We start from the raw sequence: 141,720 nt of genomic DNA, 5'->3' as shown, positions 1-141,720 counted from the left end.
GGCTTATGAACAGCCCCTAACCTAGAGTCCTAGAAATAGACATAGAGAAAATTCTTCAAATTTCTGAAAGGTATCCCAGAAGAAACTTGCGAATCAATTCGTCAAGGTATTCCTGTAGGAATCTCAAATAAAACTCAAGAGGATATTCCTTGCGGAACCATATCTTTTCGTGTATTCCGCGAGATAGATCGGGTAAGGTTACTGTGATGTGCGTCACTCTTGTGTTCTACGAAAATAGACAGATACATGATACATGGATTGCAGTTTCTGTAAGTTACCATATGCTTCCCAGAGAATGTGCTAGAAGATGTCGAAAAACAATAAGGCTTTATAGTAAACTGCATAATTGTTGCGTAGCAATACATATATTTTTGCCTTTCTCGTACAAGTGAGCAAAAGTGCTATATATGATCATCACATGCGACACATCAAATCGTGACCGTTTTGATAACCCTATACACTGTTAGCAAGAAAACAGGTTCAGATTATACTAGAAACTACCGGTAGTGTTCTGGAATCGGTTCCGAGTGTCCCGTTGAAAAGTAAACTAAACCCCTGTATGCAAATCACGGCTCTTAAGGCGAAACTGGAAGCATTTTCTCATTTTTTCGGTTTTTGATTTTTTATTAAATAACAAAGCAATATTTTCATATTCGGTTTTCGTGCACATGTAGAGTATGGGTCAAGGTATCTTCTGAATTTTTTTGAGGTGGAAAATGTTTTCCATCTTTGCAGAAACCATTTTTTTGTGAAATTTTGTTCAAAAATGGTTTCTGCAAAAACCGAAAAACTTTTTCCACTACAAAAAAATTCAGAAGATACCTTGATCCATACTCTACATGTGCACGAAAACCGATGTTGAAAATATTGCTTCGTTATTTAATAAAAAATCAAAAACCAAAAAGTGAGGAAATGCTTCCAGTTTCGCCTTAAGATAACCTGATAACGGCTAGCAATAAAAAGTTTTAGGTCATATTTGGGAAAACCGATAGTGTCATGGAATTGATTCCGGGTGTCCCGCTGGAAGTGACCAAATGTAACAGTGAATCAAACCTATGCAATATTGCATATGCAAATGGCGACTTTTTCGTCTAGCTAATGAACGGATAGCATGAAAATAGGCGCAAACCACATTTAAAACTACCTATAGTGTTCCGCTATCGGGCCCGTGTGTCCCGCTGAAAGTGGGCCAATATAAAGGAAACCAAACCCATGCATGTGGCACACCAAAGCGTGATTTTGATGAGCTGATGAATGGTTAACATAAATATAGGCTCAAAATACATTAGAGACTACCGATGGTGCTACAGAAGCAGCGTTGGGTGCTTCTCCGGAATTACGAAAGGCTGATGTTTTCAGGTCTGCCCATTTGTTGCACATATGTAAGTATCATCGATAAGTTTTTCAATTGGATGATAACTTTGATAGAGTTCTTGCTTTTCTAAATAAAGTATTCAGGAACATTTCGACTTGCGTCGACGAAAACATCATGAGTACACGAGTCCGACGAAAAAGGCACAATGACCACTAGATGGATTAATATAAAAACCCATATAAAACTTTCAGTTCATGTTGAACTGTTGCAAAAATATTATGAAAGTAAATCGCGGACCGTGTAGACAAATATGCTACGGAAACGGCTAAACATTCTCCAGAAAATCGAACGATATTTTGATCACTTTTATTGTCTTCTTCAGAAAACTAAACAGTTCTTGAAACAAGTGACGAGAAATTAGAAATTAACTACGAGAACCACTAATTCACCACGTAAACGTCCAAACCAATATGAGTACTTGACCAGGATATCAATGTATGTTTGTTTTAACTTGATGTGCAAAATAGTTTACCAAACCCCGACAGTTCTATGCGGAAAATTTTACGAAAACGATAAAAGCGATTAACCCCTGAAGAAGACCAAAAAAGTGGTCAAAACGTTGGGTAAAATCAAATAGTAGCCGTATCTGTAGCATAACTATCCCATTCAGTCGAACTCTTCCAATTCATTCACAATCGTGTAGACAAAAACGGATCAAACCTGTACGATAACTCATCTATGTATAAAAACATCTGTTTCTAAAATAGCATCGAATAGTTCTGAGTTGTCGAGTTTCTTTGCGTATTCTTTCGATGATTTGAGTTGGTTTGACGAGATGTTTTTAACGGTTGGATTCGGGAATTTAACCCATGACCCTCTACTAACAAAACGGAAAGTATGATCCTAGCGACCATGAGGTCCCGGCATTCACTAGTATATTTAAAAAAACTACCAAGAAAAAAAACATAGAGATTTGAAAGAATGATACTTTACTCGCATGTAAATTCATAAAAAAAAGGCTTTCAGTCAGATCTGTACGGGGAATATAAATAACATTTACAGTGCAATCCCATTCTTAGCAGCTAATTCCCAATAGACGAATTTCGCGCCAACCCTTCTATGGGGCTAGCAGCACCCTCTCAGAATCGAACGAAACTTTGTGGGCATAAACAATAGGTCTTTCTAAGCAACTTTGCATATTTTGTTTTTCGAATTTTTTCAAGAGTAACATTTATTTACGCTATTTAGCGCTCAGTCAGCTTGTTCTCCGGATCGTACTTGGCCTTCAGCATAGTCCACTCCGTCGTGCGGTTCTCGATCAACCAAGCGATCACCTTGGCCGCCAAGGGGTGTTTATAGAGGAGAGGAAAGGAAGGTTTCAGGTTCGTTTTTGGGTGTTTCCGAAGATCTCATGTGCGTTACAAAGGGTCCGAGTGGGTTTTAAGGGGGTTTCGGAGTGATTTCAGGAAGTCTCAGAGCATTTAAGGCTGGTTTCAGAGGCTTTACTGAGGTGTTTCTAGGGGTTTTGGTTTAGGAGGATTTCTTTTAGTCATTTCAGGATGTTTCAGACCAGCGTTACGTAGGAGTTTTCGGAGTGTTCGGAGCTTCTCAGGTGCGTTACATGGAGTCCGAGGGGGTTTAAGGGGGATTTTGGGGGATTTTGGGGGCATTTCAAGATGTTTCAGAGCATTTTCGGCGGGTTTGCAGAGGCGTTACTTAAGCGTTACGAGGAGTTTTCGTGGGATTCGGAGCCTCTCAGGTGCGTTCCATGGGGTCCGAGGGGGTTAAGGGGGATTTTGAAGGCTTTTCATAGCATTTTCTGCGGGATTAAGAGGCGTACGAAAGCGTTACGGAGGAGTTTTCCGGGGGTTTGGGCCTCTCAGGTGCGTTACATGGGGTTTAAGGGGGATGTTGAAGGCATTTCAGGACGTTTCAGAGCATTTTTACGGGATTAAGAGGCGTTACGAAAACGTTACGGAGGAGTTTTCGTGGGTTTCGGAGCCTCTCAGGTGCGTTACATGGGGTCTAAGGGGGATTTTCGAGGCATTTCAGGACCTTGCAGAGCCTCTTCGGTGGGAATCAGAGGCGTTACGGAAGCGTTATGGAGGCTTTTTCGGAGGTTCAGTGCGTTACATGGGGTTACATGGGGTTCGAGGGCGTTTAAGGGGGATTTTAGAGGCATTTCAAGACGTTTCAGAGCATTTTCGGGGGATTAAGAGGCGTTACGGAAGCGTTACGGTGGATTTCTCAGGGGTTTCGAAGCCTCTTCAGATGCGTTACATGGGGTCCCCGGGGGGGTTTAAGGGGGATTTTTGAGACATTTCAGGAAGTTTCATAGCAGACTCTGAAATACCTTAAAACGCCCCTCAAACTTCTTGCAACGCCCTTTAAAGGCTCCTGAGATCCCTTGAATTGCCTCTTAAGCCCCTTGGAACGGTGAAAGTTTCTTTAATAAAGTCAAATCAATCAATCAACCCTTGGAACGCCCCTGAAACTCACCTAATACTTTAGAAATATCCCAGAATTCCCCGTAATCCCATGAAAATACCAAAAAATCTTGACAAAACACCTTTAAAGGGCTCCTCAAATTCCCCGAAATAATCCCTTAAAATGCCCCTGAAGCCCCTTGGAACCCCCTTTTTGGGCTATCCGGGAACTTCCTGGAAACCCCCTTAGCCTCACCTCAACTGCTCAGGAGCAAGACCTGTTCTTGCGAACTAGATTCTCTAATTAAAGCCCAAACTTAAATTATGCATAAATTTCCCTCTTTTTATGCCTTTTTTAATTTATGAACATTTTCAATTTATGCAGTCCCAGCCATGTGCATAAAACAGAGGTTCCAGTGTACCTGGCGATGATCTGTGATGAAGTGTAGTTCAAAGATTCATATTTATACGCAATTGACTAAAGAGTTATAAATGCAAAACCCAACCAGGGATTTGTTATGTAGCAAAAAAAGCTAAAAAATCATCAGATATAAATGATTTTCAATCGAATCTGCTAGACAGCTTGTCTGCAGTCCAATCTAGTTTGCAATCAAATAATTATCAATGAACATGCATACAATTATCCCTGTTGCACAACTTGCATTTTTGATAATATATAAAGTGGGAAACGTAATGCAGTGCACCATAGTCAATCTTCGAACACCAAGTAGAAGACATCCAGATCTATTCGTATCAAGACGTACAACCCATCATCAAATTCAAAATGAAACTCTTCATCGTACTCGCTTTGATTGCCGTAACTGCAGCTCAGGAAACATACAACAACCGATACGATAACATTGATGTGGAAGAAATCCTCAAATCGGATCGTCTCTTCAAGAACTATTTCAATTGTCTGATGGACGCCGGTCCATGCACGCCGGAAGGAACCGATCTGAAGAAGTACCTACCGGACGCCCTGGAAACCGGTTGCACCAAGTGTACCGAGAAGCAGCGTGATACCGGAAACAAAGTGATCGCCTGGTTGATCGAGAACCGTCCGATGGAGTGGACTATGCTGAAGGCCAAGTACGATCCGGAGAACAAGCTGACCGAGCGCTATCGGGAACTGGCTGCCAAAGCGGGAATTGCCCTATAAAGGTCTGGGAACGGTAAACTCGTCGATCTAATTATGGACGGCAACTGTTAGATGTTGAAATACGTTTTAAAAACGAATAAAGTTTTGAAATTTAACTTTTTTTATTATTCTTGAATTCACAACAGTCTGAGTTCATTGGTATTGAAACACTCAATGTTGCTTTCTGAATGTTAAAATCATTATCATGATCATGCAAAAATTACGTTTGAGATGAGATAGAGAATGGAGATCATAAGTGATATTGCGGGACATAGTTTGCCAACATTGAATCATATCTGGTAGTTTCACTATACACCCGATTTTTTATTTTGCACGGGTCTGGTTTTTGCTATAACTTAGTCAATGTTCAACCGATTCTCATCAAATTTTGAAAGCATGTAGGCACGATTAGTACTATCAGTGTACAAAATTTCATGAAAATCGGTTAAAACTTTACTGAGTTATAGCAAAAACCAGACCCGTGCAAAAAAAAAAGAATTGGGTGTACTCAGTATTACACATATTCTATACATAAATAAGTTATTGTAAAATTGTTCATGTAGGAGGTGTGCTGTTCAAAATAAGAAGTTGTATTTATCATTAGTCGTATTTACAAAATCAACTCTCTTTATACGAGACGATAATTGTGAAACCACATTAAACTGTGCTTTTGTAATACCGAGTATCATAACATGTTTCTTGTTTTGTATGTACTTCAAGAGTTGATTCGTATTTATAAACCATGAGTGGGGTGTATCAGGTATCAGTAGGTCGGCTCCAGAGCCACCAAGTGGGGTGTATGGTATCAATAATAACTGTTAGAAAATCAATCAATTTTCAATCAACAATTTATTTAATACAACCTAATACTATCACTCAACAAAGCCCTCAGTTTACAGCTTGATTCCCTCCTTCTCGGCTTCGGACAGGTACTGGGCGACATACTTGTTCTCCGGGTCGAAGCGGGCGCGCAGAACCTTCCATTCTTCTGGGCGGTTCTCAGTCACGTGCTTGATGGCTCGGGTTCCAGCTTCACGCTGCTTGGGGCTGCACTTGGCACAGTTTGTCTCCAGAGCTTCTGGCAGGACACGCTTCAGTTCGTTACCCTCGGGAGTGCACGGTCCAGCATCGGTCAGACAGTTGTAGTAGTTCTTGAACAGACGATCCGACTGTAGAATCTCATCCAGGTTGATGTTGTCAAACTTTGAGGTGTACATGGTTTCATCCTGGGCAGCAGCCACAGCAATCAAAGCCAAAGCGACGACGAAGAACTTCATGTTGGAACGATATTGGAGCCTGAAATTTGAAACCCAGTCAAAAGCTATTCCTTTTCCAAATTTGCAAATTGCGTCGATTGACCCACCTTACTAGGTTGCGGGACAGAATTGAACTATGCACTCCACTGGCATCAAGTCGATATATATAGTTATGCAACACCCCTGCCGAGCCATCAAGCCATGCGACGTGCGAATTTGGGCCCCTTGTCCCCTTGGACGCAGCAGCCAGTGACCGACCTGGGCCTCCGTAATGGTGGGTTGTACTTTACTCTCATATACAACACACGCTGCATTATTCTCCAGCCGCATCAATAGATCGATAGATGGTTGCAGCTAGCTGCCTATGTACCGCAAGCAAGGCGTCAAGCTAACACACATAAGTACTAATTTGGCAAACTGATCGAGAGCCGGCCGGCGTAGCGGCGGCGGCGGCGCAACGGAACCTGGGCCTGAGTACACCGGCGCGCGGTGCACAGTGGAACGAAACGAAGTGAAGAGGGTCACAAGTTTTGAGAGGGTTGTGATAAGTGCGAGAAAGTGTCGAAGCGTGCCCAATGCCCACGAAAAAATATTTCACACATTTCGTCACTATTTCGATGTGAATAAGCATATAATTTCTTTGTGCCTGCCACACGATCCCGGGTATGCGGATAGCTTTTTGGATTTCAATTTCTGATGATATTGATACAACTATACCTCGATTAAGGACATTTCAATTTTCAAAATGTCTATAAAATCGAATTTTGTATAAAATTTCAGGCAAACTTTTTTATTTTTTTTTATTTAAATTGTATACCAAAATGTACTAAATAATATAAATACTGCGTGAAAACTTAGTTTTCGATAAAGGGCTCGGAACTTTTGGCATATATTAGTAATTCTCGCTAAATAATGAATACGGTCAAAATTTTTTGTCTTCATAAATATGTATGGTTGATTCTGAAGCCAAAATTTTGAGGAATGGACATACAGCGTTACTTGCATAAATGTTGGAAATTAAGAGATTCGTGACAAGCACTTGATAGAGCGTGGTTATGCTGTATTTGCTGAACGATCTTTCTGTACGTGTAGGTTTGTACTGCTAGCGATTTCAGAATTTTTAACTTTATTACGCTGGTCTTCGAAGATTACAGATTCTTTCAGAAAATCTTCCATGTGTTCCAGCACAAGTGTCATAAAGAATTCTTTTACGAAATCTGGCATGAATTGCTTTACCAATTCCTTTATGAATTTTCGAACCATTTCTGAGATTGTTTGAGAAAAGGCGTAGGGATTAGGGTCTGATCACGTTAAGATACGTACAGTATCTAGTTATGATCAAAAATTCATGTCAATCGGATTGAAATTGACTGAGTTATAGCAACAAGTGCCCAAGTGGTCTCAGAAATTCCAAAGGATTTTTTTTTTCAGAAATTTCTCAAGGCATTCGTTTGGAGAATCTAGTGGAGATTTCTTTATAAAAATCTTATGCGGTTTTATTGGCAATTATCGGTGAAAAATAACGGAAACAGCTTATTTTGCGTGACGCGTTTCGACCTACTATTCTTCGGTCATCATCAGACGCCTAAAACATTATACATTTATTTAAAACAATGATTCAAGTACAAATACAATACAATTCACAAATCACAAAACACTTACATTCAGCTGGAATCAAAAATTTCTACAGATAAATATTCTTCTAAAAAATTTAATTTTTTTTTCAGAAATTTGTTCGAGTATACAGCCGGAAATTCCCTCAGGGATTCTTTCAACAAATCTTCCATGGATTCATTCAAAAATAGTCTTCAGGAATGTGTTTAGAAATTTATTTTATTCAATAAATTCAGAAGCATCTTTCATGATTTACTTCTGAAATTCCTCCATTTTTTTCCAAAAAAGATATCCATGTATTTGAACATGAATTCCACCAGGGATTTTTTCAAAAAAAAAAATTTCAGAGATTCCTTAAGAAGTTTAGATATTTATCTAGAAATTTCTCCAGAGATTCCTTCAATCATACTTTCAGCCATACCTTCAGAAACTATTCCGGAGTTTTTCAGAAAATGTTTCAAATGTTCCTTCAAAAATACAGGGGTAACTTGGGAAATTATTCCAATGATTTCACCAGAAATTCGCACAGCAAATTTGAATTTCTCTAGAAATTTCACTGAGGATTCCTCCACAAGTTTCACAAAGAGTTGTATTAGAAAGTTGATTTCTTTGGGAAATCCTTCAGAGTTAACCCTTTTTCCGAGATTTTTCTAGATTTCGAAAAATCCGTTAGAAATTCCTCCAAGCATATTGTCTCAAACGGTCTTCCAAGGATTAATTCCAAAACTTTCTTCAGGGTTTGCTTTAGAAATTGCTGCAGGGATTTTTTTTTTTCAAATCTGAATTTCTGGCAGAAAATCTTCCTGGCATTTATTTAGCAATGCCTCCAGGGACTCTTTAAAAAAAATGTGGCATCCATACGGGAATTTTCTGAAGGGACTACTATAGAAATTTCCCTAGGAGTTCTTTCACAGTTTTTCGAGGAATTCTTTCAAAAAATCTCCCATGGCTTTTATTATAAATTCGATTAACAAATTCTTCAGGTATATCTCCAGATTTTTCTGCAGAGGCAGAGCTTTTTTACAAATTTCTCCAAGGATTACTTCTGAAAAAATCCACAGATTTTTTATAATTCTTTCATAGACCCTTGCAAAAATCCATCCTAGAATTCATTTAAATAAATCTTTCACGAGTTCCTGGAAAATTTCTCAGAGAGACTTGAAGAAATTCTTTCAGGGACTCCTTTGGAAACTCCTCGTAGTACTTTAAAACATCATCCAGGAAATCTTAAAGAAATTCTTCCACAAAATCTTCTAGGGCTTCCTTTAGACTTCAGAATATCCTCCAGAAATTTCTTCAAGAACTCCGTAAGAAAGTATTGCTCGGGTGGTTTCCAAAAATATAACACGGGATCTTCCCAAAAATACTACATTTTTTTCGAAAAATCATGCATAAATTACTCTTGAAATTCATCCACGAATTTCTTCAGTTCTTTTTTTCTTTTTTCCAGATTTTTTTCAAAGCATTCATCCTGAAAACCTTCCATGAACTTTCTCAAAATGATGCATGGATTTTTTTTAGAAAATGATTCACACATTAAAAATCAAAAATTCAGAACCCTTCCAAAATTTTCTCAGAAGTTTTCTAGATAGTTTTCTCCATGGATTGCTTTAAAAATTCTACAAGAGATTATAAAGGGAATTCCCAAGATTTTTTCACATTCATTTAGATATTACTTTAAAGACATTTCTCTTCCAGAAATTGCTCCAAGGATTTCTTAAGAAAGTCTAGGAATACCTTCAGAAATTTTTCCAAACATTCTTTCAAAGATTCTTATAAAGATTCTTACGGAAAGGCTGGAAGACATTTTTCCAGAGATTCCTGCAGAAATTCACACAGAGATTTCATCAGAAATTCCGCCGGATATTCTCTCTGTATTTTCTCAAAAAATCCTCCAGGATTTCCTACAAGGGTACCTCTTAGAATTGCTCTATGGATTACTCCAGAAATTCGTTAATAAAATTGTTTAAAATTTCATTAGGGGATTTATCCAGGATTTTTTTTTTTTTCAAAAATATCTCTGGAGGTTTTCTTTGGTATTCCAGCAGGGGCTTCCAGGTATTCCTCCTGGAATTTCATCAGAAAATCAATGTATGGATTCTTAAAACATTTCCGTTTTTTTTCTTTCATAAATTCTTTCTGGAATTCATTTAGAATTCTATCCATATATTTTTTCATTCCTTCTGAAACTTCTTCAGCGAAACATTCCTAAATATTTTTAGAGACTTCTCTAATATTCCTAGAATTGTCCAATGTGTCTCATCATGTGAACCAACATGCTTTACAAATCTGGAAAGTCCACTGTGATTCTTTTACACAAAGTTGTTTACGATATCGAGAAGGCATTCGCTCAAAAGCAATCCTATTTGGGTGTTTTCTTAGATATCGAGGGTGCCTTTGACAACGTGCCTTTCGGTGCCATATTGGAAGCCGCAGGGGGTCATGGTATATCTCCAATGATTTCCAATTGGGTTCACCAAATGCTCAAAAACAACATAAATACACTAGAACTCCAATGGCGCTGTATAGTCACTTTTCCCATTCAATTATGTCCATAACTTTATTTGCAAAAATTTACTATTTTTATGTGTCCATCTTGTAGAGGACCTTTTGTTTTGGTAAACAACATTTATTTGACACTTCTAGTACCGCTACTGACGCTGTGAGGGCGTGGCAGTCACACGAACATTCGCGACATTGACTTCTGTGGCTAGTTATTCTTATTCAAAAACCGACATCTCTTCGTGACATTGCGTCAAGCAGCGATTAGTAAATTGAGTGTTTGTGGATGCCCCCAAGGGGGAGTCTTATCACCACTTTTGTGGAATCTCATAGCAGATACGCTATTGAGGCAACTCAATAAAAGCGGTTCCCGGGTAGAGGAAAAGAGCTAAATACTAGCATATTTTGATATGGAGAACAAAAAGTGATATTGGTTTGATTGATATAAGAGATAAAAAATCTAAAAATAATATCACAAATTTACTCCTGGAACATCATCGTCATATCATATTTCGATTTTGTAAGATTTAACCAATAGCAGCGAGCTATTCGTTTGATCTTGAAATATCAAATTTTGATATTGTTCAGATGTTCCAGGCACATTTTTTAGATATTATTTGCAGATTTTTTATCTCTTATATCAATCAAACCAATATCACGTTTTGATCGTCAGTATTTCACCTCTACCCGGGTTTTCCTACTTATGGTTTTGCCGACGACTACCTCACATTGTTAGTCGGGATGTGCATTAGCACCCTTTTCGACCTGATGAAAAACGCTCTTCAGGTAGTTGAGGGTTGGTGTCGACAATATGGCCTTTCAGTAAATCCGAGTAAAACATCTATTGTTCTTTTCACAGAAAAGCGAACCCGTAATGGTGTTCGACCTTTGCGTTTCTTTGATTCTGTAATCAATATGACTGAACAGGTAAAGTACGTTGGAGTCATTCTTGATTCCAAGCTTTCCTGGACACCTCATATTGAGTGCAGACATAAGAAAGCTTGTATGGCCTTCGGGCAATGCCGACGAACCTTTGGTACAATTTGGGGTCTAAAACCCAAGTATAACAAATGGATTTACACAACTGTTGTTCGGCCAATATTGGCTTATGGATGTCTTGTGTGGTGGCAAAAGGGCGAAGTGAGAACGGTCCAATCAAAAGCCATCACCAAAGGACGTGCTTAATGGCGATGTCTGGAGCGTTCTCTTCAACTCCTACGGCAGCGCTCGAAGATCTCTTTGGCGTTGCCCCACTACACATTCATCTTAAACATGAAGCACTTTCTTGCACTTACCGTCTATGGGTACTCGGTTTACTAGAGGAAACTGCTGTGAACCGCAGTTCAACACACACCTCGTTGTTTTCACTTTTGGTGAATTGGGACAAAATTGTTCTTGCTCCAAGTGATCTTACAATTGCTTGTAATTTTCCATATAGGACATTTTCCACGAAATTCCCTTCCCGGGAAGAGTGGACATCTGGTTATCCGGAAAGAAGTATTTCAGACGGCATCGTATGTTACACTGATGGCTCCCTTCTCGAAGGTCGAGCAGGTGCTGGTGTTTATTCTCGTGAGCTAAGGCTGCATCAGTCTTACTCACTTGGTAGACACTGCACCGTTTTTCAGGCCGAAATATTTGCTCTTATGTGTGGAGTGCAATTAGCAGTTCAGCAGCACGTCATGGGCAAAATAATATACTTCTGTTCAGATAGCCAGGCTGATATTAAAGCACTTGCTTCGGCCAAAACTAGGTTAAAGTTAGTTACCGCTGGTCGAACTAAAATCGAGGAGCTGAATTCAGCTAACGCAGTTCACCTTGTATTGGTACCTGGCCATTCTTGCATCGCTGGAAATGAAAAGGCTGATGAGTACCTCGCACTGGAGCATCACATGACTTCATTGACCCTGAGCCAGCTATTCCGGTATCCAAGTGTTGGTTGGGCTAAGCTTCAGATTGACACCTGGGCTGCCACTCAGCACAAACAATACTGGAATAGTTTGGAGTCATGTCGTCACGTCAAACAAAATTGAATTGTACTGAGCCATCTCTAGGGGTGGCGAAGTATTTAACAAATCTGTCAAAGCAGAAATGCAGCATGCTGGTAAACTGCCGACTCAGCTATCGTATGGCGAATGATCAGCAAGCTGATTCATTTGTATGTGATTGCTGTGAATCCGATTATGGAACCTCGTATCATTTGATATGTATCTGTACAGTTTTTGCACAACTCCAATATTCCTAGAATTATTGCAGAAATTTCGGCAGGGATATCTTCAAAAGTTGTTCCATGGATTCTTTCAGAAGCTGTTCCAGCAGTTCCTTCAGGAATTGTTCAAGCGGTTTCAAGCGGTTTATTCAGAGGGAATTCATCCATGGAAATGTACCAATGAAGGGGCACTGAAGTCGGGGAACCTTGACTAACAAGCTCTGATTTCACCATAACAGCTTTGGAAATAATTTATCACACATAAGTATAAGAAATCTACCAAAAATATCAAGAATATATTACAATTCTTGGTGAGGAAGTCATGAGAAATCATAAAAGAAGTTTGTTAGAAATCTTTGAGGAAAGGTCTGGAAATTTGAGCACGAACGGTTGCGTCTACACTTTGCGCATTGCAATTGAATTTTGTATGGAAAAACAGATTTTTTTGCATTTTTGTCATAAGTTGAAAAAGTTTGTCTGAAACTTTTTATACGATACTGTAAAATCATAGTCTAGGATGTTCTGAAAAACTTTGTTGAAGACCGCAAAGCGATCCGATGCTTGTGAAAATAGTTATAACCAACGAACCGCATGCATGTGTTTATGTTTTAACATGTAAAGGAATAACAATAGCAACAACATCATGCTGTTTCGCCAAGCAATACTAACGCTATAACTTTTCTCACAAGCATCAGATCACTTCGCGGTCTTTGACAAAGTTTTTCAGTACACCCTAGGCTATGTTTTCACTTTATCGGTTACATGGTTTTAGAAAAAATCGAGCTTGTTATGAGAGAAATACAAACAAGTGTGTTTTCCCATTTAAAACCCCATACAAACTTCAAACGCGATGCGCAAAACGTAGACATAACGGATCGTGCCCAAATTTTGCTCACTTGGGGTCCCGGAATGGGTCCCGGAATGGGATCAAAAAAGCTTTGATCTGATGGGATACCATTGAATTTTTCATTTTTCCATATAAACGATGACCCACTCTAATGATCATCTATAAAGCGAGAGATATTTATAAAAAAAAATCCAGAAAGGGAAGTGTGATATTAAGGTAAACATAAAACACCGAATGTATGTCATGAGGTATGCTTTGACGTTATTATGGGTGCTCCACAAAACAATTTATTGCTATGAAGTGCTCCGCGTATGAAAAGGCTGAAACCCCCTGCAGTTTAAGTCATCATAATACAAATTGCAAGTTTTGAACCGCTTGAATATTTAAAAAAATACACATATTGAATATAAAAAAAATGTACATAAAATCGAGGTGTCTACTAAATCGAGGTATACCTGTAGTAGGATATTGAAACTTTGCTAAATCTGAGAGTGGAGAGGTCACAGTTTTTCACCGATTTTTGAAATCATGAGCTCATCTAATACGGAAAGCTATTTTATATCGAGATAATATTCGATTGAATACACCTCACAGTTGAAGTGTCAAAAGATGCAAAAAAAATAGTTGAAATTAAAAAGAACTTAATGCTGTTCCTATTTTTTTCTTTAATAATTCCTTGGGTTTCTAATCAATTAATTACATACATGTTCTGTCGAATGAAATCCCCTACTACACAAATTTTCTCGTCATCTGCGAACTACGGAACTCCAACTGGTCACGAAGCGCACGAAGTCCTATTCGCAGCTATAAATCATTATTTCATATCCCGGGTCATAGGATCCGTTCACAGACCACGTAGAATCTTAAGAAGAGATAGGCGTTAGGCCAAAGGCTACACCCCGTACAAATTTTCAAATATTTTATATGGACAAAAATTTTCGAAGGGGCGGTGAATTTGAAATAACTAAAATTTGGTCTAAGTGGTATATGAATGGCTCCATATCTTTATCTCATAACACTAGTTTTCCAAGACACACTGGATTAAATTCTGAGTCACTTAATATCACTTAATAAACAAGGAAGCTGAAAAAAATAGATTTGCTTGAAAAGTTTGAACTTGTTTAAGATTTTTCCTTGTTTTAGCCATAGTGCACTGTTCCAAGCAAATTTTCCAATTGTACAATAACATTCTTCAAAGTATTTGACCGTTCTTCTATGATATGTCTACCACTGTACAATGCTGCATTAGAAAAACCGAAAACGTTCCACGGTGGGTGCTCTCGTGCTCGTCGCTTAAAAATTAATCAGGGTTAGATGGCTTGCAAATATGGGTCAATTTGCAAATCCAATAATAAATGAACAATATGAACAACTAATTAGTCAATTGAAATAAATGTTAGGAACAAAAAAAGCCCAATTAGAACTAGCTAGAAGATCACATTAAGACATCAATACTCACCCCGCTAGCTTCCTATTTGCAGGCTCATTTTTCGCATCCATGCAATTATCTTCGTTTCGCATCTTCCAATCGGTCGCGCGCACTCGCGACTCTCCCAGCTTTTGAGCACCGACTCTTTTTGTATGTGCCCCTTTTTGCGTATTCTTCAGTCTGTGGCGTTCGTAAATGATTTTTCGCGCATGCAAACCGTCCAGTTCAATGTCAACTCTTTCGGCTGGCCGCGGCTGGACATAGACCGGCTGTCTACGGGGGGTTACATAGGATCGTGAGCTTGAAGGCACGGCAACAAATGCACAATCTCAAGGAAGAAAGTCATCTGCACACGGACCGCAGTAGATGATTATAAATAGCTGAGTCAGCACCGGAGAAGACCATAGTTCAATTTCGGCTCCCAAACCAAGTGCACACTTCAAAGTCTTCGAACTCTTCAGAGCGTTCACCCAGTTCACCCAATCTTGCGGATCATCATGAAGATCTTCGTTGTTGCTCTGGCCCTGATTGCCGCGGTTGCTGCCCAGGATGAAGCCATGTACACCTCAAAGTTCGACAACATCAACCTGGATGAGATTCTGATGTCGGACCGTCTGTTCAAGAATTACTACAACTGTCTGACCGATGCCGGACCGTGCACTCCCGAGGGCAACGAGCTGAAGCGAGTTCTGCCGGAAGCTTTGGAGACTAATTGTGCCAAGTGCAGCCCGAAACAGCGTGAAGCTGGAACTCGTGCCATCAAGTACGTGACTGAGAACCGTGCCGAGGAATGGAAGGTTCTGCGCGCCCGCTTCGATCCGGAGGACAAATACGTCGCCCAGTATCTGTCCGAAGCCGAGAAGGAGGGAATCAAACTGTAAAGTGGAGGTGCAAAGCTGAAAAGCTATTAAAACGCAGTGTTCTTGATTCATTGTTTTGTTATCCAGAGTGAATGTTAGCGCCATAATAGAATAAACAATTACCAAATTCAATTTACTGTCTTTTTTACTTCGTATGCTAGTGGTTTGCGTCCATGTTTATTTTGTGAACTGTTTTAGAAGTGAAATTTCTCTTTGAGAACTCCCATTATGAGCTGCTCATTTTACCATCCAAAAATCTTTGTAAATTACAATTTGATTAACTTATCCGACTGATAATCCCAAATGCATTTAACCACTGCTTCGTATTCGGTCAATTATAATAAAGTGAAATGCTCATATTCAGATTGTTTTCGATCATCCTAAACTTATAATAAGTAATTATTCCCAGGGAAGGATGAATCACATACATTATCCAGACGGAACCAATTTCACATCAAAATGATCAAGTCATTGTGACGATCTTGACTTGCAAAAAGTGACGATGAGAATCCGAAAGAAGAATCGCTTCCTAGAACCCGATAACTGGAAGAGCGGAAACCCAACTGCGGGATTCCATGACTAATGATTCTTGCACAGGATGATGGATGTCTTTAGTAAAAACTAAACTTCGTTCAGATCTGCAAATTTGGTCGAAGTCTGTTGAAATGCAAGATGAGCACAGTTGGATCTTTAATGTAAACAAGTCATTCCACATGAAGAAGCTGAGGATGAAAGTGAAATCGTGTTAACAACCATCACGGATTTGTGATCAAATTGTGGATGAAATGTTCAAGTGTTTAAATGGAGAAACAGAAAAAAAAACTCTCGACAAACTAAACAATAATTTCTCTCCAACATGCATGTACACAACAGATATCTTCATCCAGTTCCATCCGAAGGAGATTTAAATTGTGAAAAGAAACAAATCATGTGCATTAGAAAAATCGTCCAGTGGGTTCGTAGCTTGGAAGAAAAAAGTGCCCGTCTATCGGATTGCGAGTCGTGGGTTTGATTCCCACGGGGGCACGTTAATTTCTTTACGCATTTTAAATCTTAATTTGTGCACCACGTATTTCTGTTGTGTATATGGATGGCAGAGCAATTAATTTACAAAAGAGCATTAATCCTTCATTTACACTCACAAACCTAACCTTAAAATTGTTCGCCCATTATCAGGTCTTTTGACAAATTTAACATGAGCAAGAAAAGGTCAGCAATATGGTATATAAAGATCAAGGTAATTTTTGTCTCTTTTGCAGTGTGTGATGTGTCAAATGACCTGAGAATTGTCAAATATTTTAAGGGTAGGTTTATTGGTGTAATGAAGAATATCTGACAGTCTTAGTAACCGATTTTGGAGGAATCCCTAGTGCAGTTTCCAGAAAATCTTATACTGATGTTTTCCGTAAAATTGTCTGCTCTGTTTATGCAGGGCATTTAGAAACAACCCAGCCAGCAATTTGGTTGCAATATCGAAATTGCAACTGAAACAGTCACACATATATAGCACCAAAGAATTCGTATTCAATGTACGAAACAGGCATATACATACTAGAGTGGAGGCCATGTCCAAACATATAAATATCCGATGACTGCGATTCCATCCAACATAATTAACGATTTCTCGAAAAAATTCTACGATTTCGTCGATTTTCTCCGTCTAAATATACGATTATGCATGATCTTATTACGATTGAGTGTACCGATATACAATTCAAGATTTTCAAATTAAAAAAAAAAATGGTGCTCAAGTGGGATTCGAACTTAGATCCTTTGATTGAGAACTGCGCGTTATCTCTATTGGCTATATTGCCAAGTTGGAAATAGAAAGTTCTAAGTGAATGGCATGAAACGAATAAAAATTAGCATGATACGGTGCGAAACTTGTGGTGGGAACGTTGTTGTTGTGCATTGAGTGGCACCAAAAGTGGTGCCGTGCAAGAGGCCCGGAATTGACATCGTTGTTGGAATCTATACATCACTTATTGTAAGTCATCTGCTGTATATAAATAGTAACATATGAAACCCTATATATTTTATTGAAATTCTTGCTACCATGGTTGGAATGTGTCAACAACAACAAAAATACAAATTTGTGATGAATACCATTTTTTCTTTTTTTTCATCATACAAATATGTAAACAAAACTATTTACGATTTCCGAGATTAAGATTCTACTATTAAAAGTGCAGTAACAATCATATGCGACTGTAAAAATGAATATACGATTTTTACGATTTCGTTGACTTTGTATACGACGCAAGCGTGACGCAAACGATCCAGTTACAGCATTGTTATGGTTGTATACGATTTCACCGATTTTGATCATACCTTTAGGTTACTTACCTTACCGGTCAGGCTAAGGCCGGGGTGGTCTCTGCTGTACATAGTAGCCGCCTCCATTCCACTCGGTCCATGGCTGTTTGCCTCCAGTTTCGCACTCTGCGTAGGGTCCGCAGATCGTCCTCCACTTGGTCGACCCACCTAGCTCGCTGCGCTCCACGTCTTCTTGTACCGGTCGGATGACTCTCGAGAACCATTTTAGTCGGGTTGCTATCCGACATCCTGATGACGTGACCCGCCCACCGTAGCCTCCCAATTTTCGCGGTATGGACGATGGTTGGTTCTCTCAGCAGCTGATGCAGCTCGTGGTTCATTCGCCTTCTCCGAGTCCCGTCTTCCATCTGCACTCCGCCATAGATGGTACGCAACACCTTCCGTTCGAAAACTCCAAGGGCGCGTTGGTCCTCTGCACGTAGGGTCCATGTTTCGTGCCCATAGAGGACGACCGGTCTAATCAACGTTTTGTAGATGGTTAACTTCGTGTTACGGCGAACTTTATTCGATCGTAGAGTTCTGCGGAGTCCAAAGTAGGCACGATTTCCTGCCACAATGCGCCTCTGAATTTCTCTGCTGGTGTCGTTGTCGTCGGTCACCAGTGAGCCCAAGTACACGAATTCTTCAACCGCCTCGATTTCATCACCGTCGATATGAATTCGGGGTGGCGGGCGCGGTGATTCCTCCCTGGAGCCCTTTGCCATCATGTACTTTGTCTTCGACACATTAATGACTAATCCGATTCGCCTGGCTTCACTCTTTAGTCGGATGTACGTTTCCGCCATTGTCTCAAATTTACGAGCAATAATATCAATATATATACCGGGGCCCGTGGCGTAGTTGGTCACACGTTCGCTTCATATGCGGATGGTCATGGGTTTGATTCCCAACCCCGGCACTTGCAATTTTTCGTCAGTTGCTTTTCTCCCGAGAGCAACTGACACTGACCCTCTTCTGAGCCCCATGGCTCAAACGGACCCGGATACCTGGACATCGGCGAACTGCTACTCATACTGAACCCCCAATCGGACTGGAAAGGAACAACGGCATCCATCATCATCCTTGTGCTCATCATTCTACTAGGTATAAAGTAGAAAAGTGAAAGCAGCAGAAAAAGGCAACCAGTTCGATAAAGTAGAATAGAATCGAGGCGCTGTACAAAAATGTAAGTGCAGCTGTCGATTGAAATTGCTCACGTAGTGCCCCAGTGGACAATAGAGCTGTAAATTAGGTTAAGTGACTGAGAATAATAATATCAATATCACGGCGAAACCAAGCAGCTGAACGGACTTCGTGAAAATCGTCCCACTCGTGTTTATCCCCGCTCTTCTTATTACACCCTCCAAAGCAATGTTGAACAGCAAGCACGAAAGACCATCACCTTGCCGTAACCCTCTGCGAGATTCGAAGGGACTCGAGAGTGTCCCTGATACTCGAACTACGCACATCACTTGATCCATCGTCGCCTTGATCAACCGTATCAGTTTATCCGGGAATCCGTATTCGTGCATAATCTGCCATAGCTGTTCTCGATCGATTGTATCATACGCCGATTTGAAATCGATGAACAAGTGATGTGTGGGAACGTTGTATTCGCGGCATTTCTGCAACACCTGGCGGATGGCGAACATCTGGTCCGTTGTAGCGCGTTCACCCATAAATCCAGCCTGATATTGCCCCACGAACTCTCTTGCAATCGGTGATAGTCGGCGGCATAAAATTTGAGAGAGTATCTTGTAGGCGATCAGTAGTGTGATCGCGCGGTAGTTCCCGCAATCCAACTTGTCGCCCTTTTTGTAGATGGGACACACGATACCTTCCATCCATTCCTCCGGTAATACTTCCTCCTCCCAAATCTTGGTAATGACCCAGTGCAGTGCTCTCACCAGTGCTTCTCCACCGTATTTTAGAAGCTCGCTTGGTAGTTGATCTGCTTCAGCGGCTTTGTTGTTTTTCAATTCATACCTTTAGGTAGCAAGCTCGATTTAGCAGATTCATATGCGATGTGAAGCGACGATTTCCACGATTCAAAGAAATCATATATACGATGCTAGCGAACTTGCAGCTTGACACTAAGAATGTATGTTTTTTCACGATTCTATCCGATTCTGTGCGATCCTACCGATAGTATCTCGCACCACACAATGATTTACGATATGTGGTTGGCTGGGAACTCTTTGGAGATCATTCCCCATTTTCTCAATCGTGACCAATTTTATTTCACTGATGGATCTTTATATCAAGATGGTGTTGGTTTTGGGGTTTAGCTTATTTCTTCAAATTACGTGATCCTTGCTCAATTTTTATTGCTAAATGAATTGCATTATATTTTGCGTGTATTTTGATAATATCACATGTTTTTAGAACTCAAAAAAATAATATTTGATTTGAACTCTCAAGGATTTTTGATAAAATTTGTTTGGATGCCTTCACACTGCAATATTTTTTTTCTGTGGCCAAATTAGGTGCTTCTCGAGGAATCATTTTTGATCGTAATATTTCGCCATCTAAATATTATACTAAATTAAATAAATATTGTTATCCACTTATCCAGGCAAAATTTTTGGCATTCTAGTGAAAAAGGACGTCGGTGCCACTCCATTTGTCCTACGGTTAAACACTTTCCTTGGTATATTGATTTGTTCAAGGTTAATTTTACCAAGAAATAAATTTTCCAATAATTTTCAAAAATTGTACTATCCCATTCCGAAATCTGTTCGAGATATTCTTGGAAATAAACACTTTCCGGTTTTCAAATTATTGTATGATTTTTCACTAGAAATTTCTTATATTATATGGTTCTGCCTTTGTATTTTCTTTCCTTTTATTTTCAGTATTTTAAATTCGCTGTCGATGACGATGCCTTTTTGCTGGATTGAATTTGAAGATTCCGGCTTAGTAATGGATAAGTTCCACAAGAGTCTTTAGTTTTAAGTTATTTATTGTAACGTTTTGGAAAGATGAAGAAATTTTGTGCCTCTTTGAGAAAGATTAAAAAAATGGAAATCATTCAAAGAGATTTTCCCTCTTCCAAAATTTTTAGTTAAAAAATAAATAAATAAATAATAAATTCCTGAGTTTTCAGCGAAATAGGTGCTGAATGGATATGCAGTGAAATCAAATTAATTCCCGGAATAACTCCTGGTTGTAAGTGTCCGTTAGCTACGGGGTTTACCAAGTAAATTTAAACCGCTTTCAAAGGCGCAACCATCAATGTTTGGTCATTGGAATTTTGAGGTTCACTTCATTTTTAGTTGTAGGGTACATGTACCCTTCTTCAGCATGTACCCTGTGTTCATCCTTGTATTTTCGGAGTATTTTCTACGAGTTTTGTATGCGTTTATAGGTACGTTTCGGGGGTTTCCGAAGGTCCCACGTGCGTTACATGGAGTTCGAGTGGGTCTTAAGGGGGTTTCTGAGGCATTTCAGGAAGTCTCAGATTATTTTAAGCAGGTTTTTTCATACGGGGATGCCAGATGATTTTTTTGAAAAATCTGTATCACTATTTTCGAACATCTGTATCCCATACAAAGTTTTGGTGGAACATCTGTATCGGATGCAAAAATAAAATAGCCCATCTAGCTCGAAGATCTGTATTTCATATAAAACGAAATCTGTACGGATGACCAAAAATCTGTATTATACAGATAAATTTGTACATATGGCATCCCTGGTTTCACAGGCGTTCGGAACTTCGGAGGAGTTTTTCGGGGTTTCGGAGCCTCTCAAGAGTGTGTTACATTGGCTCCGAGGGTATTTATAGGGGATTCTAGAAGCATAGTTTCGGAGCATTTTCGGCGATATTAAGAGGCGTTACAGAAGCGTTACGGAGAAGTTTTCGGGGATTTAGGAGCCTCTAGACGGGATTCGGAGCCTCTCTGGTGCGTTACAGGGAGTCTGAGGGGATTTAACGGGGATTTTGGAGACATTTCACGAGATTTCAGAGCATTTTCGGGGAGATTCAGAGGCGTTATGGAAGCGTTACGGAGGAGTTTTCGGGGGTTTCGGAGCCACAGTTTGGTTACACGGGGTTCGAGGGGATTTAAGGGGGATTTTAGAGGCATTTCAGGAAGTTTCAGAGCATTTTCGGTCGGATTCAGAGGCGTCACAAAAGCGTTACAGAGGAAGTATTAGGGATTTCAGAGCCTCTCAGGAGCCTTGCATGGGGACCGAGGGGGTTTAAGGGGAATTTTGGAGGTATTTCAGGAAGTTTCAGAGCATTTTCGACGGGATTCAGGGACGCTACAGGAGCGTTACGCAGGAGTTTTCGGGGGTTTCGTAGCCACTCAGGTGCGCTACATGTGGTCCAAGGGGTTTAATGGGGATTTTAGAGGAATCTCAGACAGTTTAAGAAGATTTTTAGAGCTCCATCACAATATCTTTTGAAACGGCCCTAAAAAAAAGCCCTAATACACGGGTTCCCAACCGGTGGTCCGCGGCTCCCTGGGGGATCGTGAAGCCAATCCAGCCAATGTGCATAAAAAAAAGTTCCAGTGTACTAACGAACTAATATCAAAGTCTTAAACATAGTTTAGTTTGTTACGGCTTGTGATATACAGCATATTACAATCAGATTTGTACAAACATCTTGAATTTATTGGTAATACTCAAATCATCCCAGAAACACTTTGTCAATCAAACGCAATCCAAAAATTCAGTTCCAAGTAAGAGCCATATCGTCAATTTACAGCTTGATTCCATCCTTATCGGCATCAGTCACGTACTTCTGAACGTACTTGTTATCCGGATCGTACTTGGCCTTCAGAGCGACCCACTCCTCCGGCTTGTTCTCGGTCAGGAATTTGATGATCTTGGTGCTGGACGTCTTCTGATTCTCACTACACTTGGAGCAGTTGTTCTCCAGGGCATCGGGCAGGACACGCTTCAGTTCGTTGCCTTCCGGGGTGCAAGCTCCCGTATCCAACAGGCAGTTGTAGTAGTTCTTGAAGAGACGATCCGACTTCAGGATCTCATCGGTGTCGATGCTGTCGTACTTGGTGGTGTACTTGTCCTCCTGGGGCCGGGCGGCAGCCACGGCAAACAGGGCCAGAGCAACGATGAAAAGTTTCATTTTTGAATGTTTGTTTGGAGCTGTAAAGAAAGGAAAGTATTGATAAGAATTAAATTTGATCCTTCCAGGACTCTGACAGCGTCCTTCAACAACGACTCACCTTATTCCTTGAAGAAGTGCTGATTTGAACTATGCTCCTATCAAAACATTCAGTGGCTATATATAGTGCCGTGCCCGTCGGCAGGTTTGCTCTGCACCGCATCCCGCGGGAAGCGTTTTTTTTTTCTATCGCCTCGCCAGTTGTTCTTCCTTTTGCGGCTCGCTCGTGTACGATATCAATTATTTACCACAGTACAAGCGAGCGAAGCGAGACGAACAACGTCTATGTCGTCATCAATTGCTGCAGTACCACCGCGCGCGTGTGGAGTAAATCTGCTGAGGATTATTATTAGTGATGAAAAAAGCGCGCCAAAAATTGACGGAAATTGATGTAATGACGTTTGGTGTGAATGACCGGATCAGTGGCAATTTCAGGAAGTCAGTGTAAGTCACTAATTACCATTTTCATTCAGTTTATGACGCATTTTGAGCCTCTATGCAAATGTTATTAACCCTCTAATGGATACCTGGGGTCCATTGGACCCCAGAGCCACTTTGAAGTGGTCGCAAAAAAGTTTGGATTGACACATCGGTCCCGTTTTCACAGTACCTTCAAACTACACCACGATGAGTTATTTGTGCAAAAATAACAAATATTTCCGGGCGATAACAAATATTACCGGGCGATTTTGGTCCCCTGGGGTCCATTGGACCCCACGACACGAATGATTATATCTTGTGATCGTCACTTCCTAGAATAATGCTGTCTTCGACAAAATTGTTCAATAGACCAAGGGCAATCTTGTGACGAACAAATTGAATTGGAATTAGCCCAGTAGGTGGTGCTATTGTTTATTCAAATTATGGATTGAAAGTTAAGTTTAGCTTGAATATCTTGAGATTCGGAATGTATAGAAAGTTTGTGTCTTCGGCAAAAGTGTTCAATACATCAAGGATTATTTGGTAATGAAAAATATTTTAAAGTTTTTCTGCAAAATGGCGCTAATTAGTTCGTATATGCCCAGCATCCTAGATTACCGAGTGGCAAGCGTCCTCAAATAAGTACGCTTCTTTTGAAGTGAATATCTTGAGAATAACACAATATAATTACATTCTGTTCACAATACCAATACTTCCAATTTGGTGGATAATTTACTTCAGAATTGAATCCGGGTGATACCTCCAGGAATTCCTCCCAAAATTTCTGAAGGAACTCCTAGAAATTAATACAGGGATTCTATCAGTAATTCTTCCCGAGGTTCCTCTACGATTTCATCTGGGAAATCCACTTAAAAGCCCTCCGGAAATGACTCCCAAAACTACATCAGGAATTCCACCAGGGATTCAACTAGGAATTCGTAAAAGGATTCTTCCACAAATGCTTTCCGAGATTCCTCCACGAATTCCTCCCAGAATTTCTTCAGGAATTTGTCTCCGAATTGCTCCCGGGTTTTCTCCAGAATTTCCTCCCGGGTTTCCTGCATGAGTTTTTGTAGGAAATGCACTTCAAATTCCTCCTGGGATTTCTTCAGGAATTCCTCCGGGGGTTGCTTCAGGAATTCCTCCTGGGATTTCTCCAGGAATTCTTACCGGTATTTCTCAACGAATTTCTCCCGGGATTCCTCCAAGAATTCTTCCTGTCATTCCTCCAGGAATTCCTCTCGGGATTCTTTCAGGAATTTCTCCCGGGGTTTCTCCAGAAATTTCTCCCGGGATTCCTCTAGGAGTTGCTCTCGAGATTCCCCTAGGAATTTCTTCCAGGATTCCTCCAGGAACTCCTCACGGGATTCCTCCAGGAATTTCTCTCCAGGAGTTCCTCCCGGTTACGGGAAGGAAACGTTGAAATTTACATTCCTCCTCTCCTCTTCCTGGCGTAACGTCCTCACTGGGACAAAGCCTGCTTCTCAGCTTAGTGTTCTATGAGCACTTCCACAGTTATTAACTGAGAGCTTCCTCTGCCAATGACCATTTTGCATGTGTATATCGTGTGGCAGGCACGAAGATACTCTATGCCCAAGGAAGTCAAGGAAATTTCCTTTACGAAAAGATCCTGGACCGACCGGGAATCGAACCCGTCACCCTCCATTTTATTCGATTTTTCATGAAAATATATTTTGTATCACAGAGAACAGACATCCAAGCCTATAGAAAATTGTCTCGAAAGCTGTGCAAGGATTCAATTTTTTTAGCGTTGACAACACTAGCGTCACCTATGCGGCAAGTTGCTACAATTAGTGGTGAGTACGCATATCTACATAAGTTTTATATTCACCACCGACAACAGTGTGGGAACATTGGGATAGCAGCGCCACCACGATGTTGCCACTTGTGTTGCCATTTCAAATGAACGTTTAATTCCTTACACAGTTTTGAAACTGAGCTTGGATGTCTGATCTCTGTGCTGTGGAAAATTGTGTAGATTATGATCAAAGTATAATTGTATACCGTAAAATGGGGTGTTAAGGGACGGACAAATTTTTCGTCCCCATTAATTCATGGGTTCTACATCTTAAAACTTTCAGGAAAAGCTGTCCGATCATTGTCTTGCTGCCTGCTACGCGTATAGATTACAAAATTTGACAATTTTTTGGAGAAATTGAAGATATTTACCAAAATGTGCGAATTTTTGAAAATTATGAAAATGGGGTGTTAAGAAATTTAAGGGAATGAATGTAAAAGTTCTTATATTTTAAAGAAAGATACAAACTGATTGATTGTAAACAGTGACTGTAATATTTCTTGAACATCACCGAAAAAGATTATCATAGTCCTGAAGGTGCAGGGACAGTTTCATTGTCATCTACCTTTGTGAATGAGTTTTTTTTTTGTTAAAGCCTCGAAATCTGGAAAAATACCGTCAATTGTACCTGAGTGGCTTCAATTTTCAACAAACACATTATTCATAGCTACTATTTAGAGTAACCAAATTGAATAGTTCAGGCTGACCAACAGGTTGTAAACTAAGGATTACAGATTTACAGTTTTTTGTTCACTTAAAAACTCATTTATATTGAAATGTTATAAATGCAAGCATAATTAGATGGCTCAGGGTGTAAACTGTGTATTCAATGCTCATAGTTCTAGTGTAGAACATCGCTGATAGGTCGTATTTTAGATTCTGAGATATTTTAGCGGCCATGATTCATCTTAATAAATACTTTCTTTTGCAAGAGATGGTGGCAGTCTAGTTTACATAATATATGGAACAAGTAAGCATATTCCACATTTTCAAAAAGCTGTCACGTTTAAGCGCCAATCATTAATAAAATTTAAATAAGAAAACAGACGAAAAATCTATTTTGAACAAAACACCTAAAGAACATAAACTTCTGTAAAGAGGGGACCACTGCGGCATTGAGTAAACCAATTTTTTAATTATATGTAGGGTCTGGGATCATTTGGGTTGGAGCACCTATTTTGGGCACTTGCTGCTATAACTCAGTTAATTTTGAACCGATTCATTTGATTTTTTATACACGATCACATAACCACAGTATCTAGACATGTTCGAAAATTTAAGTCAATCGGTTTGAAATTGACTGAGTTATAGCAGCAAGTGCCCCTGCTCAAATGGTTCCAGACCCTATCAATCTAACACTTGTTTCTTAAGATCTATATTGCATTAGTTGAATTTATCATCCATAACAACTGTTGGGATGTCTATGACCCAAAATGAAATCCGTAATACGTCATTCAGAATAGTAACTGTTATACAATAAATCAATCGCCTCAAAACTTCATGATACAAATAATAAAGTTATATGAGAAATTTAACCCTCTAATACCCAATACCGCCTTTAGACGGGGTATAGTTTGAGCATTTTTGTAATTTTTGTTTCGTGGGAAATCAAAATTTTTATATTTTTGGATGATATTTAGGATTGTTTTGTATATCTCAAAATAAGTTTTCGTGTATTTTGAAGCATACTTACATTTTTTAAAAATCATTGAAAAATTGATGTTTTAGTCACCTTTCAGAAGTCATTGTTTATTTTGCATTGAATCGCTACAATTAACATATTTTAAATTTTTCCCAAATCATTCTATCCTAGTTTAATAGTTTAAGGGAATCGAATACACTCTAAAATTATTTTCCTCAAAATTACACGGAAAATAAAATTTTCCATGAAAAAAATTTAAAATAAAAATATTTCAACGATAATCATAAAATCTCAAAATATTTTCATCTCAAAAAATCCGTACCCCAAATAGGCTTCCAGGAAAAATATAAAAGTATGGGAATGTTCAAAAATAAAAATTAGAAAAATCAAAAACTGAAATTCACGAAATCGAGAATTAAAAAGAATCATCTTCCAAAACATGTTCAAATCGATTTTAGATGTCGAAAAATGATATTTAGATCAAAATCAAAAATTTGGGTATTAGAGGGTTAATCCCCTAACACCCCACCAGCTCATGAAACTAAACTTTTTTCACAAAAAATGTTTGTGTTTGAAAACCACCTTAGTTAGATCAAATATTTTACCCTAGTTTCGTCTGAAATGAGTTGTAGAACACCTTACGATTACTCACATATTTTTCCTAATAATATTTCTGACCTCACGAATGAATGTTTCAATGGTAGTGAAATTCAGAGAAAGCAATGCCGTTTTATTTTTAATGTCTAGTGTCCAGTTAAAAACGTATTTTCATGAGTGGTAATCCTTATAGTATGCCTTTATTTCCAACGCACATTTGAAGCGAATTTGGAATAAGTAAATCAATTTTTATACGGTTTGGCGATTTTTCAAAGTAGTGTGTAAAGATGAATCCCTTAACACCCCATGAGTTCTTAACACCCCATTTTACGGTATATCCCATAATCTGTAATATAGACACTATAGATTCCATATGCTTTCCAAGGTGCAGACAACTGTAAGGGGCCGTCCATAGATGAAGTGGAATTTAGGGTGGTGGGGAGAGTCTCTGATTATGCTACGAGCCATGTATTAGGTATGGGAAAATAGGGGGAGAAGGGGGTGTCAAAAATCGTCAAAAAAATGCAACGCCATTTATGGATGGCCCCTAACCATTCGATCTGTCAATCCGTTTAGCCAAACGAGATTTACGGAAAGATAACGACTGTGGGTTGTGTGACGTCATTTTCTATTAGTACACACTAAATTCACTATAAAACACTCTAAAATTGCGTAATTCATATATTTCTCCCCAAGTCTGTAGATTCTATAGTGTCTATATTCGGTAGGTCCATGTCCGGCCAAATAACAGTTGTAGACACCATCTCTATAAATAATAAGCATCCCGCACCAGCGTCTCCCAATAGGAGAGTTCGTATCAAATGGCTCATCAACTGAACATTTTTGACCTACCCAACAACTAAGACACCATTTTTCTAAGATATCAGGATCCTGAGATATTATGAGATAAAAAAATTGCATGCTATCTGCCTAGTGGTGGAATATCGAATCAAACGGTCCATAATCTATAAGTTCTTGACCAACCAAACAACTTTGCCGAAGACATCAACTATATAAGTAATCAGGATCCTGAGATATATGAGGTTTAAATTTTAATAGTGTTACGTCTGTTTGTCTCTGATTCCTCTTGGGTTTATTCAAATATTACGAAACGCAAAATTTGACAACTTAAGGGCTCCTCCCTTCTCCGTGCAACAACTTTTGTATGGAAAAGTTTGAATGAAACGTAACACAGCGCTAGACCACCTCCCACTCCTTTGCGTTACGTAATATTTGAATGACCCCTTTTGACCCGCTGGACATATATGTCTACTCGTCTACAGCAGTGCGATTTACCCTATTGTTTCGGTACGTCTTGTCCTTGTCCGCTTGTTTAGGTACGTTATATCCTGTAGATCGGGGGCATTTTTCAATGCTCACTAGCACCACCTAGCGGAAACTTCCCGAACTAAATTGTTCATCACTAGATAGGCCTTGACTTTCCTAACATCTTTGCTGAAAACATCACCCTTTCAAAAAGTAAGGATCACGAGATACGCGAGAATATATGTTGGGGTCCAATGGACCCCAGGGTCCCAAAACGGACCTTCATTTAAGGTATCCTCTTGAGGGTTAAGATTGCTTTTGCAGGCAACGCCGTCTATCTTGCTGTAAGTTCTCCAAATCGATGAGATTGTATCTAAATCATGCAGTTTCTTCCAAATGATTATCTGTATCAAGTATACTTCAGGGACATCTCAGTAGAAGAAACTGTTGATAGAACTTTTAATGAGAATTTAGAGAATTTCTTTCGACCCGTAAACCCATTCCAAATTCGGGAAAAAAATATTTACCACCTCGTAGTTTCCAGACTAGTTACACTCACACAAGGAACCAATAAGCTGCTTGGGACGAATAGATATCTTCAGTGTGTGAGTACTGATGATCTTCTATTTTTATGTGACAGTGGCACCTGCTACGTGAGGTTGCAGGTGAATGCTGGTAGGGATGGGAGGGAAATTAGGATTGCAATCGCTTGAGTCCTCTGCGCCTGCACAGGCTCATGTGGAAGTGTTGCTGAGAAATGTTTATTTTTGGCATAGGGGTTTACGCATTGGTGCTTGGATGACACCCGGAAAGTGATAGATTGTGTAAAAATCGCTGTGAAGCGGCACAATTCGCATCATTACATAACTTATAGGCGTTCGTTATATGATAGATTTACACTGTTCTGTGAAAGTTGGGAGGAAGGGAAACGACTTTTTTTCTTTTCATTTCTTTTCTTTTCCTTTCTTTTCCTTTCTTTTCTTTCTTTTTCTTCTTTCCTTTTCTTTTCTTTCCTTCTCTTTCATTTTCTTTTCGTTTTTCTCTTCTCTTTCCTTTTCTTTCTTTTCTTCCCTTTTCTTTTCCTTTTATTTTATTTTCTTTTCTTTGCTTTTCTTTTCTTCTTCTTTTCTTTTCATTTCTTTTCTTTTCATTTCTTTTATTTTCTTTTCTTTTCTAGTTTTAGCGATGGCTATGAACATACGTTTATACATGAGATGTATATGTAGAGAAAAGAGTATACCTGGGAGGATTTTCGGCGTGGCAGTCGCAATTGCAATCAAACGATCAGATATTCTCCTTCATCCGACGTTTCGATGTGTATTACATCTTCTTCAGGGAATTCTATGTTTGAGACAAGATAATTATACTATATATACTTAACATTAAACAATGGAAAAAGAGGCTTACAAGGGTGTTAATCGCTTTCGTTTTGAAAGGCTTTGTGGAAGCATAATCCGTCCGAAAAACTATTTAAAAAACGTTGGAATCGACTCTGAAATACACATAGAATCAGTAACATTCTTCAGCATATTTTTGAATTAATTAAGTACTCTTGAACACTAGTTATGTTTTTGCCGAATTCGGTTCGCACTTCTAACAACACTACTAACGGCCAATTTGTTTAAGCTAAGTGGTGAATATGTGTGGAACCTAAGTGGGGACAACATGGTTGGATTCGTTTTGGTAGCTATTGGGTATTTCTGTTATTGTTGCTGTGTTCGTTACTTCAGATCGCTTTGTGTGGAGTGTATGGAAAATGCCTGCATACATTGAACTAAGACATTCGATGTCTGATCTCTTGTTGATGGTGTTTGGAGTGTTTAGAATATGACAAACCTCGAGAATAGGAAGAGCTGTTTGCCTTCTGTGTTGATCTAAGATCTGTGTTTTTTCTAAATTGAACCGATGTTGTTCGTCAATGCTATGTTGCAGAAGGAAGAGCGGGGTCACCCCAAGCCACATCACCAACAGCTTCAAATGCATCTTCCCCCTACTGGAACAGAACAGTCCATTCGTTCCGAGACTACAGAAGTGTATCAAAAAGTTCCAGAGATCTCTGTTGAACATCGAGATCCGTCAAACGTACCATAGCATCCAGCAGTTCCGAAATATACGGAGAAACCTCAAGGAGTCCATTTCGGCCGCCGTTCCACCATCTATCGCGGAGAATTTCTTCTCGTATCAAGACAATTTCTTTGATACCAACGTCGCCTCTACAACCACCGTCACGAAACGCAAATTCGAAAGACTTCTCACGACCACGGCTCAACATTGCAATCCTAAAAACATCGCAGTGAATAGAAAAGCTGTTCACAACGCCACTTCTAAGTCTCTGCCTCCTGAGGCGGAAATCATTCTGAGCTTTGGTCCAAAGTTCGCACTGCCATATCGGTCGCTGAATGAAATCCCCTTCAACCACGTAATAGCGGACTTGGAGAATGTGTTGGAATCCGTCACTGACAAGCACGACAAAGAGCGGACTCGTTGCACGTCTGTGAATGTCATTCAAAACTTCATTCACAGGTTCAAAGATAACGAACCGAATATGCAATACCGTCATCTAACACACGCCTACAAGGTCACAGAACGATTCATCAAAACAAACTCCGATATCGTTATCGTAGAGTCAGACAAGGGAAAGCAAACCGTGGTGATGTATGAGAAGGAGTACGATACGAAAATGCGAGAAATGCTAGCCGATGAGAACACATACCTAGTCACCAATCGGAACCCAACGACAGGATATCAACAAAAGAACAACAACTTCGTATCCAGACTTCGAAATCTGGAGCTGATTGACGCAAAAACAGCTTTCCAGCTTAAGACCAATACAGCCCAATGTCCGAGAATATACGGGTTACCAAAAGTACACAAGCCGAACATGCCACTTCGTCCGGTGGTATCCAACATTGGTGCACCCACGTATATGCTATCCAAATACGTCGGTCGGATTTTGCAATCGTCGATCAACAGCAACTATAACATCCGTGATTCGTTCTCTTTCTGCACCTTTATCAATTCCGTTTGTTTACCAGAAAACCACATTCTGGTATCGTTCGATGTCATCTCACTTTTCACGTGCATCCCGCGTGACATGATACCCGGAATCATCATAGAGAGATGGGAGGAAATCAAAAAGCATACGCAAATCAACCTGGACCTGTTCCTCGAGATCGTTAATTTCTGTCTCGAGTGTAGTTATTTCTCATACAGAGGAAATTACTACAAACAGATCTTCGGCACAGCAATGGGCAGTCCGCTGTCCCCCATTATTGCAGACCTGGTGATGGAATCCCTCCTGGATAATGTGGTGAGCCGTCTAAACTTTCCCATACCTCTCATAAAGAAGTATGTGGACGATCTGGTCCTAGCACTACCACCAGACAAGGTAGTAGAGGTGATGAACGTTTTCAACAGTTTTAATGAAAATATACAGTTCACATACGAAATGGAAGAGAATGGCAGACTCCCCTTCCTGGACATGGTCTTAGTCCGTCAGCAGGATCAAACAATTCGTACTGAATGGTACAGTAAACCTATGTCATCCGGTCGTCTGTTGGACTTTCTGTCGGCTCACCCACTACATCTCAAAATGAACACGGTCAACAACTTTATGCGAAGAGTACGTGAATTCACCACAAATCTATCCAACGAGGCGGCGGATAATACGATAGACGTCATCCTGAAGTTAAATCACTATCCAGCACCCCTGCGACACCGTTTGCTGAATAGAGGAATTGCTCGAAGAACGAATACTCCTCCCTCAGATGAGACTCAAGTCGTCTATAAATCTATGCTGTTTGTAAACGACCTAACACAACGTTTGAGTAAGTCACTCAAAGCTGCACTACCAAATGTTGTTCTTGCGGCACGATACGAGAAAACCACCAAACGACTATACACCAACACGAAGGACGTCATACCCCCAGAGATGCGGAACAACGTCATCTACCGTATCCCTTGCAATGATTGTGCAGCCAGCTATGTAGGGTTAACGACAACCCAACTGAAGAAACGCATCAGCGGACATCGTTCAACCATAAACCAGCTTGAAGAACTAGTGATTAGCAACAGCGACAGTCCAACGACGAAATTTGAAATAGAACGGTTGAGGGAAAAAACGGCACTTCTGCAACATAGCATTGACGAACAACATCGGTTCAATTTAGAAAAAACACAGATCTTAGATCAACACAGAAGGCAAACAGCTCTTCCTATTCTCGAGGTTTGTCATATTCTAAACACTCCAAACACCATCAACAAGAGATCAGACATCGAATGTCTTAGTTCAATGTATGCAGGCATTTTCCATACACTCCACACAAAGCGATCTGAAGTAACGAACACAGCAACAATAACAGAAATACCCAATAGCTACCAAAACGAATCCAACCATGTTGTCCCCACTTAGGTTCCACACATATTCACCACTTAGCTTAAACAAATTGGCCGTTAGTAGTGTTGTTAGAAGTGCGAACCGAATTCGGCAAAAACATAACTAGTGTTCAAGAGTACTTAATTAATTCAAAAATATGCTGAAGAATGTTACTGATTCTATGTGTATTTCAGAGTCGATTCCAACGTTTTTTAAATAGTTTTTCGGACGGATTATGCTTCCACAAAGCCTTTCAAAACGAAAGCGATTAACACCCTTGTAAGCCTCTTTTTCCATTGTTTAATGTTAAGTATATATAGTATAATTATCTTGTCTCAAACATAGAATTCCCTGAAGAAGATGTAATACACATCGAAACGTCGGATGAAGGAGAATATCTGATCGTTTGATTGCAATTGCGACTGCCACGCCGAAAATCCTCCCAGGTGTCCAGATACCTCAGTCGAAAGCTGCCTCCAGAAAAGAGTATAGAGATGAAGATAGAAAGCAACAACCGATAAATTATAATGAGCCGTGCAGATTTAAAATCTACAGGGGATGGCCAAAAAGTTTGGGATAGGCAACTTTTTTTTCTCTCACAAAAAAGTTCAACATGATATAACTTTTCATAGAGTACATCAAAAAATCTCATATTTTGACTGTTTGTCAACCTATTATATATGCATTATTGGTACAAATTTGGGCTCGATTGATTAATCTTTCGCAAAGTTAGAACCGTTCGGGTAAAACACTGTGTTTTAGACAACTCATTTTTGAGCTGTCATATCTCGGAAACCAATGAACCGAATTGAATTAAATTTTGAACGTACACTAACAATGTACAAATGCTTCACAAACTATTAATACATAGATACTTTTTTAACGTTGAAAAAAGTTATCATGGATTGACACTTTTTGGATTTTTCTCGAAAAAATGTAATTTTTTTAAGCCAATGTCAATAAATTTTAGTGTTGATGTCCAAAGATTTTCCACTTCGGTTCTCAAGTTATCTTTAATCAGATATATTGGAGCCAATTTAGTTTAAAGGAAGAACACATTTAGTAATTTTTGTGTGGTATTGTAAATTTGACTTATTTTCCTCTATATGGCTAAAAAATTTCAACCCGGTATAACTTAATTCGCCGTGAGAAAATGTTACATTTTATAACGTTGTATGAAGTATCGATATATTGTTGATAAACGTTAAAAAATTGTTTCAATTCGGTTCACTGGTTTTCGAGATATGACAGCTCAAAAATAAGTTGTCTAAAAAATAGTGTTTTACCCGAACGGTTCTAACTTCGCGAAAAATTATTCAATTGAGCCCAAATTTATACCAATGATGCACATAGAGCAGGTTGATAGACAGTCAAAATTTGAGATTTTTTTAATGCACTCTATGAAAAGTTACCGCATGTTGATTTTTTTTTTGTGGGAGGAAAAAGTTGCTTATCCCAAACATTTTGGCCACCCCCTGTATATGCAGAACCTATGATAAAACAGAATTGAATTGAAAGTTCCATTCAGATAAATCATGTAGGTGTGATAAGGTAGTAGTTGTACCTGGTACTTGGAGTCAAGTATTAAACATGTAGCTGCTTCGTAAGATTTTTTTTTTTATTTATTTTCAAAGAAATTCCGGAATTCGGTAATTTACCAATTGGGTTCTTTAGGGACATCCGGATTATTTCAAAATCAGATTCTCCGCCCTACAATTAGTCAAAATCCAAAATTTCATAATTTTCGGAGTCCGAGAACAATTTTTAAAATGCATTTATAGTTTGTATGGGGATTTTTTTTTTGTTCGGGCCGAACTGTCACTTTATCGATTGAACTGTCATTCTATCCACAAAAATTAAAACTGTTTTGTTAATTTAACCATCAAAACAAAGGTATTGAAATCCAATAAAATCACGTTATACTCAGAAAAATGAGCTCTTTCGATTAGGCTATAGAAAATAGCAATATTTTATTCACTAAACAACTCAATTGTTGAACGGTTAGTACTGGCATTTTTGTTTTCGTTTGTTTTTCCGTGCATAATTCCACTTTAGTTGAAAAATCCCCAGTGAACGTCTAGATCAGCTCATTCCTTATGCTTCCCATTTAATTTGTATTCCCTTAAATTTCATTTTCTAAGAGAAAATAGAACATTTGTATGGGAAGTCTGTAACCCAAATGTTGAACGCTTCCATAAGCTAGCACATCCTAATGTTGGACGATTCTCACCAATTGTTGAACGGTTCAAGCTTTGTTCGTAATTGATGACGTATAACCCGTCATAAACCTGTTTTTATTCTCGCCACCAAACCCAACATAGACCCAACAGTTAACCGATGTGGGCCCAACAGTGGTCCAACATTTGATAAAATTTGACCCAACTTTGACTCGACATCCGATAATTTTTCACTCTGGCGGATTTTTTCCCGTGTTTTTCGTGTCTACGACCTCTGTCATCGTGATTCATTTTAGATGCTGATGCAATTGGTAAACCGCCATGAATATTAACCCTTGGATATTGGGTTTCTCATTAATGTTTGGACTACTGTGATAATTTAAGAATCCACTGAATCATCATTTCCAAGCGAAATTTCACACTAATCAAACTTATTTTGTTTACCTGTCGTGCATCCGACACCCCTGCCATGAACTCAACCGAACTTGTGTAAACCAGCCGCTGCGAAGTCGTGTGCGAAATTCGACTGTGATGATACCTAGGATGATACTGAATTTCGGCCGAGTCTAAATGGGTGCAAATGTCGCAATACAACGAACACCAATCTTTGGCGACAACGATTCGGACGACAAGCATACAGTTGCTGACAAGGCAGTCAGCAACCCATCATTAGGACGCACCGTTGACAACACCGAAACCTCAGTAACGTGTATCAATGCCCCTAGAACGGCGGCTGTCATCAATACTTCGATCGGCGCAATCCATGCCAACAACATGCGATGGCCTTTCCGCTGATGCCAGCAATATTCTCATCGGGTACCACTTGGAGGACGCAGGTGCGTACTCAGCCTACTTAGTCAACGCCAGTCAGTTAGTTGAAGACTTTGAGTTTGATAAGTTCGACTAGTTAGGTAACTAATCTATCTAAGTTCTTAGTGAAGTTTAGTAAAAAGTGTTGGCCTTCAGCCCTAGGAAAAACGGATATAGTGAACAAAAGTTTAAACAGTTAATAATAATTGAGACAAAGTGTTAAAAGTGAAAAAAAATGATTTCTTTTTAAAAGCAGAAATGTGCATACCCTTGCATTTTAAAATATTGATAGTTTCAACGCCAACTAATGCATCAATGGCAAAACAAAAAAGAATAACCTATGATTAAAAGAAGGAAATATTTAAAACTGAGACTCTTAGAGTTTTTCATACAGTTTCTGATAGGTCTTAAGCTATTAAATATATATCCTGAATTAGTTTAGTACATAATTTTCGGTATCATGAAAAAGTTGTTATTTGATTATTAACATTATTTGATAACTATCGAACGACTTATTGGTGGTACTGTTTGGGAAATGTTTAAATGAATTTCTAACGTAATTTCTGAAGAATTCCACTTAGTGAGACATTCCTTGGAATGTCTAGAAAGTCTAAACAAACCTGCGAACATCTGTTCAAAAGTAATGTACCTAGCAATTTGTAGTCAAATAAGAAAATGTCTGTTAAAAATTTTAAAGATAAATTCCCAATTGAACGAAACTGGAAGATAACATTCGTGAAAATTTCTTGTGAATCAAAGGAGACATTTTATAAAACCATTCTCAATGAAATCCGCGATGTTTACCAAGAAGTTTCCATCGGAAATTTTTGTAAGACTTCTAAGAAATACTCATTCAAATAAAAATAAATATGAGCAGGACATCTGAAGGCAACTTCTACAATTGAAGAAAAATAGAAGGAGGTGAATATGAAACACTTTTTTGAATATGAAAATCTTTTTTGTTAAGAGAAAGAGAGAGAGGAAAATAAGTAAATAAGTATAGCTTCGTCTTCTGTAGCAGTTCATGCAGCAATTGTGAATAAATAAATAATTGATCAAGTGTTTCCCATACCTGGTTGTAACGCTTTTTCATCTTGTTCTGGTTCATCCCATTTGCATTATGAATCAGAATAGGAAGTATCTCAGTATCAAATTACAACACAGTAATGCATAAAAATCTAAAGCTTGAATTGGTAATCGATCCAATAATACCTCCATATATGGTTTCTGAAATTCCATGTGTAGTTCTGTTTGAATTGAGCTCATTCTTTTTTCCTTGATAAAATAGACTTTCAAGTTTCACTTCCGGTTGCTTAAGAGGCTGAAATATGCTCACGATCATTCTCAGGCAAAAAAATGTTCTAGGTGAATTTTAAGCAGATGCCTCAATGGCTCACACTGCACTGTAGCTGGAAACTTGCAACAAGTTCTGTAGTAATTGTTGAATATTTTTTGCTTGACTCTTTATTTCGCTACAACAAGAAAATTCACAGGTACATCACTTTTCAAGGATTTTCATTCCCGAAAATTACAGTCTTACAATTTGATTCCCTCCTTCTCAGCGTCGGCCAGGTATTGCGACACATACTTATTCTCCGGATCGAACCGAGCTCGCAGAACCTTCCATTCCTCCGGACGGCTCTCGGTCATGTACTTGATGGCACGAGTTCCAGCATCACGTTGCTTCTGGCTACACTTGGCACAGTTCGTCTCCAAGGCATCCGGCAGCACTCGCTTCAGCTCGTTACCTTCGGGAGTGCACGGCCCGGCATCGGTCAAACAGTTGTAGTAGTTCTTGAAGAGACGATCCGATTGGAGGATTTCATCCAGGTTGATGTTGTCGAACTTGGTGGTGTACATGCTTTCATCCTGGGCAGCAACCACGGCTATCAAAGCCATAGCGACGACGAAAAATTTCATGATGTTTCGATGGGCGATCTGTAAGACACTTTTTGATGAGAATTGTTCGGGGACCTGGCAAACCAAGAAACTCACAAGTTGTCCACCTTATTTCAACGACAAAACTGAACTATGCTCAGTCACAGCTCATAGACAGCTTTTTATAATCATCTACCTCTAATGTGACCGTATGACTTTCTTCCTTGAAATCTAGATTTCCGCAATGCCTTCCAATAGCGCAGAAGCGCGTGTGAACCAGTACGGTTCACTTCATCTAAAGCGCCATCAGTCAATTGATCTCAACGATAGCGTCGACCTTGAAACTATTGGCTCAACAAGTGCGAAAAATATTATTTCTGCCCGCTACCGGCATACCTACGTACAAAATACGCAAAAAGGAAGCCAAAATCGCATCGGAACAAACGCGTACAGTGGGAAGATGCGAATCGCGGATAATTGCATGGGTGCGCGCAAGATTAACTCACAGACTCATTACATAGGAAGCAAAACAAAAGCGGCGATGCGTAAATATTCCAATGAAGCAAATTCGATTGCGTAACTAATCATGATTTGTTTTGGATTCCATTTGTTGCAATAATTTCGTAATCGTTTATCAGGTTCTACTTTCTGGCTGTGGTTGCACCACCAGTGACGTCACGGATCTCCCCCAGTCGTTGCAAATCATTGATCATTCTCTTTGAATATCGGAGATCCTCAAGTTCGTTACGCTTTTTTTCGCGATCGACGATTCATCACACTTTTCGGCATTCGTTCTGCTGTACCAATCGATGACGACATCGTTGTGGTTTCTTCTCCATCCGATCGTTTGTAACTTGCGATACATTATTGTTTCAATGAATTCTACGGACGAGCAGCAACGACTTGCGATAAAAAAAAATCTCCTGAGGGATGAAGAACGGCAACACCCAACCGGTATATATAGCTGCTGTCGGGTAAGTTAGAAGTATAGTTCATATCAGCGTTGCTTCAAGAAACAAGGTGAGATATTCGAACGCTTCAGGCTTCCTGAAAGGATACTTAAGTCGGCTATATCAATGTTTTTCATCATTGCAGCTTCAAAAACCTCCAAAAAATGAAATTCTTCATCGTTCTTCTGGCACTGTTCGCCATGGCTGCCGCCCGGCCCCAGGAGGACAAGTACACCACCAAGTACGACAGCATCGACACCGATGAGATCCTGAAATCGGATCGTCTCTTCAAGAACTACTACAACTGTCTGTTGGATACGGGAGCTTGCACTCCGGAAGGCAACGAGCTGAAGCGTGTCCTGCCCGATGCCCTGGAGAACAACTGCTCCAAGTGTAGTGAGAATCAGAAGACGTCCAGCACCAAGATCATCAAATTCCTGACCGAAAACAAACCGGAGGAGTGGGTCGCTCTGAAGGCCAAGTACGATCCGGATAACAAGTACGTCCAGAAGTACGTGACTGATGCCGATAAGGATGGAATCAAACTGTAAGCTGACGAACTGGCCTTCATTTGGAAATGACGATTGGAAAGACTGTGATTGAACACCTGCATTTACCTGAAAACTTGTATCAATAAACTCCAAATTTTTGTACAAATCAACATATTTTTACTATTTTATCAGTGGTATGGTACGCACAGAAGAGAATTAAGTCTTCAAGGAGATGCTCGGATATTCCATCAGCAGTTCTTAAGAAATAAATCCATAACGTTTGCCGGAAGGGAAATATCTCCAGGAGATTCATGGGAATCCCGCAAGAAGTTAGTCGGAAATTTCGCCAGAAAATAATCGGGAATGCCTCCAGAAATTTCCCGGGAATGTCTTCAGGAATCCCTCGGCAATATCTCCAGGAGTAATTTGGGAATTTATTTAGAATTTCTTGCGAATTCCTCAGTAGTTCGTTCAGAAGTTACTCGGGAATTCCTCCCAGAATACCCCATCCAGAAGTTCATTGGGCATTTCGCAGGAGTTCCTCGAGAATTTATGTGGGAATTGATCGAGAATTCCTCCTTTTTTTAATTCCTCGAAAAGTTCCTCGAAAATTCCTTCAGCAATTCCTCAGGAGTTCTTCTGCGAGTTAATCGGGAAATTCTCCTGGAGTTCCTTTACATTTTTTCCAGGAGTTCTTCGGGAATTCCGCCAGGATTACCTTGTTAATTTCTCTTGGAGTTTCGCGACATTTAATGCAAGAGTTTTCTGGAAATTTCTGCAGGAGTTCTTCGGGAAGTCCTCCAGGAGTTCTTCCGGAAATCCTCTAGGAGTTTTTCCAGAAGTTTCTCAACAATTCCTCTAGGAGTTCCTCAGGAAATCCTACACGTGTTCCTCGGGAATTACTCGGGGAGTTCATTGGGAATTCCTCCAACAGTAACTGGAACATTCCCCAAGGGGTTCCCCGGAAATAGCTTCAGAAGTTTCTCAGGAATGCCCCCGAGAGTTCCTCGGAAAATTCTCCAGAGCTTTCTCGAAACTATTCCTAGGAGTTTCCAGTAGTTCACGCGGGAGTTCATCTATATGCTCCCAGGGAGTATCTCCAGAAGTTCCACAGAAATCCCAGTAAGAATTCCTCGGGAAATTCTCCAAGAGTTCCTTGGATATTAAGTTAGTAAGCCCATGAGAATTCCTCAATAAGTTCCTTGGAAATATCACCAAAAGTTAACCGTAAATACCTCCTGCAATTTTAACGAAATTCCTATAGCAGTTCCTCGTTAATTTCTCCAAAAGTTCCTTGGGAATTCCTTCAGCACTTCCTCGGAATTTCCACCAGAAGCTTCATTCATACGTTCCCCGGAGATATCTCTGGACAGGAGTTCCTCGGCAATGATTCCAGAAGCTCCACAGAAATTTTTCCAGAAATTCCTCGTGAATTCCTCAAAGAGTTCTACGGATATTCCTCCAGTATCGCGGATTCCTTCAGGAGTTCCTCGGAATCGCTGAATTCCTAGACTCTACGGGCATTAACCCAGGAGTGGTTTGGAAATTCCTCCTGGAGTTCCACGAAAATACCTCCACGAGATCGTCTAAAATTGCTCCAGAACTTCCTCAGGAATTCATTCGGGAGTTCCTCGAGAACTTCTGCAAAAAAACTCCCTGGGAATCATCCAGAAGTTACTTGGGAATTCCTACAGAGCTATCTCGGGAATTCCTTCAGGAGCCCTTTGGAAATTTTTCCGGAGCTGAATGAGTTTCTCGGAAAAGTATCTAGGAGTTCCTCGGGAATTCTTCCAGGAGTTCCTTGGGAATGCGCCCAGGAGTTTTAAGGAATTCTTCCTGGAGTACCAGGGGAATACCTCCAGGAGTTCCTCGTAAATTCCTGCAGATTTCCTCAGAAATTGCTTCATGAGATCCTCGGCAATTTTCCGAGGAGATCTCCGGCAGTTTTTCCAGGAGTTCTCCAGAAATTTCTGCAGAAGTTCCTGGGTCTACAAGAGAATTCCTCCAGGATTTCTTAGGGAATTCTTCCATAAATTCTTAGGGAATTCCTCCAGAAATTCCAAGGAAATTCCTCCAGGAATTCTAAGGAAATTCCATGGGAATTCTTCAATGTGATCCTTTGAAATTTCTCTAGGAGTTCCTCGGGAACTACACACAGAAGTTTGTAGTTCCTTGGGAATTCTCCCAGAGTTTTTTTTTTTTGGGGGGAATTTCTCCAGGAGTTCCACGGGAATACCTCCAGGAATACCAGGGAATTCATGTTCAGGAGTACCTCAGGAATTAGAAATTTCTTCAGGAGTTCCTCAAGAATATCCCAAGAAGTTCTTTCTTCCATGAATTCCTCGGAAGCTCCTCCAGGAGTTCCATAAAAATACTTTCGAGAATTCTTCGGAAGTTCCTCCAGAAATTCCTTGGGAATTCCTCCAGGAGTTCCATGGGAATTCCTCCAGGAGCTCCGCGGGAATTCCTCCAGGAGTTCTTCCTGGAATTCCTAGGTAATTTCTGCTGGAGTTTCTAGGGAATTGCTCCATAAGTTGCCCTGGAATTCACCAGAAATTTCTCCAGTACTATCTAGCAATTTCCTTAAGAAGATTCTAGGCAATACTCCCAGGAAATTTCCGGCTATTTTTCCAGCATTTCCCCGAGAATTTCTGCAGAAGTTCTCAGGGAATTGCATAAGGAATACCTCGGGAATAATTCCAGGAGTTCCTCGGGGATATCTCCAATCATTGCTCTTAAGAATTCTCCAGGAACTACACCTGCAGGGAAGGTGCTGCATGGGAAACCTATAAAAAAAATCTGCAGGATTTCCACCAGAGAAATCTGGAGGAATCCTAGTAGCAGTCCTAAATAAATTTCAAAAGAAGTTCATAAAAAATGTCAAGCGGATTGCCAGCAGGAATACTGAAAGGAATTCCTGGAATAATTCTAATGGAATTATTGAAAGAATTCGTGGAAAAAAATCTCTGGATCAATTCCAGCAGGAATTGCTGAAGGAAATCCATCAAGAATACCTGCAGGAATCCCTGCAAGATTTTTTAAGGTATTCCCAGAGAAATTTCTAGAGATATCCTTGGAAAAATCTTTCGAAGGAGCAACAGTTGGAATTTCTAGAGGGATTCTTTGAAAATTCCGCATAAAAAATTGTGGAGGAATCCCTCCAAGCATTCTAGCAAAAATTACAAGAGGAATTTCTGAAGGAATCCTTTGAAATTCTTGAAGAAACTCTTGGAGAAACTCGTACTTTAGGAAAATGTTAGACGATTTCAGAAATACTCCTATAAATGTGAAAACTTCAAGAAGATTTCATGTCTCTTAAAAAAATCATGTAAAGATATCATACAAAGTAAAATTAGCTTGACAAACGGCATGTGCCAAGGAAACTTTCAACTCAATTTTGGGAAAAAAAATGACGTTCATTAGAAAGATATAATGAGATTTTTTCCAATAAACACTTGGCTATTATCTGGTGGTACCGGGCGAGAAATTTTCCCAGCAATATATGCGGAGAATGTTTAGTTTAGGCCTTTCTGCTTTTTTTTGCTATATTCTTAAAAGTAGAAGAAGATTTGAAGAATTTAGGAATATATTCCAAATTTGGGAAGTGCAGATCCTTTTTAAAGTTGATTGTTCGAGACATTTGTAAATTAAATGATATACATAGCCCTGCAAAAATCTTGGCTTAAATAATTGAAGTATTTTATGTTAGGAGATTTGTTTAGTGATTTACAGAAGAGTTTCTTTCTCAACTATCACGCACATTATGACAGGATTTCACCACAATTTTCAACAACAAGTTTATTAAGATCAATGCCTGATATTTAACTACAAGATTCTACAAGTATTGCTTCGGGCGACACGAATGCACCCTTCTGGTGTGAATTCTCATAAATGCATTAACAAACAAATATCCCGACTGGAAATGTATATCAAGTTTATATCTTATTGTGTTATGATGTTATAATATTTTTTCATAACTTATTATGTTTTAAACTAGATGTTATAAACTGGATGATGTTTAGATAACTAAAATTGTAACAAAAAGTACACTGATCAAGATTATAACCTATTTTGTTATAATTATAACAAATGTGATTATAACAAAATGTGATATGAATTTTAGCCTCAGGATTATTTGTACCTATCAAAGTTTGATATAATTTGTAACAAAATTTTTCAAGCGCCGAAGACTCAAAACCAAACTATAACAGAGTAATAAAACAATATTTATAACATAATGTGGTATAATTGAGTTATAATATTTTGAAAACACCAAAGATGTTGAACATGATTATATCCTAATGAGTTATAAATATCATGGATTGTTAGGATTATGTTATGTTATTATGTGGAAGTGAACCAGCCTGTGACTGAAAGCATCATTACACGAATTTGTCTGATCTGAGCTGTTTCGTCGAAAAAGCATGTTCCTCCATTATCTGCCGTAATTCTATTCGTTTCACCAAATCGTACGTGCGCTATTTTTTTTCTGCACACTATGTCAGTTTCGTCAATTTCCGCATATCTTTCTGTTTCGCCTAAAACTACTTATTCATTTTCTTCCTGGACGGAAAAAGTCCTACATAACTGAGCGCTGGCTTTCATAAGACATTAGGTTTTGACAAGACATTTGTTAACCCGTTATGGCCCAAGTTAGAATTTAAATTACAAAGAATCTCTGTTACTTTGTTCTATGGCAGATGTTCATGAAAGTCTAAACCAAGATGCGGCAGCATCTCTATTGGCATGAAATAATATCAGAATGGTACTTTGATTCATAAGGTGTGAGCTCCTGAAAAGGTTACATGAAACAAATCTAATCATAAGCGGATCGACTTCCTTTTAATCACTGATTACTTGTAGGATACATATGCAATATGTATTGCAAATGACGAATTTCGCCCCAAATCGTATTCGGAGTTGGCAGCACCCTCTCAGATTACAATGAAACTTTCTGGGTATGTACACCAAGACTAGATAAGCCACTTTGCATACTTAGTTTCTTCAAAATTCATCTGGACTGACTTTTGAAAAGGGCTAAACTTTTTTTATGGATTTTTTAAAAATGTTTTTAATCAAAAAATGACTACTCCTACAAAAAAGTGTTGTATGGGTGATTATCACAAAATAAGTCAAATTTTAAGAAAAAAATACTGAAAAAAATCCAAAATGAGCCCTACACTGAAAAAAATCATTTCTAAAAATTCAAAGTTGATTTAAAAAAAACACCATTTTTGATTTTGATGAAATTTTGTCTCAAGACAGGTAATTATGTTCCCTACCAACCGTCCATACATCACAAGATAGGCACTTTTAAGGAAAAAAAGTTTTTCTAACAAAAACTTTTTCATGTCCAAATTATTATTTTTTCAGTGTCTTTTTTTAAAAACAAACTAAACCAGTGAAGGTTATCTAGTAATCTCAAAATGCAATGAAACTTATTGTGTCATATGCGACAATGCAATGCACCCATATTCACGCAGCAGCACTCTAGAAGTACGAAACAATATACAATTAGAACACGCATTTCATACGTGCTGCTGTAATTTCTACCCAAACGTTTCTACCCCATGTTCTTACCTAATATTAGGTAAGGCTATTTATTAGATTCTAACTACCTAATCGAAAAAAAAAAACAAATCAAGAGTTGTACCTAAAGCAAATATGAACAAAACAAGAAAATGAATCGGTATCATTCAACGTGTTACTTCTCTTTGGTTATTAAAGGCAGTTCTGAAAAGTAATGGATCAATCGTATAAATCAAAATTCAACAAATTCAAGTGCAGTGCAAAAATAAACAACCCAAAGTGCAACCGTCATAATCTACGGGGCATGTCATTAAGATTGATAGATAAGATTCATTCCATGGGATATACACATGAAATCGACGAATCGATGAGTATTTGTGAGTCATGTCGTTGATTGATAAGTCACAACAGAAGCCCGAATACGAAAAAACGCCGATCGGATGGAAACGACGAAACTATGCAACCATCATTTAGTGGGCAGCAACATCATGATGTTCCAGAACCAGAACCGTCAACGAGTGGTCAACAAATCGAACATGAGCTGGGTAAGTAAGCCTTCAACGTGTTAGCTTCTTTTATATAACTCATTTTGCAGCTCGTTGCAAAACTACATTTTTCAGTATTCTTCGTATTTATCCAACCCGGCAAGCCTCGTTGGATAAACGTACTACTTGTGCGAAAAAAAAATCATTTTTGCAACTCGTTGCATAAATAACTTTCCACTGCATTCATTATTATATTGTTAACCTTAACTTTTATCTTACAGATATGGTACCATCTATTCCATCATTGGAGTCAATTCCATCAACAGATCAACTACAGGGTCCCCATAATATTGAGAAGTTTAATACCATTGCTGAAACATTGAGTTTATCGCCAATCTCATCTAGAAACATGAGAAGTATGGAATATCGCATAAACAAATCATTGCAGATTACGAAAGCAGTTCGAAAAAATATCTTCGGAATAGATTCAACGGATGTTGGCAAAGTGGAGGCGTATGACGAGATAATTATGCAGTTAAAGGATAAGTTCAATCACCCTACAACTGACAGAAGCGAACAGATTAAAATACTATCTGTACTTCCTAAGTCTTGGTCGGTAAATAAAATCACAAGAGAGTTTAACGCACCAATGTATATGGCGAGGCAGGTGAAGGATCTTGTTTATGAACAGGGTATTCTTTGTACCACCGAAAAAAGAAGGGGGCATGGTATTGATGACGATACAAAACAAATAGTAAGAGAATTTTTTGATGATAATGATAGGGTATATGTACCATTCCTTGGCCTAATTTGCAAGCCGCATTGACAATTTTGACCATAACTCATGAATTAATAGCACTAGAAATAATATGTTGACCTTATTACACACTCTAGGTAATGCATGTTTCCCCAATTGAAAATAAACTAACGTAAATATTCAAGAATTTACTTTATAAGGTTGAAAAGACTCGATGCGATGGTATGCAACGTTGGTCTATGGTACAAAAATTGGCCTATTAGTGGATACAACGTTGGCCTATTGCGTTCCATGCATTAGAACCACTTATTATCTCATTTTTTTAATATTTCTGCTGAAGTATTATCTCTGTTTGTTTACCAATCTTACTGGTACATTACATTTTTGGAGCCAAATTTTCAAAAAACTGTAAATAAATTACTTAAGCTTAAGTTCTTTCTTAATTTATTAACGAAAACAACGCAACCCTATTATTGTGTTATATTTTTACAGTCACCGTACACAATATCTTTCTTCCTGTTCGTTCTTTCTGGTTCTTACGCAAGCAATGTTGTTGACGTCACTTTATCGGTGTTGTTGACGTCACTTTACTGATGGGCCAAGATTTGGGTACATAGTGAAAAAAATGTCCTCAATATTCGGCCCACATTCAACTTGTAAAATATTTATTATTCGTTGAAAACAAATATATAAATTCAAAATAGCGTCTTTGACCGTCGCATCAAATGTTCAGTTATTGAAAAGTCAGTTCGAAATGTTCCAGAATCATGCCATTTATGATCATGTGTATAGACTACCCACTAAGCCGAAGAATCATGGCGTCTACAAAAGCTAAACAAAGTGACATTTTCATTCATTTGTAATGCTCAAAAGTGCTAAAATTGAAACGAAATGTTACAGTTGTTTGCCGCATAGCTTTTCCGATATCCAGTTATGCGTGTTTGTTTGAGTTGTTGGTTAACGTTGAGATAGGCCGAACAAGGGGGCTATGCCAACGAAGCATCCCGATACCCTATCAGCAGGCCAATGCCAGGAACAAATGATTTTGTTTCTGAGGTTCGAAATGGAAAAAAACAACAAGTTCAAAAACGACTTTTGATGATGTCGCTCAAAGAGGCTTATATGATTTTTGTAGATATGTACAAAACTGTGAATATTGGTTTCACAGTATTTACACAGTTGCGACCAAAGCATTGTATTTTACTTGATTCTACTGGTATACATAATGTATGCATATGTACTATTCATGAAAATGTAAATTTAATGTTCAACAGTATAAGAATTGTGTCACAAGATGAAATAATACCAAAAATGCTTTGCGATATTTCCACCAGAACAGATAATTGCTTTTTCCGTGCTTGTGAAAAGTGTGCTTGTAATGAACACATTGAAGAGGAACTTACATTGATATTAGAATCAAATGACAAAGAAGAGATTATATTTCAGCAGTGGTTGAATACTGATCGCTGTAATTAAGAAACGATTATTAAACCTGTTGATGAATTTGTTCCGTATCTTGTTGATAAAATTGACAAATTTATAACACACGACTTTATTCATAAACAACAATCATCATTTCTCAGAAATAAAAAAGATACATTAAAGGATGATGAAATTCTTGCGATTTGTGATTTCTCTGAAAACTATTCATTCATAATTCAAAACGCTGCTCAAGGATATCATTGGAACAACTCGCAAGCAACAATACACCCATTTGAAATTTACTATATGAAAGATGATAAACTTGTAAATGTTAGCTTCATTATCATATCGGAAGTAATGGCTCACGATACAGTTGCGGTCCAGTTGTTCATCTCAAAAATGATAGATTTTATGAAACAATTAACGAACTTTTCTAAAAATTATTTTATGTCTGATGGGGCAGCATCACAATACAAAAATGAGAAGAACTTTGCTAGTCTATGTAGATTCCAGTCAAAGCATGCATTAAGAGCAGAATGGCATTTTTTTGCAACGTCCCACGGTAAAGGTCCATGTGATGCTATTGGTGGCACTCTCAAGCAAATGGCAAAGAGAGCAAGTCTTGCTCGAGATTATGGAAATACCATAACAACTCCACGAGAGTTATATAACTGGGCAGTTGTACAGACAGATAAAAATATAACTAAATTAAATTTCTGTTACGTATCCACTGAACAGTACATTAAAATGTCAGAAGATCTCGAAGAAATATATAATAACGCCAAAACAATACCAGGCACTCAGAAATTCCATAGTTTTTTGCCTATTCCTGGCGACAAAGTAAAGGCAAACAGGTATTCTAATTCAGAAGATGAACCAAAAATATTTAGTATGATCGGAAAAAAATAGAAAAGAACATGTTTGAAATTGGCTCTAAGACACATATATATATATATATATATATTTGAAAAATTCATAATTATAAATAATTGTATATTTAAAAGTGCACTTCAATACATATTGCGATCAAACATTACATTTCCTAAGAAAATACATTTGTAATATTTTGAAGTTTTTTATGTATAGGAAAACCCTTCCAAATGATTGAATAAATAACACAAAATCTCCTAGAAAATTGAGTTTCATTGGATTCTGGGATTGTTATGGCCTTCACTGGTTTTATTGTTGATAACAAAATACACTGAAAAAAAAAATCATTCGAACAAGAAAAAGTTTTTGTTAGAAAAACTTTTGTTCCTTAAGGATCGCAGCAAGCCGTGCGTGCGAACGGTTGTATTTTTGGATCATCTGTCGCGTTTTTTCTCTGATCCGCGTGAAACGGCTGGTAGCGCTAGTGCTACGCCATCCGGTGAGCTTTTCGTGTCATATGTGTTTGGATGCTGCTGCTAGAAGTTCCGCAAACGGGAGTGACGAAAGTAAACGTCAATTCCATGTTTTAGAAGGACTCTGAAGATTGGTGCAAAAAGTGATTCATTGGTGAATTGAATTAGTGTGTCTTTCGGGTGCTATATTTTGAGTGCTTCACGGGTTGGCTAAGTCATGGAAAGTGCATATTTTTTAGCGATTCTTCAGCAACCATCATCGAAAGTTTTTTTTTTTTACACTATGCGGAAGACTCCTAGTGATGTGGCTAGCAAAAACCATGGCGAATACGGATTGTACGCGCGATGAAAGGGCGGAAATGCAAGGGCGCTGTGCAAATTTCCATGGAAGTGCCGTCTTGGCTCGGAGGATTTTGGTGAGATTGTTTCGGTTCTTTATTTGTTGATTTGATTTGTTCTTTTTCACACTTAAACGGAAAGTACGTTCTTGAAAAGTAAAAATTTAGTTCCGTTTGCGGATTTTGGTCGGCATGCGATATTAATTCGGCAGCTTTTCGGTTCATTACTTCCATGGTATCGAGCGTCAACCGTCAACGGATTGGATGAGGTTACGGTGCTGCGATTTGTGCCGAACACAGAGATTAAGCTGAATGGGTTTATCCGGTGAATTTGTTTGTTGCTGTTCCCTTTCCGTATTTGAGGTTTTCTTTTCTTTTTATACAAGATTTTTACCAGAGGTAATAGTTTGCATTTGTTTATAAGTATATATCTTATGAATATTATTTCATCGAATTTTGTATAGTTCGTCACCATGAGTGTCGACTTAAAGCATAACTGGAAATATTTGGTTATCTAGTTGAGCCTAGGTTGAAACTAGATGGGTCAGTAGGTATCAGTAGGTCGGTTCCAGAAGCACGTTCTCCTTCATTTGGGAAACTAGATAGAATACTACTAGGAACTAGATGGAACATATGTCAAACGTCATAATATAAGCGAACCAAAATCGTGTTCTTGTTGCAATTGTGGTTCGTTGTGATTATCGCCAGATCCAACCTAAGTTGAGGATGATATTTAAATGAATAAATCATGCTACGACTTTTTAAAATTAATCTTTTAAATTTTTCTGCCATTTGTATTTGTAGCAATTTACCTATTTTTTGTGTTTATCATATGGGCTTATTTTTCTATAATATGGGAAAGAGATCAATATATTTACATATGGGGGGATCATTATATTTTTCTCGTTTCAGAGAGCGAGCATTGGCGCTTAAGCCTAGGCTTTGAAGCTAGGACACATGGAGAAATGCCTGTGCCCCATCCCAGGAGAAGAGACGTCAACTATAACGGAGTGTGTATTAACCTTCTTAGCACCACCACTCCCAACGATATGTTTAAACACAATCCCCCTAAAACGAAACGGTTGGTACGGTTGTCCCCGTTTCTTCCTTCATTCAATTCAAAAAGGTTTGTCAATCATGTTATTCATAAGTGGATAACCTGATTGCCTTAAATTTTTGAATTATCTTCCAACCCATTAGTCTGCACAGTGGGCCTGGCCGTTTTAATATTTGTGTCACATTTCTGATATGCTGCAAATATTAATGCTGACAAGAAAATATCAAAAGAAATTTTGGTATTTCCAGGATGCTTTTCAATACTGGCTGTGCAAGCACTAGAATAGAATAGAATAGAAAAACTTTTGTTCCTTAAAGTGCCTATCTTGTGATGTATGGACGGTTGGTAGGGAACATAATTACCTGTCTTGAGACAAAATTTCATCAAAATCAAAAATGGTGTTTTTTTTTTAAATCAACTTTGAATTTTTAGAAATGATTTTTTTCAGTGTAGGGCTCATTTTGGATTTTTTTCAGTATTTTTTTCTTAAAATTTGACTTATTTTGTGATAATCACCCATACAACACTTTTTTGTAGGAGTAGTCATTTTTTGATTAAAAACATTTTTTAAAAATCCATAAAAAAAGTTTAGCCCTTTTCAAAAGTCAGTCGAGAAAAAAATTAGAAAAATGAGTATGCAAAGTGGCTTATCTGGGCAAGGTCTACACACCAAGAAAGTTTCGTTGTAATCTGAGAGGGTGCTGCCAACATTTGTTCGAGTTGGCGCGAAATCCGTCAAATGTGTTAAATTATTATTTTTATTTATTGCAGGCGCTTTATTTGAGTGAGGTTTAATTACTTTTGGGATGCGTTCTGAGGATTTTTTCTTTCTTTCATAAAACTATAAATAGGATAGTCAAAGTTCATTCGATGGGGATCAATGAAAGGAAATGGATTTGATTCTCAAGAAAAAATGCCTTAGTATTTGTTGTATCGTTATTTATATCATTTCATTTCCGTCATTCATTTTGTTTACAGCTTGATTCCATCCTTATCGGCATCAGCCACATATTTCTCGACGTACTTGTTATCCGGATCGTACTTGGCCTTCAGAGCGACCCATTCCTCGGGCTTATTTTCGGTTAGGAACTTGATGATCTTGGTGCTGGACATTTTCTGATTCTCACTACACTTGGAGCAGTTGTTCTCCAAGGCATCGGGCAGGACACGCTTCAGTTCGTTTCCTTCCGGGGTGCAAGCTCCTGTATCCAACAGACAGTTGTAGTAGTTCTTGAACAGACGGTCCGACTTCAGGATCTCATCGATGTCGATGCTGTCATACTTGGTGGTGTACTTGTCCTCCTGGGGCCGGGCGGCTGCCACGGCGAAAAGGGCGAAAGCAACGACGAAGATTTTCATTATGAAGTGTTGTTTGAAGCTGTAAGGATAAGAATTGATTTGTAGATAGTTCGATCCTTGCTGGATTCACAGAAGCCTCCCTCACCTTGTTTCTTGAAGCTGAGCCGATTTGAACTATGCTCCTATCAAACCAAACAGCAACTATATATAGTGCCAAACGGTCGTTATCTTTTGTTTTCCAGCCCACAGGATATTTTTTTTTCTAACTCGCTCGTTTCTCATCCGTTTGAAGCTCATTCGTGTAAAATATCAATTAGGTAGGTATCCACCGCATCTACTGCATGCGATCAATCCGAAGCGAGCTCGTTCATGTCGTCATCTACTGCTGCATCATCGGGTATGGAGCAAGCCGCAAAGGAATATGTATTGAATTTGGTAAGTAGCGTACCAAAAAATTGCACTGAAATCATCAAACGCGGAAAATGACGTTTAGTGTAAATGACCTGATCAACGCTGATTTCAGCAGATCAAAATGAAATCAATCAGAATTACCCATAAAGTTAACAAAATGGAATGAGTGAAGAAGGGATGAAAACAGTACTTCACAATATTACTAATTTAAAGCAATCAAGTATGAATCATCATTGGGTTTTTATTCTGAAACACCATACGTCATGATCAGCAATTAAATAATACAGAACCATTTTTTCGGAACGGTTTTTCCACAATCAACAATCCTCCACAATTTGTTCCATACACTTGATGCTGCAGCAATACATGACGACATATCGCGCTTCGATCGCTTCGATCACTTATGTCGTGGTCAATAATTGATATCTTACACGAGTGAGCTTTAAAAGGAAGAACAACTCGAGACTGCAATAGAAAAAAAAACATCCTGCAGGATGGAGAACCGAACAAATCAGCCATTGGGCACTATATATAAGCGCTGTATGTCTTGATAGCACTATAGTTCAAATCGACTCAGCTTCAAGCAACAAGGTAAGGCGTTTTCATAGGACGCATTCGAATCCTAAAAGGTTTCAACTAACCCTTGATCTCTGTTATTCTTACAGCTCCAAACAAATTTTCAAAAATGAAATTCTTCGTTGTTGCTCTGGCATTGTTCGCCGTGGCCGCCGCCCGACCCCAAGATGACAAATACACCACCAAGTACGACAGCATTGACATCGATGAGATCCTGAAGTCGGATCGTCTGTTCAAGAACTACTACAACTGTCTGTTGGATACGGGAGCTTGCACTCCGGAAGGCAACGAACTGAAACGTGTCCTGCCCGATGCTCTGGAGAACAACTGCTCGAAGTGTAGCGAGAAGCAGCAAATGTCCAGCACCAAGATCATCAAGTTCTTGACCGAGAACAAGCCCGAGGAGTGGGTCGCCCTGAAGGCCAAGTACGACCCGGACAACAAGTACGTCGAGAAGTATGTGGCTGATGCCGACAAGGATGGAATCAAGCTGTAAAATAAATGAATGACTGAAATGAAATGCTACATATTGTTTATCGAACAATCGTTTTTTTTTTTGCGTTCAAAATTGCGTCCTTTACCGTTGATAAGTTCGAGTTCAGTTTACAGATATGAGAAAATGAATGGTTTATTTTTCATGAAAGTTGGCATTGTCTAAAATAACCACAATTCCTTCTCAGCATACAAAAAGCTACCAGGAGTTTTGCTGAACAAAATTGTGCCATGGAAGGCCTTAACCACAAAATATAGATGACCTCAGAAATGCTCTAGAAATCTATTTCATATACCAAGCATTATATTATGAAACAAACGGGCATATTTTTGTATTTGTGAACTCCTATTGAGAGAAAATTACCAATTCAAACCATATTTCTGAATATCAGAATGGTTTGGATTATCCAGGAAGCCTCTCAGATGTATATGCATTAATTGATCATCCATGACTACTAAAACGTGTTATCTAAGAAAGAAATGTGGAAGAGAAATGTACCCGATGCAAGAGGGAATATCACAATGATTTGGATGGACCAAGGCATCGCCAGTGATAAAGCTATTGAACAGCATCCGGGATTATGTCACTATAGCAGTGGACTCTCTCCTGTAGGCATAATTAACGTGGCTACCGAAGGTAAGTTCATCGTCGATCATCACCCATCAGAGGTGTTTGACAAAGCACATCGAAGTACAATCGCCTGCATAAATCATCGCTTACTGCCCCGACTTTCTATTGTTAACAACCGCCACCTCAGTATTAAGGTGAGCCAATTCCAGTTTTCTGGATCTCATCAACTCCTCCACAACTAAGATCGAGTGGGCAGTAGTCAATTTCATTTCTTCGATCGATTCACCGTAGACCTCCAATATCGTAAGCGAAGCCGACGATCGTAACGCCCACCGGGAATTTAAACTTAACCTCAACACCTCGTCATACATGACATTCTAAAGCACCGGGCCCAGGATGGAACCTTGCGGAACTCTTAAAGTTATGTGAAAGCTATTCCGACACACCTCTGTGTCATAAGCTAGGACTATATTTTTGAGGCTTCCAAGAATCTTGTACAAGTACCAGGGTATCTAAGACGCAGGAGCGCAGTGGCAATAGCCGTCCAACTGGTACAGTTGAACACGCCCAGCATCATTACTGCACAACAGCGAATCCTTCTTCTCTTACGCTGGAGAGCTTTTTCAGTGGTCTTTATAACCGAAAACAGCGTCAATGATCAACCTCTCTTCCTCCCTTTCCGGAAGCCGTAATAGGTACCAGGCACTGCCGCTTCCAATCCTCCGGGTAGATTTATTCGTTCAGGCATTTTTGTAAGGAAGATTTAATCATCCTGGAAGCCTTAGTAATAACTACTTTTAAGACCAGGTTCGGAACACCGTCCAGACTTGGGGTGGCACCTACACTAAGGGATTTTGCTATCCCCATAAGTTCCGCATCGGTGACCCTCCCCTCATTGCCAGCCCCAGCAAACCTACGAAAGAGAGCCAAGAACTCAGATCATGACGCGAAAAGATCGCATGTCTGGAAACATTATCTACACCTCTTGTCTTGGCCATCACGATTCTGTAGGCATCACCAGCCCCCCCTCACTTTGGCAGTCTGACAGAGACCCTAAAAGTAGGCCTTTTTGCTTGCCCTTATCTCGGTCTTCAGCGCGACTGTGGAAGCGGCGAATATCTCATTTCACTCCTCATCAGTACGTGCTCGCTGTATGTACCACCCGTAGGGCTGGTGCGGCGCAGGTTCGCCACCACTGGAGTCCACCAGTACGCCAGTGGTTTCAATTCCTAGGGTAGACTTGACTAGGAATGATCACATCGCATGCATTAAGACCACCGCTACCAGCTCATCACTGCTAAGACCGAGTAAGTTTCGCTCACGGCGGAACGCCACTCTAAATAGCTCGTCGTTGAAGTATGATGTCTTCTTCCACCTATGAGGGCTTGGCCTTCTGTTGTTGTAGTCGATACAGAGTAGCGAACAGCGAGGTGGTCGCTATGAGTATAGGCATCATACTCCCTCCACTTCGAACTCTCTGTTAGGCCAGGACTACCAGAGGTAACGTCGATGATCAACATCGCTCCGTTCCGGCTAAAGGTACTTTTGGTACCGACATTGGATAGGTCGATATCTAGCATGACTAGAGCCTCTAGCAGGATCTTACCTCGCTAATTCCTGAGACGGTTCCCCATTCTACGGCCCAGGCATTGAGGTCACCCGTTATTACCACCGGCGTCAGGGCGTCAGCTCGGCCGTCATATAGTCCAGCATCTGCCTGAACTGTACGATCGACCAGAGAGGCGCATAGCATCTACAAACCCAGTTTACTTTCGCGACTACGAAGACCTCGTAAGATGTAGACACCAAACTCCAGGACGAGGTATTAATCCGTTGCCAATATCGCCGCCATTTAGGACCCATCCGCGACTCACTTACCGTTACCGGTTGGTAGGGTAAGTGTACCAGTTATGGCTATAGTACCAAATATTCGCCATAGTTGATTTTCACCCTTTAACGATGTAAATCAACAAGAAAAAAATTCAAAACAATAGATCACGTTTACAAAAGATAGTTGTACTCATTTCAACTTCACAATTTGCTCAAATTATGGTAGAAATAAATAATTTTCATTAAAATTTCGGCTTCTTTGCACCCTTTTTCGCTATAGTGTACCAGTTATGGCTAATTCCATAAGAAATGCATGCAAACAGTACGAAAAGGAACCGAAGTTAAAAAATGTAGCCATAACTGGTACAGGGTTCCTATCATTGCATTGGCACACGCTGAAATAAATACGAAAACTAGTTTTGGCTTTGTTTCTATATTTTTCCTGTAAAGTATAGAAACTAAGCTATCTTTTAACATATTGATGACATTCGTTGATCTTCTCGTTATTTTTGTACAAATAGTTTTCCTTAGGTAGTGCCATATTTGGTACAGGCACCCTGTTTGGTATGGGTCCACTATCGGCATGGGTTTTGCCAATCGGGTCCATATCGTCTACAAAGTTTACTCCTGGCAGGACTTTCTCAGTTCCACGACTTGTGTTATGGTTCAAAATACCACCTGAAGCATTGATTTATAAGTATACCCCTATTTCGTGAGTGTTACCGAGAATTTCGTGATTTGTGTTGCGTGAAATGTTAAAATGTTAAATGGCAGGTAATACTCGTATTTAGTGTAGATTTCAACCAGCTTATAGCTCCCGATAGGCTAGATAGAACAACGTCAGGCTCCACCACCCTAAACAGCAATCATCAATACTACACACTGTACTACCACTCAGGCTTGACAGAAACTCCCTCGCGAGAAAATGATGAAGCGATTTTGGCGATTTTCTGAGGAGTGAAAATAAAACTCAGAAATCACAACGCAAATCCTCAACAGCACCGAGCGCGAGCTTGCCGCGCAGCGAGGAGTTCGTCCAACACTCATAATTTCTTGTTGTGTTTCTCACGTCCACTCACACTCAAAAAGCTCTCGCGAGTTCCACTCCCATACAAAGAAAGACTCTCGAGGCGAAAATCGCACTCAAAAACCCGAAATAATCATCGACTCTTTTTTCGTTCCCCTCTTCCTCGCTCTGTTTTTATTGCCTCTCTATTTGGGGTTCGTTCGCTCCCTCGCGACGAGGCAAAAGCAAAACACCGCTCTAGAGCATGTGGCAAAATTCTTTTGATTTCGAGGAGGATTATCAAGCCTGCTACCACTCATTGAGCGACCATGAGGGGTGGCGTAACGGGGCCGTTGAGAAATGGGATGGCTGGAGAGGGCAATGACCGAGGAACGAGGTCATGAACCTCAAGGCAGTCAACGACTCGGTATGCTATCACTTGCCCAGAGTTCGTCGATTAAGACAGTTAACACAGAAGAATTCGAAGTAAAAGTTTGGAAAGTTCTATGCAGAGTTATTGGAGAAAGTTGAAAAGTGGAAGAAGTGTCAGAGAAGTGGACTACAGGTAATACCAGTAACCGTAACATTTAAAACCTGTGAGTAATGCCCTCTCTGTGCTACAGAACCCCGCCGTTTTGACTTGAAAGTGCCCGACCGATTTCCCTACGTCGTCTCCGTGACCATCTGGGCGAATTCCGGCACAGAACTTGCCGAAGGCCGATCCGTCACCATATCGGCAGGACCGAGACGCGTAGGAGGTTCAGGAACCCCTGTAGTGCCACTCCAAACCACCCAAACCCGAAGGACGTTGCCGTTGCTCATAGCGGTGTAAAGTACCGTGCGCCGCCATCGCATACGCCAGCTGTACGAAGGCCTGCGTGCCGCCACGCTCACAGTATCCAGGATGCTGTGGAGGACAGGTGAGGTGGAGTGTTGCTGACAAAGGGGCCCCCAACGTGAAAGGTCAGATTAGTTGTAAGAAAGTGGGAGATAGAGGGAGAGAACAGTAGTGCCAGGATCCTGGAAATATAGAAGGTAAAACCCGAATAAAGTGTAATTGTCCGTGAAGTGCTGTTGTGGTTACCTATTTCTAAGTGCGAGAGTTCCCTGCCCGCGAGTTCCGTAACGTGAGCGTGCCGACCCTAAGGCTATTGAGTCGGGGAGTCTCAGTACTGCTCCCGACTGACTTCCCGATAATTACACACTGTTGCTGCAGTTCCGTGACGATCTCTTCCGCGTCAGTGATCTTATCTAGGTTCTTCACCTCCAGAGTCGCTTCGGCTGTAAGAACCCTCACCTCGACCCCTTCGCCAAGGACCTCTTCCGCCAGACTTTTGTAGGCCCCAAGCAGCACACATGCCACAAAGAAGTATCGACAGCGCATGCTTTTGGTTGTACAGGAGATACATTCATGTTATTCTAACCCAAGTGCGACACTTTTTTGTACAATTTGTGCTGTTTGGGGCAGCGCCCTTGCACGTTTTGTCGCGCTTGATCTTGAGGATCATTTTGCCTTTACGAATACGTCGAATACTGCGTAAGTATACTCTAAAATCCACGAGCTTGACATCGCTCCTCATCGCTTCTCATCGTCTTCAAGACTTCTAAATACATACACTCTTCCATCTGACGAGCTCGTCATCTTACTTGCGTTGCGCCCTTGCGCTTAGTACATGCCCTCCTACCTTTCTTAGCCAGGTGTCCTTGCGCTCTTGTACCTCTGACTTTTTCTTCCTCTTTTTCTTTCCACCTACGTTAAGGGACGTCCTCCCGGTTTGAAAAAAGTTAGTCAATTGACCGTGTTTAAATGTTTATTCTCTCTGTGAAATACAGTTGAACACATCAACGGTAAAGGGAAGAAGAGGATACAATTTAAAAAAAATCAATCAATAAGAGTATTTCATTTCAGTCATTCATTTATTTTACAGCTTGATTCCATCCTTATCGGCATCAGCCACATACTTCTCGACGTACTTGTTATCCGGATCGTACTTGGACTTCAGGGCAACCCACTCCTCAGGCTTGTTCTCGGTCAGGAACTTGATGATCTTGGTGCTGGACATCTGCTGCTTCTCGCTACACTTCGAGCAGTTGTTCTCCAGGGCATCGGGCAGGACACGCTTCAGTTCGTTTCCTTCCGGGGTGCAAGCTCCCGTATCCAACAGGCAATTGTAATAGTTCTTGAAAAGGCGGTCCGACTTCAGGATCTCATCGATGTCGATACTGTCGTACTTGGTGGTGTACTTGTCCTCCTGGGGACGGGCGGCGGCCACGGCGAACAGTGCCAGAATAACGACGAAGAATTTCATGTTTGGAAAATTGGTTGGAGCTGTACCGATAAGAGTTAGGATAAAAAGATTGTTGAATCCATTCAGAATTATATTTCATCCTAAGAAAACGCCTTACCTTGTTGCTGGAAGCTGTGTCGATTTGAAATATAGTGCTATCAAAATATTCAGCGATTATATATAGTGTCCGGTAGCTGATTTGTTCAGTTCTCCATCCTACAGGATGTTTTTTCTATTGCACTCTCGAATTATTCTTTGAAGCTTGCTCGTGTAAGATATCAATTATTGGCCACGGCACAAGTGTTCGAAGCGATTGAAGCGCGATGTGTCGTCATCTATCGCTGCAGCATCGCGTATGAAGCAAATTGTGAAGAATTATTGATCGTGGAAAAACCGTGCCGAAAATTGGTTCTGCATTATTTAATTGCTAAACATGGCGAATGGTGTCTCAGAACGAAAACCCAACGGTGATTCATACTTGATTACTTTAAATTAGAAGAATTGTGAAGTATTGTTTTCATCCCTTCTTAATTCGTTCCCTTTTATTTACCCTATGGATATTACTTATTAATTTCATTGTGATCTGCTGAAATTGGCGTTGATCAGGTCGTTTACACCAAACGTCATTTTCCGCGACTGACGATTGCAGTGCAATTTTTGGTACGCTACTTAGCAAATTCAATATTCCTTTGCGGTTTGCTCCATACCCGATGATGCAGCAATAGATGACGACATGAACGAGCTCGCTTCGGATTGATCGCATGCACTGTAGTAGATAATTGATATTTTACACGAATGAGCTTCAAACAGAAGAGATAGGATCGTTAGAAAAAATATCCTGCAGGCTGGAAAACATAAGATAACGACCGTTCGGAACTATATATAGTCGCTGTTCGTTTTGATAGAAGCATAGTTCAAATCTGCGCAGCTTCGAGATACAAGGTGAGGGATTCAGGAGTCCAGTAAGGATCGAACTATCTACTAATCAACTATTATCAATACTTAGGTCCAAACAAACCAACAAAAATGAAATTCTTCGTCGTTGTTCTGGCTCTGTTTGCCGTGGCCGCCGCCCGGCCTCAGGAGGACAAGTACACCACCAAGTACGACAGTATCGACATCGATGAGATCCTGAAGTCGGACCGTCTGTTCAAGAACTACTACAACTGTTTGTTGGATACGGGAGCTTGCACCCCGGAAGGCAACGAACTGAAGCGTGTCCTGCCCGATGCCCTGGAAAACAACTGCTCCAAGTGTAGTGAGAATCAGAAAACTTCCAGCACCAAGATCATCAAGTTCTTGACCGAGAACAAGCCAGAAGAGTGGGTCGCTCTGAAGGCCAAGTACGATCCGGATAACAAGTACGTCGAGAAGTATGTGGCTGATGCTGATAAGGATGGAATCAAGCTGTAAATGAATGATTGACTGAAATGAAATATTACATATTAATTACCGAATATCATTTGTTTTTGTTCCCGAAACTGCATCCATTTTCTCCCTGCTTTACCATTGATGTATTCAACTTCAGCTCACAGAAAAAAAAAACAATGATAAAATACCATCGAAATTTAGCCAAAAAATTTGCCTTGGAAATTTTAAATTTATTCAAGCGTAAATCTGTAGGCATTAATCACAAAATATTATAGGTGACCACCTCAGATAACATTGATGTTCTGGAAATTTGTCCCACATGCCTTGCATTACATTATGAACCAACCTAAACCCTTGCATCCTTGCCACTCCCTATGGATAAATGTACGACTCGTACTAAAAAATTCATCATTTTGCAACTTGTTGCATAAATAACTATTTTGGAAAGGAATCATATATTCTGGGAAATTTTCAAGATGTGCTTATTCTTCGTTCCCGAGTAATGACTATTTTTGTGAACGTTGTCCAGATGTTGGAGGATTTTCGACCGTCTTGATTATTAATTTGCATAAAAATGATTATTACTCAGGAACAAAAAACAAACACAAATTGTCTCAGAATATAGCTTTTACATAATATCTGGAGCAACATTTGAAAAGGGCCCAAGAGGTCTTGTGTCTTTTTTCTCAAACGCTTCGTAGGGCATAACAGCAGCCCGCCCACGCAAATGAACACCGTTATCCGAAAGATCGATGTTTGCTCTATCTGATAACGGTCTTAGTTTTTGTGAATAAGCTGAGGGGGATCAGGAGCGACGTGTGAAGTCATTGTTTACCAATGCTTGTATGCCCTTTTCAAATGTTGCTCCATCGTTTTGAAAATTTTTCCGAAGTTCGTAAATAGTTTTCCGACATTTCCAACCGGTTTTCCTCAACAGTGAAAAATTTTGATGAAAACATTTTTCATTTTTTATTTATTTTTTTTATTGCTGAGAAAATTTTCTTACGATTTCACAAAAAAAATTTGTCTACGATGCTTCATTCTTAAGGTGAAACTAGAAGCATTTCTTCATTTTTTGGTTTTTGATTTTTTATTAAATAACGAAGCAATATTTTCAAAATCGGTTTTCGTGCACATGTAAAGTATGGATCAGGGTATCTTCTGAATTTTTTACGCGGTAGAAAATGTTTTTCGTTTTTGCAGAAACCATTTTTGAACAAAATTTCACATAAAAATGGCTTTTGCAAAAATGGATAACATTTTCCACCTCAAAAAAAATCAGAAGATACCTTGATCCACGCTCTACATGTGTACGAAAACCGATTTTGAAAATATTGCTCCGTTATCTATATATATAAAAATGAGTTTGATGTTCCTTTGAGGCAACAAAACTCACGATCTGCTGAACAGATCGGCATAAGTCTTGAACGGTTCGATTCGTATTCGTGGCGGCTGTGTTTATATGTACAAAAAGTCTACAAAATCAACATAAAATGAAGAAAAATTGTAAAAATACTGTTTTTTACGAGCCGGGAAGAAATTCAGCACGATCGAAATAAAATCAATCTAGAGTGCGATGCTTCGATGACCTCAACAGTTGTCAAACCACCACAGTTTGGCAAGACAAAGTTTGCCGGGACAGCTAGTTTAATAAAAAAATCAAAAACCGAAAAAAAGAGAAAATGCTTCCAGTTTCGCCTTAAGCTTTGATTTTTTAAACAAACGGCTCATATAGCACATCTGGACAATTTCCACAAAATTGGTCATAACTCCGTTCCACATCTTGAAAATTTCACAGAATATAGCTTATGTAATTTCCTTCCAAAAATATTTTTATGAGGTTTTTTCCGGACTTCCTAAAAAGTTTTTCCGACGTTTCCTCAACTGTGGACAATTTTGTGGAAAACAATTTTCATTTTGTATTGTTTTTCAATTTCTGAGAAAAATTGCTTGTAATTTGACAAAAAAATGTGTCTAGATGCTTCGTTCTTCAGTTATGATTTTTCAGAGTATGTGGTGTCTGTGGACAATATTTGTTTTCTACTGGAGTTTTCCGGAAAATTTGGCGATCCTGATTTTTTTTCAATTTTGTTTTTGTTCATATATATGTATATGAGAATTGGCCCAATTCTCATCGTCTTCAGGACTTCCGAGTAGTTTGACTCTTCCGTCTGGACGCGTCACCCTTCTTAGGCCTGGTACATGCCCTCTTATCATTCCTTGGTCCTGTGTTCCTAAGCTCCTGTTCCTATGACTTTTTCTACCTCTTCTTCTTCCGAAATTTTGAAAAAAAGCAACAATCATAATATTTTCATTTCAATCGATCATTTATTTTACAGCTTGATTCCATCCTTATCGGCATCAGCCACATACTTCTCGACATACTTGTTGTCGGGATCGTACTTGGCCTTCAGAGCGACCCACTCTTCTGGCTTGTTCTCGGTCAAGAACTTGATGATTTTGGTGCTGGACATTTTCTGATTCTCGCTACACTTCGAGCAGTTGTTCTCCAGGGCATCGGGCAGGACACGCTTCAGCTCGTTGCCTTCCGGGGTGCAAGCTCCCGTATCCAACAGACAGTTGTAGTAGTTCTTGAACAGACGGTCCGACTTCAGGATCTCATCGATGTCGATACTGTCGTACTTGGTGGTGTACTTGTCCTCCTGGGGACGGGCGGCGGCCACGGCGAACAGTGCCAGAACAACGACGAAGAATTTCATTTTCAAAAACTTTTTTGGAGCTGTAATGATTAGAGTTTAGATTAGGGGTTAGTTGGATCTTTTCAGAATTCTAATGCGTCCTTCAACGACGCCTCACCTTGTAGCTTGAAGCTGTGCAGAAATGAACTATAGTCCTATCGAAACAAACAGCGCTTATATATATCGTGCCCGATGGCAGAACTCCTTTGTTCTCCATCCTGCAGGATGATTCTTCTATCGCCAATGTTGGGCTTCCTTTTGAAGCTCGCTCGTGTAAGCTACCAATTGTTGACTGCGGCACAAGTGATCGAAGCACGATATGTCGTCATCTATTGCTGCAGCATCGCGAATGAAGCAAGTTGTGAATTGTTGATCGTGGGAAAACAGTGCCGAAAAAATGGTTCTGAATTATTTAATTGCTGTTCGTGACGTATGGTTTGGATGACCTGGTCAATGTCAGTTTCAGAATGAAAAACCAATGGTGATTCAATCTTGATTACTTCAAATAACTAACATCATGAAGCACTGTTTTTACATTATCTTCAAGTTCTACTAACCCAATGATTTTTTTTTCTAGTATCTCAAGTATTTATCTATTTCATCAACTACTATAACTGGTCCAAAGAACATTTTATTTTATTTCCATAGCACAAATGATACTAGTAGCTTATCCTAATTTCCTATGAATAATTAAAACACCAGAAACTTCTCTAAACTTTGTTAGAGTGAAATCCCTCTCAAAATTGAAATCAAATCATAAATTGTAGCACATTCTGCTAACACTACAAACACCATTAATTCTCCAAATCGAATTCTCGTTGATCTGCCAAAATTGGCGTTGATCAGGTCATTTACTCCAAACGTCACTTTCCGCGATTGAAGATTGCAGTGCAATTTTTGGTACGCTACTTGGCAAATTCAATATTCCTTTGCGGTTTGCTCCATACCCGATGATGCAGCAATAGATGACGACATGAACGAGCTCGCCTCGGATATATCGCATGCACTGTGGTAGATAGATACCTAATTGATATTTTACACGAGCGAGCTTCAAAAGGAAAAGAAACGAGCTTAGAAAAAAAATATCCTGCAGATTGGAGAACAAAAGATAACAACCGTTTGGCACTATATATAGCCGCTGTTCAGTTTGGTAGGACCATAGTTCAATTCAGTGCAGCTTCAAGAAACAAGGTGAGGATTTTGGGAAGGAACCATTAGAATTCAGTAAGGGGTTGAACAATCTTCTAATCAACCATTATCATTACAGCTCCAAACAAACTTTCAAAAATGAAATTCTTCGTCGTTGTTCTGGCCCTTTTCGCCGTGGCCGCCGCCCGTCCTCAGGAGGACAAGTACACCACCAAGTACGACAGTATCGACATCGATGAGATCCTGAAGTCGGACCGTCTGTTCAAGAACTACTACAACTGTCTGTTGGATACGGGAGCGTGCACTCCGGAAGGCAACGAGCTAAAGCGTGTCCTGCCCGATGCCCTGGAGAACAACTGCTCGAAGTGTAGCGAGAAACAGCAAATGTCCAGCACCAAGATCATCAAGTTCCTGACCGAGAACAAGCCCGAAGAATGGGTCGCTCTGAAGGCCAAGTACGATCCGGATAACAAGTACGTCGAAAAGTATGTGGCTGATGCCGGTAAGGATGGAATCAAGCTGTAAATGAGCAGGAAGCGAAACATCACCAAAAACTAGCCAAGTTCAAAAAAATTTCAAATATTCCATAATTTTGTCAATGTGACAATGTGATACGAAAACCGTTAAAATAAATTCTCGAAAAATGATTTTTTGCTGTTCAATATCAGATAATTCACTATATTTATATCTGTAGACGACATCTTTTATACTTTTTTTTTTCACCAGTATCCAAGAATCCGAGACTGTTAGAGCCATTGGCTCAGAAAAAAAGTAGTGGCAGCCGCTCTCGCGGGGAAGAGCGACTGACGAAAAATTGCAATTGAATGAAACCATGATGCAGCTGTTCCCTTCTGCGCCTAGAAGTTTGACCGGGATTGCTCCTTGCACTTGGCTAACACTAGGTATTGTTTTGTCTTTCAGCAAATTGACATTCCGATCATTGTAGATGGTGGGCACTGGCGTAGCCTTGTGGCCATGTACCATTGACAGTAACATAAAACCTGCGCATAACGTTCTGATGCAAGCTTTCCTGCGCTTCAGTAACCACACTCACTTCGCGCTGCCATTTTTTTGATGGGGTGGATGTGTTTCTCTTCTGCTCTTGCCACCCTGTTCCACTCCTTGGTGAGCTCAGCTACTAGCATTTACGGCTCCCATCTGCACAATCTAGAAAATCAGGACATTTCATGGCTTTTCTCGAAAACGAGTAAAACGCATCGGATTTGATAAGAACATTTTGCCAAAATTAGTCTAAAATCAGGACTTTTCCTGCTAAATCATGACGGTTGGTAATCTTGCATTACACTTCATATCATGTTAAAGAATGTTGTAAAAGAACTACAATTCACCTAAAATATTAAGATTGGATAATTTTCCCTTGAATTCTGTTTCCGTCGAGTCCACGTCTATTTCGGGCCCAACCTGAATTTAATTCCGGGCACACCTTCTACGTGACAGTATGGTACGTGTAATGGCCAAAAATTACCATTTGACCGTAGATGTAAATTCAAAAAGCTTGAGCTGGATTGACCGTCCGTGGATGCTACTTCAGTATCGCCAGAACAGCTACACTCACACAAGGAACCAATGAGATATCTGCCCGAAGTATAGATGACAGCTTCAAAGGTATGCTAGATCGCCATTTTTTCCACCCATACATGAAAAATAGTTATGAAATCCCTTTTGAGCTCTAAGCAGAACTATTTACCACTACTATCATTTACCATTTACTACCTTTACTGATGCAAAGGAGGATCTAGCATACCTAAGAAACCTGTCATCTATACTTGGACTCCCGGGGACTAAGCAGGCATCTTCAGTTTGTGAGTGTTGGTGGTCTTCTATTTTTGAGCGACAATGGCGCCTGCCTTGTGAAGATGCAGGTCAATGTGGGGAAGGGGAAGGAAGTGACAGGCCGATCGGTGCAGTAGTTTCCTAATACATTAGGGTCAGACAGACAGACAGACAGATTTTACGATACCCTTAATATTCTTTCGGCAGAGCACCATAGGTGCTGAGGACTGAAAGTAAGGAAGTTAAGATACTCAATCTGAAAATACTTGCACGGTTTCATTGAATCTTGCAACACAGCTTTATTCAATTATGCATGGTAGTGCATCTTAAGATATACCTCGGTTTCCCAACCTTTGTTTCGCGACCCCCCAAATACTTGCAGGCATGTTGCGAGTGTTCTACAAAAAGCGGGGTGACAACAGACTGGAGGGTCGCGAAAGTCAAGGTTGGGAAGTCATGAGATATACAAAACGACCAAAATTTTCACTTTGTCCTCACACTTTAGATTCTTGAGAAATTAGTGCAGCCCGTGATCCCGTATTGGGAACCACTAAGCTTTGGAACAGCACTATACTGTACCCAAGTAATTAAAAGCTTAGATAAGAGGGTATTTTACAAGCTAAGCAGCTTTAACAAGGTGTCTAGCCTTCTAAGCAGCTTCATTTTTAAGAAATTTTGGAACTTGAAAGTTCACATAAGGTAGCTGGATAGCCTTCGAAGCAGCTTCTGACAGAACTTCGACAAAATTTATGCAGAAATAAAAATGTATTTTTCAGAACCACAACTTTGTTGTGATACATATGTCTGAAATTGCCCATTGCACGGTGACGTCATCAAGAAATCGCTCTCTTTTTCTCCTACGGGAAATTAGAAAACAACAAGATCAATACCTGTCAAATTTGACAGGTACTGGTCCTGATGTTTTCAAGCTCTCTGGAGGAGTAAAAGAGATAGAATTTCGCCGTGAAGTGGTCAATTGCTTCTGATAATTGTTTCCACATCACCCGTCGCTCCATGTAGATTTGTACTGGATCCTCCTCCGTGATGGTCTGCTGACTTACCGCTGCTCTGCTGAAGACACTTGACAAAGTCAAGCTAACGTCACTACTGTACAAGTGTGCTAAACTAGCTGCCGACAGAAAATCGATTCAGGTCAGACTAGGAGTAGAGCGTAGGAGTCTCACGCAGAGACTCTCGGTTTGAATCCGGTTTTTTGTTTAAGCCTAATATTTATTGATTTAATAAATTTAAATTTGTATTTTATTCGTGTATGTTCAACACAGCTGTTTTCTAAAAAAATACATTTCATATTTATTGAAACACAATGTTATTGAACTAACCTTCTATGAACTTGAAAGTTCCGACAAAGTTTCGAGTAGCATCTTAAGCAGCATAAGTGGTTAATAATTAGACTTGCCGGAACTTGTGAACGAAATTCCCGCAATGCTCATCGTTAGCCTCTTAAGCAGCCATAAAGTTCCATTCGGAACTTATCTGAACTTCGTGGAACTTGAAAGTGTCATGGGGAGCGGAACTTTTGGTTAATTGGGTAATTAACGAATTAGTAATCCTTATGACGCTAAACATGAAACACTTTGTCTCTCCACCTCACATTTAGGTTCTGGAGAAAAAATCATGGCGTGTGACCTTAGCCTCGGAGCCACTAAGCTTTGAAACATCAATTTATAATAACACTATACTGAAATAAATTTTGTTGTGGAAACTACCGATTCCATAGTAAAATTGCTAACCGTACCTATGATTCTCAACCGACAACAATTTCCAGTTAATTCTACTAAAACACTGTCAACTTAACTACCCAGACAACCAGGAGTCGCATAAGATTGCACGCTGTACATCGTATAAAGTACTATTTTAAGTCACTATCGCAAATATGTACAGCGGACGGACAATATTCATCGCATATGATGTAATTTTTTGAACTTATTACGACGTATCAGGTAAAGTCATATAAGAATACAAATCAACTTTTATTTGGTATGAGTACATCGTAGTATGATAGTAGTATGATGTTTTGTTACGATGAATTTTACTTAATCGCAAAAGCGTGCAAGTTAACTCGCAAAGCGTCAAATGATTTCGCATTATTGCGTACTGCGATGATTAAACGACTTCGCTTGGTACTTTTCTTGTTGTATCTGTTTAACTCGCATTGGTGTACGGATAAAATCGCATAACAGTATAAATAAACTCGTTAAAGTGTGCAAACAAACTCGCTTAAGCTAGAAGCGTTTATGTTGACATAAAGCGATTTTGTATGTGATAACAATGAAAGAGTTGCTTTTGGACTGTGGATGCAGTGCCAAAAAGCTACAAAAAAGTGAACAGCCGTAATTATGGTTACAAAGTCATCATTATTTGTTCTGTTGGCTTGATAATCAACAATGGGAGGTGCTAGCCAGAGAGGGATAGTGAAAACTGTGCGAGAAATGGAGCCTGGTCGTTTTTAACTCCAGATATTCTGCCAAACACACATTGCGCAGGTGAACCAAGTGCATTCCAACAAACACTGAGGTGAGTTAGAATATCATGATAATTAATCTGCTTGTTTCATAAGTAGCGTTTGGTGTTAAGTATGAAGTATGGCTCAACAATCCAAAGGTCATTTGTTCGATATCGACCAGACAAGAATTGTTTTTTTTATATTATTAAGTCGCATGATATGCCTAGTTACGTCGCAATAGTGCTCACGGTACATCGCATAAGATATCGCTTCAAGTCATATAACGTTATGTTGTTCCGTCAATATACGTATAGCGCCTCCACTATTGTACGCATAAGGCACTTTTACTGCATCTTATGCGATGTAACTTTAACGCATATAAGTACGTATAACATGAAAATAAACTTCATTATACGTGTAAATTGGTTGTCTGGGTAGCAGTGCAATTGACATTACTAAAATTAATCCTAATTTAACAAATGAGCATTGTTTTTTTTAACCATACTGTGTTGTAAAATGTGTGTCCAGGAAAAATTAACAATGTTTTGTTGTTGAGACGACTACTCTTTTAGTTGAATTGACTACAATGCATTGTAATTTCAAGCATATTTCAGCTACCTTAACAGATTTTGTTGTCGGTTGGAAATCATAGGTACGGTTAGTAATTTTACTATGGAATCGGTAGTTTCCACAACAAATTTATTTCAGTGTAATTAACAAAAAAAAAAACGAAAGTCATGAACTTCCATCAACGACCAAAGTTTTTGATGCATAATTATGTTCTGATGTCAAGGTCGTGCATCAAAAATTTTTAAGTAAAACAGTTTTGGAGTATTTCATGAAAATCGAGCACTACAGTTTTTAAAAATGTGGAATTTACTAAAATTCAAGTACTTTTCCTTGCAGTCAACGAATTTTCAATCTTTTTGCATAATTAGAAAGCTAAATATAATATGTTTCAATCATCTGAATATAATTTTAGCATCAAATTTTTGGGATTCGATGTGTTGGTGTTTATATAAGCCAATCTCCTTAAATTTGAGCAAAATTTCAAAAAAAAATAATGAAGATTTGTATTTTTTTTTTAGTAAGAAAAAACCAACTTAAAATTCTTTCTCAACGTACATTTGAAACATTAGATGTTTGCCAGTAACAGTAAAAAATTTCAGCTCAATCGGAGCATTGGCTACGGAAATAGAGATGTATGAAGGGAGCAACTCTGCTTAAAAATAGAACAAAAATCGATTTCAAAGCGACAGCCTTGTATGGAAAGTCGAAAAAATTACCGCTCCACTGTAATTTTTTCCTTCATGTTTTCGAACTCAGGGCATGATTCTACACTAAAAATGATCATCAGCTCACTGAGTTCAAAAATACTGTAAACTGGTGTAATAGGTGCTGCTTGAGACACAATCTTAAAAATATTCACTCCTTCTCCTATGACTTCGTTTCTTGGGAAATTAGTATGGTCCGTGACCCTAGCTTGGGAACCACTGAGCTTTGCAATGACACTATACTTTAATAAATGCTTCTTGCGATGCAAAATATGAAAACTATTTCCCGTTTTTATCCAAGTTCTTATCGCACTATAGAATCAGTTCAAATTAAAAACCCCTGAGGTTCACAACACCACTATATTGTAGTGAGTACTACTTGAGACGCAGAATCCTAAAAATTTTCATACCTTCTCTTTGGATTTTCGGTTCCAGCAAAATCTGCATGGACCGTGACCCCAGCTTGAGAACTACTGATATGTACTGCACTAAACTTTATCATTCTGGATAACGAATATGTCTGGACAAGTTATGCAAAAGCATTTTTCGGCACCCACATATAAGATCATGTCTGTCGAACTCTGAAAATTAACGACATAAGAAAACTTATGAATAACATTGATTCAAATATTTTAGCAATTTCATAAGTATTCGCACTTATTGTTGTTTCAACTTTATAAACTAATAGTTCTTTTTAATTCAAATATGTGATATTCACTACACTTCGCTAAACCAAGTAGATTTTAGTTACCGAAATCCATTTATTGTCACTTGATTTTCATCTGCACTGTGGATTTAACAGAACTACAGTTGATCGGTGTCATGGTTGATTTATAGCGAAACACAATATCTTCATCAATATCACAGCAGTAGGTCGATTACACATCAATCTTCAGTTCAGTCTTCACCTCAGGATTTGTCCCAATTTACAGCTTGATTCCCTCCTTGTCGGCATCGGCGACGTACTTCTCGACGTACTTGTTGTCGGGGTCGTACTTGGCCTTCAGAGCCTTCCATTCCTCTGGCTTGTTCTCGGTCAGGTACTTGATGGTCTTGGTGCTGTCGGTCTGCTGCTTTTCGCTACACTTGGCACAGTTGTTCTCCAGGGCATCGGGCAGGACGCGCTTCAGTTCGTTGACATCTGGAGTACAGGCACCGGTGTCCATAAGACAAGCATAGTAGTTCTTGAACAGGCGCTCGGACTTCAAGATCTCATCGATGTTGACGCTGTCGTACTTGGTGGTGTACTTGTCGTCTTGGGCAGCAACCAGGGCGAGCAGGGCCAGAGCAACGATGAACAGTTTCATTTTGAAGAATTATAACTGCAAGGTTGAGAAACAAAAAAAGGAATGTTAGTTTAATATATTATTTGATGGATCTAAAGAAGAGAAGTCCTATACGGGACAGATCCTGAACTCACCTCAGTACTGGACGCTGTGCAGATTTGAACTATGCTCTACCCTGCCCAAGCATCAGCTATTTATAGGGGCAAAATTTCTTTCCGTTCCTATCCTACGGGATCGGTCCACGGCGAATGCTGTTCTATCTCCCACCCGGCGAGATTTTCTTTTTCGGCAATTGCCACTTCCCGTTCGTTTCTTCACCGCCCGTTCAGGTCTTGTTTGTTTGTGACGCCGGTATGGTTTAATATTCCGTTATTCAATTCAAGAAATGAAATCAATCTTCAATCGGATTCAAAACATAGGAATGATTTGTTTGGTATATACATGTATCAATAACAAAAATCTAATCACATCACCTAATTGCAGCTATTGAGTTAGGGATAAAATAAAACTATCTTCGTGATAGTTTACATTTTCCAGCATAGCACAGAACTCAATGCAAAGCTTCTAACAAGCGTTTACCGATTAATGATAAATTAGGGTGAATTGGGTATCTTTTTCCTTATTAAGCACAGTGCTGCCATATTCATCCTACTCAAAACAATAAATTAACGAACTGTTTGATTTGTTTTGTTTCTTGTTTTTGTATCTTTTGTTAGAAATGAGCACGTATATGAACGATAAAAACGGAATCCATTAGAGCCGTAACAGCTTGCTTTCAATTAGGATAAATTTGAGAGCGTAAGATTACTAATGGCTCCGAGACCCTACTCAACCAGTTCCAAAGCTGTAGTCGATAACTAAACACTTTAGACAGCGCGAGAGCAGGAAAAATTGATTCACTGACTATTAGTGTTGCTAAAAATAACATAATTTTATTGATGGTTCTTACCGTGATTATGAAATGCTTCAGTTTATAAAATAGTAGTAAGCAACTTTTCATTTACCAAGATTACCCGAAATTATTTCGCTCACTAAAATGTCAATTATAATTCAAGTGCTTCTCCTAGACTTTTGCTTCTTCTTTGAGCTTAATGCGATTAAGCAATCCAGCTCGCGAGAATTGGGCGACGACCAATTCACGCGGAAATAAGTGCAAAGAACACAGGCAAAAAAAAACCGCAACACAAGTGAGATGGAGAAAATACGACTCATGCTAGAGCGTCCTACGGGATAGAAACAAGAAGAAATTGTTCGCCCCTATAAATAGCCAGTGGGGGGGCTCGAATTGCTCATAGTTCAAATCTGCACTGCAAGTAGACAGGTAGGTTCTTCGTCCATGGTTTATTTGTATCAATCTCCAGCTCCCTGCCAGAATTACCACAATATAACATCTGAAATACTATTCTTTCAGTTCTAACCATCCAAAATGAAATTCTTCATCGTTGCTCTGGCCTTGCTCGCCCTGGTTGCTGCCCAAGACGACAAGTACACCACCAAGTACGACAGCGTCAACATCGATGAGATCCTGAAGTCCGAGCGGCTGTTCAAGAACTACTATGCCTGTCTTATGGACACCGGTGCCTGTACCCCAGATGTCAACGAACTGAAGCGTGTCCTGCCCGATGCCCTGGAGAACAACTGTGCCAAGTGTAGCGAGAAGCAGCAGACCGACAGCACCAAGACCATCAAGTACCTGACCGAGAACAAGCCAGAGGAATGGAAGGCTCTGAAGGCTAAGTACGACCCCGACAACAAGTACGTCGAGAAGTACGTTGCCGATGCCGACAAGGAAGGAATCAAGCTGTAAACAATCGGGAGATTCTGAGATTAAGAATGAACTGAACTGTTTTCTAGAAGGCAAAAAATGATGTGTTTTACGATTGGATTACCACGCTTGGAATATAATGTAGTTCTATTGAATCCTTAGTGCAGATGAACTTGCTGTGACAATAAATGGATTTCAGTAACTAACTTGTGAGATATCGCTTTGACATTCAAATATCACATTTCATTTCACAATTTGCGTGCTTCTACTGTTGAGTAAAATTTCCGTGAAAAGAAAGATAGGTGAAAGTTTGAATACATAATTTAAAATCTACGATATTCACTGTATTCCATTCCTAATCTGGAATACAGAGAATATATTTTCATAACGAATATTTGTGTTTTGAACGAGAAAACTGCTTTCGAAATTTCAATGATGACGGTGATATAATGACGAATCCTTCAACTCTAAGGCACTTTATCATTTTGAAACTATCCTGGACTGCGGAAAACTTAGCATCCTTCATTCAATGACTCGTCAAGAAGTCCTGCTAAACTCCTTCTTCTCTTTCTTCTTCTCCTTATTCTACTTCTTCTTCTACTACTTCTTCTTCTTCTACTACAACTTCTACTGCTACTACTACTACTACTTTTTGTTTTACTCTCCTTCTTCTTATTATTCTTCTTCACCTTCTTCATATCCATCTTCTGCTTCTTCTTCTTCTTCATCCTCTTCTTCTTCTTCTTCTTCTTCTTCTTCTTGAAACTCCCAACTACTACAAAGCCTGCCCGAGCAGAGGAGAACAGTAAATCTCTAACTACGATTTATTTTAATTTGTGAATTTGTGAAATTCTTCACACACTAAGAAATCACATAACGCCGTGGGTCACTGGGTATCGTGTATGTTGTCCGTTGTCTAAGTGTAAGTTATCTGCAGTCTGTACAGCATCTAGCTGAAGACGGTGTGTAGTGTATTTTTAATTAAACTGCCTTTATATATTGTTTTTGCCTTTCTCGTACACTAAGTGTACTGGAAAGGCTATATGTTCACTCCAAAAATGACTTTTTGAGAGAAAGCCTGGAGGGTCGAGTCACATATACCAATCAACTCAGCTCGACGAATTGAGGTGATGTCTGTGTGTGTGTATGTGTGTATGTGTGTGTGTATGTGTGTGTACAAATAAACTCACATCACTTTTTGGCAGTAAACCTCAACCGATTTTATTGACCAACGGTTCATTCGACGCGGAATCTGGTCTCATTGTATCCTATTGAAAATGGTTCGGATCGGTCCAGCCGTTCCGGAGTTATGGCCATTTAGGTGTTCCGGACCGATACCCCAGGCAGGGGCCAGATATAAAAACGCTACAAACACATCCATGCGACACATCAAACTACGGCATTTTCGATAACTTTATGAATGGTAACCATGAAAATGGTCTCAGACCATATCTGAACCGGTAGTGTCCCGGAACCGGTTACGTGTGTTCCGCCGGAAGTGGCCAAACATGAAAGTGAACTAAACCCATGCATGCGACATATCAAATCGCGGATTTTTTCGATAACCTGATCAATAGTAAGCAGGAAAACATTCTCATATCATATCGGAACCGGTAGTGTTCCGGAACCGGTTCCAGATGTCCCGCTGGAGGTGGCCAAGTATAAAAGTTAACCAAACCCATGCATGCGACATATAAAATGGTGGCTTTTTTGATATCCTGATGAAATGAACAGTAAGCAGGAAAATATTCTAAGAACATATTTGAACCGGTAGTTATCTGGAACCGGTTACAGGTATCCTTCCGGAAGTGGCCAAATATAAAAGTGAACTAAACCCATACATACGACATATCAAACCGTGGCGTTTCCGATAACCTTATGAACAGTAAGAAGGAAAATATTCTCAGAACTTATCTCAATCGGTAGTTATCCGGTCCCGGGTGTCCCGCCGGAAATAGCCAAATATGAAAGTGAACCAAACCCGTGCATGCGACACATCAAATCTGTTTTTTTTTTCAATAACCTGATGAACGGTTAGCAAGAAAATAGGATCAGATAACATCAGAAACTACCGGTACTGTTCCGGAATCCATTCCGGGTGTCCCGCCGAAAGTAAGCAAATATAAAAGTAAACCAAACTCATGCATGCGACACATCAAATCGCGGCTTTTTAGGTATCTTGATTTAGCAAAAGATAGTTTCCGATCATATTTGGGAATACCGGTAGTGTTCCGCAACCGATTACGGATGTTCCATAGAAAATGGTCAAACGTAAAAGAGAAACAATCCATGAATGCGACACATTCAATGACTTTTTAGGTTACCTAATGAACAGTTAACAAGAATAATTCATAGACCATACTTTGGAAAACCAATAGTGTGCCAAAACCGCTCCCAGGTGACCCATCGGAAGTGGTCAAATGTAGAACGGAACCAAACGTATGCACGCAGCATACTAAATAACGTCTTATTCAATAACGCGAATAACGGTCAGCAAGAAAATAGTCTCAGGCCATATTCAAGACTACCGGTAGTGTTCCGGAACAAGTTTCGAGTATCTCGCCGGAACTGGCGAAATGCAAAAATAAACCACACTCAAGCATGCGGTACATCAATTCGCGACTTTTAAGGAAAACTTATTAACATTTTGCATGGAGCTAGTCTAAGACCACATCAAGAACCATTGGAACAATCCCGGAACTGGTTCTGGGTGTCCCACTGGAGGTGGTAAAATGCAAAAGTGATCCATACCCATGCAGGCGATACATCAAATCGTATTGTTTAGGTAACCTAATGAACATTAGCAATGAAATAGTCTCAGACTATTTTTGGGAATTTTGGAGTAGTGCTTCGGAACCAGTTCGGGGTACCTCACCGAAAGTGATCAAATGTACCATATGACACATCAAACCACGGCTTTTTTTATAACCTGAGGAACGATTAGCTAGAAAACAGGCTCATACCACATAAAAGCTACCGGTAGGGTTTGCAGAACCAGCGTTTGGTGCTTCGCCGGAACTACGAAAGTGAATAAAATCAATGCAAGCGTTTAATATATGTAAGAGAACAAAATCTTGACAAATTAAACCCAAATACAAACAGACGTCTTACTATACTCACTAATTATCGTTCTTGTTTTCAACGGTTCATTCAAGTACTCATCAGTACGCAAAATAAACGCTCACGCTTTGGCTTACGTCGACGGAAAGATCGTGAGAACATATTCAACGAGAAAGGCACTATCACCACTAGGTGGATAAGTTGGGGTTTTTTTTCTATCAATTATTAGAATTAAATTTTCAATGTATAGGAACCCATAACTTATGCGGAATTCTAAGCAGAATTCTAGAGGAGTTTGTAGAGGAATCTTCGATAAAAAAAAAATCCATGAAAGATTCCGTGGAAGAATTCTTGGAGAAATTTCTGAAAGATTTCTCGGGGTAAATTATGGACAAATTTATTACGGAATCATCGATGGTTTTTTTTTGTATAAATCTTATGAAGAAATTTGGAAGAATTATCATGGAAATTTCTGAACAAAAAATCTTTGAGAAATTTTTGGAGGAAACATACAGGGTATTCCTGATGAAATTCTTCGAGAAATCCAGAGGAATTTCTGCAAAAATAATTTGAAGACATCTTTGCAAGTTTAATTTTCAACGAATAACTTGAATCCTAGGAAAAATTACCTCAAAGTTTAAAGAAACATACCAATAATCTGTGAAAAAATTCTATGTCTCAAAAATGTTCTTCAAAACTTTATACATCTGGCAAACATTCTTAAAATTCTTCAGTTTCAATTCTTCCACATGCTCGACACCAAGCAAAGCAAAATAACTGGGTGCGTTGTATTCAAGTCTCAAATGCAGTGTAAAGCCTGTATCCGCAATAATCGGGACACAGAAATATGGCCGCAACTCTGCAATATATACATTGAAATTGCTCAAATTTTGCCTGATAATATCTCAAGATGTGTTTATTTCACCTGCAAAATTTCAATTGAATCGGTGAAGTACCTTTTGTTGTAGCAATGAAACAGTAGAACGCGAGCAATTGAATTTTGTACTGCCCCTGGTTTAGCTTGTCAGCGCTGTAACTTTTGAATTTGACAAAAGAAATGGCTGAAATTTTGAACACAAACCTCTCAATATACATCCCTTGCATAGGCAAAATTTCAAAAAAAATCAATGCACTATCAACAATTTTATAGCCGAAACATATATTGGGGCTAACCGTGATTTCAGCCCCTCAGACAACAATTAGTGAGCACCCCTTATTGTTTCGATTGTATTGTTGAAAGTACTACACCAATAATCACCAAATTTTGCAGGAATAATATACACATAATCAACTACCATCTGTGAAAATTTCATGAAAATTGGCAGAGACATTCAAAAGTTATGAATGGGCAAACATTTTCTTAACACTATCCCCTATCAGCACCAGTGTCTTTAAATCCAATCAATAAAAGTTGATGAAATTTTGCAAGATAGTGTCTCTATAAGTATCATAACCAGAGCGTTCATGATTAACAAAATTTTTAATCATGATTAATCATTGATGATTAAAATTCTAATTTCGGTGATTATTGATTATGATTAATGATTAATTTGATTTTTAGGATGATTAATGATTATGATTAATGATTAAAATTGGTGTTATCTGTGATTATTGATTATGATTATTGATTAAAAACGGCTCATTGATTAAAAATCATGATTAATCATGATTAATCAATCATAAAAACTGGAAATGATTAAAAGGTTTTGTGCTGTTTACAATATTTTTGAAGTTTCAAAAGTAAAAGTTTCTTTGTCTGGGAGATTTTTGAAAAAAGAATCACACTTAGAACAGCATTTGAACCAATTTAAGTTGGATCATATATTTTATATGGTTAATCATTTTTGGTAATGAATGATTAATGATTGATTATTTCTTTTTCCTTATGATTATGATTACTGATTAATGATTAAATTGCGAAATCAGTGTGATTAAGATTAATGATTAATGATTAAATAAATTTTTTTAGTGATTACACAGCGCAACATTTTTTTGTCTCAAGAGCAAACTTATTTGTCTCCGAAGGATTTTGGGCCGCTGAATCCGAATCCGGGCTCAGATTTGCTCCAGCACGTCACAATTTTGAGCTATACCTCAATTTATAGGGCAAAATATGCGATTTTGGGCTTTTTTGACTGCAAGCCATTAAGCATGGCAATATTTTTGTTAAGCAACCAGAAGGTGAATTGGTCAATTAACATCTTAATTAACGACTCATGCAAAATATTTCGTTTCACCTAATCAAATTTGATAGATTTAAGCATTTTATGTTAGTATGAAAACTTGCATGCAACTTTTGAAGGGTGACTTGTATGGGAAATATCGTACCTAACATAAATCGCTTAAAACTATCAAATTCGATTTATTAAAAGAAAATATTTTGCATGGGTCGTTAATTTGGATGTTTATTGACCAATTAACCTTTTGATTGCTTGACAAAAATATTTCCATGCTTAATGGCTTGCAATCAAAAAAGCCCAAAATCGCATATTTTGCCCTATAAATTGAGGTATAGCTCAAAATTGTGACGTGTTGGAGCAAATCTGAGCCCGGATTTGGATTCAGCGGCCCAAAATCTGTCGGAGACACATAAGTTTGCTCTTGAGACAGACCAAAAGTTATTTTTTGTTACGCTGTGTTATGATTAATGATTTTTGATTAATCTTAATCATTAATCATTAATCATGATTAAATTTATGATTAATCATTAACGCTCTGATCATAACTGCTCATGAAATTTCATAACTATCCTTACAGAACTTTGAATTGTAGCGGAAAAGAACCATCTAGTATGCGAATGAAAATTGGTGATGATTGTACAAAATCTTAAAAAGCACGTCTGTTTGTTTGTCATCTACAGTTAAAAGTGATGCATCGATTTTAATGAAATTTTGCACAAATAATAAACATACATCGAAGAGTTCTCAGTTAATTTTTGATCAATTTCTGTTGATTCAGTACAGAGTTACTGCCATACTTCTGTGTCCCGATTATTGCGGATACAGGCTTTATCAAGCATTTGACCGTACAGCGATTTTTTTTACCAAAATCATTTTTCATTTAAATGTCAATATCTTTTTTTATACGTGAGTCAAAGGCGCTGTAATTTGGCTAATAGAAAACCTAATAGTTAAAACTGAACCGAAGTTTGCTGGGGTTGGATCTGGTCAGAGATTTTATCGCTGTCAATGTATCCACAAAAGCCAGCCCAACTCTACCGCTGTTAAAACAAATCTATGTCGCATATCCCGGAAAATTCTAGTGGAAATGTTTTTTTTTTCCAAGACAATTCCCTTTTTTTTTACCCATAAGGGAACGTCCATAAATAACGTTACGCTTAAGGAGTGGAGGGGGTGATTTCATTAGTAAAGTTTGACTACCCTTACAAAAATTTGAGAGGATTCTAGTCTAGTCTACACATACACAGCAATTCATTGAAAAGAATCCTGGAAAACGATAGAATCTACTACTTATATCATTATTAATGCTTGCAGCACATCAGAGATGCATTACAAGCATTAAAGCGACCAGGGCTACTGTGCAGCGTTAATTATTCTACAATAAAATCATAGAGTGGGGACATCTCGTACCAACCACTCCGTGTTATATTAGGTATAAAAACGGCACAGAACGTTAGGAGCGACTTTGCTAACAAGATTAATGTCACTCCGTCGAAGCTCCTCTTCTTGGGATGGGACAAAGGAATTTACTCCTTATGCTCAAGCTACTCCGTTGTCTAGTGTCGTGCTTCCTTCAAAGAGCGAAAAGCTCACTGGAAGCATTGAACGTGTCCGTGTATTTTAAGCTCGGAAACCTAGGCTTACGCGCCATTACTCGCTCTCTGAAACGAGAAAATGCTCCCATCCCCATTTACATTATCGAATGATAATTTTTAATGACATAAATTTAAGACGGTAAAGGAACATTCTCACAAAGTCCCTCGGTATTAGGCGTATGATGACACTGTGTTTTTTTTTATTTCCTCAGCGACGAGATCCGACGGTATCACTCAATGTTTTCTTCATATTCATTTCCGCCGAAATCAAATATTTTTCTCCATTTTTCATACTCCAAATGGAAGCAGCGAAAAGATGCCCAAATTCTTCGCGCACCATTCACTTAAATACTCTCTTCAATGAAGTTTTTCCATCCATTTGCGGCCGGAGACCCAGACCGTTGAATGTTTCCACCGTGGATTTCACTTTTGGCTACAGAATAATTCCCACTTTGAAAACATTACGAAAAATTCAGAGGTTTCATGCAAAAAGTGTGACATACGGGGGAAGGGGGTTGAAAATGGTCAATGTTGCGGGACGTAATTTATGAACGTTCCCAACTTGAGAAAAGCATCGTAGGAACAAAGTTCAAAAATAAAAAAATTTGTCAATATTCTCATCAATCTGGAAAAAAGCAAACTGAGAAAAACAATCATGTAATTTTCCACCTTAATAAATATAAAGAAGAGCCGGAACAGCTATGCCAAAATTACAAAAAAAAAACTGCGGGAAATTTGTAAACTGAACCTCAATAATGATTATTATTAAAGTTCAGGAGCTTTTTTGGATAAACTTTTTTTCGTTCCTAAGTTTGACCGATTTGGAATGTCCAGATGTGCCATATCCCTTTTGGGACGGAGCGCAAAAAAATGAAATTTCTATACAAATTGCTCAACTTTAGCTCTCCAGCACTCTTAGATTTCCCAATAAAACAACAGTTGAGGGGCCCGGATTCAATGGGGTGTAAGTGACCATTTTGTCAATTTTGAGCTCAGCACATCGAAAAATTCTTTAGATTTCAAGCTTTTAGGAACTTTCTCAAGATTTTTTGTACGATGATTAGAAAAATAACAATGAATCGGAGAAAATTGTGTCGGTTTTGAAACACTACACATTTTGTATGGGATGAAAAATTGGCGACAAACTATAAACCTCATTTACTCGAAAGTGGATTTTTGTCACTTACACCCCTTTGCTGCTAACCCTTCTAATCCCTCATTTGAAAGTACCAATCTTAATCTTTCGATTTCTATCTTTGACTATACAAGTATAAATAATAGTTCAATTACTAAAACAGTTAACATCACATAAAACAAAGACTTAACAGATGAAAAAAATATGCAAACCTGTTACAGATCAACAGCACAATTGTGCTGATTCGTCACAATAGGGATATAGGCAAAGTCTTTGAAAAGTTATAACTCAAGAACGGAGCATTGTAGAAACAACGTGTTTTTTTTGTGAAAACGCAAGCAAACTTTCTCTGCAGGCTGAAAATTATATGATCAGGTAAAAGGAAGCCTTGGAATATAAAAACCCTCCCGACGAAGCAAAAAAGTAAGTACATCACTGATCTATCTCAGTTTGACACGCGGAAACTATAGTAAATCCAATCGAACCAAGTTGCGTAGACGAGAAAAATTGTTTGACATTGTTAGTTGTCGCTGATTTACTAAAACCAGTTTTCCTGGAATATATGCAACTAAGATTTTTTCTTGTTAATAACCATGACCACCGGGGAATAAAATATCACGAAAAATACCCGCTAACAAAGAGTGAAACAGTTGGGTATAATTTGTTAATATTTCTGGACAACATTTCGCCCATACTGAATGCTGAATATGCTGAAATGAAATCAACTTTGCGATGGACTGTGATATTTTTGACATTCTGCGAAAGCTCACAAATTAGTTACTGAAATCCATTTATTAGTTCATCTGCACTGAGGATTCAACAGAACTACAATAATTTCCAAGCGTGGTGTCTGATCGTAAGGTACCTATTTTTCACATTTTCCAAAACAGTTCAGTTCAGTCTTTATCTCAGAATCTCCCACCGTTTACAGCTTGATTCCTTCCTTGTCGGCATCGGCGACGTACTTCTCGACGTACTTGTTGTCGGGATCGTACTTGGCCTTCAGAGCCTTCCATTCCTCCGGCTTGTTCTCGGTCAGGTACTTGATGGTCTTGGTGCTGTCGGTCTGCTGCTTCTCGCTACACTTGGCACAGTTATTCTCCAGGGCATCGGGCAGGACGCGCTTCAGTTCGTTGACATCTGGGGTACAGGCACCGGTGTCCATAAGACAGGCATAGTAGTTCTTGAACAGTCGCTCGGACTTCAGAATCTCATCGATGTTGACGCTGTCGTACTTGGTGGTGTACTTGTCGTCTTGGGCGGCAACCAGGGCGAGCAGGGCCAGAGCAACGATGAAGAATTTCATTTTGAGGTGGTGGAGCTGCGATGATTGAAAAAGATTTGATTAATTGTTCAATTCTTACTGGGCAGGAGAAGTGTTTTCAGCAAGAGCTGGACTTACCTTGGTTCTAACGGCTGGACAGATTCAAACTATGACCATCGAAAACCTCGCACCGGCTTTATATAGGGGCGAAATTTGTTCTTGCTTCTTTCCCGCGGGATGTTCAATCGCGAATTATGTTTTCACCATCTTGCATGTATCGGGTTTATTTCGGGTTTGGCTTCTTCTCATCAATTTTTCCTTTCGCTGTATACAAGCTGCTGTCGTGTGCAAATCATATTGATTGATTTTTTGGTTTGCAAGAAATAAAATAAAATAAACAGTGTAGTTTTTGAATGATTGATTGATTGATTGATAACGCATGGTAGGATGTCATTAATTACTATTTTAAATGTCTAATATTTAATAACTTATGCTTTTGAACATCCGGAATGAATAATTCTGTATCTTTAAAGTTCAAAGTATCAATATATCCTTTTAAGGAAAAAAAACCTATGGTCCTTATTACATTTCATACCTTGGTAAAATGATAGGTCTCGGTTTGGTTCTGGCCGAGATGGATCTTCAAACAAGGAAGAATGGGTTAGTATTCCTAATCTTTTGTTCGGTGTTCACTGATTTGGGGCCGGGGTTCCGATGCATGGTCAATATCGGTATCATTTCTTGACTTTTTCGATAGAGATCTGATTTTGACTGAAAAAGAAGCGTGTTAAAAGCGGAACCTATCAATCAGAACCCTTCCTTACAATTTAGTTAGAAATTACTACTGCAACAAAACCGAATACTTCCTAAATTGCAAAATTCTCGTAGGGTGCCTGTACCAGTTATCGTACTACCTAAAGAAAACTATTTCTACAAAAATAAGAAGACCGACGAATATTTCCAATATGTCAAATGATTGTGTAGTTTCCATACTTTACAGGAAAAATAAACAATCTGAGCCAAAATTACTTTTAGTATTTATTACGTGCCTGTGCCAATGATAGGAACCCTGTACCAGTTACGGACACATTTTCTTATTTCGGTTCCACTTCGCACTATTTGCATGCATTCCTTATGGGATTAGCCATAACTGGTACACTATGGCGAAATAGGGTGCAAGGAAGCGGAAATCATAGGGAAAATGATTTATTTCTATAACAATTTAAGCAAATTGTGAAGCTTGAATGATTGCAATCATCTTTTGTGAGTGTGATCTTGAATTCACACAATATTTCATGTTGTTTTTCATTGTTAAAGGTTGAAAGTCAACTATAGCCAACTTGAGGTACTATTGCCATAACTGGTACACTGAGCCTAACATTGTTTTTTTTTTGTTGAATCTCCCAAGATTTTTTCATAGAAAATCAAAGGTTTATGGAAACCACTATCCAACTATTTTTATGCGTACGACTCCTCGTATTTCTACCTTAGAATTGCTCAGGTACCTATTACATACATAGGCGCCAACTTAGGGGGGGCAAGCATGGTTTTGCCCCCCCCCCCCCCCCCCAATAATTGACGATTTTCAAATTTTCCCATACAAAAAATCAGGTACATATTCCCATCAATCAAAGTACATATTCCCAATATTTGTATTGGAGGTCTGCTGTGCCTTTTAGCACAAGATTTTGTTTAGTCAAAAATCCTTTATAAATTTGCAAAGTAATGGGAAAAATCTCGTTTCTATTAAATCTGCAAGAAAATCCAATGGAGTTTATCTTAAACATTATAATTATCACTAAACAATCCCTATGTTAACTTTCTCGAAACAAATTCTTTCAACAGAAAGACTTAACAAACTTATTAACAGAAAGACTAAACAAACTTATTAATTCTGTTAACGTCCCCGCTGGGAGAAAGTTTGCTTCTCTGCTTTGTGTTCTATGAGCACTTCCACAGATAGGATAGGTTAGGTGTCTTTATTAGAGAGATCTGCAGCCCGAGGCTGGTTCAACTCTTATGGATTCTACAGTTATTAGCAGAGAGCTTCTTCTGCCAATGACCATTTTGCATACGTGTGTTTTATCGTATTCCAGGCACGAAGATACTCTACGAACCCGTTACCCTTACCGTGGTTATGCTGAATACCCGTGCGCTTACTGCATCAGCTACATTGGCCCTTGTAGCATTATTTTTCTCACGTACGCTGGATCAGTTAATTAAAGTTTGAAAGACTGATTACACAAATTTACAAAATGTAACGAAAAGAATGAGCCAACATTGTCCATGCTCAATGCTCATTCACATGGTATTATTATTTCGGTTGGAAATTAAAAAACTATTTTTAAGAAAAATATTTTTGTTAATTTTGGGTTGTTTACAACATACGTCGGAAGTGACGTATATGATAGTGCATTATTGAACGCACACAGCGTACTACTCCCGGTACTGAAAAAAAGCGTCGCTAGTCGAAAAGTGTCGCTAGTCAAAACGTCGCTATTCGGTTTGGTGCTGGCGCCATAATAAATTTCTAAGTAGAATAATTTTTGAGTTAGAGCTCAAATTCGAGTTCTACACCTTTCCCTGCAATTTGAATGCTATACAAAAACACAATCAAAAATAAAGCAATAAATGACTTCCAAACATACAAACCATCAATAACCAACCAACTGCACTAGTTTTTTTCGCGAAACGAATAATCAATCAATATGATTTGCACACCTACGACAGCAGCTTGTATATAGCGAAAGCAAAAATTGACGAGAAGAAGCCAAACTCGAAATAAACCCGATACATGCAGGATGGTGAAAACATAATTTGCGATTGAACATCCCGCGGGAAAGAAGTAAGAACAAATTTCGCCCCTATATAAAGCCGGTGGGAGATTTTTGATGGTCATAGTTTGAATCCGTCCAGCAGTAAGAACCAAAGTAAGTTCAACTTTTGCTTGGGAAATCAAATCTTGTTCAGTAAAAATAACATTAGTAACCTAATTATTTTCCATATTCCCAGCTCAACATCCCCAAAATGAAATTCTTCATCGTTGCTCTGGCGCTGCTCGCCCTCGTTGCTGCCCAAGACGACAAGTACACCACCAAGTACGACAGCGTCAACATCGATGAGATCCTGAAGTCCGAGCGCCTGTTCAAGAACTACTATGCCTGTCTTATGGACACCGGCGCCTGTACTCCAGATGTCAACGAACTGAAGCGCGTCCTGCCCGATGCCCTGGAGAACAACTGTGCCAAATGCAGCGAGAAGCAGCAGACCGACAGTACCAAGACCATCAAGTACCTGACCGAGAACAAGCCAGAGGAATGGAAGGCTCTGAAGGCCAAGTACGATCCCGACAACAAGTACGTCGAGAAGTACGTCGCCGATGCCGACAAGGAGGGAATCAAGCTGTAAATTGGGCGGAGTCCTGAGATGAAGACTGAATTGAAGATCGATGGATAGTCGACCTAATGCTGTGATATTGATAATGGTTTGGTATTTTACGATTGAACGACAACGAATTTGGTCAAATTTAGCTTTATTGAATCCGTCGTGCAGTGTTGATGATGTGACAATAAATGGATTGCAATAACTAAAAAACACGTTTTGCTTTTAGAGAGTATCAAACATATCACAACGGTTGAAGACTACTTTTTCAAAGTGTGAAAGAATCTTGTGATAGATTGTCTCAGAATCCTAAGATAAGCTTTCCCTTGAGATTCTCCCAAAATTTTCCAGAGTACTAAGAGGGATTATCTCAGAATCCTTAGATGAATTCTCCCAGAATTCTGGGAGGAATTCCAAAAGCGATTCTTCCACATTCTTGAGATAAATTCATCTAGAACACTGAACATGACACTGAAAGAGATTCTCACAAAAAAAGATGTTCGAATTCCTATAGGATAGTTTCCCAAGAAACTTAAAAGAAATTACCCTGAATCCTGAAAAGAGTAGCTTAGAACCCTAAGAAGGATTACTCCAGAATCCCGAGAATGGTTCCTTCAAAGTACTGGTCGGGATTGCCAAAGAAACCTGAGATATACTCTCACAGAATTCTGGGAGATAGGACCCCAAAATCTTGAGAAGAATTCCTCCAGAATCATTTTAAGTATTCTCCCAGAATTCCAGAAACATCCTGGGTGGAAGCCATTAGAATGCTGAGAATAATTCTGCCAGAATCCCAAATTGTATGCCTCAGAATTCTACGAGTGATTCCCCAGCATCTTGAGAGGGATCATAAGAGGAGTGATTCCTGATTCTTGGGAGAAATATATCTAGAAACCTAAGAGAGACTTTTCCGAAAATCTGATAAGGATTATCCCTGGAAGGGATTGCGAAAACTTCTAGAATGGACTTCCCCAGCATCCTGAGAGGGATTCACTGGAATTCTGAGAAAACTGCCCATATTCGCATAGGTGACGTAAACGCAACATAGGTCAAAATCCACTTTTTTAGCTTAACATATCCTACACCATGTATAGCATATGCTCCAATTATTAAAAAAATGTGTTTGTTCTAAAACATGTGAGTATATTGAAAAGAACGTTTTGACGTAACCACCATGTGGTCGCAATACTGACGTCTGTGTACAAGAAAACTAAAATCTCCCCATAAAACGTGATTGAACACAATTTATTTGGATAATTTATTTACATAAACATAATTTATATTTGAGATATCTAATTATTTGATTTCAGATGCCTGAAAATCATTTTCAATATCAACAACTTTCATAGTGAATATTATCAATTATGTTTAATACTTATTATGGATGCAATGTAAATACTGAAACATTTATGATGCTTTGACAACAACATGCGAATAATTTGACAAATTGATACTTGAAAGCCTACAACTCGTAATGGTGAGTCTACGCCGATTGAAGTAATCGTTTCCACTGGTCTTAGTCCTGGATCAATCGCTTCCAGTCGCCCTGAGATTTTGGAGCCCCTTAGGGCCGCAAAATGCAGTTGAGGAAGACCTAAAAGGCCAACGTGCGCGCCCTACCACGAAGCCAACGGCTCCTTTCTGGTTCTCTGCTAATATGGTATAAGTTTGTCATTTCATGGCATACGAGCTACGTACCCAGCCCACCGCAGCCTGCCGTGTTTTATCCGCTTCATTATACATCAGTTAACCGATTGTGTCAGCCTGTGTCGGGGACACATTTTTTGTTCTCCTTAAATATCTAAGTAGATTTTCAAGCAGTAGTTTAGTGATGAACATGATTGAATTAGTTTAAGTTTGACCGTAAGTTAATGGGAGCAAAAAGTTTGTGGGGCTGACAAAATTGGGTTCATACTGTATCGATTTATTTACATTTTTGGTACAATTCGTAGTTCATGCAACGCCGCCATATGCCGTGATCCTGGTTAGCGGCGAGTATTGTTCGCAGTTAACGTGCTTACTTTAAATTACTCTAAAATGGGTGCTTGTCAAATCTCCTAAGTATAGAATCCAAACACCTCATGTATGAACAGTTGTATTTTTTGTATGGATGGTTGTGGTAGATCTCTATCGCTTCCTCTGAATTACGACGTAAACTCCTCAAACCCCCTTTCAGCTACTTACTAAGTGCTTGAAGCAAACTCATTGAAACCCGAAACGTGAGTTTTTGTGGAACCTGATTGATTAATGAAATAGTAAACTCATGGTTAGCCACGAGTAAAATCATTCCACAGCAAAACTATTATAAGTTTTACGTTTTGTATCAAAACCATCATTAACAATACTACTGAACTGTTGTGGCTTTTCAGTCTAACAAAAGTGAAACGGTCAGGAGTTTGGCATAGCCGTTATAATCCTGTTAGACTGAGAAAGCCACAACAGTTCAGTAGTATTGTTAATGATGGTTTTGATACAAAACGTAAAACTTATAATAGTTTTGCTGTGGAATGATTTTACTCGTGGCTAACCATGAGTTTACTATTTCATTAATCAATCAGGTTCCACAAAAACTCACGTTTCGGGTTCCAATGAGTTTGCTTCAAGCACTTAGTAAGTAGCTGTAAGTCTTCCCAGTCGTAAACATCCTCTAAAACTTAGATAAATTGAATCCATATCTATCTGATTAGGCGTTGGGTGTATGAGCTTTTGATGTTTACTAATTTAATTGTAAAAACTTAGTGTAGAGGAATAGTACAAGGTTATTAAAATGAAATTAGTTTCGTAACATTTCGTAATTTGTCGAATATGAGAAAAAAATAAATGAGGCCCGCGGGTGACACTTATTGTTTCAGCTTATCAAGTAAATCTTAAAAAATTGTAAATATTATTAAGGTATTTCTTAATAAATAGTTACGTACAACACCATATTTTGGATAAGGCATAAAATAACCTTTTCAACATAGACTGCCTTAATTGCAAGATGCAAGGAAGAAGCCGTTAGGATCCATCGCAGAGCCTGGGGATTAATGTTAATTCCGGTATTTTGCACGCATTAAACGAAATAAGAAAACTGGTCGGTGTAAAGTCCAATTGGACTAGGCGATTTGTTGGACATGTAAAGATAAGCCAAGGAATTATAGTATTTCAAGAAATAATGCACATGCTTTGATATCCCAATTTCTTGCAGGACATTTTCCCATAATTAGGGTCTTGTACCATTTGGGCAGGTGTACCTATTTTGGGCACTTGCCGCTATAACTAAGTCAATTTCAAACCGATTGATTTGAATTTTTATACAGAGTTAGCTACTGTACGTGCCTAACTCTATACAAAATTTCAAATCAATCGGTTTGAAATTGACTTAGTTACGGCGGCAAGTGCCCAAAATAGGTACATCTGCCCAAATGGTACAAGACCCTATTGAAAAACAGTTGGTCCGGTCTGATTTAAATCCGACCAACTGTGAATCTTACTACGATGCACACGCTTTATGGTACGCTCGACCGCACTATCAGATAGATCACATTTTCAGAATGTGACGTGTTAGCTTTTTTTTCTGAAACCACGGTTAGTACATCTTCTTTCGAGTGGGGGCTGCTGCAATAAAAAATGTATTTAACGCACGAATACGGACATTCAGCCGGAGACCCGGGTTCGATTCCCGTTCCGGTCGGGAAATTTTTTTCGACTCCCTGGGCATGGTGTATCATTGCACTTGCCTCACTATATACAAATGCATGCAATGGCAGACAAAGGAAGCCCTTCAAATAATAACTGTGGAAGTTCTCGAAAAACACTAAGTTGAAGCGAGGCAGGCCAAGTCTCAGTGGGGACGTAGAGCCATATAGAAGAAGAAGAAGACGGACATTCCGGAAAAAAATCTAACACGTGTTCAGAAAACGGGTACCGTAATAGCTAACATAACGGTCATAGCAATCTGGTTGTTACGTCAACTTATCCGTGTAATCATTCATCAAAACGACTGAATGGTCGCATAAACTGACGTACACGTTTTAAATATGGAAAAATTACACGAAACATCTTAAAATCATTGCGGCTCACTTTTTGTAGCTGTAATCCACGAAACTGACAGATTATTTCATTCGAATAGTCGGTGCATATGTAAATCCAGAAAAAATCTATAAAATCGTGTTTTCCCATCAGAGCAGACGTTGGTGGTTACATCGACTATGCGAATATGGGCAGAAAAGTTCCCACATAAAATATAAATTTACAACAGAATCTCAAGAAAATTTTCCCATAATCTTGTCAAGGATTTCCCCTGATTACTAAGAGGGATTCTCCCAAAACCCTGGAAGGGATTTCTTGGGAGCACCTATTCCAGAATACAGAAAACAGAATTCTACTGGGATTCTCGTAGAATGCTGAGAAGGATTTCTTCCGAACCCTAAGAGTATTCACAAAATCTATGCGAGGGATTCTCCAAAATGTAAATTTCTTTAGAGAATTCTACCCAGAATCTCGTGAGAGATTCTTCAATAATTAATAATTCTGAGTGAAATTGCCCTAGAATCTTGCAAAATAAAGCCCCAGAATCCCAAGGATTTTTCCAGAATCATGAGTCAAGTTCCCCAGAAGCTTGAGAGAAATTTCCTCAGAATTCTGATGGGGATTACCCCAGAAAGTCAGAATTTTCTGAGAATCTGGGGAAGAGTACCCGCAGAATACGTAGTGATATTTCCCCAAAATCTTAAAAGGATCTTACGCAGAATCAGGGCCGGATCTAAGGGGAGGCCGGGGGGGCGGGCCCCGGGCCCCCACATTTTAGGGGCCCCCACAAAAACCTTTTTTGGTTGGTATCATTAGCTTTATTTTTCATATTGCTCAAGTACTGTTCGAAAATAAGGAAAAACATTTTTGGTCATCTCTTCGAGGGGCCTCCACATCCGCTTGGGCCCCGGGCCCCCACAATCCTTAATCCGGGCCTGAGAAGGATTCTAGTGATCCTGTGTGGGATTTCTCCAGAATCCTAAGAAATATTTCCCCAGAACTTTGAGAGGAATTTCGCCACAATTCTGAAAATGCTGAGTATGATTCTCCAAGAAGTCTGAGAGGAGAAAGATTTCAAAATCCTTAGCGGAATCAGCCCAGATCATTCAGAAATTTCTTATAATCCTGAAAGGGATTTGAACTTTGGTAAGGAACCCTGGCAGGGAACACCCCAAAATCCTGAAATGAACTCCCTTAGAATCCAGAGATTCCCTAGCATTCTGATAGGTATTCCCATATACTATTGAGAAAAATTCCTCCGGAATTTTTGAAGAGGCTCTTTCATAATTCTGAGGTTTACTCTAAAATTCTGTGAGAGATTCCTTCAAAATGCTGAAAATTGGCATAGATAAAAAGAGAATAGAAAAGAGAGAAAATCTTCTCCAATAGGATTTCTCCCTGAATTCTATTAAGGATTTTCCTAGAAGAGGGAGAGAGGAGTTTTTCCTCGGGATTCTCCCAGAATGCTTAGACGGATATCCTCAGAACTCCCTGACAGATTCTTCCAAAATCCTGAGAAATTCTCCTGCAGTATTGAAAGACATCCCTTTAGAATCCCCAGAGATTGCCCCATAACGCTGAGAGCAAGGATGCGAACATTCATTTGCAATCATTTACATTCACTTGCGAATAACTCGCTTCCGAAACATCGTAGCAGAATTTATGTATGAAGCACTTTTTCATTTTTGTTTTACCTGAAACTTAGTAGAACAATGTACTAGCGTAGCGTCAATAATAAAGTCAACAGAAGGCAGCGTGGAGAGTTGCCTTCACATCTCGTTCACGAATTTGGTATGCGTGTGCGACCCTAATACTATTCGGCGAACTTTCAGATAAAACTACAAGGTTTAATTCATCCATACATAGTTTTTTGATAGAATCAAGTGAATGTAAATCTTTGCAAATGAATGATCCCATCCCTGCCTGAGAGGGATCCTAAGGGGGGATCTTCCCCATTATTAAGAAACATTCATCTAGAATTCTGAGAGGCATTCTCAAAAAATGTTCGGAATCTTTTCAGAATCATTCTAAAAAAAGTAAATTCATGTTTTTTAATCGAAAGGAAAATCGAATGTAAAAAATCGATTCGGTCGATATCGTGGGGGCTTCAACATCGATTCAAAAAATCGATTAATCGGAACAAAAACATCGATGTTGCGAACATCGATTCAAAATTGCCCAACGCTACCGCCATCTATTAATCAGCCTTATCTGTGGATCGTGCTCCAAAAAGGTTGAGCAGGCCTGCTGTGAAGGATGGTACATAAATTGCGTAACGCAAAACATGGCCTAACACCATCTCTCTCCCTTGACCACGCTTTGTGTATGGAAATACAAATTGTTTTATCAGGATCATAACGCTATTCTTGACTTCCCCTCCCTCTATGACGTAACCTAATTGTAAACGATGTCTTAGTCCATATCATGTTCAACAGGAAACTGAACGTCTCCGTAATACAGATAGGTGATTTTAACCTCAAGGCGCACTATATAACTAAAGACTGGACTCGAAAAAATATAAAGTATAACTTTTGATTGCGTGCACAAAAATAGCTGATTTTTTATCAGAAATAATGCACTATGTGTAGCCAATACCATAAAAAAAATCATCAAAATCAGTTATGTGTTGGCGGAGATATCGTCGAAACAAGAGAACTACCATTCGAAAATCTTGGGCAAACAAACACTTTAAGAAATATCTCTTTATTTTCCCAAAACTGTAGAGCCAAAATACTGAACCGATTTCAATGAAAAATATACTTATGCAGAAGTATTGTGTCAAAATTTCATTCAATTTTATCAAACCGTTTTAATGTTTTAGCCATATATATAGTACTATGTCACAATGAGAAGATGTGGTTTTGGTATATAGTGAAATTAAAACTGCTCTAACTGTGAAAGTATTTAACCAAAATGGCTGAAATTTTCACTGAAAACGGTTTGATACAACAATATTACACTGTCAAAGTTTTATAAAAGTCGTGCGGTATTGCCAGCTCTACATTCAAAATAGTGCACACTTATTTTAAAATGTAAATAAATGCCCATATTTTGAAAAATAAAACGTTTTTTGTTTGAATTGTTAATATGTATAAGTACTGAACCAATTATGATAAAATTTTCAGCAATTATTATGCCTACTTGGAGAACTTACAGTCAAATTTTCATATGTTTTGACAAGCTAACAACAAAGTAATAGCCTAAACAATTTTTAAGATGGATGCCCAAAGTATCCGATATCACATTTTATTGTATCAACAATATGTGTGCCAATACTAAACCGATTTTGATGAAATTTTTATGGTATTAACTACATATGTATAGTACACCATTCTTAGTTAAAAAATCATCCATTTTAGCTCACGTAATCAAAAGTTATACATTATTTTGTGTGTCTTTTGAACTTTTTTCGAGTTCAGTTCTCTTAACACAATGCAACCATCTAACCAAGTTCAAGGGCAATTTGTGATATACCTACATAATATTGTTGGAACAAATTAATTAAGTTTCGAAATTCATTTATTTTCATAACTGAATAGTTCGAATTGGGTCTGGCGTGGTGTTGCAATCAAAAAGCAAATCGTTGTCCATTTCATAGCAGTTATCGAAAATCCAATCATGTTCTAATTTACAGTTTGATTCCCTCCTTGTCGGCATCAGCCACATACTTTTCGACGTACTTGTTATCCGGATCGTACTTGGCCTTCAGGGCGACCCACTCCTCTGGCTTGTTCTCGGTCAGGAACTTGATGGTCTTGGTGCTGTCGGTCTGCTGCTTCTCGCTACACTTGGCACAGTTGTTCTCCAGGGCATCGGGCAGGACGCGCTTCAGTTCGTTGACATCTGGGGTACAGGCACCGGTGTCCATAAGACAGGCATAGTAGTTCTTGAACAGACGTTCGGACTTCAGAATCTCGTCGATGTTGACGCTATCGTACTTAGTAGTATACTTGTCATCCTGAGGCTTGGCGGCAGCCAGGGCGATCAGGGCCAGAGCAACGATGAAGAATTTCATTTTGAGGAGGTTGAGCTGTGATTGTAGAAAACGATTGATTGATAATTCAATTCTAATTGGGCAAGAGCATAGATTTTTGCGTGAGCTGTGCTTACCTTGGTTCTTACCGCTGGGCAGATTTGAACTATGATGATCCGGAGCACCAACCGGCTATATATAGTGGCAGATTTTCTACTCGTTTGGATCCCGCGGGATGCACAATCGCGAATTTTGTTTTCTCTATTTCGCATCTAACTATCAGGTTTGTTTTTGGGCTTCACTTCTTTTCGTTATTTTCTCCCTTTGTTGTGTACAAGTTGCTGCCGTTGGTGTATAAATGATTTCTGTCAGTATTTTGAATATGCAGGGAAAGCAAATGCTATTCGCTCTAAGCCGTTTTGTGATTTCAATTTGTGTGATTGTATGATATATATCAAACTATGTCATAAGATAACGGTTTTCTGAAACATAGATATTCATGTTGAATTCAATAAAGAAGTTGCATTTTTCCTTATAAGAGCGAGCATCACACGTCCATTTGTATTAGATAAATTATGACATTATTTTTAGAAGTAACGGTTTCCACACAATATGTTTTCATTCATACTCTTTTTTTCTTAATTTACCTTAATTCATATAGGGTAGGTAGGGTAGGTAATCAAAAGTTGAACCAAATTGCTGCTTTCCGAAGTAGCGCAAATTTTGAGTGATTTTTAATAATTTACTACGGCAAAATCTTATGTATATGAAAGCCACGGGTATAAGCTTTCTGTTAAGTTGTAAAAAGTTTGTATTTGCACCGACTTTCATTGAAAAATTCGACTATTTATCAAACTGTCTCAAATTCAAATTTCATGAAAGGGTAGAAAGCTACTGGCAGGCGGTTCAAACGAATAAGCTCGTGAAATCAATTCATCCAATAAGTTATTGCTGACTGCACCCCAAATTGGACTGACACAATAGTGTGCACACACCTTCAGAGTGTGATTGCAGCGCAGGGCCACGTCGGATCGAGTTGAGGTCTTCGGTGCACTTATTCCTTGTAAATGGAGGAATAAGTGCACCGAAGACGTCGAGGCGATCCGAGGCAAATGTGCACTTTTATCACACTTTTAGGCGTACCAAAAAAAGTGTGATAGTCCTATTTGAGATGTAGTTTGCAATAATCAATGTTGACAGAGAAGCATCCAAACTACGCAAGGACAAAATTGGACAAGCAGAAGCTAGATTGGTGAGTTTTTTTTTTTTTTGAATTTCTTTATATTTGTTAATTTTAACTTAATGCTAATTCTTCACACCTAGATTGGTGAGCATTTTCAGGCACCTTGAGGGTAATTATAATTTCAAAAATTGTAGAGTTCACGTCATGCTTGTCAGGCACCAATGTTGTAATAAACAATTATTGTTTCAGTTGTGTACGAAGTTTGAACCACTTTATTTTAATTTTAAAAGCAATTGAGAGAAGAAATATTAAAATCATTGTTTCATGTTGCTTCAATGTAGAAAAACTTGTTTATGAGTTTGCCCCACTACTGCGAAGCTCACAACGTTGAAACATATGCTTGGTAGAAGAAACGAGTGCTTACTGCTTAGGGTTCCCATCTACTCAGCCTAGAAAACTCCTCGGATTCGTTAAGAAACATTTTGCCAAATTTAGACCAAAATCAGAACATGTCCTGCTAAATTAGGACGGATGGTGACCCTACGAGTGCTTCGTATTCTACAAAAAAATCTTGCGTATTCGTTAACAAAAAAAAATTATAATAAAATAATAAAAATTTTGATCATGATTTCACCTTACTATACATCTTTCCAAATTAATGTTCCGCGTTGGAGCTCTGATCATCTGGTCACTTTACCCAAGAGTAAACAAAACAACCACTAGCGCAATCTGCAGGCCAATACTGGAAGCTCGCCCCCGTTTACTAGTTCAAATTAAGATTACAAATGGTTCAACTTAAGATTACATTCTCCAAGTAAGAATTACTTAAATTTGATAATTTTATTGCAAATAATGCGAAATATTATACGGTTGGTCGATTCTACGATAAATAAGCTTTCATTTGACGTGTTCACATATTGCGTGTGATACAATGCATGAGCTGTACGAGTGCACCGAAAATGTACTTTCTCGGGGGGGACATGGGTGAAATTACAATGATTTTTCAATTGCCTGTACGTCGTTTTAATGAATTTCGAAATGGTTCAAATTAAGATTACAATTTGACTAGTTCAAAGATTGATTTCTTACCCTATTTGTTTTTAATTTACCTACCGGTAACTTCGAGGAAAATACAAAACTAGATCCGATTTTTGCAAAAAATGGTAGGTAATCATCTTTTACTAGTTTATACACAATAGAAAGACTTGAAATTATTGTTAAAATTTTTAAAATTAGATTTCTTTAAAGGCACGTCTTATGGTGTATTTAGGGGGGGTGGGGGTAAGACGGACCGGGTGGGTAAGACGGACCACTAGCTAGTTCTGTCACTTAAGAGCTGAAATTTGACTTTCTTTTACGATTAACTCTATCTTCTTATCAGTTGATGATTATTGCACCACTCCATGAGAGAATACATATGTCAAAAGTGCAAGAAATAATCAATCATTTACCAGGCTACACGCTTTTGTGCTGGGATCTAATTTTGAGGCGGCAATAAATAAGCTTTTTAACATTAAATTGTTAAGTTATTGCATTTTATTTTGAGTTTCCCAGTAGTTTTAAACTGTTCCGTCCTATACACAACGAAATTCAGGTAAATTTCATGGATTATGAATAACGGTGGTCACAGTGTTCGAAATCGATGATTTTACGATCAAAATTGAATAACTTTTTTTAGGTTGGTTTAAGAGGTTTGGCGTGTTCTACAAAGTTTTTCTGCATGTTGAAAGGCGTCTTTTGATAAAATGTTATAAATGATTAATCCCCCTAGAAGTGAGATAAAAATTTTATTTTTTCGAAATATTTTTTTAGAGGTTTGACGTCTTCGGCAAAGTTGTAGCCCATAATAAAAGAACAAAAATCGTAGAACATGTCAAAGCTCCACCTCTTACGGTTTTCGAGATATGGAGCGTTTTGTGCGAAGTACCCCTAAAAATAGTTTTTTCAGTGTAGCTTCAACAGATTAAATCCAACAGTTTTGTGACCTTCTACAAACTTGTTCAGGACGTCAAAATACACATTTCTTCCGAAAATGTCAAGTCATTATATCTTAAAACATAAAAGTTATAGGCAAATTTATCATATTTTAAGGTGTACTTTCACCTTAAGTAACTATTTCCGGCGCAAAATGGCGCAGATGGCTCAGTCGGTAGTTGAAAGATTAGACTTTTTACTACCACTTGGGGGTGGAAACCCTCGTGGGCAATAGTGGGAAAGGTGGTTTAAATACATGACAAAAACTAGTTATTTTACCTGTAATACAAGAACAATAAATAAAAATTAATAATTTAGGATCCCGCAGTAATTTTTACTGCATTGCGTATTTTCCAGCAATATTTCACAACATTTTTGAGCATGATTTATTTATTTATTTACTTAAATCAGCGACACTTTACACCAAAGGTGCATTCGTGTCGTTTTTGAGCATTGTTTTTACCAAACAGAATATTTTATTCATGCTTTTGAATTTATATTGTTTACTATCAGATGATCAGGCATTTTCTGATAAAGTTACTTTAAAATTACCTATTTGAAGTTTTTTTTGGGGCAATATTCAAGTTATGTAGCGCTAGAAATAGGAAGAAGGAAATATTAAACAGTTCAAGATGTCACTATCAAATTTTCGTGATTTGTGCCAACGTAAGAACAGTAACGACATTCACAATACGCGCGACGTGAGACGAAACATAACACTTATAGTTCTTACAATCGTCAAGATATTAAAAATTTACCTTTCGTCGACCGGTTTCGGGCGCGATGTCGCCCATCAACAGGACAATGTCCGACTGATTGCCTTCAGTTTTCGTACGATGTTCGTACACGTCCGAAGAGAAGAGATGCTACTGGGGAGTCGTGTCTACCAGACTAAAAAGACACGACGCAATGGGCGGGTCGTCTTCATTCATCAACGGCCTTCGTGTGTTGCTGATGAACATTGACTCCCAAGCGTTTAAGTGTGACGTTTTTCTTACGCTTTTGACGAGTTTGGCATTATTCCAATCAATTTCATGTTGGGAGTCTACTGTATGCGCTGCCACGCTGGATTCGATTGCTTTGGAAGACTGGACAGCATTTCTGTGCTCTTTTAAACGGACCTTCACTTTCCGGCGAGTTTGGCCAATGTAAACTGCCGGGCAGTCCTTACATGGTATCTCGTATATTCCGGATTGTTCATCCGGCGGTACCTTGTCCTTAAGGTTGCATAAAAGGTCACGTAAGGTCTTGCCACTCTTATGCACAACGTGTAGATTTTGTCGGCGAAGGGCTGTTTTTATTTGATTGGTTATCCTGGGGTAAAACGGCAAGCTAATTCTTCGGGTTTCTTCTGGGTTCTGTTGAAGGGTGGTAATGTTCCTGCGGTGGTTTTTCCGTTTGTGTTTCTTCAAAATTTTGTTCACAAAAGGCCTGTCGTATCCGTTCACTTCAGCTGCTGTATACACACGACTTTTTTCTTCTTCAAACTCGTCGCGCTCCATGGGTATATTGTACAGCCGGTGTGCCATGGAGTGAAAAGCAGCTTGCTTCTGAGCTCCAAAGTGATTGGAGTCAGATGTAATATACCTATCCGTTGATGTGGGTTTGCGGTATATACCGAACTTCAACGTGTCGTCTTCCTTTCTGGTGATCAATAAATCGAGAAACGGTAGGCTCCCTTCCACTTCTCTCTCTACTGTTAAATTGATTGTGTTGTGTTGTGAATTTAGCATCGCCAGAGTCTGCTCGAGGTAACGCTCCTTCACCGGGGCGAAAACATCATCTACATATCGCCACCAGATTCTCGGAAACAGTTTTTTCTTCTGAGCTTCATCCTCGAAGTCGCTCATGAAGAGGTCTGCAAGCAGTGGAGACAACTTGCTACCCATGCTAAGTCCAAACGTCTGTTTATAAAACTTTCCCCTGAAGGTGAAAAAGTTTTGATTCATGCATACCTGAGCTACGGATAGATATGCCTCTATATGGTTGGGTGGAGCACGGCTGCGTTCTAGATGTCGGCGTAGGCTGTGCAGGGCTTCGGTGACGGGTACGCTGGGAAACAATGCGGCGACATCAAACGAAACTAAAATTTCCCCCCTCCGCAATTTGAAACCCTCCAATCTCTTCACCAAATCGATCGAGTTTTTCACACTTTTCCCATGCCTAACAGGGTACTTCTTCATCTCATTCACCAGCCAAGCTGCCAGTTTTTCCGTGGGGGTGCGGATGTTGGAGGAAATGGGTCGCATTCCAATGGGATCTTTGTGAATCTTCGGTAGACAGTATAAAGATGCCACCGTTGGATTCGGAACATGAAACTTTCTTTCAAGTTTCTCGTCGCCCATCAGATGAGCCACAGTCTGTCGCGTATGATTTACTTCCTCAATCATTTTGTTGAGAGGATCTTTGGTTTTGCCGTTTTTGAATTTATATTCCTCATACGGACCGGCACTGATCATTGCATGGACTCTCGAATCATAGTCTTCTCGATCCATTACAACCACAGCATTCCCCTTATCTGCTCGGGAATATACCACGTCACGGGCTTTCAGCTGCCGAATTGTGCACCAAGTATCGAAATTAGGGCACTTTGCGTTCTCCCTTTTGCTTGCCGTTCGCAAAAGGCATTGCTTCACGCTGTGACGGGTAGCTGATTTAGCAGTGTGGTTATCGTATTGGATGGCGCTTTCAATGTTATTGACTATATCGGCAAGGGGAGCGCATTGAGGAGAAACAGCGAAATTCAACCCTTTGTTGAGCAGATCCAGCTCTGCTTGTGTAAACACGGTGGACGAGAGATTTACCACAAAATTTTCGATGTTCTGTGGTAATCGTCTCGTTCTCGGTATCTGCGTGCTTTCGAGGGAGCGTAACTTTCGGCGATGTCGTTGTTTGGTATCACGCACTTGTTTTGGTAGATTACGGGTTACACTATACAACGCTTCTTGCCAACACACTTTATTTTCTTCTTCACATCTACGCACGACACACTCGGTTATTGTGTGGAATTCCACTTGCTGTAGCAGTTGTAAATGGAGTGGGTATAACTGCTCTTCCACTTCCGATAATAACCTATGTTTACACCGGATTTCTTCAATTAACCAGATCTGTTTTGCCTTTTCTGTAGCTCTTCCACTTGCTTCACTGTTGGTTGATGGTTTTACTTGGATAAACTTTGGCATAAGGCCTTTTCTTTTGCAACGGGTAAGGAACTGGATATGTAGTTGCAGCATTCTCTTCTTCGCAATCAATCGGCCATAAAGGCGAAAGCACTTGGAGGTTGTAGCCTGCATTTCACTATCAAATTTTCGTGATTTGTGCCAACGTAAGAACAGTAACGACAATACACAATCCGCACCCCCACGGAAAAACTGGCAGCTTGGCTGGTGAATGAGATGAAGAAGTACCCTGTTAGGCATGGGAAAAGTGTGAAAAACTCGATCGATTTGGTGAAGAGATTGGAGGGTTTCAAATTGCGGAGGGGGGAAATTTTAGTTTCGTTTGATGTCGCCGCATTGTTTCCCAGCGTACCCGTCACCGAAGCCCTGCACAGCCTACGCCGACATCTAGAACGCAGCCGTGCTCCACCCAACCATATAGAGGCATATCTATCCGTAGCTCAGGTATGCATGAATCAAAACTTTTTCACCTTCAGGGGAAAGTTTTATAAACAGACGTTTGGACTTAGCATGGGTAGCAAGTTGTCCCCACTGCTTGCAGACCTCTTCATGAGCGACTTCGAGGATGAAGCTCAGAAGAAAAAACTGTTTCCGAGAATCTGGTGGCGATATGTAGATGATGTTTTCGCCCCGGTGAAGGAGCGTTACCTCGAGCAGACTCTGGCGATGCTAAATTCACAACACAACACAATCAATTTAACAGTAGAGAGAGAAGTGGAAGGGAGCCTACCGTTTCTCGATTTATTGATCACCAGAAAGGAAGACGACACGTTGAAGTTCGGTATATACCGCAAACCCACATCAACGGATAGGTATATTACATCTGACTCCAATCACTTTGGAGCTCAGAAGCAAGCTGCTTTTCACTCCATGGCACACCGGCTGTACAATATACCCATGGAGCGCGACGAGTTTGAAGAAGAAAAAAGTCGTGTGTATACAGCAGCTGAAGTGAACGGATACGACAGGCCTTTTGTGAACAAAATTTTGAAGAAACACAAACGGAAAAACCACCGCAGGAACATTACCACCCTTCAACAGAACCCAGAAGAAACCCGAAGAATTAGCTTGCCGTTTTACCCCAGGATAACCAATCAAATAAAAACAGCCCTTCGCCGACAAAATCTACACGTTGTGCATAAGAGTGACAAGACCTTACGTGACCTTTTATGCAACCTTAAGGACAAGGTACCGCCGGATGAACAATCCGGAATATACGAGATACCATGTAAGGACTGCCCGGCAGTTTACATTGGCCAAACTCGCCGGAAAGTGAAGGTCCGTTTAAAAGAGCACAGAAATGCTGTCCAGTCTTCCAAAGCAATCGAATCCAGCGTGGCAGCGCATACAGTAGACTCCCAACATGAAATTGATTGGAATAATGCCAAACTCGTCAAAAGCGTAAGAAAAACGTCACACTTAAACGCTTGGGAGTCAATGTTCATCAGCAACACACGAAGGCCGTTGATGAATGAAGACGACCCGCCCATTGTGTCGTGTCTTTTTAGTCTGGTAGACACGACTCCCCAGTAGCATCTCTTCTCTTCGGACGTGTACGAACATCGTACGAAAACTGAAGGCAATCAGTCGGACATTGTCCTGTTGATGGGCGACATCGCGCCCGAAACCGGTCGACGAAAGGTAAATTTTTAATATCTTGACGATTGTAAGAACTATAAGTGTTATGTTTCGTCTCACGTCGCGCGTATTGTGAAGTTCAAGATGTGCATCAAAACACAGAGTAGATTTTTTTTTCATGTATTTATATTTATATTTGTTGTTTGACTTTTCAACTACGGAATCAGTATCCGAAAATATCAGGAGAAGTTTTAAATCGTCCGATAGCAGATTAACAGCTTTTTCAGTAATCCACGAGCTTGACTTACACCTGGGAAGCAATTGAAATATATCAGATATAAATCAATAAAATACAGGGTGTGTCGAGAAATAATGCGATGGTTTTTTTTATTTCAAACATTATTTTTAATCTCTTGACGTTAACCAATTACATGTTTTGACGTCCCATCGTATGCATCATGAGTCAATTGAAGTATTTTTTATATTTTTGACAGTACTTTTCACAAAAATCGAGTTGAAAATATTTTATTTAATCAAATTGATCATTTGATATAAAAGATCTACTTTATTTTCACCAGGAAATCGTCAAAATATGTATTGAAGAATGTAAAATTACAACTACCTTAATAAGAACTGCGAAGGTATTTATCATTTGATATTCTAACCACCGTAGCCATTCAATTCTATGACTATTGGGTAGGTAGTCATTCGTTTGGGAATAGATATGTTGTCATAAGTTTGAAGAAATTCAATACTTTTATTTAGAACTAGCTTTAGTTATAACTCTCGGGAATAATATTTTGTCCTGATGTTTTAATTTTTAGTGATAAAAACTCACTGGTTTTTTGCAAAAACGTTGTCACATATTGTCGGAAGAAACACAGTGCAGTAAAAATTTCTGTGGGCTTCTTAATTATTTTTTTTCAATTTATTTTTCTTGTATTACAGGCAAAATAACTAGTTTTTGTCATGTATTTAAACCACCTTTCCCACTATTGCCCACGAGGGTTTCCACCCCCAAGTGATAGTAAAAAGTTTAATCTTTCAACTACCGACTGAGCCATCTGCGCCATTTTGCGCCGGAAATAGTTACTTAAGGTGAAAGTACAACCTAAAATATGTTAAATTTGCCTATAACTTTTTTGTTTTAAGATATAATGACTTGACATTTTCGGAAGAAATGTGTATTTTGACGTCCTGAACAAGTTTGTAGAAGGTCACAAAACTGTAGGATTTTATCTGTTGAAGCTACACTGAAAAAACTAGTTTTAGGGGTACTTCGCACAAAACGCTTCATATCTCGAAAACCGTAAGAGGTGGAGCTTTGACATGTTCTACGATTTTTGTTCTCTTATTATGGGCTACAACTTTGCCGAAGACGTCAAACCTCTAAAAAAATATTTCGAAAAAATAAAATTTTTATCTCACTTCTAGGGGGATTAATTATTTATAACATTTTATCAAAAGACGCCTTTTAACATGCAGAAAAACTTTGTAGAACACGTCAAACCTCTAGAACCAACCTAAAAAAAGTTATTCAATTTTGATCGCAAAATCATCGATTTCGAACACTGTGCACAGTGTTCGAAATCGATGATTTTACGATCAAAATTAAATAACTTTTTTTAGGTTAGTTCTACAGGTTTGGCGTGCTCTACAAAGTTTTTCTGCATGTTAAAAGGCGTCTTTTGATAAAATGTAATAAATGATTAATCCCCCTAGAAGTGAGATAAAAAATTTATTTTTTCGAAATATTTTTTTAGAGGTTTGACGTCTTCGGCAAAGTTGTAGCCCATGATAAGAGAACAAAAATCGTAGAACATGTCAAAGCTCCATCTCTTACGGTTTTCGAGATATGGAGCGTTTTGTGAGAAAGTACCCCTAAAACTAGTTTTTTCAGTGTAGCTTCAACAGATAAAATCCTACAGTTTTGTGACCTTCTACAGGATTGTTCAGGACGTCAAAATACACATTTCTTCCAAAGATATCAAGTCATTATATCTTAAAACAAAAAAGTTATAGGCAAATTTATCATATTTTAAGGTGTACTTTCACCTTAAGTAACTATTTCCGGCGCAAAATGGCGCAGATGGCTCAGTCGGTAGTTGAAAGATTAGACTTTTTACTACCACTTGGGGGTGGAAACCCTCGTGGGCAATAGTGGGAAAGGTGGTTTAAATACATGACAAAAACTAATTATTTTGCCTGTAATACAAGAAAAATAAATTTAAAAAAATAATAATTTAGGATCCCGCAGTAATTTTTACTGCATTGCGTAATTTCCAGCAATATTTTACAACATTTTTGAGCATGATTTATTTATTTATTTACTTAAATTAGCGACACTTTACGCCAATGATGCATTCGTGTCGATTTTGAGCATTGTTTTTACCTAACAGAATATTTTATTCATGCTTTTGAATTTATTTTGTTTACTATCTGATGATCAGGCAATTTCTGATTAAGTTACTTTAAAATTACCTATTTGAAGTTTTTTTTGGGGCAATATTCAAGTTATGTAGCGCTAGAAATAGGAAGAAGGAAATATTAATCAGTTCAAGATGTGCAACAAAACACAGAGTAGATTTTTTTTCATCTATTTATATTTATATTTGTATTTATGCTTTTTCGGTAATCCACGAGTTTGACTTACACCTGGGAAGCAATTGAAATATATCAGATATAAGTCAATAAAATACAGGGTGTGAGAAATAATGCGATGGTTTTTTTATTTCAAATATTATTTTTAATCTCTTGACGTTAACCAATTACATGTTTTGACGTCCCATCGTCTGCATCATGAGTTAATTGAAGTATTTTTCATATTTTTTACAGCACTTTTCACAAAAATCGAGTTGAAAATATTTTTTTTTATCAAATTGATCATTTGATATAAAAAGATCTACTTTATTTTCACCAGAAAATCGTCAAAATATGTATTGAAGAATGTAAAATCACAACTACCTTAATAAGAACTGCAAAGGTATATATCAAAACGCATTTCATATTCTAACCACCGTAACCATTCAATTGTATGACTATTGGGTAGAGGGTAGGTAGTCATTCGTTTGGGCATAGATATGTTGTCATAAGTTTGAAGAAATTCAATACTTTTATTTAGAACTAGCTTTAGTTATAACTCTCGGGAACAATATTTTGTCCTTATGTTTTAATTTTTAGTGATAAAAACTCACTGGTTTTTGTAAAAACGTTGTAAAATATTGCCGGAAGAAACACAGTGCAGTAAAAATTACTGTGGGCTTCTTAATTATTTTTTTAAATTTATTTTTCTTGTATTACAGGCAAAATAATTAGTTTTTGTCATGTATTTAAACCACCTTTCCCACTATTGTCCACGAGGTTTTTCACCCCCAAGTGATAGTAAAAAGTCTAATCTTTCAACTACCGATTGAGCCATCTGCGCCATTTTGCGCCGGAAATAGTTACTTAAGGTGAAAGTACACCTTAAAATATGACAAATTTGCCTATAACTTTTTTGTTTTAAGATATAATGACTTGATATCTTTGGAAGAAATGTGTATTTTGACGTCCTGAACAATCCTGTAGAAGGTCACAAAACTGTAGGATTTTATCTGTTGAAGCTACACTGAAAAAACTAGTTTTAGGGGTACTTCGCACAAAACGCTCCATATCTCGAAAACCGTAAGAGATGGAGCTTTGACATGTTCTACGATTTTTGTTCTCTTATCTTGGGCTACAACTTTGCCAAAGACGTCAAACCTCTAAAAAAATATTTCGAAAAAATAAAATTTTTATCTCACTTCTAGGGGGATTAATCATTTATTACATTTTATCAAAAGACGCCTTTTAGCATGCAGAAAAACTTTGTAGAACACGCCAATTCTCTAGAACCAACCTAAAAAAAGTTATTTAATTTTGATCGCAAAATCATCGATTTCGAACACTGTGAACTGGTTTTCGAGATAAATGAAGAAAATGTCATATTATAGTATCCAAAATAGGACATTTTCTTCAATTATATTAAAAACCAGTAGAGATACCCTAATTTTGAGGTCAAATTTGGCCCAAGAGTGCAAACATCAAGTTTGATGGCCTTCCATGTTTAAATTGTTGTTCCTCTTTACAGTTGATGATGAAGAGACGTCTGTGAGATAGGCAACAGTTTCAATACTAAATAAATTGCTCTCGCTCTTCATATATATGGTCACAAGAGATGGATATATTTGCGGTGCAAATTAGGGGAAGGATGAAGCATGATCGATGAGATATTTATTCAAACTATGATTTTGACAATTATTATGACAACTAAATACCGTGTCATTAATTGGCTCGAAAGCTTAGTTGGATAATGCACTTGTCTAGCAAATAAGGGTCGAGAGTTCAAATCTCACCTGTGTTGTGGATTTTTTTCGGAATTTCACAAATAATTTATCCGTCTTTTCATGTATATGTTGAGTTCAATAAAACATCATTAATAAAAAAATGTTTTCACTTCAAGTGTCATAACTAATTTTCAACCGATTTCAATCTTTTTTTATGAATCTCTCTCAAATTATATTTCGAATAAACTTGTACTGCAATATTTTTTCCCAAAGTCACAAAAAGTATAAGGTTTTAAAGATTTTTTTTTACAAAAAAAAAATTAGGACTCGATCACTTTTTAACCGCTTGACCAATTTTAAATCTTTAAGCGTACTTTTGTAGATTTTTTTTGTTACCTTATAATGCTGTGAATGAACTGTACCTTTAAACAATGTTTTCAACATGGATAAATTTCAAAAACCGTTTAAAATCACGTATTTTACAAGAAAAAATAGTTTTTTGGCAAAATTTTAATAGTTCGCATGCTTAATTTCGGGCTTAAAATGAAAAAAAAAATCTAAATAAGCACATGGAAGCTTTATAGTTAAATTTTTAGAGTGTTCTAGATTGAATAAAAATATTTATTCAATTCGTTATAATAAATAAAATTTTATATGTTACACGAAAAGATATTATAGTACAAGATACAGATTGTCGCTCTCGTCGCTGTCCGCAACATCCTGGGGCCACGTCTGTCAAACGATTTGTTTACACGATCAGCTGCTGGCGATGAAAGGCTAACATGTGAAAGCGTCTGAAATAGAATATTTCAATCTCCATACTAAGTGACAAAATCTTATGAATTTTCAATACTAAAATAGATGCTGCAAGAAATCTGAATAGAGTATTAATGGATTTTTTAAATTGATTGTTTAACAACTATTAATGAACAAATATTTTATTTAGTTTAATGAAACTTTTAATCCGCTTGTGCGAAAAAGTATTTAAGGATGTAATCAAATGTTGGGATAGAAACATTGAGAGGCAAATGAGAGACACTAGGGATCCCAATGCAAATCGCGCTGATTGTCATCGATGATCAGCATAATCGATGTAGCGATTTCGAGACATCCACATTCAGCTTTGACAGATATGTACCTGGCATGTTGCGGTGCCGGAACAATGGTTACACTAGCGACAATCTTTATCTTGTACTATAATATCTTTTGTTACACGTTGCATAACTCAATTTTTTCAGCACTCGGCAAGCTTCGTTGGATAAATGTACGACTCGTGCTGAAAAAAAAACAATCAAATTTTCAAATTTTAAGGCATGTTTCGGCAGTTTTTGGTGAAAAGTATAATAAAAACGAATACTTTGACGAATGGTTTGTTCAGAACAAAGATAGGCAACAGAAATGTCCACAAAAGCACCCTTAAAGATTTAAAATTAACTGTCAACGACCAAAGTTTTTAAGCACAATTTAGTGCTGATTTCGAAACCGTGCTTCAAAAAAATTAGGTAGAACAGTTTTTGAGTTTTAGCTCAATATTGAGTTTTACATTTTTTTTTTTCATATATGGAATTTAATAAAATTCAAACACCTTGCGTTTTGTTCAACTAATTTTAAATCTTTTTCCATTAAAAGCTGAATATAATACTTTTAGATATTCTGAATGCACGTTCTACGTCAGATTGATACAATTCAAGATGTTGTCTTGTTTAAGGAACGATCTCATTAAAATTTAAGCAAAAATTCCAAAAGTTTAAGAAGAAATGTATTTTTTTCAATAAGAAAAAAATTATGTAAAAATTCTTTCTCAACGTTCATTTGATATATCATATGGAGACGAGTTACAGTCAAAAAATTCAGCTCAATCGGAGCATTGACTACGGAGAATGAAGTGAGCGACTTTACTTACAAATAGAACAAAAATCGATTTCATATCATCAACCTTGTATGGAAATTCCTTTTTTTTTTTTCAAAGATCCGTTTAGCGGAAACTCTAAAGTTATTTTATGCAATTCAGTATAATTTTTTTTATGTAACTCATTTTTGTATCATAATGGCCAATTTTTTCGAACTGATTCATTATGCGTCAGAAATGAGTTGCCTTATAAAAAATAGTTGCATAATTTTCATTATGCAAATCATTTGAAAAATCATATTTTTACAGCTCTTTTCACAAATAACTATTATATGTACTACTCAAATTTACACATATAGGGTATTGGTTCCCTTATTAAGCATGTGGCTCCCATTTTCATCCTACGAAAAACAAAGGATTGCGGCGCTGTTTGTTTTGTTTCTTATTTTTGTATTTTTTTGTTATAAGTGAGCACCCATGCAAATAAAAAGAACGGAATCAATCGGTGCCGTAATCGCTTGTTTTTGAATAGGATGAATATTGGAGCGTGAGATGACTGATGGCATACATACCCTATGTAAGTATGCAGATCCTCATTAAAGAAAAACGAAAGCGGTAGCCATTACAACAGCGGCCCGTCAATTGATTCGAAAACAGCTATAAAAAGGAGAAATTATAAGTTCAACAGCTCATTTTGTATTTGTATTTTTTTCTTCAAACAGGAACATTAACCCTAAAAGGGATACCTGGGGTCCATTGGACCCCAGGCGCCTTTCAGAGCTCGTCTTTGATGGAACACACTTAGCAAGGTGACGAAACTGAGGCCATGAAGGTATCCCTTTTTGGGTTAATATGAGAACCCTAATAGCCACAACTTTAAAGGCGTGAGTATTCAACATGGCTATGCTGGGGGTGGTGGGTTCGATTCCCGGCCAGTCCAAGAACTTTTCGTAGAAAAAATTTCCTTGACTTCCATGGTCATGCAAAATGGTCATTTGCAGAGGAAACTCCACAATTAATAGCGCTGTGGAAGTAGACCTTTGCGCCGCCGCGCCACGCCGCCGCCGCCGGCACTTTTTGTCCCACGCCGACGCCGATTGAGGTATCGGCGGCGCGCCATACGCCGCAGTTTGCCACGCCGCCGATTTTCATTTTTCGCGCCGGTGATCAGTGCACGAACAAAATTAAGTTTACATAAAGTTGAGATAAAAATTTCTCACGATCGCTATCATAAAAGTTTGACTGCAATAACTGATTTCTCATCATCGCTTTTCTAATGTACAAACGTAATACGACCATTAGCGAAAGAGAAAATCGATAACTCATATTCGGTTACTTTTGTAGTTATAGACATTAGTCAAAACCGCCAGCAGATTACCATGAGAAAATTCAAAAACGGATCGTATTTTGGAAATAATACTAAGTATTAAGGGAACATTGATAAAAAATAACTCTTATGCCCTTATGATATAAAAATTGAAGACAGTACGTTCTAACAATTTGATGCCTGGTCATTGGAACTTTGGTCTGTTCATTTTATTTTTCTTCCTATTGCTTTAGAAAAACTCTGCAGAAAACTCTATTAAGAACTTCTGCAGAAAACTCTTATTAAGAATTTCTGAAGAAATTCAAATGGAATTTCAAGGTGTCCATTAAATACAAAATGTCTTCGAATTTATTTTTTATTTTTCATTAGTTTTCATTAATAATGTATCATTCACATCTCTCCAGAAGTTTTTTCAGAGATTCTTCCAGAAGGATTCAGTAATGCCTCCAGGAGGTCCACCAGGGATTCCTCCAGAAAATTCTTCAGGAATGCCTCCAGGAGTTTCATTATTGATTTTTTTTTTTCAGAAGATCTCTGGACAAGAGTACCTTCAGGGAAAACTCCAGGAGTTTTTTTTCAGGATGGTTCAGAAATTCATTCAGAAGATTCTTTAGGGATTCCCATAGGAGAATCTTCAGAGATTACGCTGAGATTTCCTTGGGGAATTCCTTCTGAGGATCCTTCAGGAATTCTTACGGGAGTTTCTTTTAGAACTAGTCCAGGGGTTTCCTCAGAGATTCCTCCAGGAGATTCTTCAGAAATTCCCCTAGAATTTCGACGAGAGATTTCTCCTGACGTTCTGTAGGGATCGCTCTAGGAGATCCTTCAGGCATCACTCTGAGAGTTTCATCAAGGGCTCCTTGAGAAATTCCTTCTAGCATCCCTCTTAAAATTCCTTCGGAGATTCCTTTTAGAATTACGGCGGGATGCCTCATGAAAATTTTCCAGAGATTCTTTCAGTTCTATCAAGGATTGCTCCAGAAATTCATCTTCCCAGGAGTTCGTTCAGGGATCTCTGTAACAGCTCCAGGAGGATTCAGAGATGCCTCTAAGTGTTCTTTAGAAATTCCTTCAGAATTTCAACAAAAGATCGCTCAGGTATTTTTCCAGAAGTCCCTTCAGAGATTCTTTCAGGAGGGTTAATAAATGCCTCTTGGACATCCATCAAAAATTCCGTAAGAAGTTTCTACAGGAATTCCTGCATGAGTTCTTACATAGAGTCCAGAAACTCCATCAGAGATTCCTCCAGGATTTTCAGGGATTCGTGCAGATGTTTCTTCAGAGATTTCTCCTGTTTTTTTTTTCAGGGATTCCTACAGAAGTTCCTTCAGATAGTTCTCCAGGAGTTCCTTTAGGGAATCTTATAGGAATATCCAAGGATACCCTCAGGGCAGGGATGCCATATGTTCCTAATTTATCTGTATTATACAGATTTTTGTGCATCCATACAGATTTCGTTTTATATGAAATACAGATTTTTGAGCTAGAGGGGCTATTTTATTTTTGTTTGGGATACAGATTTTTCACCCAAATTTTGTATGGGATACAGATTGTTGAAAAAATAAACGATACAGATTTTTAAAAAATCATCTGGCTTCCCTGCTTCAGGGATTCCACCAGAAGTTTTTTCAGGGAGTTCTTTCTAACATTCCTTTAGGATATCTTTAGGGGTTACCTCGACAAGTTTATTTAGGGATTCTTCTAGGAGTTCTTCCAGGGATTGCTCCTTGGGTTCTTTCAGTTTGTAGATTGAGGTTAAGGGTTTCCCAGCAGGACTCACGGATGCCTCCAGGAGCTACATCAGAGATTTCTCCAGAAGCTCATTCAGGAATTCCTACAGGAGTTCCTTCAGGGAATCTTGTAGGAGTTCCTTCAATAATTTCCTTAGGATTATAATCAGCCATATCTCCAGGATATTTTTGAGGATCTTCCATGGAGTTTCTACAAGAATTCCTCCAGTAATTATTTTAGTAAATCCTTCCCCCTACCCGGAAATACTATCTTTAAGAGATTTTGCTGAAAATCCTGCGAGGACTGCGCTTGAAAACCCTTCGGAGATTCCTACCGTTGTCGATTCTTCCTTGAACATCTTTTAGCGGTATCCTGGAGAGACTTTGATGATTCCTCATGGAATTCCTCCGGGGATTCCTCCTAGAATGCATTTTCTTTCTTCTGGATTTTTTCCTGGAACTCCTTCGGGGATTGCTCCTATAATTCTTAAATTGATTCCTCCTGAAATTCTTCCGGGGATGTTCTCTGATATTCTGACGTGGATTTCTTCTGAATTTTCTTTGCAATTTCTTCCTGGAATTTCTTTGATGATTTTTTTTTAGAATTCCTTTGGAGATTCCTCCTCGATTTCGATCAGTGATTTCTCTCAGAATTCCATCGGGATATCTCCTACAACTTGTTGGAGAATTTCTCTTGGAATTCCTTCGGCGAATCCTCCTCGAGTTCCTTCGGAGATTATTCCAGGAATTCCTTCGGAGATATCTCCTGGACTTCATATTGAGATTCTTCTTGGAATTGTTTGGGGGTTTCCTCTTGCAAATCATTCGGATATTTGGAGAATCCTCCCAGAATACCTCCTGGAGTGCCTCCTGGGGTTCCTGCAGGGATTTCTCCTGTAATTTCTTCGGGGATTTCTCTTGGAATTCCTTCAAGAAATTCTCCTGGAATTTCTTCGAGTATTCCTCCTAGATTTCCTTCGGAGTGTCCTCTTGGAGTTTGGTGATATCTCTGATGGAATTCCTCCGAGAGTTCTTCATGGAATTCCTTCAGGAGTTCTTCATGGAATTTCACCGGGAGTTCTTCATGGAATTCCTCCAAAGATTCAAATTTCTTCCGAAATTCCTTCAGCGATTCTTTCTAGAATTGTTTCAGGAATTTCTCCTGGAGGTCCTTCAGAGATTCTCTTGGAAATTCTTACTTGAATTATTTTGGGGATTCCTGCTGGACTTTTTTTGTTGATTATTGTTGGAATTACTTTAAAAAAAAAAAAGAAAAAAAAAATCTTAAAAAAAGAAAAAAAAATCTCTTGGAATTCTTGCGGGGATTCCTTCTAGAATTATTTCAGGATTTCCTAATGGAGTTCCTTCAAGGATTCCTCCTGGATATTTTACAAAAGTTCCTCCTGGAAATTCTATGGGGATTCCTTCTCGAATTCCTCCGTAAATTATTTTCTGGAATTCCTTTGGGAATACCTCCTGGACTTCCTACATGAATTCCTTCTGAAATTCTTTCAGGGATTCCTCTTGATATTCCGTCGTGGATTCCTCCTGGAGCTCCTGTGGTGATTTCTCTTAGAATTATTTTGGAGATTCCTTCAAAAATTCCTTCAGAAAATTTTCATGGAATTCCTTCAAGATTGCTTATGGAATTCTTTCGATTTCCTTCTTGAATTTCTTCGGTGATTTCTCCAAGAATTCCTTTTGGTATTTTCTCCTGAGACTCGGAGATTTCTTATGGGGTTCCTCTTGGAATTCCTTCGGAGATTCTTCCTAGAATTCTTTCGGGGATTCCTCCTGGAGCTCCTTCGGAGATTTTTTGCTCGATTTCATTCGAGGATTCCTTATAAAATTCCTTCAGGGATTCCTCCTGGAATTCCTTCGGGATTTCCTCTTAGAATTCCTTTGGTGATTCCCCTCCGAATTTCTTCGGAGATTGCTCATGGAATTCCTCCGGGGATTCCCCTCAGAAACCTTCGGGGATTCTTCCTTGAGTTTCTGCTAGAATTTTGCCTGCAATTACTCCTAAAAATCTCTCAGGAATTTCCTGAAATTCCTCCAGAGATTCCTCCTGGGTATTTTTCGTTGATTCCTCCCAGATCCTTTTTGGGATTTTTTTTTTTCAAATTGCTTTGAAAATTCCCACTGGAATTCTTTTGTGAATTGCTGCTGAAAAATATTTGCGAGAGCCTGCTTAAATTTCTTTTGGATTCTTCCTGGATATTTTTCGTTGATTCCTCCTAGAAATCCTTAGAGGGTTCGTTCTCGAATTCCTTTAGAAATTCCCACTGGAATTCCTTCGGAGATTCTTCCGGGAATTCCTTTGGAGATTCTTGCTTTAATTATCTTGGGTTGCCTGCTTGAATTCATTTGGGATATAAGGAGATGGCCAAAATGTTTGGGATAGGTAACTTTATTTTCTCTCACAAAAAAGTTCAATTCGCTGTTACTTTTCATAGAGCTCATCAAACATTCTCAAATTTTGACTGCATGTCAACCTATTATATGTGCATCATTGGTACAAATTTGAGCTCGATTGGATAATCTTTGCTGAAGCTAGAACCGTTTTCGTTATTTTTTTTTCAGAGAGCTTATTTTTAAACTGCCATATCTCAGAAACTAGTGAACAGATTTGAATGAAATTTGAAACGTTTATCAATAATATATTAGTGCTTCACAAGTTATTAAAGCAAAGGTGCTTTTTAAACATTTAAAAAAGTTATCATGGATTGACACTTTTTGGATTTTTCTCGAAAAATATATTTTTTTACATCAATGTCATTAAATTTCAGTTTCGATATCCAAAGAAATTTTATTTCTGTTCTCAAGATACCTCTAATTAGATATATTAGAGCCTATTTGGATTAAAGGAAGAACACATTTAGTAATATTTGTGTGGTATTGTAAATTTAAACTATTTTCCTCTATATGGGTGAAAATGTGAACCGGTATAACTTTATTCGTCATGAGATAATATTACATTTTATAATGTCGTATGAAATATCAATATATTGTTGATAAACGTCCAAAATTTTATTAGATTCGGTTCACTGGTTTCGGAGATATGACAGTTCAAAAATTGGTAGTCTAAAAAATAGTGTTTTACGAGAACGGTTCTAGCTTCGCGAAAGATTAACTAATCGAGCCCAAATTTGTACCAGTGATGCACATAAAATAAGTTGACAAACAGTCAAAATTTGAGAATTGTTTATGCACTCTATTAAAAGTTACAGTATGTTGTGCTTTTTTGTGAGAGAAAAAAAAGTTGCCTATCCCAAACATTTTGGCCACCCCCTGTACTTTTGGAATTTCTTTTGGTATTCTTCCTGGATTTCTTTCTGAAATTTTTCGAAAATTCCTATCCGGGATTTCTTTATAAGTTGCTGCAGGGATCGCTCAAAGAGAGATTCATGAATCACCAGAAATTCCTGGGATGTCATACGGCAATTCCTGCAGAGATTAGTCCAGAGTTTTTTTTTTCAAGGATTCGGGGATTCTTCCACCGGGAGTTTCTTCAAGGCTCCTCCTTCAGTCTGTAATTATTCGGGAATTCCTAAGTGTAAATAATGCAACTTTACTAAAAAAATTAATAGCTTCTGAAGGCTCAAAGAAAACAAAACAAAAACTGTAACATAATCGATACATTATTGCTCTTCATTTCCAATAGAGTAATGCAACATATACACTACAGAATACACTTAAAATACGAGTAATGACGGACCTGAACAGAAATAAAAAAGGGTATTCATTCAAACGTAATGTCATCAATGGTCATGAATGAAAAAGCTCAGACTTCAAATTCTAGAGTGTAATGACAAATTCTTTGACAAATTCAATGTTGACAATATGGTCAAATTTTGGTCACGCCGATTCACGCCGCCGCCGCCGCCGCCGAAAGCTGCCGCCACCGGCGTGACGCCGATGACGCCGCCGCCGCCGGCCAAAATTGACCCTCACGCCGCCGCCGAGCAAAATAAAGTCGGCGCACAGGTCTATGTGGAAGCTGAGAAGCAGACTTTGCCCCTGTCAAGGACGTGACGCCAAGAAGAAGAAGAAGGAAACATTAACAATTGAATTTGCCGTACTCTATATTTTGTATGAAAAGACACCAAACACCAGTGCTAAGAACTAGGCCACGATGAAAACTGAACCGACGAAGCCATTATTGCCCCCTACATGCACAAATATTCAACAATAACAAAAACACCCCATCATCGTATACTACCTATATGAGTCACCGAACTTACTTCTCTCCATACTTTCCCCGATAGAAAAAAAACAATAATATTATTATGGCAAGAAACATATGATACGCAAATTACCGAACGTTTATTTATTTTTTTTTTCTCCCACAAGGTCAAAATTGAATCTCCAGCCTTATTAACCTACATCATTACGCACAACGCTAGGGTACGCACGTCATTTCCATCCGACAGCATGATCGACTAATGCGCCTCGAACGCAATAAGCTTCCAGTTCTTTCCATAGGGTAAAGCGTGGGCCGAAACGGAAAGGGATTTCGATGAATTTGTTTACGATGCCATAGATGAAGATCCGTGTGTTTTACTCCACAGACAACTAGCCAATTTCATATCCATTATTCAATTATCCTCCCATGTACTTTTCCATATGCTACAATGTTTACAAAATAGACGATCAATCGCAAAATGTTGTGCTGACGTCAGTTTTGTTCGATTACGCTTCTGCTCTACTGCAATTAACATTAGGATATTCTGAAATTAGAAATTAATCGTTAAACCAACCCCCAATTACGATATGCGAGCATCGCACAGTTTGCTACACTTTTTCGCATTAGAATCCATTTGGTGCGGGGGATTTCCAAAACCAGTTTCCAAAACATTTGGAGGGGTCAAACACGTGCAGGGAGTACAACTGGTCCGGCGTGCGGCGGCTGACGCTGGCTGGCTTGCCGGTTGCTGCAATCCCCAAAAAGTAACATGAACCCGCGTCTGTCCGTTCCACTTATCCGCTTAATGGCAGCAAGTAATCCTGCTGCGGAGAAAGAAGTCTGGCAGCTTTTCAAAATTTGCCAATCTGCCTTGATCTTGATGTTCATGTACCGAACCGAACCGGCGCGGCGGCCGACGCACTACCCCACACCGGTCAATCAGATAGCAAGAAGAAGCAATAAGTTCTACTCCGCGCAGCACTAGACGGCTAGATTTTGGCAGTACACACCCACCGAAGTCATCTCCCCTCAACGCCATCACCAGCCTCCATCACCAGTTCAAATTTCGCATGAGCCACGACGGCCTGTCAAATTAAAAATCGTGATTTGAAATGTTGCTCACTCATGTGGATGGAGCTGGTGGTGCTGGGAGGGAAAGAGGCTACAGACGCGTCGAAGTTGTGTTTACGGTTCACCCTCGTCTATGAACGCAATTGGAATCGGCGATGATGGATGGTCTGAAATTTCCTGGTGGCCCACACTCTCGCTCCGTAGAGGGATTAGCCCCAACTCTCGAGAAGATTCCATTGTGGGGAAAATTGTTTTGTGATAGACAACTGGATTGGTTGAGCATCGACTTCACGAAAGAAGATCCCACAGGATAGACAAGAAGAAATTTCGCCAGTATATATAGCTGGTTGGGGAGCCGAAAAGAGTATAGTTCAAATCTGCACAGCGGTAAGAACCAAGGTGAGTCCAGCTTCAAGCAGAGACAAGAATCAACTTCAAAGTTCAACTGAACTAACATCCTACTTATCCTTACAGTTCAAATCTTCCAAAATGAAATTCTTCATCGTTGCTCTGGCCCTGCTCGCCCTGGCTGCTGCCAAGCCCCAGGATGACAAGTACACCACCAAGTACGACAGCGTCAACATCGATGAGATCCTGAAGTCCGAGCGCCTGTTCAAGAACTACTATGCCTGTCTTATGGACACCGGTGCCTGTACTCCAGATGTCAACGAACTGAAGCGCGTCCTGCCCGATGCCTTGGAAAACAACTGCGCCAAGTGTAGCGAGAAGCAGCAGACCGACAGCACCAAGACCATCAAGTTCCTGACCGAGAACAAGCCAGAGGAATGGAAGGCTCTGAAGGCCAAGTACGACCCCGACAACAAGTACGTCGAGAAGTACGTCGCCGATGCCGACAAGGAAGGAATCAAGCTGTAAATTATGAATCACTTCAAATCTCTACAAGCTGAATGGAAACAATGGAACGTCGACCAACTGCTGTGATCTTAGGGGAATTTCTTTTGGTTTTTCTTTGAAATTATATGCCGCCGCCGCCACCGCCCAGTGATGGTTCTGTAGACTCCGCTGTGCAGAGTGAATTTCGTGATAATAAACGGTTGTAGCTAACCAATTTGCGGGTGTTTTCGGTCGAACGTTTTGAAGCTTTGGATCATTAGATGTTTTTATCACAGACATACAGACGCTTCACTCTTCTCACTATCCATTTTCCATCTTTACAACAATGCATATATGTAATACAGACCGGATTTTGTCATACATTCTTCCTTTGTTACTCGAAGGAGTTCTACAAAGATTTCTCCTTAACTTCCTCCTGTGATTTATTTGGAAGTTTAACCAATGATTCCCCAGGAATTCCTTCCTGGGGATCTTATTTTTCAAGGATGTTTTCCGGTTTCTTAACCTTCTGGAACTGGCGCAGTTGGTCACCACCGCCTCACAGTGGGATCATTCTGAAAAAAGACGATCAAAACCTCTAAGAGCCGTTAGATGACATTTTAGCATATAGGTGTCTTTGGAAGATGTGTTCAGAAATATCGTCTCTATTTTTATGCATATTCACTGTATGGTAAAACTGTAGGGTGAACCCGAGCAAAAACAATTTTTTTTTCAAATTATTTTTTTAGAGGGCAGATGTCTTCAGCAAAATTGTAGAACAAGTAATTTCAAGTATCTTTGCTGAACACACCATATAATTTGGAGTTCATTTTTTGGGAGAAAATATGAAAGTTTAAAAAACAACCTTAAAATCAGCTTTTTGAACTTTTCCATGATTATATCGTAAAATTTCAACGTGATATGTTGTACAAGTTTGTAGATACTACTGAAATCTTGCTAAAGACACCAACTCTGTAAAATTGAAAATTGCTCCAGTAAACCATTTTTTTGAATTTTTTTCACTATTTTCACTTATGAATATTTTTTGAATAGGCACTTTTTGGCAGCCGTGCTATCAAAATTTCGATGGTTTATCATGTCCAGAATAGACCAAAAGTGACTTAACAATCGGGTCTAATAAGGCACTTTGTTTTCTGATGCTATTTTAATAGTCATTTTTCAAGGAAAATATTCACAAATTTCATACAAATTAATTAATACAAACTGAAAACTCACGAAAACTTTTCGACATCAATATTTGTTAATCCAAATAGTATTCTTGTTGAAATAGTCAACATTTCTAACACTGTGATTGACTTCACATTGTATATACGACAAAAAATATCGCTTTTTAAATTTTAAGATGAGTTTTATCTATTTTTTATTGTAATTCCCAATGCATTTGTTTATGTTAAAATACATACATTATTCAATCAACTGAAACAATGATAACATTTTTTTTTTCATTTGCTATGTTAACATTATAACTTCGGTTAAAAAACTAAAAAGGCGAAAATATAATGAATGCCTCTACAAGTTTTGTGTTGAAAATAAAAAAAAATAAATTAAAACGAGTGAAACATTGTTACATCACATTGAAATAGCCAGTATCTGTTAGAGATATTCTAGGTTGTAAATCTTACGTCATGATGAAAATTCTTAACAGATATTTTATTGAAATTGATTATGCTGTTTGATACTCTTTAAAATTTATTTTTTCCAGTTTTCATGTCCATGATTTGAAAAATTTCTTCGTCGTAGACATATTATCTTGGTTCATCCCTTGACAAATCCGCATCAACATCACGGCTCGATTATGGATACTCTTCCGGAGGAGCCTTTAGTTTTAAGTTTATATTATAACGATTTTTTGAAAAGATAAAAAAGTTTTGTGCCTTTTTGAGAAAGATTTCGTAGATGAGGAAATCACTCAAAGAGGCTTTTCCCTCTTTCAAAATTTGTAGTTAAAAAAAAATGACACTAACAGTTGAAATAGTCTACATTTATTTAACTTGTTTTTTTTATTCAGAATTACAACTTGGATGAGCTAAAAATATCGAAAGGTTGTATGAGATTTGTGAATATTTTCTTTGAAAATTACTATTAAAATAGCTTCAGATATCAAAGTGCCTTATCAGATCCGATTGTTAAGTCAATTTTGGTCTATTCTGGACATAATGAACCATATAAATTTTGACAGCACGGCTGCCAAAAAGTGCCTACTCAAAAAATATTCAATAGTGAGTTTTTAACTCATTTAAAAATTAAAAAAGCGATATTTTTTGTCGGGTATTCAATGTAAAGTCAACCACAGTGTTAGAAATGTAGACTCTTTCAACAAGAATACTATTTTGATTAACAAATATTAATGTTGAAAAGTTTTCGTGAGTATTCAGTTTGTATTAAATGATTTGTATGAAATTTGTGAATATTTTCTTTGAAAAATGACTATTAAAATAGCATCAGAAATCAAGGTGCCTTATCAAACCCGATTGTTAAGCCACTTTTGGTCTATTCTGGACATGATGAAGCATTGAAATTTTGATAGCACGGCTGCCAAAAAGTGCCTATTCAAAAAATATTCAATAGTGAAAATAGTGAAAAAATTTCAAAAAAAATTGTTTACTGGAGCAATTTTCAATTTTACAGAGTTGGTGTCTTCGGCAAGATAGTGTATTCCAGTAGTACCTACAAACTTGTAGAACATATTACGTTGAAATTTTACGATATAATCATGGAAAAGTTCAAAAAACTGATTTTGAGTTTGTTTTTTAAACTTTCATATTTTCTCACTAAAAATGAAGTCCAAGCTATATGGTGTCTTCAGCAAAGTTACTTGAAATTATTTGTTCTACAACTTTGCTGAAGACATCTACCCTCTAATAAATTATTTTGAAAAAATATTTTTTTGCTCGGGTTCACCCTACAGTTTTACCATACAGTGGATATGCATAAAAATAAAGAAGATTTTTCTGAACATATCTTCCAAAGACACCTATGTGCTAAAATGTCATCTAATGGCTCTTAGAGGTTTTGATCGTCTTTTTTTTTCAGAATGATCCCACTGTGCGCCTGCTTCACGCTAATGCTGTGTACAAAACGCAAAATTTTTCCATCGTGTTGTACAAAATACTCCTCGAGGGTTAACCAGGATTTCTGCTATTGAGTACTACTCAGGAAATTCCTGCAGGAATTCTTAGAGGAACTTCCAACAGGAATTCCTAAAGGAATTCCTTCTGTGATTCCTTCAGGATTTTTTTCTGTGGATTCATTGAAAAATTTCTCCATAAATTTTGAATAATTCCTCCAGAAATTCCTACTAGTATTTCTCTAACTTTTCCTACTTAGATTCTTCCAGGAATTTCTGCACGTTACTTTCAGGAATTGATCGCGTAATTTCTCCAGGGTTTTTTTTCAAGGACTCCTTAACGAATTCTTCAAGAGATGTTCTTCATGGATTCTTTTTCTGATTCTTCCAGAAATTGCTTCTGGGATTGCTCCATGAATTACACCAAGAATTTCACCAGGGATCCTACTAGAAACTTCTTTGGAGACTTTTCCCGGAATTTCTCCGGGCATTCTTCCTCCGAAAATTTTTCGATGAATTTCAGCTAGAATTCCTCTAGGAATCGAGATGCTCCAATGATTTACCTGGATATCATCTAGGGGTTTCTTAAAGGATTTCTCAAGGGACTGCTCAAAAGATTCATGTAAAGATTCTTCCAGGGAGTTCTCAACGAATTCCTTCAGTGATTCTCTATAGGATTCTAATAGAGGGGATTCTTTTAAGGGTTCTTTAGGGACATACCTCCAATGATTATTTAAGAAATTTCTACAGGGATTTATCAAGGATTATTTTGTAGATTTTTTTCAGGGAATCCTTTATTTATCAAAAATTTCGGTTCCTGGGTTTTTTTTCCAATTATTTATGTAGGGTTTTTTCGTATTAGCTGTTTTGATAAGCGTGCTTTTCTGTAATTTCAACAGGCAATATACAAGGCCCAATGATTTTACTTAAATCTTTTTAAGAACATTAATACATAAATACAGTCATAAAATTAACCTTCACGTACCCGACCCCCGAAAACTCATTTTCCAAATGCTGGCATTTCGTCAATTTACATTCGATTTTTTAAAGTCGCCCTTAATCAATCATAAATTGGCACAAGTTTATTTTACTTCAGTGGCCATGCAATATCCGAAACCATTTCGGGAATATCCGGATTGTGCTGGTGGTTGCCAAAATAACTAAAGTGATTATTTCGTTTGTTATTGTGTTTGAACAATTGATTTTCAGCGAAAGTTTTTTTTTTGCGAACAGTCAAGCACAACTGCGATAACCAGATTTGAATAAGGCTTTCATGTTGACTTTTTGTCTAAGCACACCACCCACCCCCCCCCCCTTTTAATTTTTTTGGCTGGATTTTGATTTTAGAGGGGGCAGATGAAAATTATTTATCAAAATATCTCGTCTTACTAAAAAAAACTCTTAAACAAAACCGATGAGTTTTAAATATTTCCAAATTAAATGATTTATTTATTATTTTCATCCCTCCCCCCTCGACCACCCAATAGTTGTGAGACAAAAATTAAAATAAATATTTGTGACGGCCTAAGTTGACCCATTCGGATCCCTGTGACAGGTTCCACGGGGCCTCATTGGGGACACTTCTGGATTTCAACCTAAACATGCCGTGCGACATATCAATCTTCATGATATCGAATGATTGAGTCAGAAACTATAGACTGAAGTCTGCATCAACTAGTATGGCCACCCCGTAACATCTAGCACAGGTTCCACGAGGGTGTCATCGGGGACATTTCTGGACAAAACATACCGTGCGACGTAACAATTTCACGATTTCGAGAGAATGAGACAGAAAAAAATTACTGAACTATGTATCAGCTGATTTGGCTGCTCCGGAACACCTGGAACAGGTTCCGCGGAGACCCCACAATAACACAATAACACATAAAATATTCACTTTTAGCCATTTGGCAAAACAGACGCCTCCCCCACCTCCTAACCCCAGTACAATCCGGAATATCTCCGGAATGGTTCCGTATATTGCATGGCCACTTGTGTATAATAAACTAGCACCAATTTATGATCGATTGAGGGCGAGTTAAAAAAAACGGATGAAAATTGATGAATTGCCAGCATTTTGAAAATGAGTTATCGGGGGTCGGGTACGTGTTAATAACAATGGAAAACCTGCAATTTATACAATGCATATTACATAAATACAGCATACGAGATGAAATTCTAAATGAGGCTTTTAACAACTTACTGAATCTCCGGTAGTACTTGATGAGATACATTAAAACCAAACAATGAAAGAACTCTGTTAAAATTAAGTTGATTCCAAGATCAACTGGCAGCAGCTTTCGTAAATTGACCAACGATATGGATTATTTTAAGGCAAATGTCGAAAGCATACCTCACAATCCGTCGCTGAACAGACTCGATCTTTTTGACTCGGTTTCTTGTTGTAGAACGGGTTTCAAACAAACGAGTAGTGCTCCACTAAGGAACGAGATAAGGCACAGTACAAGGATTCAAGGCAATAGACGTACGTGAACTCTTTGGCAATTCTGAATATGAATTCCAGTATGCTCGAAGCTTTTCCGAAGACGTAGCCGATATACTATTTGAAGGAGAGCTGTTCGTCCAAAACTACGCAAAGGTCTATGATATGACTGACACGTTCAATTTGGGTACCCGACTTTTTTTTTGTTTGTTTGTATTTATGTGTATTTTAATATAACGCTAATTCTACACTTCTCCGACTTATTATAATCATTATAATTCGTACGAGAATGAAATCACCGAGCACTTGGTCGGGTTGACTTCTATTGGATTTAAGGTATACCATTCAGCAAATACCTCCAAGCAAGCCTCCAACTGACGTTAAGGACAAACGTCTTGAGATCCCGCTTCAATAGAGCATCAAAACTTCAGACGCACAAATTTCAAGAAGCAAGCTTCAAACAATAGTGCATTTCATTACAGTGGCGTTTCGGTTTTATCACTAGTCGTTTTAATCACTACTCGCCCAAATTCACGGTTTTCTGTTCGATTTTATCACGATTTTCATTTCGTTTTTATCACACTTGTTTTAAAACATTCCGAAATCAATATAAAATCAATACAGCATTGCCCAGTCCACCAAAACAGTTAATAAATGTAAGCTACGACTTATATATTTTGCAGCTGAACAATTTTGGATAAAAAATTTACATTTATTTCTCGTTTCGCCAAATTCACGGTTTCGTTTATATCACGGTAAAATTTTTTTTGAGCGTGATAAAACCGAAAAACCACTGTATTCTGTTCTTGCTCACTTAAAATAAGAAGCTCACTACGGAAATTCTGGCTTTCTCAGTCTAGGGAATCCAAACGATTAAATTTGCATTGCCCGACATTTCGGCCTGATTTATTTGGCCTTTTTCAAGGGTAAACTAAAAGAACAATTTTTAAATAGTTAGATGCTAGTATAAAACAGAATTACATTTAAAGAAACCTATGCTGTCTATCGTTTTTTTGTTTTTAACATTAGTGCCACAGTTTGTTTAGAGCTTCTTGTATCCTATTCCTGTAAATTATAATTTAGTTTTTCTGTTTTTGTTGGAGTTTTTGAGTGGAACTTACATATAGTTTTTAGGTAAATTATTAAATACTTTTGGAGGGACATCGACACTTTTTCACATTTATCAATTCACTTTGTACTGATAGATGGATCGTAACGATTGTTTTGAAGAATAGTGGTGAATTTTTATATCTACTCATTTGTATTGCATTGTTCGTTGCGTTCCCCGTCTCTGCGTATGTTTTGGTTTTTTATGGTATGTAAAATACCAGCGTAAGCTGTGTTTAACCCCTCCACATCGGTTCTGAAATTTACTGTATTTGGAGTGTTGGTGAACAAAACCTCGTAATCATCACATAAAGTTAGACGTGAGAGCGTTTGAGCATGCAATTAAGACTCGGTAGGTCTTAACCGTCTACGCTCTACGGGAAGATGTTGCACTTACCTGCACAAGAGTTGCGGAAGACCCTTCGCTTGCGTGAAGGACGTGATTGTGGTGGTGGGCGAATTGGGGGCAGGCGTGCGTCCCGGTGGCTGGAGCGAGGAGGATTGACGGTAATTGTGCGATGTGGATGGACTAGAATTTTCATTCGTTTCAGGGCTTCAAGGCATCTCAGGGGCGATATAGAGGGTCTCAAGGGGGTACCGGGAGGTCTCAGGAGTATTTCAGGGGTATTCTCAGGAGCGTTTTATAGGGTGTCAGGGGCGTTTATGGAGGTGCAAAGAGGATTTCAGGGGGAACCTGGAGATCTTAGGGGTGTTGCAGGGGGTTTCAGGGGGTGCCAGCCCAAGTAACATTTTAAGTTTTGTTCGACTCTACAAGAGATCTTCATGACCAATTTTATAAAACTTGCAATAAAACTGAATCATACATCAAAACCTCTTGATAACCTCTTTAAGAGCATCTTCCGGCTAAGTGGACCACTCTCGGAGAAGTTTTGCAAACCGCATTAAAAGTAGCAATAAACCCGTTTTAAAAACTAGTTGAAATATTTCCCATTCTCGATTGTTGTTGTTTTTTTTTTCAACAAAAACTATGACAGCTCAAAATGCAGAGAAGCTTCTTCGATGGCACGTAAAGTTCAGTACATCATTCGTAAGTAGAAAGCGACTATTTCAATGTGGTATTTTAGTAGTTATTGTGCTGGTAGGCTTATACGCATTCGAATTTACCGTGAATATTGGGGTTGCAGAATCATAAAATTAATGCGCTTCGAAAATAGTGAATATTATCATCTTGGAGTGAAATAAATCAATTTGTGAATTTAGTAAAACTATCCCGAATCACAAGAAAACTCAGCAGAGAGAGTTTATTTATGTGAGCATGTTATGAAAATGGTTGCGAACTACCAATTTATTGCTAGTTTAAGCAAAATTAACTATTTTTCATTCACGTAAGCTAATTCTTCAATATGGCGACGACCATAATCAGCGAAAATAAAACGAAAGCAAGTTTACTTTTATGATGACCGCAATAAACCTAGCAGTGTCGTAGCTTCTGCTTTTCCACCAACAGATGTCGTTACAAATCGAACGGATCGCCATCTGTTGAGAGTTTTAACAGTTTTATTGCGGTAATAATGATTGCCAGAAGGTTTACATATCGGAAAGTTTTGTTTACTCTTAAAATCTGTCTTTATGGATATCTTCAAGTATAATATAAAACATTTTATTAATGGTTTTCACAAAAGCAGTCATAAAACTGTGAGTTTAAATTATTGCTGTAATAAAACATTAATAAAAATCAAACAAAACCAATCAGCGATGAAATTGTTACTTGGGAGTAGGTCTCAACGCTCTTTGAAGGCTCCCGAGATCATAAAACCATCTCGCCTTGAACTACCACTGAAACTTCTTTAAACGCCCCTGAAATGCTTTGAAACACTCCTGAAACATCCAGATTCCCATTGAAACGTCCTTGAAATTCCCGCAATTCGTTTGACATTCCTCTCACAGAGAAACAGACGTAACACTTTCCATCGACCACGCTTTTAACGATAATTTTGAATCTTCATAGTTGTGGCTTTCACAACCAGAGGCGCGCGCATCGTTATTCATCGCGTTTGACGTTTCACACTAACGCCTTCTGTTGACGATATTGCACAACTCAGTGTATCGTGAAACCTTTCCATTCGGTGATGGTAGTGTGAGCTGGGCGATGGATTTTCACGAAAATTGTTCTAGGTGTTACGTCTGTTTGTCTGTGTTCCTCTGAAACACTTGGAACACCCTTCAAAGGTTCCTGAAACTACCTGGAAACCTCTTGAAGCACACCTGAAATGCTATCAAACGCCCCTGGAACTTCTCCGAGTGCCCTTAAGGGGTTACATAGGGTTCATTCAAATATTACGTAACGCAAAATTTGGCAATTTTAGACCCCCTCCCTCCCCCACGTAACAAATTTTGTATGAGAGATTTCGAAATTTTGTATGAAGCGTAACACAGCGCTAGACCCCCTCCCTCCCCCGTTAGCGTTACGTAATATTTGAATGAACCCATAGCTAGCGAAGATAATCAAATCGAACTTTTTTTTTTATTGCACATTCTGCATTTAAAACGCGAACAATTAAAAAAAAAGTTTGTAAATCGGTCAGTTAGTTTTTAAGATTTCTTGATCACCGCAACGATACTTCTTAGAAAGACAATTTCGAGATGTTCACGATTAAAGTTCCGCGCTTTGCCGTATCCTTATGGAGGGAGCGCGCTCCACACTTTGTAAAATTATTCAAAATAATAGCAGTAGGGTAAAAGCACTAGACTTCACCACTGCTTCTAATCTTCGTTCCCTCCACACAAATACTTTTTATGTATGAAGTGACGAAGGTTAGAGCAGAATTTGGGGGGGGGGAGTGTAGTGTTTTTACTCTATTTGTTTTAAATTTGTTTTGTTCTGCATTTATTTTTATTAAATTTTCCTTGCATTCTAATTTGTTACCTCGATGGTGTTACCATTCTGGTACATTTACCCTATAACCCAATCCAGAGCAAGCGAGTAAATTGAATATGAGAGGAGAGATACAGCCATACTAGAGTTCATCATGAATAGCTACCCAATAGGGTACGTATAACAGTTAGTAGATTGAAATAGAATTAAGTCTATAGGTAAGCCACTCCCAGTAAAGCAACCGCCTAATTGAACTGGGGAAATATTTTGTAAACTTACTTCACATATTTACACATGACACCTATAACATATATGAAATGGGAAATTTCGGAATGACAGAAGGGTAAGGTGGGCATTGGAAAGATGGAAAGGATGTAGATGCAAGGTACGAACAAGTGGGAGTTTCGGGAAGAGGATGAGGATATTGGAAAGTTCTAAGTGGTTTGGAGCAAGGTCTTTCGAAGTTGATCTTTCTTTTCTGATCTGACGTCCAGAGTGATCACATCGTGTCCAAGAAACTAAAGTGATTGTATCAGAACCTACAATTTCGGTTACTGAGTTCCGAGAAGCGGTAGCTTCGTAGTCATTCAAACAAATTGTGGAAAATTGTGTTTCAAAGAAGTTTGAGTCAGGTATGAAGTGCAGTTACCCTGATAGTGTGCTCCAACCCTAAGATCTACCTCCCTCGTGTCTCGAATAGGACCCATTACTTCCAATCGGAGAAAAAAACAGCGTGGAACCCAAAGGCCATTGAGATAGCAGTTCATCAGCCGGTGGAAGAAATAGGCACGCCACCCGGCAGCCATCTTGTGCCCAAGTTCCCGCGTTACCATCCACCCACGCGAAGAAGCCCACCAGCCCGCAGTATACCGAGATCCCGTCAACGCTGGCCAGCATACACACTTAACACCATACACGCCACACAGATAAGGTAACAATAAACTTGTGAAAAGTGAATTGCGGTGTTTCTTTGTTCCCTGATCAGTATTATAGCGAAGAGCCGGCCCTGGGAAAAGAGGTGGTTGTTACCCGCCCCATAAGACTTCCGTGGCCGAGACCAGAAGCCTGGGGAACCCCTGGTGATAAGGCCCGTCAGGCCGCGTCACCCATAATCTAGATTGTTTTATAACAATGGATGTTGCCCGAATAGCATGTGAAATTATTTTTTTCTTACCCCTGGTTGCAGTGTTGAGAATACTCACTTGCAAGAGTGATACTCACTTGCTTCTATCTCAGTCCAGAAGCATGCTATCAAAAAATGATGTTTGAAGGGCTGTTAGATTATAGTATAATCAAAAAGTTTGCCGAATAAAATAAAGATCGCTGACGCATACCAAAGTTGTGAGAGAGCTGTGAGTACAAGGTGAGTAAAATTCGTGTAATTAATACTCACCTTGTGCTCACAGCTCTCTCACGGTTTTGGTATGCGTTTGCGATTTTTACTTTATTCGGCAAACTTTCAGATTAAACTACAATCTAAACGTCCTTCAAACATCATTTTTTGATGGCATGTTTCTGGACTGAGATAGAAGCAAGTGAGTATAACTTTTCGCTAGTGAGTATTCCCAACACTGCCCGGTTGAGGAGAAATTCAATTCATCCACACTGCCATTATTTTTAACAATTTCACATAGTGTTTAACTTTTTTTGCAGGTGCTCCGAAAAAATCATTATTTTCAGGGTACCGCGCCACTTGGGCGGTGGCTTCTATTTTCGTCTGTTTCCCGCTATAACACAGTCAAATTTGAACCAATTGACACAATTTTTGGAATGCAGTGAGATAGGTATAGTATCTACCCGTGTACTACATTTCAAGTGAATTGGTTCAAAATTGACTGAGTTATAGTGGCAAACAGACGAATATAGAAGCCACCGACCAAGTGGCGCGATACCCTATTTGTAGTTATTTGTCAAATTTTCAACTCGATCGATCATAGGCGAACAAAATTACAGCATGTCAAAGTTGACTATTTTGTATGCAAATTGGCTTTCACTGCTATTTTTATGAACACAGTTGTAGGTCGCACACTTGGAATAAATATCAGATTACTGTAAAATGAAATATCGAACTAGATCCGTAAAATTGGAAATTATGGTTGTTCCTGCGACAAACAATTGCGCTGGTTCGTCTCAAAAGGTACAATTAATGAAAATTATAAAACAGCAATAACTACATTTCGATCAGAGTTTAGGTAAACTAAACTATAATCCTCGATATATGTCCTCGATTTTTTAAAGTTTTGCTCATATAGTGATGACGCTGTTATAACTCATAAAAGTTGACGATTTTCGCTCAATATAGATAGATGTCGGCATCTTTATTATTAATTAGATAAACGTTAATTTTCAACCAATTTTGTTGACATTAATTGAGTTTATAATTATACATATCTATTTAATATTTAACACCTTTCAAGGTGCACGGCGGCCATCATCATAGTCACTCAATTGTTTTTTTTTTCTGTTCCCGACGTTGTATTCCATCAGCTACCTACCAGCTTCAAAGTGCTGCGCAATGCGGCGCTACTGCATTTAGCCCAATTATTGTGGCCCCTGTGCGTTGAGCAATTTTTGCGATAATTGCTTCCGTACCGACTCGGCAAACAATCGCGCCGCCTGATCGAAAACACCACCAACACGACATGTGGTTCATGATCTTCAATCTTTTCTCATACAGAACAGTTCCAAGGATGCGATGGAAACTCCAACATTCGGAGTATTTGGGTTTTTTGGCGGTATAAAAGCCTATCTATGACTAATAGCCAACCGTAGTCCATTGCGCAATTGTGATTAAAGCAAATGCTTGAATCTATGACCTAGATGTAATGAGTCATATGGCACATAACAGGTATCGCAATGTCTTTTAATAATGATTTAATCAATGTTTAATGTTCAAAATAGAAAGGATGTTTTTATTCAATCTATAACATTTACAAAGCAATTCCAGCCTTAGCCGCCAGTTCCCGGTAGCGTTCAGTCAGCTTGTTCTCCGGATCGTACTTGGCCTTCAGCATGGTCCACTCCATCGGACGGTTCTCGATCAACCAAGCGATCACCTTGTTTCCGGTATCGCGCTGCTTCTCGGTACACTTGGTGCATCCCGTTTCCAGGGCGTCCGGTAGGTACTTCTTCAGATCGGTTCCTTCCGGAGTGCATGGACCGGCATCCATCAGACAGTTGAAGTAGTTTTTGAATAGACGATCCGACTTCAGGATTTCTTCAACATCGATGTTATCGTATCGGTTGTTGTAGGTGGCTTCTTGGGCAGCAGCAACAACCAGAATGGCCAAAAGGACGAAGAACTTCATGTTTGGTTTGGCTTCGATAAGTTCGATACTTGGTGTTGATGTGTGGTGAAGTGCAATCCAGAGATTCCTATTTATACTCATGTTACTGGAGTGTTACGGATTTGATGCCCAACGGAGAATCTATTATGCAGCAGAAAAGCTGACAAATCATCAGATATAAATGATTTGCAATCGAATCTGTAAGACTAGTTGCACTTCAATTTGCAATCCAAAAATCATCGATGGGCATGCATAACATGTCCCTGTTGCACAACTTGCATTTTTGATAATATATAAAGCAGGGAACCGAATGCAGTGCACCATAGTAAAACTTTGAACACCAAGTGGAAGGCATCCAGAACTATCCGATTCAAATCGTGCAACCCATCATCAAATCAAAAATGAAGCTGTTCATAGTGCTCGCCTTGATCGCCGTTGCTGCGGCACAGGAAACGTACAACAACCGATACGATAACATTGATGTGGAAGAAATCCTCAAATCGGATCGTTTATTCAAGAACTACTTCAACTGCCTGATGGACGCCGGTCCATGCACGCCCGAAGGAACCGATCTGAAGAAATACCTCCCGGACGCCCTGGAAACCGGATGTACCAAGTGTACCGAGAAGCAGCGTGATACTGGAAACAAGGTGATCGCTTGGTTGATCGAGAACCGTCCGATGGAGTGGACCATGCTGAAGGCCAAGTACGATCCGGAGAACAAGCTGACCGAGCGCTATCGGGAACTGGCGGCGAAGGCTGGAATTGCTTTGTAGATAAATCTAAATGACAATGGGAGTCTGTAGATACCGCTATACATTCTGTCTCTAAAATGATTCCAATGTTGCCAATAGAAAATTACATATTCAAGTACATTGTAACTTTCAAATAAGTAACAATAAATCAATTGCTGAAAAAATAAAAGCCTGTGCTTCTTACGTGTTTGTAAAACTTTGAATGAACAAAAATCTTTTTATTTTACAATAGTTTTGTGTGTGAAAATCACTGCGCTTCTCTGATACTGAATTGATCGAAATTGATAGATCTGATTCACGTTCGAATCCGACACGGGAATTTCCTAGGAATAATGTTCTATAGACCTGATGATGATAATTAGAACCATGTTCGATCCGCAAGTCATTGATTCTGAAAGGGGAAACCCCCATAGCTCAACAACAACACAACATTACCTAAGCCGAAACCACAACTTACACAAGATAATTACTCCCAAGCCGTGACCTCACATTGACCCTATCACTTGCATTACCAGACACCACCACACATTTGGCAACAACACCCTCATCAGACAGCTTCAAAATTGAGCCCTATTTTGGCAAATCTTCTCGCACCTTCTTTCGTGTGCTTGAACGCAGATGGATGGACCTCTCCGATTTGAGCCCCCATCGAAAACCTCCACGCCAGCCACACCATTAGCCCCACATCCACTTCTTGTTTTTTCTCCCCGGCTGCGACGACGACGACGACGGTTTGACCTAGGTACACATTAGCGAGTAATTCTTCGCACTGCAGCCAACCCGACCACAGCCGCCACCACCACGCGACTCCTGGTAGGTATGACCGGTCGGTCCCACGATAAATTGCAATAAACTGATGCAAAGACAAAAACGAACTCGCGTGCATCTTTTACGAGTCCGAGTCGAAAATCGGGCTGAACTAACCCAGGTGCATCGAGAGACACTCCGTAGCTTTGAACGTTGAACCTATAAGTGATAGATATATGGACAGACAGCGGCAGTACACGGGAGGGGTCATATAGGGGTTTCACCGCTGCTGCTTCTAAAGCCCACTGACTTTCACTGACAATACGACTGTGTATTTTAAAAATCACATTATAGCTTGCATTATAGTCACCCGTCAGCAAGTATTTAATTTATACAAACTCATACACCAGCCCATATATTCCCTGTATATCGTAACATTACGCCGTAACAGCCATGTCGTGCTGAATTCCGTCAGAACGATCTTTGCTGCTTTGTTTTTCAGGCACGTGGATACCACTGATACCATCCCAAATGTTCAGACTATCATGCCCATGTAATCCGCATAGAAGATAAACTGACCAGATTCAATGAAAATTGTATCCTGCCAGCTAACACTCCCACTGCCATGCCTCCCAAACAGCGGAAACGGACATTTGAATTTGCTATGAATCGACCATTTTTTCATTCAATTTGTAAAATTTTGGTGTCAACCTATTTTCCCAGTATTTGGAAATTTTTAATACATATGAAATGTGGAATGTTTAATATAGAGAGTCTTGTTTTCCGGCCCGATAAAATACCGGTATTCGGGAGTTATACTTTTCAAATACCGGAAACATCAATCAATACATCAGATTATTGTGATGATTTGGGGTATGAAAAATTGCCCACCAGTTGGTTGCATGGACTTGTATGCTCAATCTAAAAGAAAGGGCACAGACTCAGGTAACCACTAAGCATTTGAATAAGCCGTAGAGCAGACCGTATTAAGCATTTGAATTGCTTGCTGCCCTACATAAGCAGTTTGAATGCATAGCTGCCTTTAATTAGCATAAGCTATGCTGCTCAAAAGCTTTTGATCGTTAATTAGCATTTGAACTGCTTGAGGTCTTTTCGCTTGAAAGCATTCAGAATGCTTTTTAACTGCTCTTCAAATGCCTACAGCAAAGAGTATGGAAGATATGTTACGTGTTTGATAGCGCATGTTGTCTCTTTCCCACATAGTCTATGCCTCTGTTAGTCTGTTGACATATTTGTACATCTGAGTTGCTTATTCATTTTTCCCTTTGTTTCTCTCATACTCATACAAAAGTTCCGCAGCAAACATTGCTGCAGCTGGTTCAGATTGGGAAAATGGCTATGGAACAATTACCATGTGTCATTTCGTCGAAAAGCATGAACCGAATCGGTAGATGCTTTGGCGGGTCATAAAATTATGCGGAAAAGGGAATCATGTGCTAGATGGAAGATGGAATGAAAATACTTTGTGCACATGATACAAGTTTTGGGTGTTGGAACTGAAGCTGCTTTCCAATCATTCTTTATATTGGAGGTTTAATTTGGGCACGCCATTGGAACAGCTGCAGCATACCCTGTAGCGTGGAGCAGAAACTTGAGCAGCAAACATGGACGAGTAATCTCTGGATCGTAAGTTCAAATCTAATTAACTAACAAAATATGCAAAAAAGTACTACCTAACATCAGCTGGAGAGTGCAAGGACAAGAAAGCGCGAAGAACGAAGAGCGGATGTAAATCTATTTTTGTTTTGTTTTGCTCGACGAGGCGTTACGCTTCTTTGACATTTTGATACGACGTTCCTGATGGTGTTGCACTCAGACAGCCCGTTATTTTGCCAAAACCTGCTGTGAGGTAGCACTAGAGGCGCATATACGGCCAATTAGCATTAAACGCCTTGTCGTAAAGACTACTATCATGCTGGAGGAATGCTATTTTAAATGCTTACTGGTTACTTGGGTTTGGGTTACCCTTTTAAATTCGGGGTGTAAAATACTGTCGCGTGTCCTGTTCAACAGACTGAGATCTTTTGACCTGCCGTAATTCTGCAAAGTGACGTAAGCAACATTGATAGTTTTCACTCATTTTTTGGTTATTATGCTTAAAACTTTTGCTCATCCTCTAAGTTTCTTTCCATAGGTGATAGATTACGACTAGATCTTGCATTCTGATACAGCAGGAATATAGACTGTTTCAGAAATTATAAATACACTTTGTTTATTAAATTAAATGAATTGTTCTAATGATGTTTACCAACTTCTTTCAGAGTATAGAATATTGTACTCCATATTTTTATATTTCCTTTCATAGTCTTGATATTTTAAAGAATAGTCGAGTTCTCTAACAAATAACTTAATTTTTCAAATTTGCATTTGCACAAAGGTGTTTTTTAATTATACCAACATTACTTATCACTAAATACCAAAAAATATCCAAATTTTTATCACATTCGCTTTCTCAACAAGTTGTCTAAGGAATGCCTTGATAAAAATTTGGGAAAAATCGATAAAAGCATTTCCACAACATTTTTTCTGAGATCAAGTTTCTTTTTTTTTAAGGTTTTCTACGGAACATAAGAACTACCACACAGTTTCTTAGCTTTCCTGAACGCATTTAATCTAAACAAACTTATTTTTTTCTGCTCATTCGATCCTTCAGATGGCAAAGCTTGTCATATCGTAAAAACGAATGTAGTAAACAGTTATTAGGACATTCGTTTGCCCAACGTTTGGTGCTGCTGGTGTTGTTTAGAAATTTGAAACATAAAATTTTGTATTGAGAAGGCCCGTAATGGTGGTTCTTGATCAAATATTCCAGTAAAAATTACTCTTAGCAATCGAGAAATATCTTTTATTATCGATACAGAAACTTTTATTGGGTTTGGAAATTAAATATTTTATCTGTGAGATTTTTTTCCTTTCTACTATGCTACATTTTTTGACCACTTTGTGCAACTTCAAATTTTAATCATCTAGTTTACGGAGCCCTATTTTTTTAACTTTAACCAGAAACATCAACAAAATTGGTATTATTTGCTTCGTTAGCATGTTTACTATAAGAGCTAGAGGAAACTTTTTTGGATACTGTGCTCAAATTGAAATGGGAGTTAATCGTTAGTGTATTTATAATTTCTGAAACAGTCTATACCACAGTGTTATTTTTACACCAGATATTATATATAATATACCAAAATATATCCATATTTTGAATGGCGCTTACGTCACTTTGCAGAATTACGGCAGTTGAGGAATCCTTCCTCGGCAAATAGCTGGCTGGTTTTCGTGAGGGACTCAACCACAGATCAATTGTTTAACCGACGGATGATCCTCGATAAATTTCGGGAATATAACTTGCAGATTCACCACCTGTTCATTGATTTAAAAGCAGCGTACGATTCAGTGGAAATAAATGAGCTATGGCAGGTAATGTCAGAACATGGTTTTCTGACGAAACTAACTAGGCTGATATTTACGCGCAACGTTGGATGGATTAAAATCAAGTATACGGTCAGGCAGATGGCCAACTTTTCCGGGCAGAACAGTTTGCGTGAAAATCCATCGCCCACTTCACACTTCCATCACCTGATAAAAATGTTTCACAAAACACTGTTGTGCATTATCGTCAACAAAAGGCGCTAGTGTGAAACGTCAAACGCAAAGTAAAACAATGCGCGCGCCTCTGTAAAATCCACAGCTATGAAGAATTAAAATGTTCGTTAAAAGCGTGGTCGATGGATATTTCGCAAGTGTTACGTCTGTTTGTCTGTGATTACACCGTCTTCGACCTTGCAGTATTCTACAGACTGAACATAACTAACATTCGACAACGGACAACTCATATGACACCCAGTGGCCCAGTGGAGAATTTTCCGTTTGACGAAAAGTTTTTTCAGACTGGAGCGGGAATCGAACCCACATTAAGAGGCATACGAGACACCTACACGACTGATGCGGCTAACTGCTCGGCCACGAAGCCCACAATAATTTATCTCAACGTAGGAGTTGGCTCGTTGTTGCTCTCTGTTCGTTGTTGTTACAGCAACAGTTTTTGTCATTTCTTATACTGCCTTGGATCTCCATGTCTGCAGTCCCCGCGCCATTCAAGTGTTCATCGTAGTGTTGCTTCCACCTTTCGATTACCTCACGTCCGTCCATCACGATGCTTTCGTCCTTATCCCTACATTTTGGTTCACAGCACGAAGCCTTTACGGGATACGTTGAGCTTCTTGTAGAACTTCCGTGTTTCTTGTGAACGACACAACAGTTCCATTTTTTCGCACTCCACTTTTCCAAGGTACACAGATCGAAAAAAAAGTGTAAAATTCTGTGACATATGATGCACATGATTGGAGCGTGGGATATCACAGAAGTTTACATGACATATCATGTAAAACTCATAAAATATCATGTAAACTTCCATTATATGTCATGTAATTCAGCATGACACTGTGTGTTTACATGACATATAACACAAATTCACATGATATATCATGTCAACCATCATAAAAGTAAGTTTACATGACTAAACTGAAATGTGTAAATCTCATTATTTTTATCTGTGTAGCGCTTTTTCTCCTGGAAGAAGCAGGTCTGCTGTTACCACGTTCTTTCATGTCGTTCCACATTCTGTCGCTTCCCGTACTGTATCATGACCGCCCTCGCTGCGTTCTTGTTTTCCAAAATCTCAGATTTTTTAAAAGATTTGCGGAAAAGTATTCTTTGAAAATTCTAGAAAATGCTCAAGAGGGTCTAAAGAAGTTGACATAAAATTTCCAGTGACATTATTGAGATTGCGCAAAGAAATTTTTAAACAAATTTCCCAAAAAATCCCAAATTAATTGTCGAAAGAGTTACCTAAGATTTTTCCGAATCGCTAAAGAGAATTTATTGGAAAAAAAAATCACTGAAGAGTTTCAAACAACCAGTTAACATTTTTTTATGCTACACTAAATTTTGAAAACATCTTAATGTTCTTTGAAATATGTATTACTTAAGTGGTATATGATTACCTTCAGCCAAAAGTAGTTTTCACAATAAAGTTTTAGTTCGATCCGAAAAACTAAATTGTCTTTTTTTGTATTCTAAATCTTTGAAATGTTGAGAAAAAATTGAAAATTTTGTTTTGAGCGCATCATATTTCCTAAAATGTTACAGATATTAGGACATTATCCAATGAAGAATCAGAGACATCTCCCGCTGTAGCTAATTATTGAAGGAACTGCTTGGCAAATTTCCGACAAAAATAAAAATGAAACAAGTAAAAAATTCAGAGATGATTATTTTAGTGGAAGAATTATAAACAGTATTAAAAAAAATTTAAAAAAAATAGAAGAAATCTCGGGAAAATGGATGACAAGATCTTAAAGCATCTATCAAAAGTAGCTCTGTTTTAATTTTTGGTAGATCTGCAAAACAAAACTTTGTCTACACTGACCATTATCGAAGTTTCTAGTGTCGAATGCAAACGCTTTTGGTGAAATTCTAGATAATGTTAAAATTGAATTAATGAACTTTGAATAAGGATACTGAAATGAAGATCTGACGATACTTGAAATTTAAATGAGATTTCCTAGGAGAATGGAAAGATCAAATCTCCCCATAAGCTACAGTGTTATGCTGCATTAAATAAAAAAAAAATATGTTCATAACAATCTTATTTGGATAAATATGTTTGGTAAATTTTGACACAATTTGGTTCAATTTCACAAAGTTATTGAGATTTTTCACAATCGCCTTAAAGATTTTTGAAGGACTTAAAACAAACCATCTATTTATTTATTTATTTATTTATTTGTCGTCAATCAATACGTAGACCAAATTTTACAGTAAAATTTATAATAAATAACGTCTGTAACAATGAAATTCTTAATTTCTATTTTCACCTGTCTTATTGCCTTGTATATCTTGAAAAGAAAACATGTTTAAGTTTCGATCTATTCATTGTTATATCAATTGCTTCACAACCCATTAATGCCATAGTCAGTTCTTTGGTATTTAATATAAAATAGATTCCTATTTCTTAGTTGACGAGTGGGAGCGTAAAAATTTAGATTTTCTAGCATAACTGCGCTGTCGACTTTCTGTGATATAACATCGTTGATGAAGGCTATCATGGCAAATTCTCTTCTTTTTTTGAGACCAACCAAATTTATTAGCAAACATCGCGATTCATAAGAGGGCAAAGGTAGTGTCGTCCAGCCAAGCTTACGAAGCGCAAAAAGCAAAAACTGTTTTTGAACAGACTCTATATGATTTATATGCGTTTCATTATATGGAGCCCAAACAATACTACAATATTCAAGAAGTGGTCTAACATATGTAATATACAATGTCTTGATTGTGTAAGGGTCATTGAAATGGTAACTGAATCTCTTTATGAATCCTAGCTTGTTACTTGCTTTGTATATGATGTTGTTGTAGTGATCATTAAAACACAATTTAGAATCAAGAATTATACCTAAATCTCTAACCTGCTTACATCGTTCAACTGATATTTTATTAAGGTAAATAGCTGTTGGCTCAACCGTATATTTTCTTGTAAATGAAATAGAAACGCATTTTTGCCTTTCTCGTACACCAAGGTGTACCGAAAGGCTATATGTTCACTCCAAAAATAAAATTTTGATAGAGCCCCCGGAGGGGCAAGTTTCATATACCAATCGACTCAGCTCGACGAGTTGAGATGATGTCTGTGTGTGTGTATGTGTGTGTGTGTGTATGTATGTGTGTGTGTATGTGTACAAAAAAAGGTCACCTCACTTTTAGATAGTAAATATCAACCGATTTTAACGATCGACGGCTCATTCGACGCGGAATCTGGTCCCATTGTTTCCTATTGAAAATGGTTCGGATCGGTCCAGCCGTTTCGGAGTTATGGCCATTTAGGTGTTCCGGATCGGTACCCCTGGAAGGGGCCAGACCTGAAAATGCACCAAACCCATGCATGCGACCCATCAAATCACGGCATTTACGATTATCTGATGAACGGTAAGCAGGAAAATAATCTCAGACCATATCTGAACCGGTAGTGTTCCGAAACCGGTTCTGGGTGTCCCGCCGGAAGTGACCAAATATCAAATTGAACATAACTCATGCATGCGACACATCAAACAGCGGCTTTTTCGATAACATGATGAACGGTTAGCAGGAAAACAGTATCAGACCACATTTGAACCGGTAGTGTTCCGGAACCGGTTCCGAATGTCCCACCGGAAGTGGCCAAATAATAAAGAGTACCAAACCCATGCATGCGACACATCAAATCACGGCATTTTCGATAACCTGATGAACGGTTTGCAGGAAAACAGTATCCAGACCATATCTGAACCAGTATTGTTCCGGAACCGGTTCCGGGGGTCCCAACGGATGTGGCCAAATATAAAAGAGTACCAAACCCATGCATGCGATACAACAAATAACGGCTTTTCTGATAACCTGATGAACGGTTAGCAGGAAAACAGTATCAGACTATATCTGAAGCGGTAGTTGTCCGGAACCGGTTCCGGGGGTCCCAACGGATGTGGCCAAATATAAAAGAGTACCGAACCCATGCATGTGAAACTAAAAATGACGGCTTTTCTGATAACCTGATGATTGGCTATCAAAGAAATATGTTAGGACCACATTAGGGGCAGCCGGTAGTGCCGTAACCAGTTCCGGGTGTCCCTCCGAAAGCGGCTAAATATAAAATTGAACTGGACATATGTATACGACACAGCAAAGCATGGATTTTTTTGATAACCTTATAAACGTTAGCAAGCAAACAGGTTCAGACCGGTGAAAAAAATGTTTTACGCAGATGGTCAAATCTCAACCGTTACGTAGTAATTGAACTTTACATGTTTTTGGCTTTGCATGTCTCTAACTGGCTGTAACTTGAAAATGGTCAAACTTATCGCATTTGAAAGATTATTAAATTTGCTACCAAAAAAGATCTTGGAATCTATTGGTTTAGTTAGATAACTAAAGCAAAGAAGCTCGAAAGTAGTGTTTTGCCTTTCTCGTACACATATAACTCAAAAAACGATTTTTCGGAAAAAGGCTCGAAGGATCAAGTCGCATATACCAATTAACTCAGTTCAACGAATTGGGACTATGTCTGTATGTGTGTATGTATGTATGTGCGCAAAATAAAATCACTCACTTTTAAGGCACTTCCCATTGGCCGATTTTTCGGATTATAGCTTGAATCGAACCGGAATTGTTTACTATCGAAAATGGTCCAGATCGGCTAAGGCGTTCCGGGGTTATGGCCATTTCAGTGTTCCGGACCAGCACCGGTAGAACTGGCCGTATATAAAACTGAACTAGCCCCATCATGCGATACATCAAACTGCGGCGATTTTTGTAACCTTTAGCATGGTTGACGAGTTTTGTGCGGAAATCAACGCTGGAGGTCAGAAGATCCACGATGTTGGCCCAAAATTCAAGATGGCAGCCAAATGTTCAAGGTGGTGGCTCAAAATTCAAGATGGCGGCTGTTTAATAGAGATTTAGACTCTTAAAGCATGCTAAATATATGGGAATATTTGATATGGGGAAGATGTCTGGACTGAAGATGGGGAAGATGGCGGTCTGAAATCCAAGATGATGGCTTCAAATTCAAGATGACGTCTGTTTAAAGAAGCGTAAGGCTCTAAAACCATGGAATATTGGTATATTTGGTATGGGGAAGACTTCCAGAGCCCAAAATGGCGATCAGGATGTCCAAGATGGCGATCTAAAATTTAAGATAGCGGCTCCGAATTCAAAATCGCGGCTGTTTAATGAAGTTTTAGGGCCTGAAACACTGCATTACTGGTATATTTGGTATGGGGATGATGTCTGGATTCCAAAAATGGCGACTAGAATATCCAAGATGTCGGTCCTGCCTGGACGCCAAAAATGGCGACCAGAACATCCAAGCTAGCAATCTTAAATCCTAAATGGCTTCTTCAAATTCAAGATAGCGTCTTTTTCTTAAGAGTTTGAGGCTCAAACATTAAAAGCCAGATAAACGATATGATTTCTGGTATCATGAAATGGATTTCTGTTAATTGTATGAAAGTGCGATATACATTTTGAAGGCACGAGAAAGGCGCCATCACCGCTAGGTGGATTAATTAGGGTTTTTAACATTAATTTCAAGCAAGTTTTTCTGACACCAGTTATGGAAAACATCTATTTCATTTTGAAATACATCAAGATCTGCTGAATTACATATCTCAAGAAACAGTTTCATATCATCAGCATATAATAGAACATTGAGGCGATTCAAGACACGTTCTACATCATTGACAAATAAAATGAACAATAGAGGACCAAGATGAGATCCTTGTGGTACCCCGGATGTAACCTCAATTATTTTTGTCGATATACTATGTTCAAATCTCACTCTTTGGGTTCTATCGGATAGGTACGATTGTATCCACTTTAACAATCCAGGATTGAAACCAAGCCTACCTAATTTAAATAGTAATAAAGCAATATCAACTCTATCGAATGCCTTACTGAAATCAGTGTACAGTGTTTCAACATAATGCTCTCTATCCATGGCGTCAATTGAAAATGTTACAAATTGCAATAGATTAGTGGTCGTTGATCGTCCTTTGAAAAAACCATGTTGATTACAAGTTATTAGACATTTGACTTGAGAGAATATCTTGTCATTGATTATTGATTCAAATAGTTTAGGGATACAGGATAAAATGGCTATTCCGCGATAGTTTTTAATATCAGATTTTTTACCTGATTTAAAAATTGGGACTAAAAAAGATTCTTTCCAAATATGCGGAAGATAGTTGGACTTAAGAGATGAGTTAAATAGCCAGAAAAGTGGTTTAACTAGCTCTTTCGAAAGTGACTTCAGAAGGACTGGTGGTAGACCATCTGGTCCAGCACTCTTAGAGGGATCAAAGGTTTCAAGGCGCTGTAAAATCTCAATAGGAGATATATTATCTACTGCAATGTCTTTGGTCGGTTCTGGAAGGAAAGAGAAATAATCGTAATCTCTTATATTATTTTCATGAGTTGTATAAATGTTCTGGAAGAAATCGGCGAACAAATTACTTATATCATCTGAATTATTTCCTACCTTTTCATTTAATTGCATATTTGATGGAAAGTTGTTGGATTTTTGTTTGTCTTTTACGTATTCATAAAACGATTTAGGGTCTGACTTGATATTGCTTTCAATTTTGTTGATATGGCTTTCATGTGCTCTTTTAATCTCTAAGTTTAACTGATCACATATAGACAAGTAGAACGCAAGGTTTGAATCGTTCCTATTGCGTTTGTAGGCTTTATGAGCCTTTTGTTTTCTATTCTTAAGATTTACTATGTCATGATTGTACCATACAGGTACTCTATGTATGTTCACTTTCTTCCGCTTTTTAGGAATAGTCTGTTCAATTATATCGAAGATAGTACGATAGAATATATCGACACCCTGATCAATGTTTGAGTCACGAATAAGAGTCTGCCAATCTATACAGTTCAGTTTTCTTTCAATGAGTTCAAAATTAGCATTTTTGTAATCGAAGCTTGGTTCGAAAAAATTGTCATCAGGCCTCACCGAGGTACTATGTACGAAAATGGAAAATTCAATTGCGGTATGAAATTTTTCATTTTTCCATAATGGGCTTAATGATTCTGTCACACAAAAATCATCAGTCATAGGGGCCGTCCATATACCACGTGGACAACTTGGAGGGGGGAGGGAGTTAGCGAAAAGTCCACGCTTGTCCACGGAGAGGGGCGTGGGGGTTCGTAAAATGTCCACGTGGACAACATTGACATATAAATTAGGAAACAAGAACCTACAAGCGAAACAAATTATGTCGCATTATTGATGAGATTCTTTTTAACAGTTCTTTAATTCATTCTATTTTATTATACATTGCCAGAAAAAAATATGGTATTGATTCACAGACTAATTTGTTTTAAATTATCACAATTTATAATTACTTTGTTTTCT

General features: G+C 38.6%; 20 protein-coding genes across 21 annotated transcripts; 11 read left to right on the top strand and 9 right to left on the bottom strand.

Annotated features, from left to right (window-relative positions):
• Positions 1-4,455: 4,455 nt before the first annotated feature.
• On the top strand, positions 4,456-4,995 carry LOC109432519 (ejaculatory bulb-specific protein 3-like). The gene has a single exon (XM_019708849.3). It carries the CDS (start codon positions 4,526-4,528, stop codon positions 4,898-4,900), a length of 375 nt encoding a protein of 124 aa, XP_019564394.1. The 5' UTR covers positions 4,456-4,525; the 3' UTR covers positions 4,901-4,995.
• A 714-nt stretch (positions 4,996-5,709) lies between these two features.
• On the bottom strand, positions 5,710-6,384 carry LOC109421406 (ejaculatory bulb-specific protein 3-like). The gene is made up of 2 exons (XM_019695880.3): positions 6,243-6,384; positions 5,710-6,175 (listed from the first exon to the last, which is right to left on the bottom strand). Exon 2 carries the CDS (start codon positions 6,154-6,156, stop codon positions 5,773-5,775), a length of 384 nt encoding a protein of 127 aa, XP_019551425.2. The 5' UTR covers positions 6,157-6,175; positions 6,243-6,384; the 3' UTR covers positions 5,710-5,772.
• An 8,588-nt stretch (positions 6,385-14,972) lies between these two features.
• Positions 14,973-15,728, top strand: LOC109421404 (ejaculatory bulb-specific protein 3). Its single transcript, XM_019695878.3, has one exon. It carries the CDS (start codon positions 15,234-15,236, stop codon positions 15,615-15,617), a length of 384 nt encoding a protein of 127 aa, XP_019551423.2. The 5' UTR covers positions 14,973-15,233; the 3' UTR covers positions 15,618-15,728.
• A 6,779-nt stretch (positions 15,729-22,507) lies between these two features.
• Positions 22,508-23,253, bottom strand: LOC109432497 (ejaculatory bulb-specific protein 3-like). The gene is made up of 2 exons (XM_019708829.3): positions 23,105-23,253; positions 22,508-23,024 (listed from the first exon to the last, which is right to left on the bottom strand). The coding sequence occupies exon 2, from the start codon at positions 23,002-23,004 to the stop codon at positions 22,618-22,620; it is 387 nt and encodes a 128-aa protein (XP_019564374.2). The 5' UTR covers positions 23,005-23,024; positions 23,105-23,253; the 3' UTR covers positions 22,508-22,617.
• Positions 23,254-30,452: 7,199 nt separating this feature from the next.
• Positions 30,453-33,222, top strand: LOC134286027 (uncharacterized). The gene is made up of 3 exons (XM_062847589.1): positions 30,453-30,481; positions 30,720-33,012; positions 33,199-33,222. Exons 1-3 carry the CDS (start codon positions 30,453-30,455, stop codon positions 33,220-33,222), a joined length of 2,346 nt encoding a protein of 781 aa, XP_062703573.1.
• A 4,221-nt stretch (positions 33,223-37,443) lies between these two features.
• LOC109421402 (ejaculatory bulb-specific protein 3-like) lies at positions 37,444-38,288 on the bottom strand. Its single transcript, XM_019695876.3, has 2 exons — positions 38,145-38,288; positions 37,444-38,087 (listed from the first exon to the last, which is right to left on the bottom strand). Exon 2 carries the CDS (start codon positions 38,067-38,069, stop codon positions 37,686-37,688), a length of 384 nt encoding a protein of 127 aa, XP_019551421.2. The 5' UTR covers positions 38,070-38,087; positions 38,145-38,288; the 3' UTR covers positions 37,444-37,685.
• Positions 38,289-38,898: 610 nt separating this feature from the next.
• Positions 38,899-39,638, top strand: LOC109432500 (ejaculatory bulb-specific protein 3-like). The gene is made up of 2 exons (XM_019708831.3): positions 38,899-39,047; positions 39,123-39,638. The coding sequence occupies exon 2, from the start codon at positions 39,142-39,144 to the stop codon at positions 39,526-39,528; it is 387 nt and encodes a 128-aa protein (XP_019564376.1). The 5' UTR covers positions 38,899-39,047; positions 39,123-39,141; the 3' UTR covers positions 39,529-39,638.
• An 11,689-nt stretch (positions 39,639-51,327) lies between these two features.
• Positions 51,328-51,988, bottom strand: LOC109432508 (ejaculatory bulb-specific protein 3-like). Its single transcript, XM_019708839.3, has 2 exons — positions 51,844-51,988; positions 51,328-51,777 (listed from the first exon to the last, which is right to left on the bottom strand). Exon 2 carries the CDS (start codon positions 51,756-51,758, stop codon positions 51,372-51,374), a length of 387 nt encoding a protein of 128 aa, XP_019564384.2. The 5' UTR covers positions 51,759-51,777; positions 51,844-51,988; the 3' UTR covers positions 51,328-51,371.
• A 578-nt stretch (positions 51,989-52,566) lies between these two features.
• On the top strand, positions 52,567-55,413 carry LOC109432510 (ejaculatory bulb-specific protein 3-like). Its single transcript, XM_029871740.2, has 2 exons — positions 52,567-52,700; positions 52,775-55,413. Exon 2 carries the CDS (start codon positions 52,795-52,797, stop codon positions 53,179-53,181), a length of 387 nt encoding a protein of 128 aa, XP_029727600.1. The 5' UTR covers positions 52,567-52,700; positions 52,775-52,794; the 3' UTR covers positions 53,182-55,413.
• Positions 55,414-56,900: 1,487 nt separating this feature from the next.
• On the bottom strand, positions 56,901-59,074 carry LOC109432509 (ejaculatory bulb-specific protein 3-like). Its single transcript, XM_062849585.1, has 2 exons — positions 58,991-59,074; positions 56,901-58,913 (listed from the first exon to the last, which is right to left on the bottom strand). The coding sequence occupies exon 2, from the start codon at positions 58,891-58,893 to the stop codon at positions 58,507-58,509; it is 387 nt and encodes a 128-aa protein (XP_062705569.1). The 5' UTR covers positions 58,894-58,913; positions 58,991-59,074; the 3' UTR covers positions 56,901-58,506.
• A 655-nt stretch (positions 59,075-59,729) lies between these two features.
• LOC109432503 (ejaculatory bulb-specific protein 3-like) lies at positions 59,730-60,347 on the top strand. Its single transcript, XM_019708835.3, has 2 exons — positions 59,730-59,814; positions 59,879-60,347. Exon 2 carries the CDS (start codon positions 59,899-59,901, stop codon positions 60,283-60,285), a length of 387 nt encoding a protein of 128 aa, XP_019564380.1. The 5' UTR covers positions 59,730-59,814; positions 59,879-59,898; the 3' UTR covers positions 60,286-60,347.
• A 1,694-nt stretch (positions 60,348-62,041) lies between these two features.
• On the bottom strand, positions 62,042-63,170 carry LOC109421454 (ejaculatory bulb-specific protein 3-like). The gene is made up of 2 exons (XM_029871741.2): positions 63,061-63,170; positions 62,042-62,983 (listed from the first exon to the last, which is right to left on the bottom strand). The coding sequence occupies exon 2, from the start codon at positions 62,961-62,963 to the stop codon at positions 62,577-62,579; it is 387 nt and encodes a 128-aa protein (XP_029727601.1). The 5' UTR covers positions 62,964-62,983; positions 63,061-63,170; the 3' UTR covers positions 62,042-62,576.
• A 919-nt stretch (positions 63,171-64,089) lies between these two features.
• On the top strand, positions 64,090-64,738 carry LOC109421453 (ejaculatory bulb-specific protein 3). The gene is made up of 2 exons (XM_029871742.2): positions 64,090-64,133; positions 64,210-64,738. Exon 2 carries the CDS (start codon positions 64,230-64,232, stop codon positions 64,614-64,616), a length of 387 nt encoding a protein of 128 aa, XP_029727602.1. The 5' UTR covers positions 64,090-64,133; positions 64,210-64,229; the 3' UTR covers positions 64,617-64,738.
• A 5,626-nt stretch (positions 64,739-70,364) lies between these two features.
• On the bottom strand, positions 70,365-71,129 carry LOC109421398 (ejaculatory bulb-specific protein 3). Its single transcript, XM_019695873.3, has 2 exons — positions 71,044-71,129; positions 70,365-70,945 (listed from the first exon to the last, which is right to left on the bottom strand). Exon 2 carries the CDS (start codon positions 70,928-70,930, stop codon positions 70,550-70,552), a length of 381 nt encoding a protein of 126 aa, XP_019551418.2. The 5' UTR covers positions 70,931-70,945; positions 71,044-71,129; the 3' UTR covers positions 70,365-70,549.
• Positions 71,130-72,204: 1,075 nt separating this feature from the next.
• On the top strand, positions 72,205-72,880 carry LOC109421397 (ejaculatory bulb-specific protein 3-like). Its single transcript, XM_019695872.3, has 2 exons — positions 72,205-72,230; positions 72,321-72,880. Exon 2 carries the CDS (start codon positions 72,336-72,338, stop codon positions 72,714-72,716), a length of 381 nt encoding a protein of 126 aa, XP_019551417.1. The 5' UTR covers positions 72,205-72,230; positions 72,321-72,335; the 3' UTR covers positions 72,717-72,880.
• An 8,537-nt stretch (positions 72,881-81,417) lies between these two features.
• On the bottom strand, positions 81,418-93,560 carry LOC109432491 (ejaculatory bulb-specific protein 3-like). Of its 2 annotated transcripts, none has more exons than XM_029870986.1 (2): positions 93,411-93,560; positions 81,418-81,965 (listed from the first exon to the last, which is right to left on the bottom strand). In XM_029870986.1, exons 1-2 carry the CDS (start codon positions 93,543-93,545, stop codon positions 81,570-81,572), a joined length of 531 nt encoding a protein of 176 aa, XP_029726846.1. In that variant the 5' UTR covers positions 93,546-93,560; the 3' UTR covers positions 81,418-81,569. The 2 variants fall into 2 exon arrangements, with proteins under 2 accessions (XP_029726846.1, XP_029726845.1); XM_029870985.1 differs by lacking the exon at positions 81,418-81,965 and adding an exon at positions 92,802-93,330.
• On the top strand, positions 84,714-85,502 carry LOC109432565 (ejaculatory bulb-specific protein 3-like). Its single transcript, XM_029870988.2, has 2 exons — positions 84,714-84,838; positions 84,921-85,502. Exon 2 carries the CDS (start codon positions 84,936-84,938, stop codon positions 85,314-85,316), a length of 381 nt encoding a protein of 126 aa, XP_029726848.1. The 5' UTR covers positions 84,714-84,838; positions 84,921-84,935; the 3' UTR covers positions 85,317-85,502.
• Positions 93,561-115,902: 22,342 nt separating the features above from the next.
• On the top strand, positions 115,903-116,723 carry LOC109432495 (ejaculatory bulb-specific protein 3). The gene is made up of 2 exons (XM_019708827.3): positions 115,903-116,053; positions 116,129-116,723. The coding sequence occupies exon 2, from the start codon at positions 116,144-116,146 to the stop codon at positions 116,528-116,530; it is 387 nt and encodes a 128-aa protein (XP_019564372.1). The 5' UTR covers positions 115,903-116,053; positions 116,129-116,143; the 3' UTR covers positions 116,531-116,723.
• Positions 116,724-128,846: 12,123 nt separating this feature from the next.
• LOC109432501 (ejaculatory bulb-specific protein 3-like) lies at positions 128,847-129,351 on the bottom strand. The gene has a single exon (XM_019708833.3). It carries the CDS (start codon positions 129,349-129,351, stop codon positions 128,893-128,895), a length of 459 nt encoding a protein of 152 aa, XP_019564378.2. The 3' UTR covers positions 128,847-128,892.
• Positions 129,352-129,520: 169 nt separating this feature from the next.
• On the top strand, positions 129,521-130,173 carry LOC109432502 (ejaculatory bulb-specific protein 3-like). Its single transcript, XM_019708834.3, has one exon. It carries the CDS (start codon positions 129,651-129,653, stop codon positions 130,023-130,025), a length of 375 nt encoding a protein of 124 aa, XP_019564379.1. The 5' UTR covers positions 129,521-129,650; the 3' UTR covers positions 130,026-130,173.
• The last annotated feature ends 11,547 nt before the right edge of the window (positions 130,174-141,720 follow it).

Source organism: Aedes albopictus, chromosome 2, assembly GCF_035046485.1.
Source record: "Aedes albopictus strain Foshan chromosome 2, AalbF5, whole genome shotgun sequence".
Classification (NCBI taxonomy): domain Eukaryota; kingdom Metazoa; phylum Arthropoda; class Insecta; order Diptera; family Culicidae; genus Aedes; species Aedes albopictus.
Note: the sequence above shows the minus strand (reverse complement) of the source record. Positions and strands in the feature narration are given on the sequence as shown.

What these genes read in the sequence shown, in the direction of transcription:
- LOC109432519 (XM_019708849.3), top strand. Translation starts at nt 4,526, where the DNA reads ATGAAACTCTTCATCGTACTCGCTTTGATTGCCGTAACTGCAGCTCAG.
- LOC109421406 (XM_019695880.3), bottom strand. Translation starts at nt 6,156, where the DNA reads ATGAAGTTCTTCGTCGTCGCTTTGGCTTTGATTGCTGTGGCTGCTGCC.
- LOC109421404 (XM_019695878.3), top strand. Translation starts at nt 15,234, where the DNA reads ATGAAGATCTTCGTTGTTGCTCTGGCCCTGATTGCCGCGGTTGCTGCC.
- LOC109432497 (XM_019708829.3), bottom strand. Translation starts at nt 23,004, where the DNA reads ATGAAACTTTTCATCGTTGCTCTGGCCCTGTTTGCCGTGGCTGCCGCC.
- LOC134286027 (XM_062847589.1), top strand. Translation starts at nt 30,453, where the DNA reads ATGGTTGGATTCGTTTTGGTAGCTATTGG. An exon ending in TTCGTTTTGGTAGCTATTGG is followed by an intron (nt 30,482 to 30,719) that starts GTATTTCTGTTA and finishes GCTATGTTGCAG; the next exon opens with AAGGAAGAGCGGGGTCACCC. An exon ending in CAGCTCTTCCTATTCTCGAG is followed by an intron (nt 33,013 to 33,198) that starts GTTTGTCATATT and finishes GTCCCCACTTAG; the next exon opens with GTTCCACACATATTCACCAC.
- LOC109421402 (XM_019695876.3), bottom strand. Translation starts at nt 38,069, where the DNA reads ATGAAATTTTTCGTCGTCGCTATGGCTTTGATAGCCGTGGTTGCTGCC.
- LOC109432500 (XM_019708831.3), top strand. Translation starts at nt 39,142, where the DNA reads ATGAAATTCTTCATCGTTCTTCTGGCACTGTTCGCCATGGCTGCCGCC.
- LOC109432508 (XM_019708839.3), bottom strand. Translation starts at nt 51,758, where the DNA reads ATGAAAATCTTCGTCGTTGCTTTCGCCCTTTTCGCCGTGGCAGCCGCC.
- LOC109432510 (XM_029871740.2), top strand. Translation starts at nt 52,795, where the DNA reads ATGAAATTCTTCGTTGTTGCTCTGGCATTGTTCGCCGTGGCCGCCGCC.
- LOC109432509 (XM_062849585.1), bottom strand. Translation starts at nt 58,893, where the DNA reads ATGAAATTCTTCGTCGTTATTCTGGCACTGTTCGCCGTGGCCGCCGCC.
- LOC109432503 (XM_019708835.3), top strand. Translation starts at nt 59,899, where the DNA reads ATGAAATTCTTCGTCGTTGTTCTGGCTCTGTTTGCCGTGGCCGCCGCC.
- LOC109421454 (XM_029871741.2), bottom strand. Translation starts at nt 62,963, where the DNA reads ATGAAATTCTTCGTCGTTGTTCTGGCACTGTTCGCCGTGGCCGCCGCC.
- LOC109421453 (XM_029871742.2), top strand. Translation starts at nt 64,230, where the DNA reads ATGAAATTCTTCGTCGTTGTTCTGGCCCTTTTCGCCGTGGCCGCCGCC.
- LOC109421398 (XM_019695873.3), bottom strand. Translation starts at nt 70,930, where the DNA reads ATGAAACTGTTCATCGTTGCTCTGGCCCTGCTCGCCCTGGTTGCTGCC.
- LOC109421397 (XM_019695872.3), top strand. Translation starts at nt 72,336, where the DNA reads ATGAAATTCTTCATCGTTGCTCTGGCCTTGCTCGCCCTGGTTGCTGCC.
- LOC109432565 (XM_029870988.2), top strand. Translation starts at nt 84,936, where the DNA reads ATGAAATTCTTCATCGTTGCTCTGGCGCTGCTCGCCCTCGTTGCTGCC.
- LOC109432491 (XM_029870985.1), bottom strand. Translation starts at nt 93,545, where the DNA reads ATGCGAAATAGAGAAAACAAAATTCGCGATTGTGCATCCCGCGGGATC. An exon ending in GCCCAGCGGTAAGAACCAAG is followed by an intron (nt 93,331 to 93,410) that starts GTAAGCACAGCT and finishes CTACAATCACAG; the next exon opens with CTCAACCTCCTCAAAATGAA.
- LOC109432495 (XM_019708827.3), top strand. Translation starts at nt 116,144, where the DNA reads ATGAAATTCTTCATCGTTGCTCTGGCCCTGCTCGCCCTGGCTGCTGCC.
- LOC109432501 (XM_019708833.3), bottom strand. Translation starts at nt 129,351, where the DNA reads ATGAGTATAAATAGGAATCTCTGGATTGCACTTCACCACACATCAACA.
- LOC109432502 (XM_019708834.3), top strand. Translation starts at nt 129,651, where the DNA reads ATGAAGCTGTTCATAGTGCTCGCCTTGATCGCCGTTGCTGCGGCACAG.